We start from the raw sequence: 144,179 nt of genomic DNA, 5'->3' as shown, positions 1-144,179 counted from the left end.
TTATAGGGTTTCCACGTACAAATATTGGTGTTATGCGTTGTGGATGTTATTGTCTTTGTGTTTCATGCATTAATCTTTACCGGTACTGCAATTAACTGATAAACTGTCTACCGGCATAAAGTTTGGTTTACCGGTATCATGCATTAAGTTTTGATTAAGTTAATTTTGGTTTGAATTTATTAGAAAAATGATTCACCCCTCCCCCTCTTAGTTGTCTCCGGGACCTAACAATTGGTATCAAAGCCTAGTCCTCTTTTTGCAGAAGTTTAACAGCTTAAGGAGATCCAATGTCTTCAAACTATTTCAGGAAGGATAGCCCTAAACTTGATGGAACCAACTATGGCATATGGAAGATCTGGATGGAGACTCACTTGAATTGCATTAGAAAGGACATCTGGGAAGTTACAAAGAATGGTTATATTGCTCCTACTCAAGGTCAGCCTAATCCACCAACCTTAGCTAAAATGAGGAAAATGATTGCAAAGCAAGAGAAGCACTTTTGAGCGCATTGTTGGATCAACAAATCATGGGATTATCAGATAGATCTACTGCTAAAGCTATTTGGGATCATTTGGAAACATTGAATGAAGGAGATTCCACAGTCAAAATTGCAAAACTTGAATCCTTTCGAGTCAGGTATGAAAATCTGAAAATGGAAGAGGATGAAAGGATTTATGCTTTTATGGAAAGAGTAAATGAAATTGTTTTGGGTATCAAATGTTGTGGAGGAACCTTAAGTGAAGATGAAATTGTTTCAAAAGTTTTAAGAGGATTGCCACCGGCATACAAAATGAAAGTTACTACTATAAATGAGTTAAGAACAATGCCTAATACATCAGTAACTAGAGATACATTGATTGGAAAACTTTCCGCTTTTGAAATTGAGGAATTTGGTCATGTTGCAACTATAAAGACAGATTTATCTTTTAAGGCATCAACTTCATCTACATCATCATCTTCATCATTTGACAAATCTGATTGGAAAGCCTTTTATGCAAGAGAACTTGAAGAAAGCAGGAGAGAAAATGAAGAACTAGAAGAACTTGAAGCACTATTTGAAAGGAAAATGCCTAAAGGTCCTATTGGAAGTAAGTATGAAGGTAAAGCACCCTTTAAATGTTTTAACTGCAATAAGATTGGTCATATGGCATCAAGGTGTCTTAATAGACATGCAATATTGAAAGAAGAAGCTAGAAGAACATACAAGCCTAACCCTGAATATCAGAGATACAGATTTAAGAACAAAGACAAATCTTGTTATCTTGTTGATGAAGGAGTCACTAATGATTCTGATGAAGATCTGGCTGACAATGGATGGGTTTTTGTTGCTATAACAAAAGATCAACTGGCACCTACTGTTCAACCGGTAGAAAAGGCCCTGGCACCTAAAATTGAAGATAAGGATGAATGGATCATTGATTCAGGATGTTCACATCATATGACTGGTGATAAAAGTAAATTCTTAACCTTTCAGGAATACAATGGAGGTCTAGTGAGATTTGGAGACGATAAAGCTTGTTTGATCAAAGGAAAAGGGACTATATCTATTGATGGTAAGCACAATGCTAATAATGTTTACTATGTTGAAGGTTTAAAGCATAATCTTTTGAGTGTTGGTCAATTAGTTGAAAAAGGATTTCAGTTACAATTCAAGAATGGTAAATGCAAAATCATGAACAGAACTGGTTTGGAAATTGCAACTGGTAATCAAACTAGAGGTAATATCTTTTATTTGAACAACAGTGAAAAGACATGCTTGATTGCACATATTGATGAAAGTTGGTTATGGCATAAGAGACTTAGTGAAAATTAGTACAACTAAAGCAGTAAGGGATTTGCCTAGAATTGTCAAACCTCACAATCTGGTATGTAAGGAATGTCAATTTGGAAAACAAGTTAGAGCATCTTTTAAGAGTATTCCAGAAAAGTCCAATAATGCTCTTGACTTAATTCATACTGATTTATGTGGTCCAGCTAGAACTAGAAGCTTACAAGGAGATAGATATTTTATGCTAATCATTGATGACTATTCTAGAATGTGTTGGGTTACTTTTCTCAGAGAGAAATCAGAAGCACTTGGAAAATTCAAGCTATTCAAGGTAATGGTAGAGAATGAAACCGATAAGAAAATCAAATGTTTGAGATAAGATCAGGGAGGTGAATTCACATATAAGGAATTTAATACATTTTGTGAAGTGAATGGGATTAAAAGATAGTTATCAACACCCCGGACACCCCAGCAGAATGGAGTTGTAGAAAGGAAAAATAGAACTATCTTGGAAGCAGCTAGAAGTATGTTATCAGAAGCAAATCTACCTCATGTATATTGGAGAGAGGCAGTAAGTACAATGGTCTACACATTCAACAAATTTGACATCAAAGGTGAAACCGGTAAGACCCCTCATGAACTATGGTTTGGTATTACTCCTACTCTTAAATATTTCAGAATATTTGGAAGTAAATGCTATATTAAAAGAGATGAGTATATTGACAAATTTGATCCTAGAAGTGATGAAGGAATATTTTTGTATTATTCATCTAAGAGCAAAGCATATAGATGTTTTAACAAGAGATTGCAGAAAATTGTTGAGAGCACAAATGTGAAGATTGATGAACAATTCAGAGGAAATTCAAGGTATATAGACTCTGAACCGACAACAGAGATACTGACAAATGAACCTACAATGAATACACTGGTACATAATGAAGACCCAATTACACTGGCATCATCTGAAAATTCCATAGTAACTGAGGAACAACAGCAAACAAAGACACCCCGGTATATAAGATTGAACCACTCTGAAGATCAGATAATTGGGAACAAGTATCAAGGAGTTATGACTAGAGGAAGACTGGAAAATGAAGAGGTATGTCTTATTTCTCAAATTGAACCAGCATCAGTTAATGAGGCATGTAAAGATAAACAGTGGATTAAAGCTATGGAAGAAGAATTGGAACAAATTGAAAAGAATAACACATGGACATTAGTTCCCTGGCCTAAAGACAAAAATGTAATTGGAACAAAATGGATATTCAGAAACAAACTTAATGAAGATGGTAAGGTAATCAAAAATAAAGCAAGACTAGTGTGTAAGGGATATTCATAGAAAGAGGGAATTGATTATAATGAAACCTTTGCACCGGTAGCTAGAATTGAGGCAGTAAGATTATTCTTGGCTTTTGCAGTACACAAGAACTATAAAGTATATCAAATGGATATTAAATGTGCATTTCTGAATGAAGATCTTGAAGAATAAGTTTATATTGAACAACCTGATGGATTTTCTTTGACAGATGACAAGAATAAGGTTTGCAAGCTAAGGAAAGCCTTGTATGGGTTGAAGCAAGCTCCAAGAGCTTGGTATGCTAGATTGGATAAATATCTTTTGAAGATTGGTTTTTCTAAAGGTAGTGCTGACAGTAACTTATACTAAAAAGTGACTAATGATGACATCTTGGTTATAGAAGTTTTTGTTGATGATATAATCTTTGAAGGAGAAGATGGATTATGTAAAGACTTTTCTAATGAAATGCAGCAAGAATTTGAAATGTCTATGATTGGAGAGATAAAATTCTTTTTAGGATTGCAGATTTCACAAAATGGTAAAGGTATATTCTTGGGTCAATCTAAGTACTTGAAGGAGTTACTAAAGAAATTTGGTATGGAAAACTCTAAATCGGTAAGCACACCTATGACTACAACTGATAAATTATCACTAAGGGATGAATCAACACCTGTTAATCCGACTAGGTACAAGAATATGATAGGAGGTTTACTATATTTGACACAAACAAGACCTAATATTATGAATGCAGTATGTATTGTTTCAAGATTTCAAAGTAATCCTAGAGAAAATCATGAATCAACAGTAAAAAGGATTTTCCAGTACTTACAAGGCACTACAAATCTTGGCTTATGGTATCCTAGAGATGAAAACTTTGAATTATGTGCATACACAGATGCAAATTGGGTAGGAGATGTAGATGACAGAAAAAGCACCATCGGTGGAGCATTGTTTCTTGGTAGCAGATTAATTTCATGGTTGAGTAAGAAACAAAGTTGCACATCTTTATCTACAGCAGAATCAAAATATGTTGCAGCAGCAACTAATTGCACACAGATATTATGGCTTAAGCAAATGTTGAAGGACATAAAGGTAAATTGCAAGGAACCTATAACTATCTACTATGATAATACATTAGCAATTGATATATCTAAGAATCTGGTACTTCATTCAAAAACTAAACATGTTTCTATCAAATTAATTTTTTTGAAAGAGAATGTTGAAGCAAAAAAAGTGAAAATGGTTTATGTGAATACTAAAGAGCAGATTGCAGATATTTTTACTAAGCCTTTACCTAAGGACACTTTTGAATATCTCAGAGAGCATCTTGGGGTTATACCCCCACCGGTAGAGACTTAGATAGTTGATGTTTGTCATCAACTGGCAGAATTAACAAAGAAATCTTTTATTTCGGCTTTGATGAAGAGAGCTACTTCTCAGGGGGAGTAGTTGGTATCTTGTAATGAGTTGATATTTCGAATTGATATTTTGTATTTGAACCTGGTTTTTGTATTGCTTTGGCATTTGATGTCAAAGGGGGAGAGATTGATATGGAAAAACACATTGGAAAACACATATTTTTCCTAGGGGGGGAGACTTTATCCCTTGGGGGAGAGATTGTTACTTTGGGAGAAACATTATGTATTATGATCTCTTTGGGAGATTGTTGGTTTTTTATTTTTGGCACTTTGATGGTTTTTCCATCTTGTATTGCCCTCAATGCCAAAGGGGGAGATTGTTGGTATTTTGGATATGTTGATATGGTTTTGTCATTTATGTCAACACTTATCAATACTTGTCAACCTATCAGCACTTGGAGATTTGGTTATGTTCACCGACAAGCAAGTGACTTATGCACAGTCACCGGTATTTGGTTCACCAATAGGATATATTGTTCACTGGTACTTGGAATCACTTGGAGAATACTTGGTTATGTTGAAGACATTGTTTGGACACTTTGTCTTGGTGATTTGATCTTTGGTATATTCGAGTTTGCATATTTGTTGTTACCAGCAAATAGGGCCAGGATACACACCGATAGGCTTATCTATTCCAGATCAGCACGACACGTCATGGAGATGATTTGTTATTATTGTAAATGCATTTAGCCGACATCATGCATCGGATATTGTTTCATTTTTAATTGATTTTATTGTAATATCTTTTAGTGAGCCGACCTACTCAATTGGTCTTAGGTTATGGTATAAATGTAAGATCTCATTTGTGAGATTAATATATGCAAGGAAATAGATTGTAATAAGGTATATGCGAAAATAAGCAGAGCTATACACGCAGACATCATTCAAGATTGAAGGAACGTTTGAAGAAGGCATATCAGAACTAAATCGGTACTGAATCCAACATATGAAGATGCTATTTTAAGCAGTACATTATCATTGGATTTAATCATCCAATTGTAGTCAGTGTGACTCCCATTTGTGATTGAGCAATGAGCTCTAGGCGCTTGGCCTTTCTGCATGTGCAAACCCCTTATTGTACACACATACTATCTGCATTAGTATCATCTGATTGTGGGTAAGGTATCCCACCGTGGTTTTTCCCCTTATAGGGTTTCCATGTACAAATATTGGTGTTATGTGTTGTGGATGTTATTGTCTTTGTGTTTCATGCATTAATCTTTATCGGTACTACAATTAACTGATAAACTGTCTACCGGCATAAAGTTTGGCTTACCGGTATCATGCAATAAGTTTTGATTAAGTTAATTTTGGTTTGAATTTATTGGACAACTGATTCACCCCCCCCCCCCCCCTAAGTTGTCTTCGGGACCTAACACCTATGTGGAAGGGTGGAGGTGTGACAGAGTAGAGAAGACCATAAAACCATTGGAGAAGACTCTTAAGTCCCAAAACCCTCTATAAATGCCATTTTTGGGTTTCGTACCAGTACAGACAGACCTGTCTATCTCACCTAGTAGATTCAAAAGTTCATCCAAAAGGGTACTCAGATCACAAAAGAGGTTGGAATGTCCTTTGAGTTATTTTTCAACAATTCCCCAAAAATCGGTAAGGTAGGGCTAATTCGGGCTCTGGGGCTACTAGGCCTAGAAAATAGGAGAAAGAGGGAACGATGAAGAAATGAAGGAAAGCTAATTGAAGAACCAGATGAATGGAATAGAAACACCTTTATAAAACCCATTACCACCCCTAAAAGTACATGTTAGAGGATTGCATAGCTTAGAGGTTGGATTTACCCTTGTGAATCTCAACCATGCTTGAAGCAACAATTGAGCACGATTTGATAGGGAGCACTCCTAGAGAGTTTGAGTGTTTTGGTTTGTTAAATGACTAGTAAAGAGTGAAAGGAGCCCACTAAAATATCACCCAACTACCTACTAAGCAAGGTGAAACTCTCTTTGAGAACCCCTCTCCATCAACTATGCAATTTGAAATGCAAATATGGGATGCAGTGAAACTTAAACTAACCTAGCCCTTAGATGTAATATCTTTTAAGGTGGATGTTGTTATTAGGTTGGTATGAATTTTGTGTAGATATTTCATTGGTTTTTGTTTGAAGAGTCAGATAAACCTGTCTTTTCCAATAGGATATAAGGACTCAACTGGGTGTACATGTTCGACATCTCCAATGTTGATTTCCTCAATTTTTGGATTTTGTGGATCATCGGAGAGACATCCATTTCTAGCATCCACGAATTCATCTATAGCCTCATCATTTTCAAACCAATGCAACTGCGGTAGATCCTCTTGCCCCCAATCTATCAAGTGTGGGTGTATGAGGTAAATAGATTCTGGTTCTGAAGTTGTCATATGAGCAGGCACTATGCTTGTTTCTATTGATGCACTTGAAGAGGATGATGAATTCAACCAGGTGTTGATCTCATTAGTTGGTGTTATGCTTGTGCTTGAAGAATATGATGGAACAATTTGGGTGTTGATTTCATTATCTGGTGCCATGCTTGTTTTTGTCACCACATTGGCATGTGAAAATGGCTCACATACAATCATTGATAATTTTTTCTCTGTAGTATGATCTGGATTGGTGATTTCATTGATAAGGGGTTCATGAACAACTTATGTAGAGGGATTGGGATCATGAGGGGGACTAGGAGAAATGGTAGGTTCATTTGAGAGGGAATTTTGTGAGGAACATGGAGGATTATGACATAGAGATGAAGGGATGGAGGGATCTTGATCGAGATCTAGAGAAGTAATGGGATCTTGCTTAGGACATGAAGGTGGAGGAATACTTTGATCTTGTCTTGGAAAGGGATTAGTAGGAAGGATGGAAGGGATGTCCTGATCTTTCTTACGAGGTGGATGTTGGATGTGACTTGAAAGAACATCTTGCTCTTGAGATAAAAGGGTGTTATTGTGAAAGGAATATAAAATAATGAGGGGATCGTCATAATATTCTTGGTCGGTGGGATCTTGATCAAAAATTAGGTAGGATGGAAGGATTTGTTCTTGATCTTGATTTTTTTCATGACTGATTTCTTCTGATTTTGGATTATCCTCTTGACACGGGGAAGGAGTTAGGATATGCATGGGAGATTTTTGGAAGGTTTTAACACTTTGGCTTGATGATAAAGGATTTTGAATGAGACTCTCTAAATTGGGTTTTCCTGGAAACGGAATATATGGTGGCATTGTATCTTGAATTTCTAAAGCGTGGAAAGGACTAGCATCATGACTTGGATTATATTGGATTTGTACGATGGATAGCCCTTGGGAGATTGTGCTATTGGATAGAGATGGTGTGGACTACTCTTATGTGACCTCAAGGGATGATAAAATAGTGGATAGATATGGTTGATTTGGATTTTGGTTGAGTGGGATATGATTTTGGTTGAAAGGGGCCTTTGAATGTTGGGTTAATATGATTGGTATAATTGATATGTTGGGTTGAAATAAAAAGAAGGTTGACATGACTATAATGTTGGTTGAAATGGAGTAGGAGTGATTTTATTGAAGAATGAAGGTTGGCATGTTTTAATGGTCTCGCAAGAAAAGGAAGGTTGGCTTGATAATGATTCCCTTTTGATTAGAGGTATTGTGGTTGTCACTTCCCTTGTCATTTTTTCTAACCAATCCCTATGGTTGTTAGGACTAGTCATGTTTGTCATTTGTTGTTGCAAAGTCCTAATTTCTTGAGCCAAAATTTCAATGGATGATGATGGAATAGGAATCGAAGGGATAAATTCTTCACCTTCCCTATGAAATGCATAATGCCATTCCATGATGTTTGCTTGATTGATTGTTGTGGACACTAGATATTGTAAAGTTTTTCCTTGAAGTTTCAAACTGTGTTGGTGGTTGAAAGATTTGTGACAAGACCAGATTGTTTTTTACTTTGTTTTGGCAATGTTGTAGATGTTGAATCTTTTCAAAGTGTTGCATAAGACACAACACCAAGCAAGAAAACAATCTAATATAATCAAAGAGAGCACTATTTAAAGGATGTTTTCAAACCCTCGTGGATGTTGGGATCTTTTTCCAATCCTATTTGTTTTCGATAAATTTGGGTCATGCGAACACACAACAGTCAGACTCTTCTAGGATCAAAAATTTCACGAATAACATCACAGCCCACATCTTGATACTCTATCAGCTTAAACGGCCATGTCACACCCTAGAGTGTGCCCGCTTTTTTTCCTTTTTTCGGAATTTGATCCAAAGAGAATTGCTCCTCAATTAGCTCATTTTCCTAGGAGATATATGGTGAGTGTCTTGGGGGTGGATTCTTCCCCACCCATGCACTATGATATTACAAGTGTCTAGTTATTAACTCAACTTGGCCACTAATTCCTAAAGTTTTTAATGAGGATTTCATTCAAGTGGTCACAATCAACAACGTTTTCCACTTTGTTAAAGGAGGTCTCCCAATTTGTAGAGGTTACGCTCTACAAATTTTAACGTACTGTATAGGCACCAAGGGAGGAATGATGTCGTTGTGACATCATATAACACTCATCGCCTATGATTTTCATCAAAAACACATTTATTTATAGTGGCTTGGATTACTTGGCTTTAGTCGTTGCCACTTAGGTCGTTCCCTCTCACTTGGCCTTATGGGATACTTGGGAGGTAGGCCTACTAAGGGTTTTATCCTATTGCAAAAACAACATAAAGCATGAAAGGTGGGTCTGGATTTTTGGTCACACAATTAAGGGGAGAGCATATGCCTATCACCTTGAAAACATGGAAAACAAGAGTTATTTTTATCTTTTCATTGCAAAATTTTCTAAACTATTTGGAGATGTTGCTCCAAAAAAACATGGTGTTCATTTTATCCAACAAAGCAATGATGAGATAAATAAAAGTAGGTTTATTTTTATTCTTTTTAAAGTGCAGCAAAGTAAGTATTAGCTAAACTAGGTCTAGCTATCCCTGCAAAAACTCATGAAAATGTTAGCAATTGTGGGCTCACAAGCCTAATTTTCTCTTTCGGCTACAGAATTGAATTCACAGTCTGTTGGAACAAAACATTACAATGACAGAGAATTGAGAAAAGATAGAACATTAATCATCCATTGGTCACTGACAAATGTGAATCGGGGTCTACACAAATGTTAACTATCATCTACACAATTGCGAATTACTATGTGCACAATTGTGAATTGATCTCTACACAAATGTAAATCACTTAAACATAGAAGAAAAAGACAGAAGACAAAAGTTAAATTTGGAAAGTCTCGCTCCAAACAAGATTGGCTAGGACTTCAATGTCATCATAAATGTTAAATTTCTTCAAGAATTCGCCTACAGTGCGCTGGTATTGAGTTATAGTTTGTTCTTCCTCTAGGTCTTGGAGTTTCTTTTTTGCCTTTAGGATTCTCTAGTAGGCTCTCTTCTATCTTTTGTATTCTTTTCTGGCACCTAAAATTTTGAAGGTTTTTCTTCCTGCAATATGGTTAGACACATTTTATGCATAAAAAAAGGAATTTTCCAGAATTGAAAAAGATTTATGAGTTGGCACCGCAAATGGATTAGAAACATAAACAAATTAAAATTGAAAATTTCAATAACCTTGACAAATGTGAATTATCGTGTGCACAAATGCGAACTACTGTATGCACAAATGTGAACTACTATGTAGACAAATGCGAATTTCTGTGTAGACAAATGTGAATTATTGTCTGCACAAATGTGAACTACCATCTGCACAATTGTGAATTTCTATGTAGACAAATGCACATCACTTTTTTAAGGGTCTGTACAGAGCCTGCAAATCACGAAAAACATTCCAGAAGGTTAGAAAAATGTTAGTTCACATCGGGTTCACCATTGTTTCTAGGGGTAAATTCAGTCATAATTAAGATAATCAGATTATAAGAGTGAATCACAACTCTAATCTAATTATGAATACTCCTTAATGACAATGAAATATTGCTTAAATCAATTGAATATTAAAATGAAATCTAATTAAACTCCCTCAATTGATGTAACAAGGCTTCCATTGCTCTTCTCTAAATTGTCTATGTAGGTGGCTCTTAGGTGTTGCACTGGGATTTCCTACATGAGATAGACAATTGCTTTGAAGATTATAATTATGTGATTCTAGATTGAAATTGGGAAATAAGCCTTGCTTTTATATATTTTCAGGTGAGATGGGGTGAGATTTGGAACTAAAGTGTTGATTGATAGATCACTTATTTTGATTGATCAATTAAGTGAATTGATTGATCTGTTAACAGTATAGATTGATTTGTTAACTCATTTGATTGATTAGTAAACTGAATTGACTAGGGAGATGACTGAATTGATTATCCAGTTGACTAGATTGATTGAGGAGAAGACTAAATTGATTGATTAGTCAAAAAAGGTGATTTGGAGTGAAAAGGGGAGAATGAAGAGTTAACTAAGTTTACTAGTTAGTTAACTGATTTGATCAATCACTTATGATTTTCAACATGTGTTGTAGGAGATTGAATTGAAATTCATTTTCCTTTTGATTTGAATATGAATTTTGATTTTCGAATGCTGAAATGCACATGAGATTTACTAAAATTCATTGAAATTCAAATATGGTGAAATGTGAATTCTAGGACAAATGAAATTAGATGGAATTAATTGAAATTTGATTTTGGGGAATTGGATGAATGAATGAATTAATTAATTAATTTAAATGAGATTATTCAATCATTAGAAATAGAATTAATTAAATAATAAAATTATTTAATTAAGGAATAAAATCGCAATTAATTAAATAATTAATATTTAAGAAATGGGGAAATGATGAACTGATTAAAGGATATAAATAGAATAATTATTAATGTAAAAGGTGATGATTGAGTTAATTCAGAAGAGTAAGAATAATTAGATTAATTAAATAATTAAAGAATTATTCAATTAATTGGACGAATAATTAGTACATGATCAATGCGACATTTTTAGGTGCCTATATATATATGCACACACACACACACGTATTTGCTTTACTTTTTACTTTTTAATTTCTATTCTTTTTCTATTTAGATTTTTCTTTGTGGGCTTATTTTATTTTCTTATTGCATTTTAATTTTTTATTTTTAACCTTTTTAGCCATTAGTTGTTTTTAATTTCTTTATTTATTTTTTGGTTTTTTGTATTGTTTTGGGCTATATTTAATATATTTTCCTCATTCTTTAGGCCTCCCTTTCTCTCTCTGCCTCTTTTTATTCTTTATCAGGTCTGCAACTCGCTATCTTTCATCTCCTTGGAGTGTGATTCGAAACATTGATGATAAAAATTGGCATACACAATCAAATCCATAAGAAATTATTGTACATGCTACCTTTTCATCTATCAATCCTAAATCTCAACATCGTGTTGTTGCCATAAGAAACCATGTTCCACCATTTATCACTCATCAAAAGAGAAAAAGAAATGAAGAAGGTTGAATTTACTTTAGCTCAATCAAGGATATCGAAAGGTAAAAATGGGTACTTGGAAATTATGTTTTATTTATCTTATGATTTTTGTCATTTACTCTTTTCTTCATCTTCATGTCCAATATGATGTACAAGCATTTGAAAATGATGTGTTAAAACCAATACAAACATGCATGAGGCAAGGATCACAAGGATTCACTATTGTCATTGAGGGATACTCACTTGAAAAAGATGTGATGACAAAGACTAGGGAACTACACAACCTCGTGACAATTTATAGTAGTGCAAGTACAAAAGAAGAACAATAGATGTGTGAAATTTCCCCCTGAGGAGCACTAAATTAATTTTGTGTGACTTTATATGAGTGCATTTATAGAGATATATACCTTTTTTAAGAGTTCTTACAAGTTTATGTCATTAGGTGGACAATCAAGACATACATCAATCATTTCTTACAAACCTCAAAAATGACAAAAATATGAATATGAAACCCCCATTATTCAAATCATGATCCCCTCATAAATTTTGTAGTGATATTTCATTTTATTTTATTGTATTTATAGCTTTCACAAGGTGAATTTGATGTACAAATCCTTAAAAGAAACTGTATACACATAAAAATGGCTATGAGCAATTAAATAAATATTTAATATTTATTCTTATATTAAATTGTTAATTTGAAAAGATTAATTTATTTAATTCATTTCGTGTCTTTCTATTAATTAATTTTATTAAATAAATTCATCTATCCTATTCCTCTAAATAATTAAATATCTAATATTTAATTATTATTCTGATCAATTAATTGAATATCTAAATATTTAATTATCTCCTTCAATCAATTAAATATCTAAATATTTAATGGTTATTCTCCTATCCTATAGTCTCAAATATTAAATAATTTCTTAAATTATTTAACCCCCCTTTCCAACTCACCTTCCATCTCCACTTCATCTTCTCTTTGCCAACTCATCCATCATGTGGCTAAGGAAATTAATATTTCTTAAATATTAATTCATCATTTATCTCCAACCTCCAAATTTAATGAAATATTGTGTATGTACACATATTTCATAACCTCCTTCTATATTCTCTCCAACACCTCTATATCTTAGGAAGGACTTGAGTCCACTTGTCCTCTCATGCCTAAATTTTCTCCAACCATCCCTAGATTCTCTCAGTCAGCAACCCATTCAAGGTGAGATGAGTGACAATTGTCTTCTCCTTCCCCCTTTCTCTCAACCTTCACCTTTGCTCACAACCATCTAAATCTGCAGATCTGATCATGACCGTTGATCTAGGCCACATCATCTTATCCTCTCAAAGTCTATAAGATCGAGAGTTTGAGTTGAGAGAGAGTGAGTCTTCAAGTGAATTTGCAAGCCAATCATTTGTAAAACTTATGCATCTGAGTTTTAATCTTGAAGCAAATAGCAATTAGCATTTTAGCATAATCATTTAGCATTGCATATCATAGCATCAGTTAACTATCAATTATCAGTCCATTCTTCATATGCCATCTTGGAAGCTATCAGTGCTTGTCTGAGAGCACACCATCTGCAACCAGGAACAGTGGAGTTAGGACACAATGAGACATAAACCATGAAGGTAATAATAGCATTTTTATTTCATATGTATTTCATGTAGTTTCATTGGTTGAGTTTGGATTTCCTGTAACATTTCTATTGGTATTTTGTGAAACTAACTTGTTACAGGTAGCATTCTGAGGATGAAATTCAAGTCGACACAGAAACATATTTAAAATTTTCTAAAATATAGTCAAGATTAACTAATAGTACCACTACATAAAGATCAAAAAACTAATCAAGTTCAAAAAAAGACACCCAAAAAGGAATTCATATGAGCCCAAATGATCCCTATGAAGTTCAAAAAATGAGAATTATGTAAGGTGTCCTCTAAGAATCACTTATTTTTTTAAAATGTAGATCAAACCAATTAATAAGGGAAGAGCACCGGTAGTTGAGCATGTATGAATAGTTGTGAGGGTTGTTAATACTTTTTGCTCCAATAATAGTACAGATAAAAACTATTGTTTGAAACATAAAATATCAATTTTTGTGTGTTTATATATTAATAATTACAATACATTGTACCAATAGTTGTGACTTTAAAGTTGTTATTTCTATGAAAAGCACCAATAGTTGTAAAAAGCAACCAATCATGTGATGCCACATCAGCTACACAAGTATAGGGGCCTCTTTTGCATGACTGTTGGTCTCACTTTTTTTTTGGGTTGTTTTGGACACCTTGGAAAAAAGCATGCCGATGTGGCACCATACTTGATGATATGGCCCCGAAACATCAATTATAAGAAGGGGACTTGCCAAGTAAATTGTTGTAAAAAATTGGGAGTGATTTGAAATTTCCACATACAATTTTGAGAAGCACAAAGTTAGGGTGCACACTACTGGGTCCTCTCCCCTAGATCACAAAAAAAATACTCAAAAATAAATCACCAAAAAATGTGTTTGTATGACCAAAAATGAGGGTCCTAAAATCGAGCCAAAAAATTAAATAGGTCAATAGTGAAGGGGACAAATTTGGGAGGAAGCTACTAATCTCTACACAAAACAACACTCTCTATAGTTTTTAAAGTCCGCAAAACAGAATGGATTTTTGTGAAATTTTCATAAGTGAATCTTCATGTTCTATATCCCCATTGTTGTTAAACCACAAAAAATTCGACAAAAAAACATTGTGTTTTTCACATCCAAGAGATTTTTTGGAGTGCCATTTTTTGTGGAGATTAGCGTGGGCTAATTTGGGGAGAAGTTTGATGATATTGTGCTAATGTCAAAAAATGCACATGCTAGAATATTCTCTCACCTAAAGGAATATTCCATCGAATTATTAAATGGTCAAGAAATTTTTTAGGCAACTAGAATATTCCTTCAAATGAATGAAGTATTCCCAACAACCAAATATTCCAATAAATATTCTTTGGTGAAAAGTGGCAATCAAAAATGGTGAAAGGAATGCAATATGTATTATTTGATGGAATATACCCTTGTGATTGACAACAATAGTGTGCAAGTGTCAAACTTACAGAGGCTCATATCACACTTACACAAGATGTATCGGCCTACACCATATAAAAATAATAATTAAAATAATAGACTCGTACACTTATGCAGGATGGATTTTTACTTGCAGATCAAGAAAAGGGATGTAGAGAGGATAATACGGTAATGTATGTATAGTAAAATCATTCTATGAATCATACAAATTATACAAATTTTCGTACAACGTGCATGGTTGTCCCCTCAAAAACTCAAAGAAAACAAATTGTCTCCAAAAATATAAGTGTTATATATGAATCTTCATTTTTCAACCCCTCTAAGTGCAATGGTGGTGTCTATTTTTCTCTAAGACACATTGTTTGAAAGTTAATGTTCACAACCCTCATATATTCAAGCCAATTTGGGAAGGGATTTGCAAATTTTCTCTAATACCTTGTTGGAGTGCAACCAAGATCGCTTGCAAGATCAACAACACTTGGACAAATAAAAAATATGCAAAATGAGAGAAACTATCATAAACAACTTGTAACTTGTGAAATGTACAAAAGATTCTTACATATAATGGCAAGGATGAGGGGGCGAGAAGGTAGGAGTGAAACTTCGGCTACCCCTCCAAGAATGCAACGTTAATAGAATTCTATGGAAAAGTGTTAGGACACTTAGTGAGTCCAAACATAAAGGAGACAAAAGGTGAGATGTCTCCCAAGTGAGATTAAGAGTTATTGAATAGGAATCTCCTACGTAGGTTAAAAAACTGAATAGTTTAGTAATAACTTTTTCCACACTAACAATAATAAATGATAGATCATAAATAGAAATAAAAAACAACTACGAAGTAGATACAAAATATAACATAAATATTTATGTGGAGAAACCCTTTTGGAAAAACTATAACATAAATGAATATGTTAAAAATCTTTAAAAATCTAATTTTACAAAAGATTACACGAACTATAAATACATAATTATAATGACATGCATATATAATTTCATTCATATTAAATTATTTACATTAAATAAATAACTATTTTTAGCAAAACTCAATTATATAATACTAAATTTACATGACAATATTACATTTTATCTTTAAAAAATAAATTATCTGTGAATTGAAATCTTGATCTTAAAAACGTGAAAATGAAACTAGAGTGAGGGCCATCTCATTACTCATACAATGTTGACATCTCATATAAAAAATCTATTTCTAAGTAAGTTCCATTAATTAGTCCAAGTACAAGAATTTTGAAATCTTGATCTTCCTCTAAATGTAGTTACCATGAAATTGGGTCCACTTATTAAAAATAATAATAATAATAGCGTTATATCATTTTCAATGGAGTTGCTATTCAATTGGATCCACGTATTAAAAATGATCATTTTCAATGGATTTGCCATTAATTTTTGTTGGTTCAAACATAGGAAATTAAGAAAATGGAAGTTGAAGCAATTGCAAATGGGAAAGTAGTTAGTAGGTAATAATGACAAAGTACACGCTATCATTTACTTTTTCAACAAGTCTAAATGACTAAATTTAATGCCTTCTTTCCACTAGTCTTCAAATCAACTAACATTCTTCTCAAAGCCAATATAGTTTTAATGCCTTCACTTTTGGGGATTTGTTAAATGAGATTTTGTATGGAAATATATAGGTTTCTTGTCATTTTTTAATTACATTTAGTAGTTGGAAGTTGAAAACTTAATGTTTTGTTTTATAATTTGATTTTTTATATTAAATAAGGTGGTTATAAGAATGAAAGTTGATAATAGATAGTTTGAAAAAGAAATCTAGATTATTAAGAATTACGATTCAACAATTATATGATTGAAAGAGAAATACTTGTTTAAGACGTTGAATTTTTACTTGAGGTTTACACAATTAATAGAAAGTTCAAAAAGTAAATTGTTTCTTTTAAAGTTAGACTTTCTTATTTACAAAAAGTAAGGAGAATTTTTCTAGAATAATGGAAAGATTTGTTCATGAAGTAAGTTATTTTTTTTAATTTTATACCGAATTTTAAATAGTAAAGATTGCATTAATAAAGTCAATTTTCAATTCATTTAAAATTTTCAAAAGTTAATGGAGAATTCAAAAATTAAGTTGCATTTCTTTAAGGTTAGTTTTTACACTTGTCAAAAATGAGATAAATGTCTCAAAAAAAAGGACTAGCTTTAAGAAGAAGAAATATATCCAACATTAAATCAATTCTAAATAATAAAGGTTCTGCATTAATAGAGTCAACTTTAAATTCATCCAAAATGTTCAAAAGTTAATGGGGAAGTAAAAAAATAAGCCACCTATCATCAAGATCGGCTTTTGCACTTGCCAAAAATTAAGTGGGTCTCTCTATAAAGATGGAATGGATTGATTTATGGGGGGACATTCTTTCCAACATTAAATTGAATTTAAATAATAAAGGGTACATTAATAAAGACAACTCTCATATTATCTAAAACATTCAAAAATTATCAAAATGATAAAGATTAACATTGCTTACTTAGTTTATAAAGTATTTTAATAAAATTCTATCACAATTTATAGTTCATATTTTATAAGAGGGCGAAGTTGGGTTTTTGAAAGGACCTAGAACCTTTTAAAAAATTAATTGTGGAGATATTGCTTACAATCAACTACTAAATATTGCTAAAATTAGATGTCAATTTAGGGTGTTTAAATTTGGATCTCTAAAGTGGGAACTATTAAGTCCCAAAACTGCGAGTCCATAATTATAGAACTTATTATTACCTCAAGGCCAAGGATATGTCAACAAGAAGGCAAATAAAGATGTTTATCAACAAATTCTAGATAGTTGAAGGCCTACTTTAAGAGTATGCAATCTCTTTTATATTTTGGGGTCAACCTTAATTTGGGAGGTTGTTCCCAGAGGTAACCAAAATAGGTTTATACATCAACTAAAAAGAAACATGACTGTAATAATCAACAACTATGGACTTTATGTACAATTGACCCTAGAATGAATGATTAGGTCGAGATAAACTAGCTACATAAGACCTTTATATAGCTAATAATATACCTTGCACATGTACCTATATATCTTAGCTTCATTGTACGATCCCTAATAATATATTTTCTTATTTTTTTTATAGATCAATAAGGTATAAACATGTGTGTTCATATTCTCTAATGATGTGACTATTAAGTTTTCCTAAAATAGCTCCCTAGTTTGTAAATTTAAATGAAAGATTGATCGATCCTTCACCAATGTGGATCACTACCTACTATATTGGGCAACTGAGTTGTAGACAACAAAGATGAATAAAATATTAAGGAAAAATATCAACAAAATCAAACTTGCATGTAAATGAATACTAAAAATTACATTTCTACAATAGATACCTAATAATCCATCACTAGAACTACAACAACCCATATGAAATAAAAAGATTACTTAGTTTAAATCATTTGCAATTTATTAGGTGCTTCCATACACACACTAAACCCTTATTACATTTGTGTCAACAAATGTGGTAAGAGAAAACATATAACTACGATTACACATTTCTCTAGATTACCATTAACAATCATGGAGATATCTCTTACAAAATATATAGAATATAAAATCCTTCTTATGTTATTATAGATCATATCCATTCATTTATAGTTTATACACACACTATTCAATGCCCTAGAGGAATTTATATAGGCTTCACTAGAGCCAAAAATCAGCTCAATGACTGATATTTGTGTGAGCAACATATTTGTATATGTAGATCCATCATTTTGGTATCCATATTGCAACAGAGAGCCTCCTAATAAAAAATTGAGTAACATGAGGAAACCCATCATCTCCTACTCATCGTCATCAACACATTGAGATGCATATTTCAAATTGCATGGAACCTACCTACAAACACATTGAAATATATGCTAGAGGTATAAGATAACATGCTTTAGACCTATAATGCTTTTCACCTTCATGACACATCTAGATCTACCATGCTATGGTATGGGTAAGTCAAAAAAAATTATTACGAATATGGTGTCATAGGATAACATGAATAATTTGAGCTCAAAAATTCCAATTGCCACATTAATTATAGCATCGGTCATGTTATCTTTAAGTTCTTGAAATCTACACCCGTTTGAATAAAACATTGTTTTTTGAAACTACAAATTTTATTTAATAGTAGCATGGCCTTGTCAAATTAATTTTGGCATTTCTACATTTTCTTTGCTATTATTTTTGTAAGCTACATGCAAATCCATGCCCTTTTGATGAACAATAATTTCTAGTTAGGAGAAACCCTATTTTAAAAAGTTGTGATGTTAACCCTAGTCATGAATGGTCTTTTGGATGTGTAGAGAGATGAGTGGGAATGGCAATGAGAAATGACAAGAGTTTAAAGTTTGGGGGGAAATAATACTTCGTGCCTATGGTTGGGGCATCAAATATTGGTGGTGATGAGGAGCTCATATCATTAAGGTGTGTGGAATGGGGAAAGTCCAAAAAATAACTTTAAAAATGTGAGAGAGTGTCAAATATTTTGGATTAGGAGTCAAGCATACTTATGAAAGGTACTTGGGTAGAAGGAAGGTTAAAATTATAACTTCAAAAGAGTACTTAGAGAAGGTTTCAGAGTTGGAAGTTGAAGTTATCAAAGAAGGAAAGATAGAAAGGGAAAATCTGAAAGTTTAAAAATAGACTTAGGAAACATTTGGAGAGCAAGGGATTGGGATGACAGGGAAGTTATCAAAGAAGAAAAGATAGAAAGGGAAAATCTGAAAGTTTAAAAATAGACTTAGGAAACATTTGGAGGGCAAGGGATTGGGATGACAGGAATGACATGGAAATGGTACCTAGGTAAGGGATGGTTTATGTAGATCCATTGCCTACAACTAAATTAGGCTGAGATCCGATTCACTTAAGTAATGACCTCTCAAACTCTTACTCTGCTCTAACTCAAGTTCACAGCCTATGACTATTGATTTCAAATAGGGTTCCCTTCCCCGTTTCCCATGGGGTGACTCTCGATTGTCTCCATGATAGTGAAATATCCATTGTATAAGGTCTCGCTAGCCTACCACATAGGGTTTTTGTACCCTCCCCAAAGACATCAACTTAAAATAACTTCATAGAAAAATGTGTCATGTGGAGGCCTTGTAGAGCACTAGAGTGTTCATGAAAGAAGACTCCCATGAGTCCCTGCCAATGTGTCATGTGTCCAAGGAGCGAACAAATAATACTATGTCACCCTCACTACAAATAAGACACTTGTCTCCAAGGCGAGGTTCCAACTTTGTTTTGGGTCATTAAGATGTAAAAGTGCACCATTGGTCTTGAAAAGTGGCCAGATGTAGACACAACTTGACTTAAGTCAAGATTAACACCCAAAACATCTTGATCAAAATCATGGGCATTCCAGGTTAGTCATGCCACACACATGCAATTAAAAATTATATATAGGATCTCTAGCATAGATATAGTTGCAACGAGTGCCATGATAAGGTGTACATGTGCTAGATATGCAGGCAAAATGTTAGTTGCAAAAATCTTTTCCAATCAAGGGTAGAGTTTTTATTTAAGCTTGTGGGCATTCTTGTAGAAGGATCTGACACTTTGAATTCTCCTAGAAATGAGAATGAGGATAATATTTGTAGCTAAGGAACTTGTGTCTATGATCATGCCTTAGCATGTTTGTTCTTAGATAAGGCATGAGGTTGTGCCTTTATTTACCTTTTGCTTGTTTTATTTAGGTTGACATGCTCTGTGTCATTTTGAGGTACAAGCGGTTATTATATGCTCAATGAGGCTTTCTATTTCTTGGATAATCTATAAATCATGGATCTTGCAAGGTCGTTTACTCTTCCATTTTCCTCAAATGAGGAATTAGACTATGTTTTCAGTGAATAAAATTTTAGAATGGTTAGTTATTGTGAAAATCCATAAGGATTCATATGTTTTCTATCGAGCCTTGGCAAGTGCTTCCCACGAGAGGATTTGAATGTTATGCCTTATGACTTGGTAACTTTGTGCATCTTGTTCTCCTCTCAACAATGAAGGTTTGTGATGTGATGTGCTCATTCCTAGGAACTAACATTTCCTTATGATTTTCACAAAATAGAATTTTAAAGTGTTGTAAGAGCTTTATATTGGCATTTCACCTTAGTTCTAAGTTATATTCATGTTACCTTCTCTCCCTTTTCCATTCCCCTCCAAAAATGAAGAGACGACTTCTAAAATCCTAGCGGTCATTTCACAAATTGCAATCAAATCCTAGTTCCCATGTCTATGAAACTTTTAGACTACCCTTACTATGGTGTGAGCCTTTCAGGGATCAACAATTTGAAACTTTGATTTGAAACTTAGACAAATATTTAACTACAAAGGATTGGGAGGTCATGGGTGAGGGAAAAGGTGTGTCAAGAAGGGGAAGTTTAATGGGATGATAAGAATAAATGGGAATAGAAAGATAAATGAGATGGTATATGATGCAGGAGCATCCCCGGTCTATGAGCAATCTTGCATCAACCAAAAAATATTTCCTTTCAGTTTAGTTCTTGTTCAGTTCAATGTGTAGCTTTCTGTGTTCCTGCCAGTAGGTGTCGGTAGTTGCTTGTTTTTCATTGCAGATCATATTTTTGGTTTCCAGGCTGGTTCATGTGCTTGATTTCATATTTTCAGTACATTTGGATTCTTTTCCGCCTAGTTATCGCTCTCGGTTGACTGTTTCTGGGTTTTGGGACAGTTCTTGAGCTTAGCAGTTGGTTTTCCTTCATTTTCGGAGTGGTTCTTGGTATGTGGATCTATTTGGGGTCTTGTCTGATGTTCTTTAGCGTGTGGCTGACCTTCTTGTTGATCCACATTTCTTGGTTGTTATTTTCTGGAAGAATTTCTTTCATTCTTAGGGTCGACCTAGTTACACGTTTCATTTTCCTGCATTGGTAAATGTAATCTTTTGTGGTCAACCTCGATATGTTCTCGAGGGTACATATAGGGTATTATGTAATCATTTGTAGGATAAATGGAAGTATAAATTAGAAATAGGATTGAGATTCATGATTAGTGATCCGGTTGATTCTGAGAGTCCCAGATGGATTGTACCTCGCTTGTAGCTTGCATGTAACCGGTTGAGTACTAGATGTTTTATGATGATTGTATGATAATAACCGGTTGGTTTCCAGAGGTTCTAAGATAATAATATGATCTATTTCTATAATCTTGCTATGTTTGTTGTGTTACTTTTGCTGCATAAGCCGGTCAATTCTCCTTTGAGGGTTGATCGGTTATGGCTGCATCAATAGGTATTAGAGTTGGTTATGAACCGGTTGGTGGAAGAGTTGTTTGTGAACCTTGAGTCATTATTTTAGGTGGTTAGATCGTCGATCAAAGGCAAGTCGCGTGTGTGTTCAATAGATCGTCGAGTGAGAGGCAATTGAAACCAATAGTCAGATCGCCAAGTTGAGACAGTTCATCGGAGCGAAAGAGGAGATGTCGCCTACAAGGATGAACCCCCAGAGGTTAGAGCAGATGATGGAGGACTTGAAGAATGAGGTGAGGAACAAAATCCAGAACGCATTGGCTAGTTTGCAAAGGAACCCTAAATCTAAGGATGAGTATGAAGAAGTCGGTGAAGAGCTTGAAGTGGAAGAGACTGAAGGACCGGAAGATGGAAGAGAGGAAATATTTCTGAGAGAAGTGGTAGAAGCGAGTAAAGTTCATAAAGTGGAAGTTTAAATTTTTTCTGGAAAGTTGAACCCGAAGGATCTGATTGATTAGATCAAAGAGTTGGAGGATTACTTTGAGTTTGAGGATGTTGAGGACCCACGGAGAGTTCGGTTGGCAAAGACTAATTTGAAAGGGCATGTTGCCTTATGGTGGAAAGAATTGTAGAAAGACAGAGTGGAGAATGGTGAAATGAAGATCACTCAGTGGAGACAGATGGTTGCAATATTGAAGGCCAAGTTCATACCGGGAGACTATGAGTTGGAATTGTTCAAGAAGTTACAGAACCTGAAACAGAGAAACATGACTGTGAAAGAGTACACTAAGGAATTCTGCAAGGTGATGATTGGATCTGTACATAGAGAGATGGATAGAGAAAAGGAGGTGAGGTACACAAATGGACTTGCATTTAAAATTCAAAATGAGATGAGTATGTTGAGGGTTTCCACAATTTAAGAATCTTACCAGTATGCTTTGAAGGCTAAGGAGAGGTGAGAAGAAGACAACCGAATAACCCTAGAGGGAAGGAGAGATTCAAGGGGCAAATGAGTACAGAGAAGCAAAATGTTGAAGAAGAATCAAAACCTAAGTGGAGTAAAGAACTGGAATAGAAAACATGGAGGAAAAGCAGTGGCAGTACCAGCAAAGAATTTCCCGACAAATATTTCAAGTGTGGGGAAATCGGACATAGATTTTATAAATGTAAGAAGGGAATGGCAAAAAATTTTGTGGCAAATGAGGAACTAGAAGGTGAAGTTACTGAAACTGACTGTACACCAGAGCAAGGAAAGTCCCTTATGCCCAAAAGAGTCATGATGGAGCAGAGCAATTGATAGGGAGGTAGGGCAAGGGGGTTGCCCAATTAGCTTGTCTTTTTTTTTACTAAGTGATAGGTTCTTTGCTAGTTTCAAAGTGTAGTCATCAAAATCAGAGTGCAAAAAGCTTTTAGGCAACCTAGCAACTCTCCTTGATCCACCTCCCTAAGTCAAACACTCCCTGGTTGCTCAAGGGCTTCAACTCCATTGTTTTAGGTTTTGTGGTCTAACTCCTTACTCTCTCAATTGGGATTCATTTCCTCTATCCCTGATCTATTCTTTGACTACACAAGGTCTCCTTTTGATGAATTACAAGTTTGTGTCAAGTTTTACCTCCTTGGGTGTCTTTGGTCTTCTATGGTTTGGAGCATAGCAATCCTTCTCGAGTGCTACAAACTGAGTTATGGAATCTATCTCACCAAATATGTTAAATGCATGCGAGTTCAACTTTTTTCAACTGGATTTGATGGGTTTTATGCTTTACACCCTTCCTTTGTGTACCCAATTTGACAAAAAGACATATTTTAGGCCTAAAACGGGCTACAAGGAATTAGCCCTCTTTTTGGGGTTTTGTGCTCACCCTGCTCCAACGATGGACTTCCAAACAAAAAGAACTTGATATTCGGATACCCTTTTGGAAGTTCTTGAGGATTTTCTAAGTCTTAGGGCCCATTAGGCCTCCTCCATGACTTTCCCAAAAATGGGTGCAAAAAGAAGGGTTTGCAAGGGTTTTGGAGGCAAGAAACAACTTACAAGCTAGAAACCTTCAATGTGCACCATACAAACTTGGTTATACCATGCCACATACTATTTAGGCCAAAATAAAGCAGTTTTACACCTTCAAAGGTTAAAGAACAAGATTTTACAAAAGATTCTCATAGGGAGTGTGCAACATTGACAACTTTTCCATTCTTGCTTTCTACAAACACATCATTTGCATGAGAACCAATTACATTCTAAAGCATGTAAACATGTCTATCATTAGTGACAAGAAAGAACCACATTAGCCCTACACAAAAAGGCATTAGGCAATTACAAAACATTGAGTCATTCACTATCAAACTAGTTATCACTGCACTTTGCCTCTTTCACTGTTTTTTTCCACTTTACCCTGTATTTACCACTGTCAAACTCTTTTTCAAAGTCTGATTGGTGCTTTTTATCAATGCTCTATCTTTGGATGTTTTTTGTCCTTCATACCTGCTATTTGGAAGAGGAAGATTGCAAAAACAAATCAACCAAAAATGCAAAAATAAGTCATAATTGACTGTGACAGCCAGCTGGGCGTTACAACTTTGCCTCAAGGATCATTAATTGATCTTGGCAATCTCAAAACCCATGGACAAGGTCAAAGACCACTCCTTGTTCTTTTTTACAAGCAAATAGAAGGAGGTACAAGGCTTTACAAACTCCAATATATGGTGGAGAGTAAGCAACTATTTGGAAATCAACATCAAAACAGTGACTCGCTATTTTTTACACCATTTTCACAAACTGAAAATGCAATCATCCTTATCATGGCTTAGAAAGCCTCTTTGCCTTTACATATAGCCTTAAACATAAAAACAAGTCTGTCCATCTGATGTATGCATTTGCTATAGAAGAGCAAAGCATCAAACTTTTTCAAAGACCCTAGCCAAATGGCACACTTGCCTAGGGCTCCATGGCCACAAAACTTCTTGTACCTGCATTTTGCAAATAAAAACATGTATATACATATCTTACAAGTTGACCAACTGGTTCTTGGGAAGCCATGAACATTTAGGGCTTCAAGAAGCCAAGTTGGTCAAGCATCCTTGCCAATTTCCTAGACAAGGTAGTGAAACTGTCAAAACCAAATAATTTTGCACAAAACTCAAAACTTAATGAAATTTGATGCCACCAAAGGGAAAAGCTTTAGGAAGCACAAGAGAACATGGAAATGCAAAAACAATATGGCCACATATAGTAGGTGTACGGATTGTTGCTCGCATGGAGTCAAAACATAGAGAAAAACAAGGTAAAATTAGTGCAAACTTTCAAAATGCTTGATATCTCTGAATGATCAACCCTTACAATGGTTCAAATAGGAGAATAAATACCTCTACAATTCAGTTATCCTCTTGTATAGACAGGTACATGTCCAAGAGCACTCAAATTTGACATTTTCATGTCTAAAATGACAACTTTTAATGCCTAGATGATGCAAGGTTGATCTCAAAGACTACCAATCACCTAAGAACACTACTCACACCTAAAAACCAAACACAAAGCATGTCTAAGAAATTTTCAAAACAAAAACACATTGAAAACTCACTTTTTACATTATTTTGCCAGGCAACTCCAAACTAGCAACTTTAAGCAAAAAGATGAAAACAGGAAACACGACCACACAATGAGTTCAAAACTCATCCAAACAACTTAGAACAACTCAAAAACATCTTAGACAAACTTTCCAACTCAAGACTAATAAAAATCAAATCTATTATCAAACTTGTGATGAAAATGAGGCCTAGATGCTCTTGCACCAGCAATGAAGATATCGAATCTACTCAGAGAAAGAGTCTTTTCTGAACTGTGTGCAAATCAGGTGGTAAGTGTCGCAAGGTTATTATGGATAGTGGAAGTACTAATAATTTGGCATCTGAAGAGATGGTAGTGAAGCTTGGGTTGAAGAGGCTTGAGCATCCTTGTCCTTACAAGGTAAGTTGGTTACAAGATGATCAAAAGTTGGAAGTAAAGGAACAATGTTTGGTGAATTTTAATATTGGGCCTTTTAGGGATGAGGTTATGTGTGATGTTGTATCTATGAGTTCTTGTCATGTCTTGTTGGGAAGACCTTGGCAGTTTAATAAAGGAGCTATTTATGACTGTAGAAGAAACCTAATCACTATTGAGAAAGATGGATAGAAGTTCACATTGACTTATTTGAAGGAGAAAGAGAAGGAGGTGAAGAATTCAAGTCTTCAGAAAAGTTGTAGTACTAAGAAACTAGTTGCAGAGGTTATATCGGAAGGTGACATGAGTTTTTAGAAGGATTTGATAGATAAGCCTGATAGACAAATAGAACCAGATGATAGAAAGCTTATGGTGGCAAACCGGATGAAGTCTTGTGGCAAAAACAAATTAGAGTTGTAGAAGAAAGAGAGCAGTAAGCAGAGACACTATGCAGACCTGAAGCAAAGGAAGAGAAACAAAGAGAGTCAGGGGTTAGAGAATCCGATTGAGGTCCCGAAGGAGCTAAAGAAGAAGTTTGATCATAAATGTGCATGGGGTCTTTATCCCAAATCCTTTTTGATGTTCATGAGTTGCCTCTCATGGAACATATATTTCTACCTGGGGTGTTTGATGCAGGAGCATCCCCGGTCTATGAGCAATCTTGCATCAACCAAAAAATATTTCCTTTCAATTTAGTTCTTGTTCAGTTCATTGTGTAGTTTTCTGCGTTCCTGTCGGTAGTTGCTTGCTTTTCATTGCAGATCCTATTTTTTGTTTCCAGGTTGGTTCGTGTGCTTGATTCCATATTTTCAGTCAATTTGGATTCTTTTTCGACTAGTTATCGCTCCCAGTTGACTGCTTCTCGATTTTGGGATAGTTCTTGAGCTTACTGGTTGGTTTTCCTTCATTTTTCAGAGCGGTTCTTGGCGTGTGGATTTATTTGGGGTCTTGTCTAATGTTCTTTGGCATGTGGCTGACCTTCCTGCTAATCTGCACTTCTTGTTTGTTATTTTCTAGAAGAATTTCTTTCATTCTTAGGGTCGACCTAGTTACACGTTTCATTTTCCTTCATTGGTAAATGAAATATTTTGTGGCCGACCCAGATATGTTCTGGAGGGTATATATAGGGTATTATGTAATCATTTGTAGGACAGAGGAAGTAGAAATTAGAATAAGGATTGAAATTTGTAATTAGTGATCCGGTTGATTCTAAGGGTCCCAGATGGATTGTATCTGGCTTGTAGCCTGCATGTAACCGGTTGACTACTGGATGTTCTATGATGATTGTATGATGATAACCGGTTGGTTGTTGGAGGTTCTGAGACAATAATATGATATGTTTTTGTAATCTTGCTATATTTCCTTGTTGCTTTCATTGTGTTACTCTTGCTGCATAAGCCGGTCAATTCTCTTTTGAGGGTTTACCAGTTATGGTTGCATCAATATACCAAAATGAACAACCCCAAAAATATAAATCTCTAAAAATATTTAAAATCTTTAGGAAATGACCTAAATAAACCCAACATTGGACAATGCCAAAAGTTTAAAACTCTAAACATATTTTAATAAGTGAGGAAAAGACTCAAATAAACCTAATGCTTAGAAATTTTGAGTTTTCTTGCAACTTTAGAAACCAAAAGGACATACATGGACCAACACTTAAACAAAATAACACATAAGGACCTATAAAAAGATTTTTAGATCAATTATAAACTAAGATCAAAATGAGGCCTAAAAGCACAATTAAATTGGGACTCAACCAAAACATAGAAGTACAAAATCAAGCCCCAACAAGAATCACCATTTGAGTATAACACCCTTAACCATAATTTAATTTTGATTGTTCTAATAAATATTAACTAATTGCTCTATTACAATGTCACTTTTTGCAAACTTCTTAATTTATTAATTCTATAAATTAGGCCCTATTGTGTAGTGATTTTATTCAAATTAAATATTAATACTCTCACAACTCATTAATAATTGAATGAAAAAAGTAGATTAGAATCTATAAATTATTTTTTAATCAACATTTACATGACAATGAATGAACCATAATCAACTTAAAAATATTTTTATAGATTAAAAAAATCATATTATTACAACAACCATAAGCTAAATGTTGTATAAAACTAAACAAAAATCCACTTCATTATTGTTGAAAATATGTGGTGTCATTGATGTCAATTTGATGTTTGAAAAAATGTGTTTTCCTTGATGATTTTTGGGTATTTGACTGTGTGGTCATTGATGTTACTGTGTTGACATTATTGATGTTGATGATATATTGATGATGTTGTTGATATGTGGTCATATGTAGAGTTTGTGTTGCTATAGTCTGATGAGGCTGATGGGATGTAGTATTGATGGTTGATGGTTGAAGTTGTTTTGGGTTGTGGATCACCACCTTCTTTGGTGTTTCATGTCTACACTTCATTTGAGATTTTTTATTTTCATTAGTGATGCTATTATGTTGGTATATGTTGGAATTCTACACTCTTATGAGAATAGTTGATGTCTTCATTGATGACAACCAATTGGCAACCCACCGGCAATAGATTTCTACATGCTCGACATCACATATATTATACACCGGTAGACACCGGCACCGACAAACACTTCACCAGCATTCAGATTACATCGGCAACAAAGCATACTGACACTCCAGTCGACATGGGATGAAATTTTGTTTATTGTAATATAACTATCTTTTGTAAGCCGATATGGTATATTGTAAAAGACTCATATATGTATGAGATCTTATAGGTCATTTTGATAAGGCGAGATATGATATTTATGGTAGAAAAAAATTGTTTAGTGACAGTGAAGGTTTTTGGATAAGGTATCTATCTGAGCTTAAACCGGTACTAAACTTGGCATTGGAGATGTTGTTTTTAGAAGTACATTGTATTGGATTTAATTATCCATTTTGTAGTCAGTGAGACTCTTATTCGAGCAGTGAGCTCTAGGTTGTTGGCCTCCCTGCATGTGTAGACCCCTATTGTAAGTAGTATTTATTCATTGGCCAGTGAGTAAATATTGTGGGTCACAAATCCCACCGAGGTTTTTCCCAAACTGGGTTTCCTCGTTAAAATATCTTGTGTTATGGTGTGTTTCTATGTTGTCTCTGTTATTTGTGTTTACTGCAATAATTCTTGTTTACCGGTACACTGTTTTGGGTTGCAAAGTTATCAATAAGTTTAAATATTCTACTAACCCTTTAGACATTGATTCACCCTCCCCTCTTAGTTTCTTTGGGACTATCATTGAATCTTATAATATAATAAAGATATCTTTTGGATGGAGACTAATGATGAAGGTTGAGGATGTGTTCTCATTGGTCCTGACACTTGTGGTCTGGTTAATGATGTTTCTAGAAAGTTTTGTAGTGTGATGTGTTGTGATATGTAGGAAAGACTATTTAATGTCTAGATAGATGAATGCTTTGTATTCTTATGTAATTGTGAATTAATTGCACTACTACCTTTTTAGGTTCCTAGTGTTGCAGTTGTGATGGTTGTTTACTAATAATTTGATTGTCATTCAGAAATGGTTTGGTCGGATCAGGAAATGCTCTGCATTTCTACGCATTGATGTTTCAAGTGTTGTGACTTAAAGGACAAGTTTCTAATATTTGTATGTTGTCTTAGTTCTAGTTTCAAGTGTTGAAGTGTTTTGCAAGAAGGTTTATTAATGTTTTGTATATGACTATGTTTTAGGGTAGTTTGGTGATAAAGTGTTATAGATGTGTTTGTATTGCACTAACATGTATCGATGTTATAGTGAGAAAGAAGTGTTTGGAAGTGTTTTTGGATGTTCTATGAATTTCCTTATGTACTTCAGATGGTGTTGTATGTTCAATTTGGTGTCACATTGTGTTTGATGTTGTGTTTCTAGGTAATTATGGTTATTTGGTTGATAGAAGTTTGTTTTCCAACTTGTGCTTAAGTCTTAATGATATGTGCTAATGTTGGAGAGTATGTTGCTTTGTGTTTGGTTCCTACCTATGGTGTGTGGGGATCGATATTGACTTATTCATTTGGATGATTTGTTTTGGATTGATTGGTCATGTGTTACATTGCTTATCTACACGTTACTGTGTTGCTAACCTTGGATGATGTGTGTCAGTGTGTATATGGTTTAGAGCTATTAGAGAAGTGTAATGTGATGTATTTAGATCCTCTATATCTCTCGTATTAAATTGTATTCACCACATTTGTGTTCGGTGGCCAAATTTATAGGACTTATGATTGTCCCTTGTTCTAACTGACCTAGTTGATGTTTGTAATGAAGAAGATGGTGTATATAGAAGATCAAATCAATGTGAGTGTATGTCTTCAAAGTAATGTATGAAGTGTTTTCATAGGCAAGCGATTTCACGATTATATCATTTGCAAAGTATTATGATGCGAAGACAATGAATGTGGTGGTGATTGTTGTTGGAGCTTGTTGCTTGAAATAGAGGTTCAATGACATCTTCATAGTTGGAGAGAAAGTCTTATTTTTATTTATTAAGATATTTGATATTTATGTATCTTGCCCTGAAGCAATGAGATTCAATTTACAATTCCTTATATCTTACCTTGGAGCAATGAGCTTCAACTTGCAAGTCTTCTAGGTGGCAACATGCTTCCTCGGAAGTGGTTGCATAAAACATATTTGTAATATTTTTATATATATTGTGACTTGAATCTCACCATGGTTTTTTTTAACACACCGCAAGACTGTGAAGGTGGGTGAATCAATCCAGACCTTAAAACAACATAGTTATAATCCTTTAAACTTCAAATTACAATTAACTTGTCCCTACAATTATGAAAAATCAAACCTATTATCCTCGATTTTATCTCACTCAAATCGTGGGATAACCCCTAAATTTTATTTTTGTCTCATAGCCTGCATCCTCTAAGCATGCATGTTGAGGCACTTGTAAAACCCCCTTATGGTGTAGTTAGGTTCCTTGAGAACTCGTCTTGTTTGGACCGCTTAATTTTTCTATTGAAAAATTAGAAAACTCATTTTTCAAGTGTTATTTTTTTTCTTTCTGATTTTACTTATTTCATGTTTTAAAACCTGAAATACAATTTATCTCTTTGTCATTATGCATTTTGGGTATTTAAACCTGAAATTCACTTTTTCACCATTTGCAGATGCATTTTGAGATTTAGAACCCGAATGCACATCTTTGATTGTACATGCATTTCAGGTTTTAAAACCTGAAATGCACTTTGGTGACCACCAACACATTATCAATAAGGTTTTAAACTAGATCGGCAAACCTTGACCTCTGCATTCATAATGCACACCAGGTTTTAAAACCCGATTAGCATGAATTCATGTCCCACACACATGTCAATTGGGTTTGAAAACCCAATTCACATCATTCCATATGCAAGTCCAACACAAATGTAAATAAACTTTAAAACCCGATTTACATCACTTTGCATGTGTATCGTATGCACATTGGGTTTTAAAACCCGATGTGAACCTTTTCATCATTCACATGCACCTCAAATTTTAAAACCCGATGTGCAAACTCCTTCAGTGTGACCCTTCATAGGTACAAACCATGCTTTAAACCCTAATTTGCATTTTTTTTTATCTAAGATGCAGAATTTGCCTAATTTTTATAAATTCTAAAACTCAATGTTGTAATTTTGTTCTAGATGCCTACTTCTACACACCGCAATTCGATGACATTGAAGCATAGACTACCTTGCAATGATATGAAGATTTTCTAAAGAAAAATGATCATAATGAAGATGTGTCTGTGGACACTTAGTTTATTTTCATATTGTCAGTTATGCATTATGTAATTTGTTTATGACATTTTACAAGTAAATTGTAAAATTGCAATTACATGTAACAATAGCACAAGTCAAAACTCCAAATAGGACTCTAGTGTTGAACTCATAAGCTCTCCTCTATAAATATGAGAGGCTTCTTTGTAAGTAAGGATCTTTAGACTATGCATTGAAACTTTACCGATTTGAAGAGCAATTTGAGACTTTGTACTTAAGATATAAATCAAGATTTCAATCAATATAGAAATAAAGTTGGCATCCAACCTTTGTTTTGGATCCAATGTGTGGATGAATTGAGATTGTTCTTACGTCTTTCTCATTTCATTAAATTATATTGACTGAATTGTGTGTTATGGAGAAAGTATTTGTTTAAAGATACTCAAATATGATTTTGTAGACTTTGTGTTGCAACATTGAATTTGATGTTCCTAATATTTGTAAATCAATAATAGGTTGGAGACTTTGTATTGTGATATGTTATACTTTAGAGTAATTGAATTGTGATACATGTGAAAGAATTCGAGTTGTCTATGTATTACACCTTTATTCTTGTGATCTATTTGGAGAATCTATTCAAGACTATGTGCTTACGTGGTTTTCCTTGTTACTTAGGAATAGTTGGTACTTTCTCGGTTATTTTTTTTGTATAGCTTGATTTTATATCGGCTATTATTTCTTTAGTTAGTGTCTTTTGTAATTTATATTCTATAATTGGCATAATATTATGCTATATGTATTAGTAAGGAAAAGAGAATCTATCTTGAAAGAATAGGATAAGATGAACGTAACTCCCCAAACATAGATTACTATATATAGTTTAGTTTAGATAGTACTAGCTAAAAATAGTTAGCAATAAGAAGGCAACCTTCCCTTTGCAAGGAGAGATATAATCTCATCGCAACTGTGGTTGAATCTACCATTTTGTAATCAATAACATTGATTACAAAATATGCACTCGGCGGTTTTTTAGCAACTCTGTTAGGGACATGAATATGCAACCAAGAACCTCACACTTTTGGTTGAAGCATACCAATCCCTTATTATTGGTATTTTCTTTATTGTTGATCTACATTTCATGGTAGAATGGTTGATCAAGGTCCCTGGGGACACACTTTTGGTCCTTTGAATTTGACACCACCTTTAAATGAAATTTGAAATTCCTCATGGTTCATAGAAGAATATTTTGAAGTTTAATGGAGACGACAAGAAACATTTGAACGAACTTATAGCTATTTTTTAAATTTTCTATGGTGTTCTCGCTATTGAACATGAAGATATTTCAGTAAGACTATTTATTGAAACACTCCAAGGTTTCTACAAATTGGTTCTACCACCTAGCACCTTGAATTATCACCGATCACTCGGAACAAAGTTTGAATAGAGGTTCAAGCCCATTGAAGATACTCATGCATTGCTATTAAAACTTACCCAAATGAAAAAAGAGCCACGAGAACCTATGCAAGAGTTTGTGCCTAAATTCAACAAGCTCTCTATGTTGGCATTATGAGAACCAGTATGAGGACATGATGACATTGTATGTTGTCATTGATGTCAATATGCTGAAGAAGAGAGAACTGGTATATGTGAGAACGGATATTGTGAATCGATAAAAGTGCCAAAGTGAAGCGGTGTGTTTGTTCAAGATGAACCAACATGTGGTTATGGGAACCGGTACATGGAAGCTTTGTATGACTACCGGTTGGTAGTCTCAACTTCAGGGTTTTTGGTTGAAGTGCTTCAAGCTTGTGTGACTCAACCGGTGACTTTGTGTGATGAGTTAGCATTGTAACGAAGAACAAACCGTGGTGCCATGTCAACCTTGTGCACGTGAAGGATCTTGCATGAAGGAGATTGTTCTCTTCTACCTTGGGAATGTGCGAAGTCTGTAAACAGTGAAAAAGCGTGATGGGTTATCAAGCCGCCATGAAAGCGGTGGAAAACAAACGATGGAGAACGTCTTGAGATCAGTTCAAGACTGTTGCATTTAATGCAATGTGCTCAACCGTTAGGATTGAACCATTTGAATCACTTAACCTAACAGGTTTAGGGTTTAGGGTTTATGCTACCGACCTATCTATTTCCTATAAGATCATTGTTGTGTTTCTTTCTAAGGTTGTTGGAAAAAGTTGTGTGTGTGTATCCAAGTGAAGTGATACCTGATTCTTGCCAGACCACAGGAGAAAAGTGATACTTGTAGAGTGTAAGTCCAGAAGGTGAAGAGGAGCTAAAGTGGATCTACATTGGCATTGAGTTCTATTACCAGATCATTGTAATACCTGTTGATCTCTAACCACCTCAACAGTTGGAAAATCCCCTAACAGGGTAGCTCTAACCAGCTTACTGAAAATCCTTTAACAGGGTGACTCAAATTCATTGAGTTCTTTAAATCCTCTAACAAGGTAACCTTTAATAGGGTTTAACCCTTAACCAGGTGATCCCTAGCAGGATCGGTTCCTAACAGAACCTATTGTAATAAGTCTTTAACCGGACTAGGCTCCTAACAAAATGGACTTCTAAAGAGTTCAAATCAGCTTGTGGGTATTTATCCCCACCGTGGTTTTTCCCAGTTGGGTTTCCACGTGAAAAATCTGTGTGTTATGTGTGGTGATTTTCATGTGATGGTTTAAGTGATTTGTGTCTAATGGTAAATCATACTGAACTAGTTGTTATTGTATTTATGATGATTGACTACCTGTTCATGCATAAGGGTGAAATGGAAGTGTAGTACTAGGATTGTATGAAAAGACAAGTGTCAACTAGTTTATGCTTTTCTTAGCTATTCTGGGTTTTGTCGGTTGTACTCTGTTTAAGACCGGTGTTACTGTTTATCTGCCAAAGCACAATGTCTGCTGACTAACCGGTTTCAAGAAAGTGTTTTTGCCTGTACTAATTCACCCCCCCCTCTCAGTACCGGTTTGGTACTCATCGTTCCTCATTGAGTTATCAATTGGTATAAGAGCATCCTCCAGGTCCTCTGCGTTATAAGCTTAACCACTTGAGGAAAAGATCCCAGTGTAATGATGAAGAGGGAAGGTCCAAAGTTCAACAGAGATAACTTCAAAATATGGAAGGACATAATAAAGATTTACATCAGAAGCATGGGTGCTCGACACTAGATTTGTGTTGAGAATGCTTTTGTTAATCCTACCGGTACTCTCACCGATGATCAAAAGAGAGAAATACAGGAGAATGGGCAAGTCATGGAAGCTCTAATCAGTAGGTTATCTGACATTGAGTTTATTGATGTCTAGGATAAAGACAATCCCAAAGAAGTATGGGAAACTCTTGAGAATATCTATGGTGGTGATGAGCATGTAAAACAAGCTAAGGATGAAATCCTTAGAGGGAAATTTGAAGACATGCAGATGGTTGAAGGTGAGACCATTCAATAGTATGAAATAAGAATCAAAACTATTGTTGGAGATATCAAGAGTGCAGGTGGTAAAATGGAAGATTCCACCATGGTAAGCAAAGTTCTGAGATCCTTATTACTGGTCTATGCAATAAGGGTTGCTGCTATTCAAGAGTTGAGATCAATAGACAAAACCAAGGTATCCCTAGACTCCATCATTGCAAAGTTGACAGCCTATGAGCTAAATAGTTTTGATGGCAGTGTTCAAAAGACTAAATCATCTTTTAAAGCCTCTCATGTACCATCAAGAAAAGGAAAGGAAGCGTGCACCAATGGTGAACCAAGACAAAGAAGAGAAATGGATGATGAGGAGATCCTAATGGAATTTGAAGCTCTTCTTGCCAGGAAACTTCCAAAAGGAACCGGTAAATACAGAGGTAAGCTCCCCTTGAAATGCTTTTCTTGTAACCAGATAGGACATATTGCTATAAACTGTCCTAATGGTGACAACAAGGATAAACCAGAGAGGTTCAAGAAATTCAAAGGAGGAAATCAAAGAAATTGTTTTGTTGTAGTTGATGAAGGTGTCACAGATGAGGAATCAGAAGATGAAGAGAATGAAGACATTGTGTTTGTTGCAGTAAAGGAAGATGTGTCAGACAAGAAGGCTCTTGTCTCTCGCTTTGATAATTACAATGAGTGGATTATTGACAGTGGTTGTTCTCACCATATGACTGGTGACCAGAGCAAGTTTCTATCTTTGGAAGAATATGATGGTGGTGTGGTTCACTTTGGTAATGATGCACCATGTATGGTTTGTTGATCCTAATTGAAAATTTGACAACTATGTTTCTTCTTCGTTTCCATGTAATAATGGGTCGTTTTAGTGTGAATGGTTCGTCGAATATTTGGATATATTCGTTAAAAAAAAAAAGAGAGGACCATATGTGAATTCCCAAAATTCGCCCAAGTTATAATTGTACTTCACATCATGATAGTGAAGGGTCGCAAATCATGTTTTTGAGAAAATCGAGAAACTCTTTGTATTTGTATTTGTAATCCTATGAACGTTTTCAAAGTAAAGGATATAATTCAAAGTAACATGTTGACCTCTAAAACTCCAAGTTAAATGATCCCTCGAATCGCCAATAAATGGATGAAAATATTGTATTGTCTAGGATTGTTATTGGCATTCTCGAAGAGTTTAAAGTAAACACGATCATCAACGGTCTATGCTGATAGTTGACCAAGTGTTAGCGGCAACATGGTAAAATGGTTAAAAGGACCAATGAACACCAATTTCGAGTTGCGAATGAGAAACTATCATCAAGTTGGTAAAATTATCAAGGGACCGATATGTTTCTTTATGCAAGGTTTTCACATTGACATCTTTTCATCGGTGAGTTGGCTAACTTTATCAAGTTACCAAGTGTTTTGCAACAAACTCACTTATGTATGAAAGATATCGGATTACTATCGGCAGCTTGGTTAGTTTGGCTAACATGCCGATCCTCCTACAACTAGGAAATCGCTCCACCAAACTTATTCGAACGTCCATTTGGCAAAAGAAAACTACCGCGTGGCCGGAAAGAAAGGTGAAAACCGTTTTTTTTAACTACTCCACATTTGTTTTGCATGCCGATGGATATGCATGCTATCGTGCTCCACTCGCAACTTCAAGACTACTCGCAGCTATTGAATAACAAGTCTTCAAACGCCTTGTATTCTGCAGATATGTCATATGTGTATCGATGGCTCCTTTCACGCAGATGCAGTTGAAGCGATAGTGAACCGTTTGCTAGGTCGGGAGTGTGAGCCATCGATGGCTAGTCGCTGGTAGAGTTTCCTGCTCCTTTGAATGTTCATGCGCGTGCAATATGAAAAGGAATCAATGTGTTATCTGTATGAAGCACCGACGGGTCAAAATAACCAAGCGATAAGATTTCAAACCAGGAAATTAGTGTCTTAGAATATTTGACGTGTAAATGCAAAATTCTCAACTGCTGAAGTCAGATAAAACAAGCGATAAGCATTGGAATCTGGAAAATTAGTGTGTAAACATAAATAAACCAAGATTGCTAGCACAATCGCCATGTTTTATTCGTGTGGCGTGGTGAAATTTCATCTTTTGTAAAAGGAGGTCGGTTCAGCCATATCCATAATTATACGCGTTGGGTAAACATATGTAAGTCTTTGTTGTGAGATTAAAGGCTATCGCACCGACTATTGTGATTGAACGCCGTCAACAAGAATCTTTCACTGGCTTATCAAAAATATTTCTAAACAACTTTGAATGGGAATATTCTGCACTTATGGCCGTCCACGCACTCAATTTGCAGGTACCATCTACACTTTCTTGAGGATCTCTAAAGCTTCTTCAACAAGGTCATTTGGCGCAAACTACAATATTAGCAGCTGATGGGATGAAATATCTTTGATGCATTTCATTATATGGTTTAGGCCACTTTGGTTATGATTCGACACTTGCATGCAAAATGTTGAAGCATAGACACGATATGAAAAATGTTGGCAGCCACCTCATAAGAGAGGTCGTCCCATGTAACATAATGATTCTCAAAATTTGCAGTGAGTGGATTTATTGAAAAGGCTTTAGACGTTTAAAAAAAAAATATACAATTGGCACGTTTGGAGCCGTGTTCAATAACTTTGTTTGCACCTTCTCAAAGGCGACATACCCAAATTGATTTTCAAAGAAATCTGGAAGCAAAGATAAGGCAAGTGAACCGTTTGATAGGGTCTGTGTGAGCAGTCTACAGGCAAGTAGCAAAGTGCAGTGACCCAGAGACACATCGATAAAGTTGCAAAGACAGTGATAAGAGGTTTAGACCAAAAAGAAAACAAAACCAAGACACAGTGGTAGTACAGTCCAAGCTATTGGACAATTGACTCACAATACTGAAGACATTGACAACATGGATGGTTGATAGAAATCATCAATGAGCGGAGAATCTATCAGGCATGGTCACAGCTATCACAACAACCCCAATAGGTCTAATGCGCAGTTCAATAAACAGTGAGGAGATAATGGTCCGAGTCTTTGTCATAATCAGCCCCAAAGAACCAAAAGAAAAGTCATTTTTCCATTCAAAGAAGTGACAAAGAGGTCAATCACAAACCTCAGTTTGAAGAAGGTAACATTTTGTCATTGATTGTCAGGTTAATCATGAGCAGCCATTCAAGGAGGAACAAATGGATCATTCATGATAAAGACAGTAGGTAGATCTTGCTTATGGGCGAGACATAGTCACTTAATCAAGTCAGTCACAAATCTTCAAAGTCTCAAAGTTCCAGTAACATTGACATAGAGGACCTCAATACAAAGGGTTTGTGGAAATACCATCATGAAGTACAAAGCTCAGGAATACGAGTACGCTCCGATGATCACCACCATGATTCCAGAGGCTCATGATACCAAGATTGGGCACATAAATTTGCAGGAGATCAAAAGGTTCTTCATGGAAGGTGACAGATCAAAATTGTCTTGCAGAGTGGCGGGAAGTGGCTTGATTGAAGCAGCATGTTTTCCCATATCAATTCAATGTGCAGATTTGGTACTAGAATGCTCAAAAAGATATAATCCCGATGCGAGAGAGATAAGAGCTGCAGATGGATCCTTAATGGCCAAACTAGACGGAATTTCAATAGCTATTATTCTTCGTTTGCCATATAAGGAAAAGTTCACTCACATTGATAAGCAAAAAGCTTATAAATACTTCAGCGACAATAGAAGCAAATGCCTTAACAATCTGGCTAAAGAATGGATGGTTGCACCACGGGGAGGACAGTCTCAGCTTCCAAAAACACTCCATCGTTCTCTTTTCATCAAAGAGATTTGTTACTTGATTTTGTTACTCCATAGAGTGACAGGAAGTCCTGACTCCACTGAGTTTGAAATGTGGATGTATCTCTTCATAACAGTCATCTCTGCTGGTAAACAATTCATTGACTGGGGCCATCTCATCAGCAACTGCATACATGACCAGTTAGTGCACTTTAAAACAAGTCAACGTTTCCATATGATCTCTTACTTGATATATGCTATTGCTAATTTGAGGTCATGGCCAGGGTTGAGTACTAATGGTGTCTTGAATCAAGAAACTCAAGTTTACCATTATTACAAGCAATTGCAACTTGAAGAAAGCTTTGTGTATTTCAGGCGGGTGAATGATGCTTTCACAATGTGGGCAGTAAGGTTATTACAAGGAGACATCGCCACCAGAATATCAAAGGAAGCTGCTAAATTGATAAAGAAATATGGAAGTTTCTTCATCCAGTTTCCGAGATTTACCTATCTTCGAGTAGGAGGATTTGAAGGTTATCCACACAAGCTACCCAGATATGTTGATGATAAGCTCATTTTAGTTGAGCTTTGTTGGCAATTGGTTTCAGTTCAAAAGAAATGCAGAGATAGAAAGAATAGAGGGGTAGCCTTTCCCATTTGTCTCGGGCACTATAGATGTGAGTCAAGTTCAAGAGCAGATGAGACAGAAAAAGCTTTATCCAAGGTCAACTTGTATCCATATCAGATGAGGTTTCCTTTTGATAGTAAGGATTATGTCAAGAGCAGCTTAAAGTTAGGCCCTGGCTATTTTCATTTTCCTAATCTCGAAGACTTTTGGGAGGATTGCGAAGACGAATTCGAGGTTAGAAAAAGAGATTGGACCAGGTTAACTTTGAAGCAAATGAAAGATTTCAAGATGGATTGGACCATAGAAGGCATCGAAGATGATGGATCTGATTTGATTGATCCTATCTATTTTGAGCAAGTCCAGTCCCAGCCACTTCCCAGTTTGAATTGGGCAGGTCCGGAAATGAGAGATGTTAGAGAAAGAACAAGTTTTGTAATCAAGAATTCTGAAGCCTGGATTAAGAAGAAGATTACTCAAATGACTGCTACCAGACCAACAAAGGAAGCTCCAAGAAAGAAAGGAAGTCAGCTTGAGAGCTCTACGTCGCTGCATTCTTCCTATACTCCAGCTAGGGATACTCCTTCTTACCAGAATACTCAAGGAAGTGATGGAGATGAAGACCCTCCAAGGAGGAACAATCTTCAAAACACATGTGGTGATGAACCCCGACAAAAGAGGAAGAAATCCAGAGAAAAAGACATAGAAGAAAATTCTATTGCAAGTCAAGTAAAGGATCAAGTTCCAGTGGAAATTCTAGATGACACAAGATTTGATGATGGAATGCATTCCATATCTCCCTCAGTTCCTTTTGAATCCCTACGACAAGTAGCACAGCAAAATACTTTAGTCATGGATTCATCATTTCCAAGCAATCCAAGCGATCAATTTGAAGAAATCAGAGAGGCGACTACAACACTGGTAGCAAGGCAGGAAAACATCCAAGAGTCCACAGAAAATTCTTCATTCCCATGGTTAGAACAAAGTCTATTGAAGAAGAGGAGGGTAGAAAAGCTAGTGGTACCTGAATTTAGTAGCATATCTGATCTTTTTGAAAGAGCTGAGAAACCGAAGAAACTCAAAGTATCCTCAAGAATAAAGACTGATCCAAATTCAAGGAATATGTGCTTAGAGATTGCTCAACCCATATCTGAGAAAGATACAAATGAAGCCACCTCTGCGGACTTTGTTGTGACAAAGATTGATATGGGACCTTCTTCTCATGAGTCTGATATTCAGAACTTTAATGTGATGGCAGCCAGAATGGTGGAGAGAAGTGAAAAGGATAAGCAATCCAAGGATCAATTGAAACAACAGGTGCACACTTTGTCTTCTTACTTGAGATCCGTAGTTGATACCTCCACTATGCCACTAAGTGTAGATCGCCAGCCAATTACACCAGAAGGAGTAATTGAAAAGAATGTTATGGATAATCTTCAAAAGTACCAAGCCTATGGAAAGGTAACTGAAGGATGGGTAGAAAAGGTCAAAACTCTCGCATGTGAATTCCTAGTCCAAGCAAAATCTATCCATGATGAAGCCTTAATAAAGAAAAATACTATTGAGAAAGACTTGAGGAATGTCAAGAAAGAGGAGGCAGCCTGGAAAGAAATTGTGAATGATTTTAAACAAATGATAGAAATTGGAATGGACACCCTTGCAACCGAGAAAATCTTGCCTAATAATGAAAAAGATTATCTAGAGATATGGATGGAAAGCATTAACTGGAAACTAGTGATCATAGATCAAGTTTCATCAGAGTTAGAAAAGCTCATGCTTTCATGTGATCAAGTGTGTACCAAACTCCAAGGACAACTCACTACTCTTCTCCCAGATGTGACATTGATGGAAGATTCGCAGGTGTTACAGAATAGCTTCCAGAACATGGTAGATCAACAGCTTTTTAACAAGACAAACTTCAGTGAAAATACCATCGAAAGGTTGATTGATATTTACTCTTCCTTGAGAATTTCTATGCCTCAGACACTCAGCATGGTGACAGAACTAAGTGGCATTCATAGAAACTTGAAGACATGGAAAATGAGGATAGCTAACATCCTAATTCCCAAAGGAAAATCCGTCACTTCAGCCATCAGACTTTTCAGAATATTCAGAGACAAAGGACCTGAACAAAATAATGTGCCTACAGAAGCGACAACCTCATCGGCAGCGCAAGGAGTTAGCTTAGAATAAGTGCGGAGTTGCATTTTGTATAGCCTTTATTTTTGTTGTGTTACTCGCATCATGTTTTTGTCTTTCTTGTAAATAACTCTCATGATCGAGTTTCCTTTTCTCTCATCTCTATTTCTGTATTGTAATAAAGGATAATCTTGGCTCTTTTCATATGAGGTAGTTATCCTAAGTTCTCATTTTGGGCAGTTATTCTAAGTAGTTATTTCTCCCAAAATTGAGGAAGTTATTTCAAGTAGTTGTAAAGGTAGTTTGGGTAGTTACCTCAGGTGGTTACCACTTCTCCTATATATACCTCATTATTATTCAATGAAAGGGGATTCCACTTTTTCGCAAGCTTTGTATAAGAGACTTGGATAGTATTATTCAAGCAATTAAGCAATAGAGATCAATTTGGATGTGTGTTCAACTTATTCTCATGGGTTATTATCAATGTTCTTATGTTTGATCGATGATTACCTAATGCTTTTCCCTTTAACATTGAATGTGAAGAAGTTTATTTCAAGTTGTGGTATCTCAAACTTGATTATATGGAATTTATTTTAATCTAGATTCATACCTTATATGGCATTCAATCCTTCTTTATTGTTCGTTCTTTAGATTTTTGAAAAATCCAAATACCCCCATTATACGAGGGAGCTGCCCCTCTCAAACGCAGAGAAGAATTACCATTCTTTTGTGTTTGGGATTCTTCAACTGTTGTGAACGCTTTGTTGCTAATTACAGGGCAAAACAGAGTTTTTCAAGAAAGTTTCTTAAAGCAACAAATCCGTTTACCAACATGGTTAAAGGAAGAGGGTCCATCTCTCTGAATGGAAAGAGTAGTGCTGACAATGTGTATTGGGTGGAAGGTCTTAGACATAATCTATTGAGTGTTTCCCAGCTGAATGATAGTGGACTCACTCTAGAATTCAAAAAAGGAGTGTGCAAAATCAAAGGAAAGAATGGTGAATTGATGGCAACCAGTATGCAAACCAAAGGTAACTTATTTAACTATATGCAAATGTAAGTACATGTCTTATGGCTAAATTTGATGATAGCTGGATATGGCATAGGAGACTCTGCCATGTAAACTTTGACAACATTATGAAGGCCAACGAGACCAAGGCAGTCAGAGGATTGCCGGTGCTAAGCAAACCGAAAAATCCTTTGTACAGGGAGTGTCAACCTAGGAAAATGTCTTCCTCAACTTTCAAAGGTAAATCCTTCACTACTGAAAATTTACTTGATCTTGTGCATACTGATTTGTGTGGCCCTATGAAAACTAGGAGTGTACAGGGAGATAGGTATTTCATGATTCTGACTGATGATTGCTCAAGAATGATGTGGGTCACATTCTTAAAGGATAAGTCTGAAGCTTTTGGAAAGTTCAAAGCTTTCAGAGCATTGGTAGAAAAGGAAAGTGGTAGAAGAATCAAATGCCTTAGAACTGATCAAGGAGGTGAGTTCACTTCTGGTGAATTCAACAAATATCGTGAAGAGAACGACATCAAGAGGCAACTGTCTGCCCCCCAGACTCCACAATAGAATGGCTTAGTAGAGAGAAATAACCAAACTATGGTTGAAGCAGCTCGAACTATGTTGATCCAAGGAAAAGTTGCTCACACCTTTTGGAGAGAAGCGGTGAGCACTGCAGTATACACAATGAACCAGGTACTCATCAAGAAAGGAAAAGACAAGACTCCTTATGAGTATTGGACCGGTAAGACTCCAATAGTAAGCTACTTTAGAATGTTTGGTAGAAAATGTTATATCAAGAGGAGTGAACACCGGAGCAAGTTCGATGCAAAATGCAATGAAGGAATATTCCTAGGATATTCCACCAAGAGAAAAGCTCTCAAATGTTTCAACAATAGGACTCAGAGAATTGTGGAAAGCATCAATGTAAGAGTTGATGAAAACTCTAAAAATCTGAGGAAACCGACAGTATGCAAGTAAGAGATGAACCGGTAGTAACCTTCTGGGAATCGGTTACTAATCAACCAAGTACCAGTAATAGTGGTCCTTCACTGGTAGACGCTGATGCTGATGAAGATGAGGATGAAGAAGAAAAGTAGGAGGAATCAGTCAAGAGCATTCCTCGATATGTCAAACTGAATCATGATCCTAAGCAGATCATAGGAGATAAGGATGCAAGAATCCTTACAAGAAGAAAGGTCAGAGAAAATTCTTGTATGATCTCTGAATTTGAGCCTAAATCATTCAAAGAGGCACATAAAGATGAAGACTGGATCAAGGCAATGGAGGAGGAACTTGACCAGATAGAGAAGAATGGTACATGGTCTTTGGTACCCAAAGTAGAGCATAAAAATGTCATTGGAACCAAATGGGTTTTCGGAAACAAGCTGAATGAGGATGGCACAGTGGTAAGAAATAAAGCTAGACTAGTATGTAAAGGATATGCTCAAGAAGAAGGAGAAGACTATGGAGAAACTTTTGCCCTAGTAGCCAGATTGGAAGGAGTTTGTATGCTTCTTGCATATGCAGCTTTTAAAGGATTCAAAGTATATCAAATGGATGTAAAATCTACATTTCTAAATGGAGTACTTGAAGAGGAGGTGTATATAGAGCAACCAGATGGGTTTGCCCTATCTAAATACAGTGACATCGTGTATAGGCTACATAAAGCCTTATATGGTCTAAAGTAGGCACCTAGAGCATGGTATGAACGCCTACACTCCCATCTTCTGAAGATTGGATTTGAGAGAACAAGCGAAGATAGCAATATCTACTTGAAACCTGAAGGAGATCAGATCCTGATCTGTGAGGTATTTGTTGATGATATTATCTTTGGTGGAGATGACAAGATGAGTCATGAGTTTGCAAATGAGATGAAGAAAGAGTTTGAGATGTCACTCATAGGGGAGTTTAAGTTCTTCATTGGACTGCAGATTCAGCAAATGAAAGATGGAATCTTTATCACTCAGTCCAAGTATGTCAAAGAGGTGTTGAAGACCTTTGGCATGGAAGATAGAAAACTGGTTGGTACACCAATGGTGAATGGTTGTAAACTATCTAAAGAGGATGACTCAGTATTGGTTAATGAGAAGGAATACCTATCAATGATTGGTAAGATGCATTATGTAGTGCATAGCAGACTAGATATTGCACATGCAGTTGGCATTATTGCAAGGTTCCAGAAAAGTCCAAGAGAATCCCACTTGGTTGCAGTCAAGCAAATTCTTAGGTATCTGAAGGGAACTATTGATTATGGATTGTGGTATCCATATAGCAAGGATTTCAACTTGAAAGTATTCACAGATGTTGATTGGGTAGGTAATGTGGACGACTGGAAGAGCACAACCGGTGGTGCATTCTTTCTCGGTGGTAGACTGGTCTCATGGATGAGTAAGAAGTAGAGTTGTATCTCTCAGTCTACAGCGGAAGTAGAGTATGTTGCAGCTTTCATGAACTGCACTCAAACAATTTGGATGAAGCATGTATTAAATAGCTTCAAAGTTCTTGTATCTGAACCGGCAAGTATATTTTGTAACAATACTAGTGCAATTAACATCTCCAAGAATCCATTTTTACATTCTAGAACCAAGCACTTTGAGCTTAAGTATCATTTCTTGAGAGAGAAGGTTCAAAACAAAGAGATTGCACTGGAACATGTTTCCAGTAAGGAGCAGTTAGCAGACATATTCACCAAGCCTCTCCCAAAGGCTACATTTATGTACTTAAGAGGTGAATTAGGGGTGTTGTCCCTTTAGGAGGTGAACTAAAAAGTATATGCTCCACATCAGTCAGGTATTGCATAGTCAATTTTTTTTTAGGATTGATGTGTTGAAGGATGCTACTCCTCAGGGGGGGCAGCATAATGGAACAGGGAAGCTTGTGCCTCCACTTTGGCTTTGTTGTCAAAGGGGGAGAAGAAGTGAAGCGAAGAGAAGATATCTGCAGAAAGTGTGGGAGAAGATGTGAAGCGGAGATATGTCTTTGTAGATTGCCATCAATGCCAAAGGGGGAGGTTGCTGGCATTATGAGAACTAGTATGAGGACATGATGACATTGTATGTTGTCATTGATGTCAATATACTAAAGAAGAGAGAACCAATATATGTGAGAATTGGTATAACATTGTGAATCGGTATATGTGCCAAAGTGAAGCGATGTGTTTGTTCAAGGTGAACCGACATGTGGTTATGGGAACCGGTACATGGAAGCTTTGTATGACTACCGTTTAGTAGTCTCAACTTCAAGGTTTCTAGTTGAAGTGCTTCAAGCCTATGTGACTCAACTGGTGACTTTGTGTGATGAGTTAGCATTGTAACGAAGAACAGACTATGGTGCCATGTTAGCCTTGTGTGCATGAAGGATCTTGCATGAAGGAGATTGTTCTCTTCTACCTCGGGAATGTGAGAAGTTTGTAAATAGTGAAAATGCGTGATGGGTTATCAAGCCGCCATGAAAGCAGTGGAAAACAAATGATGGAGAACATCTTGAGATCGGTTCAAGACTGTTGCATTTAATGCAATGTGCTCAATGGTCAGGATTGAACCATTTGAATTGCTTAACCTAACAGGTTTAGGGTTTATGCTACTGACCTATCTATTTCCTATAAGATCATTATTGTGTTTCTTTCTGAGGTTGTTGGCAAAAGTTGTGTGTGTGTATCCAAGTGAAGTGATACGTGATTCTTGCCAGACCACAGGAGAAAAGTGATACTTGTAGAGTGTAAGTGCAGAAGGTGAAGAGGAGCTAAAGCGGATCTGCATTGGCATTGAGTGCTGTTACCAGATCATTGTAATACTTGTTGATCTCTAACCACCTCAACAGTTGGAAAATCCCTTAACAAGGTAGCTCTAACCAGCTTACTGAAAATCCTTTAACAGGGTAACTCAAATTCATTGAGTTCTTTAAATCCTCTAACAAGGTAACCTTTAATAGGGTTTAACCCTTAACCGGGTATCTTAGCCATCCCTTAATCGGGTGATCCCTAGCAAGATCGGTTCCTAACAGAACTTGTTGTAATAAGTCTTTAATCGGACTAGGCTCCTAACACAACAGACTTCTAAAGAGTTCAAATCAGCTTGTGGGTATTCATCCCCACCATGGTTTTTCCCAGTTGTGTTTCCACGTGAAAAATCTGTGTGTTATGTGTGGTGATTTTCATGTGATGGTTTAAGTGATTTATGTCTGATGGTAAATCATACTGAACTAGTTGTTATTGTATTTTTGATGATTGACTACCTGTTCATGCATAAGGGTGAAATGGAAGTGTATTACTAGGATTGTATGAAAAGACAAGTGTCAACCGGTTTATGCTTGTCTCAACTATTCTGGGTTTTGCCGGTTGTACTCTGTTTAAGACCGGTGTTACTGTTTATCTGCCAAAGCATAGTGTCTGCTGACTAACCGGTTTCAAGAAAGTGTTTTTGCCTGTACTGATTCACTCCCCCCCTCTCAGTACCAGTTTGGTACTCATCATTCCTCATTCAGTTATCACTCTAACATAATTTTGACAATGGCTCAACTGACTCTGAAAAATCTAAAGTGATTCTTCATTTACTCTCAAATGTAACCTAATGTAACTTTCTTGCTAAGGGGTGTAGCTCCAACAAATATTGTAGCTACCCAAACCTTAACAACTGAGGTTGAGGATGGTTTGATCTTATCTAAAAAGATAAGGAAAGACCCTCACAAGTCCAAGGTGGGTACATCTTTGGAAACATTGTCTTCTAATACTATTCATCCCATGGTTGAAAGGTTGGATAATGAGATGATAGCCCTAGAGAAGCAAATATCTGAAGGATCATCTTTCACCACTCTTTATAGAAATGTCCTAAGAAGGACCCATCTGAATAATGCTTCTAATTGTCCTGCAAGGAATCAAAACAAGCTTCCTTCATCACCATAAAGGCTTACACTTGAATCAACATCAATAAATACAATAGTGGGGAACTTTGAATCTGAATAAAGTGATCTTGCTAATCTCTTCCAAAGAAGGAAGCATACATAGTTGATGTTTCTCATATCTAGTCAATGTATTATGAAGAAGTTGTTGAAAAAGAAGAATAAATTATGTAGGATATAATGGGGAAAAAAACAAGAGGTTGATGGCTACATTTCCAAGGTGCTGGTAAATGAGGGCAATCATATCATGAGATGTAAAAATATGGATATGCATGAAGGTACCAGTCAAGTTGAACAAGATGAAAAGAATGCATGTATATTTCAAGGTCATGAACTTGAACATATTATGTGTGAGGAAGCTAGCAAGGAACTTGATGAAGTCTTGATGAAAATTCAATATCTCCAAAATAAGAATTTTGTGAACAACACAATGAAGTAAGCATTGTAGCCATGTTTTCATTTGAACGATTTGAGGCAACTCATTCCAATCAACAAGAGGTTGTGGTTGAAGAAGCAAACAATAAAGGTGGAACCAACGAGAAGAGTTTTGATTTTGTCCTTTCAAAGAGATGTCCAATAACACATCTAGGTTGGTTGTGTTGGTATTTTGGTATGGTTTTGTCATTGATGTCAACACCTACTAAAACACTAGCACTTTGGAGATCCAGCAACATTCACCGACAAGCAAGTAACTATTGCATAGTTACTGGTATATGGTTCACCGGCAAGATATAATGTTCACCGGCACTTTGAATGATATGGAAGACACTTGATAATATCGAAGACATCATGTGGACACTTTGTTTTGAAGAATTGATCATTGGTATATTCATATTTGCATATTTGCTTTTACTGGCAAATAGGTCCAAGGTTATCTAGGGTTACACCGTGTTGGTTAACAGATTGGATCTCTCAAAATTTATAAATAAATACTCCTGTTGCCCAATAGAAAACCAATGAGAACCAACAGTTGGGTAAATAATTATTATTTTACCCTCTACATAAAGGTACAACTCCCTATATGATATTCAATGAATCTTGAATAAATTTAATCATGTAATTCACTTTTAACCAGAAAGCAAACAAAAGGCTTTAACATTCACTTGTCAACACAACGTGAACACTTTATGATAGATAATGAAATTCATATTAAGACATTAGACTTCAAATGAAGATTAACTCACAGGATGATCAAAAATATTTGAACTCTGATTGATACTCGCTCATGTCTCACAGGACAAGGGGAACCAGAATATTCAAATGCTTTCAGCTAATTTCATTCATCAAATTGATTCACAAACTTAAAATGAAAAATCAAAGAAAGGAATCCGATACATGAACACATAATTATTCCAACAGAAATCTTTATATATTCAAACTCACAGGTTTTCTAAAACTGTATCATATATTCCATTCCATTCAAAGATGGGTATTTCACTGAAATTAACAAGTCAAAACCAGTCTGCTCTCTCAATTTTTACAAAAATTTATGGATCCCGCCAAAACATCCATAACTAATATTTATAGCCACCAGGCTAAATTGTCTTTTTTTAGCAAATGAAACTGACCCATTAACTAAAACCAAAGTTTCAAGTAACAACCATTCGTAACTGAAATTAACTAAATGGCCAAAAGCCGTAAATAGAGCTATAATGATAAGAACAGAAAATGACTTAAATTGTCTCAGGGGTGTGTGTGGTGCCACGTATATTTCGCCACTCCATATGAGCCACGGAGAAGTTATGAACAACCTGGTAATGTGGGAGCCCAATGTGCAGGATGTGTTGCTTCCAAACTTCTTTGTCCATACTCACTTGCATAACTTTAATTTTGTGCACTTCTAAGTGATCTAAACAGACAACTAACATAGATTCAATTCGAGCTACTCTGGTGAAGTCATCTCTGGTTAAAGACTTTGATTCTTTAACCAAGTTCATCTTTCCTTTGAAACTCTCCACCATATCTGCTGCCTGCTCGATGGTCTATCCATCTTCCTTAAGAAGTTGTACATCAATGCACTTTAAGTCTTTCTGCATCACGGCAATGAGTTCTTTCAATTCTTTCAACAACTTAATGGACTCTTCGTGACCTTGCTTTATGATTGAATTTATCCATTCAATATTTTCCTTGGCCACATACAATACCTTGTCATCCAAATCATTTACTACCTTTTCTGCAAGAAATTTCATGACACCATATTTCTGCACATCTCTCATCTGAATCAATACTGCAACCCATTTTTTCCTTTCTTTCTCCCACGCTGACACCTCTGTTTCAAGCTCTTGAGTTACAGTTACAGCATCTTCGTACACCCTGATCAGATTGGTGATATACTCTGTTCCCTGCTGAATTATGGATTCAAGCCACTCCTCGAAGGTTTCCACCAACATATGATTCCTCTGAACCTTATCCAACAAATTTTGGTTCACGGGTGATTTAGGATCAAAACTCTCAGAAACTTGTGACAGGGGCTATGGACTGGGATGATGTATGGCATTGATGTACTCTGCCATCTGCTTAACAATCTGTTTCAACTCCCATTTGCCTTCTCATCCTTCCATGTTATGGATAACATTCTTTTAGTGGAGGACTCTAGGTGTTTTGCGTCAGCAGCCCTTGAAGCAGTTCCTAAATCAACCTTTTCAATGACAAAATCCTTCTCAGTAGCATTCTCTAGATCTTTGTCTGAAATCGGCCTAGCCACTTCAACTACCCAATGCCCTGTATTCTCATCCACTTCTAGCATAGCTTCTGCTTTTAGCTTCTTAGACTTAGGTGTTTTCCCGAGGCATCTACTCACCATATCCTCCATTGGTATGCTGATAGGGACTACATTACGTTTCTTACTAATTGACGCTCCCAACCACCTTGAAACATTTGGAGATTCTTTTGCTGGTGGCGTCTGATATTCAGATGAATCCATGGTAGCCAAAGTAGTCACTTGACTGGGGCTTTCCTCAGGTTGCTCCTTTTCTTTACCTGCATCTTGAGTTGTAGGGATATTTGCTTCCGGTTCACCCATAATCACTTGCGCCTCTTCACTATCAAGAATTATGATAGTTTTGTTTCCTGAAATTTCTTTACTTTTCTTCTTACTTCTGGAACGGGTGACTCGAACTGTTGAGGGGCCAAATAGTGGTTCTTTAAATCTTCTAGTTTTAACCTTCTCTCTTTGTGTATTAGTGACACCTACAATATCAACAATAATGTTAGAAGAAGAAATTGGTACAGCAGCATGAGGTTGCTGAACTGATTTTTTAGCTGAGGTAGTGGTCAATCTTATTCCAGATCTACAGTCTCTTAACCATTTCTCTGTTCTCCTTATAACATTAAAGGTTTTAGATTGAATATTTTCTTCTTCTCTCCTATCCCAGTCAATTTTAGGAATAGGTTGCTCATGAACTCTTTCATTGAACTCTGGGTCCAATACATCTTCACCTTCCTCCTCTTGTATCTCTGCTATGTTCATTGACAATTTCAAAGTAATGATTTGTCGTATAGTGAACCTTGACCATAATCTTCTCCGGACTTCAAATTCATCACGACAATCTTCCCAGTAGTCTTCTAACTGGGGTATATGTGAAAAGTTCACATCAACATTCAAGTGTTTCATTGCATATTCTTTGTTGTCAAACCCCTGCCGAGCAACATAAGGCTACAAATTCATTTTCTTGAGCTCCACTTCTAAGTTCAATGCATCAGAAATAGTTTTGCAACTATAATATCCGAGTTCAACTAGGAAAATTGCTTCAGACTCACTTTTCATCCCTAATTTCTTATCAACATGAGCTAACTGTCTGCAAACTTCTAAGAGTACATAACTATCGAGGGCATATCTGGGCAATTTGAAAGGTTCATCTTCAAAGCCACCAATCCTAATATAAGTAAATATAGGAAATTGAATAAAACAACTCCCATATGTACTGACCAACTTTAATGCCTCAGGTGACATTCTATTATTCAAATTTCCCTGTAGTTCAAAAGTTAATCTTCCCACAAAGACATCATTCCATCTCAAGAAGTTTTATGTGTACCTCTGTATCTGCAAATGTGGATAGAACTCATAGACCTTGATTCCATCAACCCAAGGTTCTTGATATAATCCTGGCCATTCTCTGATACAAGCTAAAATATAAAACAGGTATGAAGTCATATGAAAATCAGTTGTTCCAACAAAATTACTCAAACCTTCATGCAATCTCTTAGCAATTACTTGCGCCCAGTCAAGGTACTTCTCACCAGCTAATAATACCTGAATGTAAAAACACATCTAGTCTTCCCAATAGAAGGCATATGAATTCCCCTTAAGCCTATTCAAAAGAATCACAATATCTCTTACTTCTATAATAAAATGCTCTCTTGTCAAGGGTTTAGGAAACCTAGAACCTCCCTTCTGTATTTTAAGGAGCCAATTTCTAGCAATGACGCTCCGATAAACACTTTTCTTCTTAGAGAAAAATGCGTATGAGGTTCCTATGGACCAATCTTCATACGGCTCTTTGTAAGGAATTCCAATTGCAACCATTACTGTTTCTCTATCAATCCACACTAGCATGTCTCCATTATTGGCTCTAATACACCTATTACTAGCATCATATCTATTCATGCATGCATATACTAATTCTGGGCAAGGAGCAGCAATTGGGAATGCGGCGGCCTCAACCAGACCACTGTGAACTATCTTTCTCATCATGGAATTGGCTTTTGGGTTCTTAGCCCTTTCTAGAAAATTATCTAACTCATCTTGAACGAAGGCTGTATCATCTAGTTCTGGGAGGGTACTAACCAAGCATGATGTTCGACCCAATTTTTGAAGAGTCAGTCTCATTTTTGCTTAAAATTGCATCAATTAGACAACATTCAACTCCGAGGCAAAGAATTACACCTTTCCAATTTCAGAACTAAAACAGAGCAGGGGGAAATAAGCAATTGAACTCACCTATCTTCACCATCAAACTGTGAAACCCTCGAAAAAACTGAGCTAAATTACCTTCCGCATCTCTACTCTTCGCCAGTGGCAACAGTAATTGTCTTACCTGAAAAGCATCATATTTAAGGATGGAAAACACTTAAAAGTACCAAAACACGCTTCGCCCCAGCTCATTTATCCGTCTAAAACCCCTCGTGATTTGATATAGTTCTGACATGCTCATTAATTAGAAATCAATTTCACACAGTCGACATGCTTTCTCATGATTGTTTTCCATAATTACAATTTGAAAACACGAAAAACAAGGAATATTTTGTTTCCATCGCGCCGCCTTTTCTTCCTAAACACCATCGGGTTGATTTGAAACACCACTTTGAACCTTGAACTATTTTAAAAGAAGTTCATTGGTTCAAAGTTCAATGACAAAAGATCAACATTTGCGAACAGGCAGAAAGAGACAAAAGGAACATTCAATGACACGGGAATGAACCTTGAACCTTAAACCATTTCAAAAAAATGTTCAATGGTTCAAGTTCAAAGTGACCACAAGACTATTACTAAAGAGATAGCTGCAAAACACAAGACAAAAGACCGATTGAACCTTGAACCTTGAACCGGAAAGGTTCAAAGTTCAAGTTCAACGACTATGCTAATGAAGACTTATAACTTAATGGATCACATTTCCTTTGAACCCAAATTTTGAACTTTATAAAAGGTTCAACAGATGAGTACGAAACTCGATTGATGAAGACTTAAGCTCTGCGAAAATGATGACCCTTATTTTTGATGGGCTATAAGCGAAAAAAAAAAGGGGGTAACACACCAGTAGGTTTATCTTTTCCAGATCAGCATGGCACGCTATGGAGATGATTTATTATTGTTGTAAATGCATTAAGCCGACATGTGTAATCGGTTATTGCATAAGATATTATATGTATGTAAACTATTTTTATTGTAATATCTTGTAGAGTCGACCTACTAAAATTGGTCTTAGGTTATGGTTTAAATATAAGATCTTAATTGTAAGATCGGATGTGGAATGCAGAAAAAGAATTGTGTGAAGGTATATGCGAGATTAAGCAGAGGTATACATGAAGACATCATTTGAAGGTGAAGCTAGGTTTTTGTAGAAGCATATCAGCATTACACCTGTACTAAATCCAGCATATGAAGATGCTATCTTTTGTAGTACATTCTTATTGGATTTAACCATCCAACTGTAGTCAGTGTGACTCCCATTTTGTGATTGAGCAATGAGCTCTAGGCTGTTGGCCTTTCTGCACGTGCAGAACCCATTTATGTAAACTTACTATCTGTAGTAGTATCATCTTATTGTGGGTAAGGTTTCCCACCATGGTTTTTCCCCTAATAGGGTTTCCGCGTACAAATATTGGTGTTATGTGTTGTGGATGACTCTATGTTTATGTTTCTTGCATTAATCTTTACCGATATAGCAATTTACTGTTAACATTGTCTACCAACACACTTAACTGGTTTACCGGTATTAAGCATTAAGTTGGTTAATTGGTTTTTGGTTTAAATTTATTAAACAACTGATTCACCCCCCCCCCCCCCCCCCCCCTCCTCTCAGTTGTCTACGGGACCTAACAATTGGTATCAGAGCTCAGTCCTCTTTTGCAAAAGTTTAACAACTTGAGGAGATCCAATGTCTACTAATTATTTCAGGAAGGACAGTCCTAAACTTGATGGAACCAACTATGGGATATGGAAGATCAGGATGGAAACACATCTGAATTGCATCGGTAAAGACATCTGGGAAGCTACAAAGAATGGTTATACTACTGTTGTAGTTGGTCAGACTGCTCCAACTACCTTAGCTAAAGATGAAGAGAATGATTGCAAAGCAAGAGAAGCACTTTTGAGCGCATTATCAGATCAACAAATCATGGAATTATTAGATAGGTCTACTGCTAAAGCTATTTGGGATCATTTGGAAACACTAAATGAAGGAGATTCCACAGTCAAGATGGCAAAACTTGAAAGCTTTCGAGTTAGGTATGAACATCTAAAAATGGAAGAAGATGAAAGGATTTCTACTTTTACGGAAAGAGTAAATGAAATTGTTTTGGGTATTAAATGTTATGGAGGAACCTTGAGTGAGGATGAAATTGTTTCAAAAATCTTAAGAGGATTGCCACCGGCATATAAAATGAAGGTTACTGCTATAAATGAGTTAAGAACAATGCCTAATACATCAGTAACTAGGGATACATTGATTGGAAAACTTTCAGCCTTTGAAATTGAGGAATTTGGTCTTGTTGCTACTATAAAAACTGATTTGGCCTTTAAAGCATCAACATCATCTACTCCATCATTTGACAAATCAGACTGGAAAGCCTTTTATGCAAGAGAACTTGAAGAAACCAAGAAGGAGAATGAAGAGCTTGAAGAACTTGAAGCACTATTTGCAAGAAAAATGCCAAAGGTCCAGTTGGAAGTAAGTATAAAGGTAAAGCACCCTTTAAATGTTTTAACTGCAATAAGATTGGTCATATGGCTTCGAGATGCCCTGATAGACATGCTAGACTAAGAGAAGAAGCTAGAAGAACATACAAGCCTAATCCTGAATATCAGAGATACAGATTTAAGAAGAACAAAGACAAATCTCGTTACATTGCTGATGAAGGTGTGACTGATGATTCTGATGAGGATCCAATAGACAATGGATGGGTTTTTGTTGCTATAACAGAAGATCAACCGGCACCTACTCAACCGGTAGAACAAGCCCTGGCAGCCAAAGTTGAAGCAAAGGATGAATGGATCATTGACTCAGGGTGTTCACATCACATGACAGGAGACAACGGTAAATTCTTGAACTTTCAAGAATACAATGAAGGTTTAGTAAGATTTGGAGATGACAAAGCCTGTTCAATCAAAGGTAAGGGTTCAATATCTCTTGATGGTAAGCATAACACTGACAATGTCTACTATGTTGAAGGTTTAAAGCATAATCTTTTAAGTGTTGGTCAATTAGTTGAGAAAGGATTTCAGTTACAATTTAAAAATGGAAAATGCATAATCATGAATAGAACTGGTTTGGAAATTGCAACCGGTAATCAAACTAGAGGTAATATCTTTCATTTGAATAATAGTGAAAAGGCATGCTTGATTGCACACATAGATGAAAGTTGGTTATGGCATAAGAGACTATGTCATGTAAACTTTGATTGCATGGTAAAGATCAGTACTTCTAAGGCAGTTAGAGATCTACCTAAAATTGTGAAACCTCAGAATAAAATTTGTAAGGAATGTCAATTTGGAAAACAAGTTAGAGCTAGTTTCAAAAGTATTCCAGAAAAATCCAATAATGCTCTTGATTTGATTCACACTGATTTATGTGGTCTAGCTAGAACTAAAAGCCTACAAGGTGATAGATATTTTATGCTAATTATTGATGATTATTCTAGAATGTGTTGAGTTACTTTTCTCAGAAAAAAATCAGAAGCACTTGGAAAGTTCAAACTGTTCAAAGTAATGGTTGAGAATGAAACCAGTAAGAAAATCAAATGTCTAAGATCAGATCAAGGAGGAGAATTCACATCTAAGGACTTTAATACATTCTGTGAAGTAAATGGAATTAGAAGACAGTTATCAGCACCTCGGACACCCCAGCAGAATGGAGTTGTTGAAAGGAAAAACAAAACTATCTTGGATGCAGCAAGAAGTATGTTATCTGAAGCAAATCTACCACATGTGTATTGGAGAGAAGTAGTTAGCACTGTTGTCTATACATTCAACAAAGTTCACATCAAAGGTGAAACCGGTAAGACCCCTCATGAACTATGGTTTGGTAATACTCCTACTCTTAAGTATTTCAGAATTTTTGGAAGTAAATGTTATATTAGAAGAGATGAGTATATTGGCAAATTTGATCCTAGAAGTGATGAAGGAATATTTCTTGGTTATTCATCTAAGAGCAAGGCATATAGATGTTTTAATAAGAGATTGTAGAAAATTGTTGAGAGTACAAATGTAAAGATTGATGAACAATTTAGAGGAACTTTAAGGTATATAGACTCTGAACCGGTAACAGAAATTGTGACAAATGAACCTACACTAAATCCATCGGTACAGAATGAAGATCCAATTACCTCGGTATCATTAGAGGATTCCACAGTAATTGAAGAACAACAACAAACTAAGACACCTTAGTATGTAAGATTGAATCATTCTGAAGATCAGATAATTGGAAACAAATTTAAAGAAGTTATGACAAGAGGAAGATTGGCAAATGAAGAGGTATGTCTTATTTCTCAAATTGAACCATCATCTATCAATGAGGCATGTGAAGATAAATTCTGGATTAAAGCTATGGAAGAAGAATTAGCACAAATTGAGAAAAATAATACTTGGACATTAGTTCCCTGGCCTAAAGATAAAAATGTAATTGGAACCCAATGGGTATTTAGAAATAAACTTAATGAAGATGGTAAGGTTGTCATAAATAAAGCAAGACTAGCGTGTAAGGGATATTCTCAGAAAGAAGGAGTTGATTACAATGAAACCTTTGCACCGGTAGCCAGAATTGAGGCAGTCAGACTATTCTTGGCTTTTGCAGCTCACAAGGACTACAAAGTTTATCAAATGGATATTAAATGTGCATTTTTGAATGGAGATCTTGAAGAGGAAGTATATATTGAACAACCTGATGGATTTTCTTTGACAAACGACAATGATATGGTTTGCAGGTTAAGAAAAGCTTTGTATGGATTAAAACAAGCCCCAAGAGCTTGGTATGCAAGGTTGGATAAGTATCTTTTAAAGATTGGTTTTACTAAAGGAAATGCAGATAGCAATTTATATTACAAAATAACTAATGATGACATCTTGATTATTGAAGTATTTGTTGATGATATAATCTTTGGAGGAGAAGATGGATTATGTAAGGAATTTTCTATTAAAATATAGCAATAATTTGAAATGTCTATGTTTGGAGAAATAAAATTCTTTTTAGGATTGTAGATTTCACAGACTGATAAAGGTATATTTTTGAGTCAATCCAAGTACTTGAAAGAATTACTAAAGAAATTTGGGATGGAGAACTCTAAACCGGTAAGCACACCTATGACTACAAATGACAAATTATCTCAAAGGGATGAATCTACACCTGTTAATCCAACTAGATACAAATCTATGATAGGAGGTGTAGCATCGGAATTAGGAATCATCAAAGCAATATATAAAAGGACATATTATTCACTATTTAGCTCAATCCCAAACACACATTGCAATGATCTAATCCTAAGCACACTCAATAGAGACATAAAAACAAAGCATTCAAAAGCAAATATTCATGCAAACCAGATGACGATTTGGATGCTTCTTCCATGCGGCTCCATTGTTCTTCTTTCCTCTTCAAATGGATTTGTGGATCTCACCTACAAGTGCACAACATACAATTGAAAGCAAGATTGATATTGGTTTGTTGATCAAGAGTACTAGAAGCATAAGTTCGATAGTTTGATTAGGGATTCGGGATTAGCTTTGATTGAAAATCATCCAATTTATAGAAGAATTGGATAAATGACAAGATTAGCATGATGCAATTCAAATGGAAATTGCAAATCAATATGACAAATTATGCACTTTCCATGCACAATTTGATTGATTGATAATTTATGACAAATTATGACACATTCTATGTCAAAATTGATTGATTGTCAATTATGACAAATTGACATGTCATTTCCATGAATTTAGGAGAGAAATAGGAGGAAATTGAAATTAGAAATTAAGAAATTAGAAAATTAGAGAATTAAGAATTTAGGAATTAAGAAATTGATGGAAATTAGAAATTAGTGAATTAATCAATAATTTTTCATTTATTAATTAATTCATTCACAAAGAGGAATAATTAGCCAATTAAATGAATATTTAATTGTAATGAGAAGACTTAGGATAAATAAGTAATTTATTAATCCTAAAGGAAGAAAATGATAAGCAAGGTTAAATGACTAAAGCATGAAACCCTAGAAGGTGAATTAGCAATGCGAGGATGACAATTAGGTCTTGATTGAAGATAATTAATGTCGATCATGATTTTGAATTGATAAATGACCAGTGTGATAAATGATTTGATTAATAAATGCGCCAATTGACGAGGAACAATGACAAATTGATCCAAATTGACATAATTGAGACAGACAATGATTGATAGCGAAATGATCGCAAAATGACAAAATTGACAAGAGGACAAGGATCGATGACAAAATAGATTGCAAGACGACAAGATTGGAAATGACCACGATCGATGACAAACCGATCACAAAATGACAAGATTGAACAAGACAACGATCAATGACAAATCGATCGTAAAACGACAAGATTGATAAACTGATCTCCAGATGATAAGATTGAAAAGAGGACAAAACCCTAATTAGGATTGACGATGTCCAAAATGATAAGATTGATGAGAGGACAAAACCCTAATTAGGATTGACGATGTCCAAAATGATGACAAATGAATACGCTCATTGATGCAACAGGATAAAATCGATCAAAATCATGATTGGATAATGTTGTCGACAAGACCAAATTCGAAGGCGAGATGAATGAAGAATATAGAAGAATGACTCGATGCTCGCAAATGATAAAGATCAAGTGTGAATCATAGGAGAAATGTTAATGAGACGCAAAAACCTAAAATGAGGCAATGCACAAATGTTAAAGCATGACTTCGCAAGCGTTGACCATTTTTAGGTGTCTACAGGAGGTTTACTATATTTAACACAAACCAGGCCTAATATTATGAATGCAGTATGTATTGTTTCTAGATTTCAAAGTAATACTAGGGAAAATCATGAATCAACAGTAAAAAGGATTTTCCGGTACTTACAAGGCACAACAAATCTTGGATTATGGTATCCTAGAGATGAAAACTTTGACCTATGTGCATACACAGATGCAAATTGGGCAGGAGATGTGGATGATAGAAAAAGCACCACTGGAGGAGCATTCTTTCTTGGAAAAAGATTAGTTTCTTGGTTGAGTAAGAAACAGAGTTTTACATCTTTATCAACAGCAGAATCAGAATATGTTGCAACAACAACTAACTGTACACAGGTACTATGGCTTAAGCAAATGTTGAAAGACATAAAGGTAAAATGCAAGGAACCCATTACTATATATTGTGATAACACTGCAACAATTGATATATCTAAGAATCTGGTATTACATTCTAAAAAAAAACATGTTTCTATCAAACTGAATTTTCTAAGGGAAAAAGTTGAAGAAAAGGAGATAAAACTAGTTTATGTGAATACTAAAGAATAGCTTGCAGATATTTTCACAAAACCTTTGCCTAAGGAGACCTCTGAATATCTCAGAGATCAGCTTGGAGTCATACCACCACTAGGAGAGACTTAGACAGTTGATAATTATCATCAACCAGCAGAATTGAAAGACAAATCTTTTACTCCGGTCTTTGATGAGGAAGCTACTTCTCAGGGGGAGTAGTTGGTATTTTGTATGAACTTGATTTTTGTAACTTTGGCATTTGATGTCAAAGGGGAGAGATATCTATGGAAAAACACATTATCTTTTGAGGAGAGATTGGTATTAAAGATTAATCTTTGGATAAACACATGTTGCTCCCAGGGGGAGAAATTATTGTTTAAAGGAGATTGTTGGTTTTTGGTATTTGGCATTTCTGTTTTGGCACTTTGATGGTTTTTCCATCTTGTGTTTCCATCAATGCCAAAGGGGGAGATTGTTGGTATTTTGGTATGGTTTTGTCATTGATGTCAACACCTACTGAAACACTAGCACTTTGGAGATCCAACAACATTCACCGGCAAGCAAGTAACTATTGCATAGTTACCGGTATATGGTTCATCGACAGGATATAATGTTCACTGGCACTTTGAATGATATGGAAGACACTTGATAATATCGAAGACATCATGTGGACACTTTGTTTTGAAGAATTGATCATTGGTATATTCATATTTGCATATTTGCTTTTACCAGCAAATAGGTCCAAGGTTATCAGGGGTTACACCGACAGGTTTATCTTTTCCAGATCAGCATGACACGCTATGGAGATGATTTATTATTGTTGTAAATACATTAAGCCAACATGTTTAATCAGTTATTGCATCAGATATTATATTGTATGTAAAATGTTTTTATTGTAATATCTTGTAGAGCTGACCTACTAAAATTGGTCTTAGGTTATGGTATAAATATAAGATCTTAATTGTAAGATCGGATGTGGAATGCGGAAAAAGAATTGTGTGAAGGTATAAGCGAGATTAAGCAGATGTATACACGAAGACATCATTTGAAGGTGAAACTAGGTTTTTGTAGAAGCATATCAGCATTACACCGGTACTGAATATTGCATATGAAGATGTTATCTTGTGTACTACATTCTTATTGGATTTAACCATCCAACTGTAGTCAGTGTGACTCCCATTTTGTGATTGAGCAGTGAGCTCTAGGCTGTTGGCCTTTCTACATGTGCATACCCCATTTATGTAAACTTACTATCTGCAGTAGTATCATCTGATTGTGGGTAAGGTTTCCCACCATGGGTTTTCCCCTTACGGGGTTTCCACGTACAAATATTGGTGTTATGTGTTGTGGATGACTCTAAGTTTATGTTTCGTGCATTAATCTTTACCGGTATAGCAATTTACTGTTAACACTGTCTACCGACACACTTAACTGGTTTACCGGTATTAAGCATTAAGTTGGTTAATTGGATTTTGGTTTAAATTTATTAGACAACTGATTCACCCCCCCCCCTCTCAGTTGTCTCCGGGACCTAATAGGTTGGAAGCCAATAACTCATCAAAGATCATTCTTGCACCCAAGCATGAAGATACAGTTGAAAATGGAGCTAAAGATGCATTTGCAGTTGAGCTGGAGCAATCTAGATTCATTGTTTCACTTTTGAACAATAATATATATGATTGATTTGAGGAGGTAGGTGAATTAGTTCATCTCCTTTAGAGAGAAGTGCATCAAGTCACAATACAAATGTTTGTGCTTTATCTTTATGTGGTTTCCTATGATCATTTAAAACACTCCACTTTACTGAAGAAGGGTAGCTACTTTGGAGTACCAACTAATGGTTTCATTTCAAGAATTTTTCATTGTTGGCTAGTCTAGGTTAGGTTAGTTTCCCTTCCCAATAAGTGTAGTTGCACAAAGTTGAGTCTTGCTTTCCTTCAAGTGTTGAAGCACATTGTTTTTGTCAGTTTGCATCGTTCTTTTTATCTTCAATATCTTTTGTTCTCTAACTTTATAGCCCAATGGATAGATAAAGACACTTGAGAGTTCTGGATTCTACTCCCTTCAATCATTTTAGAGAATGATCAGAGTAAGTTCCCTAGTTAGAGCCAACTGTTATCTTGATTTTAGCTAACTCAAATAGTGGGATAAGCACGCATCCTCTAAGCATGTATATCGAGGTGCTTGTCAAATCCCCTCATGCATAGTCAGGTTGCTCAATAAATCATCTCGTTTGTACCCCTTAATTTGTCTATTGAAAAATTGGCAAGTTAGTTTTTCAGTTGCTAGTTTTTCCTATTTTATGTATTTTAAGTTTTAAAACCCAAAATACACTTTATCTCTTTGTCATTATGCATTTTGGGTTTTAAATCTCGATATGCACTTATTCACCATTTGCACATGCATTTTGAGTTTTTAAACACAAAATGCACATCTCTGATTGTACATGCATTTCGAGTTTTAAAACCTGAAATACACTTTAGTTACCACTAACACATTATCAGTTGGGTTTTAAAACCCGATCGACAAACCTTAACCTCTGCATTCATAATGCACAATAGGTTTTAAAACCTAATTAACATGATTTCATGTTCCACACACATGTAAATCGAGTTTTAAAACCCAATTCACTTCATTTCATTTTCAAATCCATCACAAATGTAAATCGATTTTAAAAACTCAATTTACATCACTTTGCACTAGTGTAATATGCACATCGGGTTTTAAAATCCAATGCGCACCTTTACATCATTCACATGCACCTTGGGTTTTAAAACCTGATGTGCAACCTCCTTCACTGCAACCCTTCATCATTGTTGTGGAGCTGAGAATAGGTCAACATGGAATTTGACCGAGAGGATCCCCTATACAACACAACCTTTTCCCCTCTTTCATGTTTATATGTACAAATCCAAAAATTTTAGACGATGGCAATGGTATAGATGGATAGAGTGGACTGTGACAAACAACATCATACTTTGAATTACAAAAACCCTAAGTATGTTAGTGCACAACGGTTCTATCCTTCCATTATAAAAAAATCCAATGACAAATAATGAAACAATTGTAGATTTGTACAAAAATAAGGCCAGATAAAAGAAAATCAAACAATAAATAATGAAACCATTGTGGATATACAAAACAATAAGGCTGGATTGAGCCAAATAAAATTTGGTGGTAGAACAATGTCGAATTGAGCAAAGTTTTCAATATGACAATCAAGGCATGGATTGATGCTAAGAAATTTCAAAGTAAATTGGACTCTGATGCAGGTAGGAAGCTCATCAGTACTTCTTTGATACCATGTAGATGTAAACATGAATCACCTAGAGACAACCAACCACATTGATGAGTTGAGACATTGGCATATTTTTATCCTTAGAACTCTTGAGCTTTTGTCATATTTTGATTTACATAATAATAATGATGTATCAGAAGTTTACTATATGTATTTCAGATGTTATCCTGAACCTATTAAAACATGTTTTGTCTTTACCAGATTATTTTTGCAGCCATGTGGTTCATTCTTGTTGCCATGCAGATTATTTAGGGCAATATCATGTGTGAAATTAATAGATGTCCTGATTAAATAAAATATGTATGTATGTATGTATGTTCTTGTATGTTATTTCTTTTGAAGTGCAGGGAATAAATGATGTTGCGGTGGAAGCTCGCCTATCATGCTACTTGCAGGAAGAGATATTCAAGAAGATGACTGAAAGATCGAACAATAAAGATGCTGAAAAGTGTAAGGAACGACATAGGAGAAGCAATCACGCGATACTACTGATGTCTAACTCAAGTGGACATTAGTGTTGTAAATACTGTCGTAGTATGTTATGACTGTGGTTTGGTTTAGATCCACATTTTCTGTAGCTTAACTCCAGCTATCTCCTTTCTCGATTAGTTATCCACCTCTTCTCTTCAGCGTGATCTATGTTTTCTAAAGTAGATGTTTTCTTTTAAAATAATCTCTTCATCTCTTCTCTGAGGTTAGATAGAAAAAGAGAGAAAGCAAAGTAGAGGATTTTTATAAGTGTTTTTGAGTTTCTTTTTATGATTGAATCATGTAATGACTTCCAAAGAACGATGAATAAAAATATGTTATTTTGAGCACTTAGAGTTGTTTTTGGGAAGCCTGGAATCACTCACCCAAGGGGGTTCACTTGGTGAGTGTTCTTGTGCATTTGTTAAGATTAGTTTTCTTTCCTTAGCTGTAGTAGACTTTCTTGCATTGACTATTCCTGCAGCCACTGGAAACAGATCCACTGACTGTTCCTGCACCCAAACCAAAACAGAGTATTTTTTGTTTATCAACATTGAACTTAGCCAGTATTGCTTGAATGAATTTATGTTAATGCATAAGTTTTCCTGTAGCCTTTCAATAGTTTCAATTCTTTTTTATCTTTTCCACGTAGTGTTAGTTGCTGTTGTAATGTAGAGTAGCTGTTGTAGAAACTTAGTGCATATATAGTGCAGACCCATTTCAAGTATTACGTCCCTGGGTTGACAATCAAATGAACACTAGCTATAGAAATAGTGACTTTACCAAGTGAATGTCCAAACTTCGGGTTGAGACTTCAACTAGAGTTATTATTCTTATTGTTGGGTTGAACACACATAAGAAAGAGATGCAAGAGAAATATTGATTGCTTGATGATTTAAAGGTTACAATAGCTTGCTTATATAGGCAAGGCAAAAGAAAATTTAGAATAGTGAATGAGAAATGTGTCCAATCATGCACGAGAGTAGGTGAAATACAACTACCCGAGTGTAGATAACAATGCAACCTAGAAAATATAAATGACAATCAATATGCCTAAGTAAATTTAAGCACATGGCTAAATAATAATTTATTTTAACAATATATAGGGTGTTTGTACATTTGTAAATCATCTCAATCTCAAATGTTTGGTGAAATAGCATCTCTTGTGTTTCTTCTTTTTGTTTATGAATTGTTTTGGTTTGCACGTTGTTCTCTTGGGTGCTCCAACACTCCCTATCCTTTCACACTAACCAAATAATGACCATGAAAATAACTGTTAGGGGTCCCACAGATACTGAGAGGGGGGGGGGTGAATCAGTATCTAACCGGTAATAAGAATTTCTTAAGTTAAAACATGCAGAACATAAAGTAACAGTGTACCAGAATGCAAGAAATAATGCAATAAACATAATCAAGAATATCCACATGAAAAGTACACCATAACACAAGATGTTTAACGAGGAAACCCAGTGTGGGAAAAACCTCGGTGGGATTTGTGATCCACAATATTCACTCACTGGCCAATAAGAGAATATTATTTACAATAGGGGCCTGCACATGTAGGAAGGCCAACTGCCTAGAGCTCACTGCTCAATGGGAAGTCACACTGACTTACAATAAGGATTATACTAATCCAATAACTTGTACTATTTTACAATAGCATCTTCAATGCCAGATTCAGTACCGATTGCTGCTATGTTCTTTACATATACCCTTGACCTATATTTCGCACATTAGGTCTACCTAATATTTTCCTTAATTGCTTTCACATCACTCCTGCAAATGTCTACAATGATCTCCTTTATATATAAGAGTCATTTTACAATTTGCCAAGTCAGATTACAATAATAAACAAAATATTACATAACAAAAATCCTGTCGGCCTCTGTACCGGTATACTTGTTTTCTTTTGTGCCGGTGTTGGTGTCCTGAGTGATCTGCTAATGCTGGTGCACTATCTTGCCGGTGTAATGCTTTGTCGGTATGATGTCTTGCCAGTGCCATAGGATTGCAAGGTTGCCATCAATGACAAAACCTTCAATCACCTACAATGTCTCATTGGAGTGTGCATATGCCAACAATCTCCCCCTTTGGCATTGATGGCAACACTCATGAGAAATTTCAAAAAGTATCCAAAAATGTGTAGTCCAAAAATGTTACCAAAAATGTTTACCCAAAAATGTGAGAGCTCCCCCTGAGCATATGATTCTTGTCTTTTGAATTTTCTCATCCCACTACTCCCCCTTTGGCATCAATGACAAAGGTTGTCAAGATGTCAGTAGAGTTTGTAGGTTCAGCTATCCATAACCTCAACCTTGTAGCTGGGTAGTTATTATCTGAAAAAGATCTCCCAAAATTAAGTTTATACTATCCATAAACTTCTTACTGTCCTTTATTGTTGTCTTAGTTCTCTTTACTGTATCGGTGAGATGCTGCAAATGCTCTGCCGGTGTTTTGCTTCCCTGTGTTAGTGCCTCAGAAATTTCCTTCCGCAGAGATGCTAAACAGTCCAATCTTGGACTTAGTTTAGATCTCAAATGTTTTGCCTTATTTATTATTCTTTCTTTTTCCCTTTCTAATATGAGTAGTTCTTCCTCAAAATTTGCTATCTTCTCTTCAAAAACTGATAGTGAATCAGGTGAGTTGACAAAGTTGTCTGCAAGTTTATTTATCTCATCCTGTGCCTTGTTTATTTTCTTGTCAATATCTATAGTCAAAAAGTTTGTTTTACATGTATCTTTATACAAATTTTTGTATTCTTTCAACAAACTACATAGTTCCGATAGAAGTGTGTCAAAATCTCTGTTACACTTCTTTATTTCCTCATCAAAGAATTTCTGTTTTTCAATTTCTACCTTATCCTTCACTGACTCTTCCTTTATTTTCTCAATGTTTTCTGAGATATATTTACACAATGTATCCAATTGTCCTAAAGAATCTTTATTATCTATATTACAGTTGGGAGCTATTACCTTCAAAATTGGTATGGAATCATCAATTGCTTTATAAGCCTATGAGCTGCAGTCAGTTATTTTCTTGATAGAATCAAGTAATACCTCAGTCACATTTGTTGATTTGAATACTGATGATGATCCAACAATCTAAGTACTAGTGGAAGTAACCATGCTTGTATTGACCTCTAGTAGGTTAGTTTGTGTCTGCATTTCTTTAAGCACTGGTTTTCCTACTTCACTAGTTACCGATGGCACTGTTTCCTTATGTACCTGTTCCGGTTGATGTTGTTCCGGAGCCTTTAGCTCTATTGGTTTCTCTATATGTTGTGTTGTCTCTGTCTGTGACTCAGTCTCTACCTTTTTCTCTGTATCATCTGTCGGTTTCTCTGTTTCCCCTGCTACCGGAGGCTCATTTGCCATATCTGACCTATTAGTTGTATCTTTGTCTACTATTATGTTGATCTTCTGAGTATCAACATTCACAGTATATAGGACTTCAGAATTAGGATTGTTATCCTCTACGTTCATACTTTCTGCTGCCGGTTGATCTTCAGTAGTTGTTATTTTCACTGGTAGGGGTAGGTTGTCTTTAACTTTGATGCTTGGTGGTCCACCAACTTTGCCTTTCCCCTTGTCTCTATCTTTCTGATATATCTTTATAGGTTTAGGTTTCCTGTACTCTTCTTGTTTTTCTTTGTCAACCAGGAATATATCCCATCCATCTTCTATTTCCTCTGTTACTTCGTTAACTCTTCCTGCCATTAGTGAAATATGCCGGTGTGCAGTAGAGAATACTGACCGATTTGCTTGAGCAATCAAATCATCAATTTCCTTTGGAGAGTTTACTAGATATACAGCAAGTAGCTTCTCTATTTTTATTTTCTTATCTAATTCTATCACTGCTTGCCTTTTGGCCTCAAGTCTTTTGAATACATCATCAGGAATTTCATTTGCTACTTCCATAAAAAATTTCTTGTACATGTCCATATGCAATATAACACTGTTCTCAACTTGCTCTTTCTCATCAGCAGTTAGAGTGTCATAAATTTTCTCTATGTTCTTCTGTTTTCCTTCCTCTGTGATTTCATTTAGCAGTACATCAAGAGGTGCCAAGTCTCTGTTTGTTCTTTTCTTCTTCTTTGGTGTCAGCTTCTTCTTTGGTGTGGCTATTCTAACCGGAGATCTCATTGCTTGTTGCTTTTGCCTTGTTCTTCTAGGTGAAGGAGTGGTTGTCGGTGAGGGATCTCTTTTTCTAACAACTCTTTTAAAAGTTGCTGGCATGTCACCTTCCGAAGAAGTACCTACCAGTGATAGGTGAGTTTCAGGTTGTGGGGCTGCCAACTCATCCTCTGTTATGCTAGTTTTCTTCAATACATCTTCCTTAATGGCTTTTGAATTCTAGATCCTTTCCTTACAAATGCCTCAACCTTCTTTACTCTTTTCTTTGATTGTATTTGGCTTTCTATAGTCTCAACACTACCAAATACTTCTTCCTTAGGTTCATTGGGGGCTTCCAGAAGTGCTTTAGCATATGTTTCAACTATGTGGTCATCTGTTTCATAGCCCATCTCAGTTACCCAAATTGTTCTTGGGATGACTGCTTCCATCCAGATTTCATCTTTCTTAATAACAAAGCATATATCATCTTTGTATTTGTCTACTATTTTCTAAGATAACCTTATTCTTTTCTTCATCTTGGTCTTCAATGCTTGGAAAAAGTTATGAATATTTTTCTCTTTGTTCTCACCCATGTTATTGAACAGTTTAGTCAATTGTTTTCCTACCGGTATGTCATATCCAATTTCTTTATAACCTATACCGGGAACCTATTTTGTTATGTGTAGCATTAGGCATACTAATAGATTTCCAAATCTGAAAGTTCCTTTCTTGTCCTTCTTGATTTTTCCAAGGTTGTCAATTAGTTCATCCTTTAACCATTCACATATGTCAATTTTTGCATTGTCTATTACCATATCATAAGCACTCTTAATGCATAAACTTGAAACTGAGTTAAGTCTATTAGCATGAGTGGCTTTATAACCTAATATCATACTGATGAATCTCATATTGATATCTTTTACATCATTAACCCTTAGAGACCTCTTATTGAATGTTGCACCAGTTAGTTTTGTAACTAGGTCATTGGGAACCTTTTTGGTTTTATTTGGTCTCTTACCGGTGGTCGGTAACCCTGTGACAACTTTCACAGCTTCCTTGGTGATCTTATGGATTGCATCTAACTAGAAAAATTCTCCATGAACTCTGCTTAAAACTATCCTAATCACATCCTTAGGAAATTCAGGAATGTTAAGGATCTCTGTAAATCCTAGGGTTTCAATAATCTTGTGTTCATCTTTAATATTGTCGGTATCATCACATATCACAGTTTTATACATGGTTTTGATTTCCTCATCTCCTAACTCTTCAATGTTGTAGTGGATGTACATTTTGGGGTCTTCAGCATATACAACTCCCTTAGGGATTTGAGAAAAAGCACCTAAGGTATCATCCTTCTTTGCTATCTCAGGAACTAACTGAAATACGGGCCTAGGTCTTTTTATTACTTCAACAACAGTAGGGTTTGCTATGTATTCAATTGCAGAGGTGGATGCCATGATTAAATACCTTTTACTGCCTTGGATGGATGATTGCTTGGAGTGTGCTTGCCTCTTGCTCGAAATGCCTCAGCTTGGAATCTTCGCGCTCTCTGAAAATTTGAAATCACGGTGAAATGAAATGGAGCCAAAACCTTACTTTATAATGTCTTTTCACCATCTACCACATTTATTGAATGCCGGTTAAGTATTCACTTAACATTGTCTGCTGGTAATAAGTAGTTTTCAACTTCTTATCTCCAATTGAGGGAATAATTAGCACATGTATCAATAGATTGCCAAACCCTCAAGGAAATTTTCTTCAATTAGATGAAGAACTTCTTGCCGGTGAAGCACTGCTCTATCCTGCCCGTGAAGCATCACTTTGTCCTACTGGTGAAGCATTGGTTGGTTCTACCAGTGGAGAAGTATTCCCAATATTTAGATCAGCTTTTCTAATCCATTGTTTTGAGAATTCTTGCTTAACCTCTTCAACTTTTTCTTTACCTTTCAAGCTAGCACTTTTGTTGTCTACTGATGTTCCTTTACTTCTACAAAATTTAGCAATATGCCCAATCTTGTTACATGCATAACAAGTTACATTATTCTTCTGAATAGCTTTCCCATAACCTATGCCGGTTTGTGTTTTGCATTGATTTGATAAATGTCCAAATCTTCCACAAACATAACATCTCACATTCATTCTGCAGTTTTCAGAGTTGTGACCAACTTTGTTGCATTTTGAACATTGACCGATGGGTGTATTGATATTCTGATAATTCCTAGATCTACATTCATTTGCTCTATGACCATACTTATTACAGTTAAAACATTTTCCATTGAATTTATAAGCATTAGGTTGTCTTACCGGTTTGCTGTGATCCTGAGTATTTGCAGTACCGGAGCTTTCACCAACTTCAAAGCCAATTCCAGAAGTGTCACCTTTAGGTTTTTGATTCTTCAGCAAGGTACCAAGTTCCTCTGAGCTTTTCTTGAATTTTTCTTTGTGTTGATTTGCAGTTTCCAGTTCTCTTTCCAAGATTTCTTTTTGTCTCATTAGTTCATTTGAGTCATTCTGGGTGTGCATCAGATTTGTCTTCAACATGTCATTTTCATAGCTAAGTCTTGCGTTCTCATTTGCTGCATCACTTAGTCTTCTGGTCAATTCTTCTTCATTCTTCTTCCTATCCTCAATCTCTTTGCAAAATCTCATAGTCATATCTTGCATTTCATTTTTTGTTGTCATGATCTCTTGTTTCAACTTGCTTAACATATCATTAAGTGATTCCTTTTCATCATTCTCATTTTGCAAATTTTCACAAAGTTCTCTTCTCTTATTTCTTGCAACAGTAAAATTTTCTTGAAGTGCCTGAATGATATCCTGAGCTGGCCTTAAATCATCTTCTAATTTGATATTTTTCAATTTCTCTACATCATAGTCTATAAGAGCTCCTTCAAGTTGCTTCATCAGATTTTCCATCTTTACCGGTGTCAAGATCTTCCTCAAGCTATTAGGCTTATGAAAATAGAGGACCAGGCTCTGATACCAATTGTTAGGGGTCCCACAGATACTGAGAGGGCGGGGGGGGTGAATTAGTATCTAAACGGTAATAAGAATTTCTTAAGTTAAAACATGCAGAACATAAAGTAACAGTGTACCAGAATGCAAGAAATAATGCAATAAACAGAATCAAGAATATCCACATGAAAAGTACACCATGACATAAGATGTTTAACGAGGAATCCCGGTGTGGGAAAAACCTCGGTGGGATTTGTGACCCACAATATTCACTCATTGGCCAATAAGAGAATATTACTTACAATAGGGGCCTGCACATGCAGGAAGGCCAACTGCCTAGAGCTCACTGCTCAATGGGAAGTCACACTGACTTACAATAAGGATTATACTAATCCAATAACTTGTACTATTTTACAATAGCATCTTCAATGCCAAATTCAGTACCGGTTCCTGCTTTGTTCTTTACATATACCCTTGACATATATTTCGCACATTAGGTCTACCTAATATTTTCCTTAATTGCTTTCACATCACTCCTACAAATGTCTACAATGATCTCCTTTATATATAAGAGTCATTTTACATTTTTCCAAGTCAGCTTACAATAATAAACAATATATTACATAACAAAAATCTTGTCGGCCTCTGTGCCGGTATACTTGTTTTCTTCTATGCCGGTGCTAGTGTCCTGAGTGATCTGCTGATGCCGGTGCACTATCTTGCCGGTGTAATGCTTTGCCGATATGATGTCTTGCCGGTGCCATAGGATTGCAAGGTTGCCATCAATGACAAAACCTTCAATCACATACAATGTCTCATTGGAGTGTGCATATGCCAACAATAACATGTTAACAAACATGATCACACATCTAGTCCACAACTCAAAAACAAGATAACTTTTGATTGCAAACTGCTAATTCTAGCTAAGACACTTATGAATGAATCAATGAAGACAAACACTTACATTAGATCGACACCTTTATTGACATACGATACCTTACATGTGTGTAGAAATAGTTATTTATTGATGGCATGATATTGTTACTATCCATCTCAATCTACAACTCTCACATTGATGATACTCTCCGTCCTCATTTTAGAGGAGGAAATATACTTTCCTACATCCATCTTGTCATCATATTGTAGTTAGATCATTAGTCACTATCACATCATAATTTAACTAATAATAAAATGATCAACATTAATGATTAAACAAAAAAAATTCAATTTTTTCATGTTATTAAATTAGGATCTACAATTAACATGCAATTGAACACAAATAAATATTGGAATAATCAAACCAATAGTTCAACTATATCATATTTTAGATATTAAAATAGTAAATGTATTTATCACCTATCACCTATCATACAAAAATATTTTATGGAGTTGAGAATTGGATACATGGATATGTATATTGGTTGTTCAAAATGTCCACATCCCAAATCCCTTTCCACATGAAAGTTGTGCAAAACTAACTTCCTCTATTATAGTACAACTTGGAGGGAACATTTGAATGAATGGATGTGCACATGTGACTTATATCTTATCTAATTAGAAGACATGTTTCTTCAAATATTTTCTTGAATACATTTTGTCATTTTTCTTTTGTGGGAAAGTTAGGGATAATGGGTCCCATCTAGTTCAAGTTTAGTTTTTTGAAAAATTAGTTTTCATAATTTCTTTAGTCCTTTAATGGTTTACAAGTAAAATATGAATGTCATGACCTTGGCAAAGAAAGATTTTGTCTTGTAGTTGGTGTAAAGCTCACAACTTTACTACAAGCTTTAAATATGACATTTTAAGGGTTTTTCTAAGATATTAAGACAATAATGGGCACTTTAATTAGACAAATTGAAATTCAATGAAATTATTAATCACATAACATTAATATCATGCACCCTCTTCTAACTGATTGGAGTGTTGAAGCACAATAGCTCAGGAGACAAAACTTGAAACTACACAAAAGTGAAAGTGAAAAGAGAGAGTCGTCATTTTGTCTAAATTTAAATGGGGCATGTTGATAGAGGTACAACAACTCCTCCTTCCTAAATTCTAAAATTTGAGATAATTCTTCTTTTTGGGTAATGTGAAGTCAAATAATTATTCTCAAAATAGTAGTGTCATCTAAAATTAATGCTTATAAGGTCTAAATTTTGTACCCACTCTTTTTTGTCCTTTTTCAAAATGATTTCTTCTAGAAACTCTTTATCCAAGTCATTGTTACAAGCTAGGGTTGCCGTTGCACCAAAAGATCGATTTGCCAATGGATGATACAACCACTAGACTTATAGAATCCATAGGAGGCTGTTAAACCATGTCGCGAATCCCCATGAGGGACGCCAACCCATTGCCAACAATCCCCCTCCCAGCGTCACTCGTCGCGACCTGCGTGATTCGAACCTATGACCTAGCTTTGATACCACTTGTTACAAGCTAGGGTTGCTGTTGCACCAAAAGATCGACCTGTCAATGCCCGATACAACCACTAGACTTATAGAATCCACATGAGGTTGTTAAACCATGTCGCGAATCCCCGCGAGGGATACAGACCCACTGCCAACAATCACCACATAGATTTGTGCATTAATCTAGGATGATAATGATTAAAAAAATGGTTTGAGAGGCCATATCTAAAAGGGTACATAAATAATTCCTAATTGCCTTATAAAATGAACACAACTTACTTTAAGAGATAGATAAAGGTCGTAAACCTAAATAGTTATATAGAAGAAAGAACCTTTTAAATGGTCAAAAGAGGGATTCCATAATGTTAGGCTTAAGATATAATCTTCTAGAACCATGACCTAGAGCTACGGATAAACATTCAATCTTTAAAAGGAGGGAATCCACAAGTTTAGGCTTAAGATATAATCCTTCTAGAACCACAATCTAGAGCTAATGATAACCATTCAATCTTCAAAGGACATGAATTCTACAATGAAGAATCCCTAAGCATAAAAAAACATGTCAATATTCTCTTTCACCAAAGGTTTTTATAGTTTAAAAATCTAGGCATGTAAATTTTATAGATGGGGCAAAAACCTTTAAAGTTTATATCAAAGTCTGTTGCTTAAAGTGATTCTATCTTAGCATCGAACATCAATCTCTATTTCAACATCAAACTTCCAAACAATCCAACAAGTCCACCTCTTTATCCCAATCTCAAATTAGTTTCAGAGTCTAATTAACTTTCTATAAGATATTCATTTACATCCAAGTTTTAATAAAAACCATTCAACCCACCAAACAAAGTGCTTTATTTTTCCTTTTCTTCATAATTTGAAAATTTAATAAAGTTTCAAAATTATAATTTAAAATAAAATTAGTAATATCTATTGTTATTGAAGAGTTGATGAGAAATGTATTTTTATTGATTGTTGGAGAGTTTTAATATCAAATTTAAATTATTTTTGCAATTTATTATGGGAGCATAATATCTTTTTGATTAAAGATGAGGAGTATCCATTTTGTCAAAAATACCAAAGATACAAACTTCCCTCTATCCCTTATGATATTTGAAAACTTTGCACTGAACAAAATTTAATTTTAATAGATTTATTCAAACCATTAAAATTCACTAATAAACCACAAACTTTTAAACATATATATCTTATTAAATTTTAATTAAAAGCAATTCAGCCCTAATCATATTTATTAAACTTTAAACTAAAAAATATAAATTTGTTGATTTTTTTTTCGTAAGATTTGATTTTAAGTTGCTCGACTTTAAACTTACGAGGGGACGAAATCACGTGGAGATTGGAAGCGTGTAATGTGAGGAGACACGTTCACGTTTTATTGTTAGCATCACTATATTTTTATATCATACTTTATAATTATTTTATTTTATAATATATTTGACTTCAATATAATTATATGATTTTTTTGGGAACATGAGATTTAAGGATTTAAGGTTATTGATTTTGTTAAAATTATTTGGAGTATGATTTCAACTTCATTATTTATGGTATGGAGGCTTATCTCAGGTTAATTTATCTAAAATTATTTAATTTTTTTTTGTTTTGATAAAAGTTGAAAATAATAATTTTTTTACAAAATGATTAAATAGCAATCTAAAAAAAACAATAAAGGAAAGGAAAAATTACAAGGCTACCAGAATAGCATCACAAAACTAGAAAGTTCACCACATTACAATAAAAAGTACAATTAGCTAAACAATCCAACAACTAAGGATGACTAGTTGAAACAATCCAACTCATGAAGCATAGAAAAGGCAATGCAATGGTTTGACACATTCAATCTTTCTATCAATTAGTTGCAAAATTTTTTGTTCGATTCTTCAAGCTTTGAATTTGAAAATTCTTTGAAATTGATTGAAACATCATGTCACAGTAAACCTTTAGAATATCTATTTCCTAGTGCAAATCTAGTCAGAAAATATTGGTAAACATCTAGGTTTTCATATATCTAACAAAACACATTTTTATCAAGAGATCAAAAACCCATTGACAATTATAATTACTTTGATTGTATATATATAGTGAATATGGTTCTTCATGATTTTAATGGATTGTAGAACAAATTTCTTTTGGTTTCTTCTCCATTTAAAAATAAATAAAAACCAAAGATAAGCATTGCCAAAATTTGGATTGAATGGATAATTGTGAAAGAAATAGAAGAAGCTAGCAAACCAATACTGCCTTCACATTAATTTAAAATGGAAAGAGAAATTTCTGTTTCATACTTTGTCTTTTTCATTTTGTAATCTTATAATCTTTTTATGACTTTTTTGAAAACAAAATTAAAAAAAATATTTCATTAACAGTAAAAAGAATATGCAAAGAATAAAATTTAGATTTGAATTTAATAGTAAAGAATATCCAAAGAATAAAATTTAGATTTGAATCCAAGATAATTATGGTGCAATTCCCTATAATTTTTTTCACACTAAACTTTAAAGTATTTTGGTTTCCTCTCAAAACAATAAATAAAGATAAATTCTCTTAATGTAAATATATGAAATAATAAATTGTGAAACGACAGAAATAAGTTAAATTTCAAGATTCCATCTATAATAATGTAAATTTAAATAAATAATTTTTTACTTGTCTCTCTTACTTTATAATCCCATAATTTAATAAATTATAAAAACATATATTATTATTAATAATATATTTGAAAACAAAGAAAATACACTTAAAAAAATCTTTGAAAATATCAATTCTAACAAAAACACAACTCTGACTCATACTTGTGCTTTTATAATTATAAGGATTAATTGTTTTAATTTATTTCATAATGAGAAGTGAAGGATGACAAATGTAGTGTGCATGCATTTGAAACATGCATAAAATCACAGATGGCAAAAGTATTTGTTTTTACAATTTACCACATGCCACCTCATCTGTCACTTTTTACAGTGGCTAATGCGTCAATACTTTAGTTGACCATCAGTACTTCTGAAATGACCTATGTGGGCCAGGATTGTCTTCCATTGAAATATAATTTTCTCATATCTTTGCATTTGGAAGCAGGTGCAAACCAGCTATTTTTCTTTTCCAATATTCAGATTTCAGCGACCATATTGGGGGAAGCAGGTTTTTCTCTGGATTATCCTATTTTTTAGGCTTATTAAGAAGTAATTTACTCTTAGACTGCCTGTAAGAGCGTTTGTGATGTTTCGCATTACTGTTTGAATGCTAGATTAGCATTGTGCTCTGTAAATGGTAGACTTTTATTGGAAAATATAGACTCTGCTTGTCCGAAGACTGTAATCAAGCTTATGCGATTTCACTTGTTTTTTTCAGGCTTCATTTTCTGAATTTTCTTTGTTTTGACTTGTGAATGCTGGTGAGTATTAGGTTCTTCTGTTAGGAATGCTGCTTCTACATTTGGAAATCTTGATGAACATATATTAGTATATATTAGGCTTCTGTTTGTTTGAAAACCTAAAAAAATCTGTTCTAAAACTTAAATGCATTTTGATGGCTTCGCGTTTTAACTTTTCCTTCAATATTCAGGATTTTGAGGTTTAAAAAATTTCAGGATTTTTTGGGCCATTGTCTCTGTTTTAAGTAGGTTTTCTTCTCTTGATAGTTCTATAACTGAGTTTATCAGAGCCCAGGCTTCAGTTTTTGAACCTCTGTGTTAAAAATTTTTCTTCATTATTACTTCGGCCAACTCAAGTGGTTCTTTGAAGGTACGTTATCGAAAATGTTCAGACTTTAGAAAACTCCTTAATTATGTGTTTTTTCTAGTTAAAGAAAATTGCAAATGCAATCAAGCAGTTTATGAGGCACATGCTACTGACTCAAAATACGTGTATTCCCCTTTTCAATCAATTCATAAAGCTTCCGTACACAGAAACATCCCAGCCTTTCATATTGCTTTCTCTTCTTATATGTATCAAATGTCACTTTGGACTTCGGTAACAAAATTCTCTGCTACAGAACATGTTGTAAACTTTCATGCAAAAATGAGCGAAGAATGTGACAATTAGTTTTTTAATTAAATCTTTTTACTTCTTTTTCAACCGTTTTCTTGGACATGAAAATAATGAAAGAGTCCATGTCAATTATCTGACTTTTTTAAGAAACTCTTCGATTGGAAGTCTCTTTATTTTTGAGAGATGTTTCTGGCAGACGAATGGAACGCTACATGACATCAGTCGAAAGCCTCCTGATGTGTAGAGATGTTTACATGCGTGAATAAAACGGAGGTGTGTGCTAGGGGTCAGGGTATGATTTTCCGGATAATTATGATTGTTTGCTTTAATAGAGAGGAATTGATAATGTTTTATTTTGGGAGGTCTGTAAACTTTGTGTAAATTCCTGCTTGAAATCTCGATGAACATATATAATTCTTGTTTGAGGTCTGTAATACTCTGTATGAGTGCTTCTGTGCAAAACATTTTTGGTTGCCTACAACTATACTTCAGAACTAAACATATTGAAGTTATGCTTTTTTCAACCACACACACATCGATTTACTCATTTGTTGCTGTGTTTTAGAATCTGAAGCTTTTGGTAACTTTGGTTTTTCTAAAATACTTATTTTTATCTCTTGAATTCCAGGTTGTGATTTGGGGGAGCATTTAGGCAATTCATAGGGTCAAACAGCTGATAAAATTATAAATAGGATCAGCCTGTCCGCAGAGTTCACCAAGTGAATTTGCTCAAAAACATATCATGTAGTTGAACTTTATTTGTCAAAATATTAGCTTAAGGAAGAATATAGTGCTAAGTTTTTGCACACTGTGCTCTACAAAGTGCAAATGGCGACAACAGTTGCACCTCTCTGCAGTTGGCTTATTGCTGCATGCGTTTCTAGGACTGTATTTGAAGTTTCTTGCAATGAGCCAAAGGCCATGTCTTCTCCTCTGGGAAGGAGAGCTAAAAGGCGAATTGGCCGGTCCAGACAGCTGTCATCAAATTATATGTCGACTCTCTTTTGTAAGGATCATGCAGTACCAGGAGGAAGTTTGGTTGGCTTCTGTGGCTCGAGCCTTCAAGGTTTGGGTTCTTGCTTTTCCTTTGAAGCATGTCCAGAGTACAATAACTCAAAGAGGTCCCAGTTTTTTCCAGACAGTTTCTTTGGATCCAAACCTATGAAGACTGGTTGGAGACGGCGGAAATTAAGAGCTACAGGTGAGCAATTTAATCTCTCTAACATATGCATACCCAATTTTAGATTGCTGCAGGAACGCCTGTATATTTTATTGCAAGAAACTGTATACTTTTACTTCATTATAGATGTACACAGTTGATTAACAGTACATAGAATGTTTTCTTTATGTATGCTTATTTTAGAGAGGAATCCATGATCTTTATTGGCACAAACTCTCAGAATTGAGGCACTATTTTAAATGTGGGCAATTTGTCTTGTAATACCGTCTATTCAATTTGCAGGCAGAGCAATGGCTGTTGCTGTGCAACCTGTGAAAGGTGCACCAGAGAAGAAAAAAATGACTACTAAACAAAGAAGAGTAGTTGTGACTGGAATGGGTGTTGTGACTTCCCTTGGTCACGATCCAGATACTTTCTACAATAATCTTCTTCAGGGAAAGAGTGGTATCAGTGAAATCGAGAGCTTTGACTGCAAGGATTTTCCAACTGTAAATGTTTTATATATATTTTTTTTTCTAGGATGCTTCTTGTAGTCTAAAATATGCAATTGAACTGTACAAGATGGCAATTTTTTGGGAGGCTATAAATTAGCATTCTAATTCAGTCCCCAGGCATTAAATTAGCATTCTAGTTTGGTGTCCATTTATCAAATGATTAGAACTTCACGATGGATAAATTAAAAATGCGCATTACTTGTTGCAAGAAATTCTAGAAGAGAGTTAATAAATCCAGAGTTTATACTTGACATGGTAGTGGTTTAATGAATGTATTTAAAGTGTTTTTGACAATTGAAAATTCCTTTTAAGATTAATAAGAAAAGATGAAATTATTGTCTGATTTACTGGCTGTGTTATGCAGAGAATAGCAGGTGAAATAAAGTCATTTTCAACAGATGGTTGGGTTGCACCAAAACTTTCAAAACGAATGGATAAATTTATGCTTTACATGCTTACTGCTGGAAAGAAAGCACTGGCAGATGGCGGAATGGATGAGGAAGTACTCAAAGATTTGGACAAATCGAAATGTGGAGTTTTGATTGGTTCTGCATTGGGTGGAATGAAGGTAATGTCAAATTTCCGATAACATCTGCTTGCAGCCAACAAAAGCGGTAATCATCAATGGATATCCATGCACTTCTGTGAGGGTAGTTTTTTGGTAAGTATTACCTATTCTCACATTAATTGGAAACTGTTCCTTCAGGTATTCAATGATGCAGTAGAAGCACTAAGGATTTCTTACAGGAAAATGAACCCATTTTGTGTACCTTTTGCTACAACAAATATGGGATCTGCAATGATGGCAATGGATCTGGTTAGTTAACTATTTAGCTACTAAATGCTTACCTAATGTTTGGAACTATGCAGAATAGATGCACACTTACTCTTGCATATTGAATGTTTCAATTGCAGGGATGGATGGGTCCAAACTATTCTATATCTACTGCTTGTGCAACAAGCAATTTCTGTCTCATAGGTGCTGCAAATCACATCATTCGAGGAGAAGCTGTAAGCCATTTACTCTTCTCTTTTTGCCCTTTGTATTTTGTAAAGAGAGATAAATGTTGTTGCAGAGGCATTGGATCATCTAAATTTCAAATGTTGTGTTTTTAGGATGTCATGCTCTCTGGTGGTTCTGATGCTGCAATTATTCCAATTGGTAAGTCTAACTGCTATTTGTTTTTGGGTGGGTCTATTACTTTTATTCCTTGATAGTTTATATCTTTGCACATGCTTATATTCTTGCTTTTTTATTGGGAGAATGTTATTTTAGAGAAAAGGTGTTCTAGTTTTGTTTTCTGCATGCTAACAATTCAACATTATTATTATTATTTTATAGATAATTTAGCTCTGTGTTCTATTGGGGTCCACTCCCAATTGAAATGCTATTACAAGTTGATATATTAAATTTCATCACTATACTTCTGCTACACCCTATATAAAAGAGTTGAACAAAACCACAAAGCTTAAAGCCAATAGAACAGCAAAAAACACATATCTACAAGCATAACTCCAGTTTCTATAAAATCATTGTATTTGGATCAGAACTCCAGTAATGAATGGTGCTGTAAAGTGTAAACAAGCTGGAAATTTCAAGATTCTTATCTCTTAAAACCACCCATAAATTTTCCACAAGCATTGCAATATGTTGACAGAAGTTTTCAACATTGGATAAATGGTTGTCTGTAGAAGATAATCCAGGTGTAAACTCCTCCATTTTAACCTGCACTTCCTCAGCATCTTGCTTTATTCCTTCTATTTCCTTGTCCATGTTTACATCTGTGAACAGCAATTTGTTAACCTCCATGAGGGAATGCAAAACCACTTTCATCCACCCTCATTTTCCACCTTCAACTCAGCTTCTCTGGAAATTCTGCATAGCCTCAAATGGCCTCATTTGTTCTCATATGCTTGGAGCCTCTCAAACCATCCTTTCGCAAAACCAATATGACAAAGGACAGAACTTCTACTCCAACTATATTAAAAACTCTTCTCAGCTTTTAATCTGATACTTCTTTCTCAATGCTCGTATCCTTGTATTCCTTCATTTCCTCAGATTCCTTGCACAATACAACAGATCTTTTGAATGCCTTCTTTGATCTTCCTATGCACTTACATAAATCTCCCATGCTGTTTCATAATCCATGTACTAGGCTGTATCTAACCATATTACCATTCAAGGCACTCCAAAACAAAGCATTAAATACCAGGCAACTTGAAAGTTGGAGAAGGGGGAGATATCATATGCCTATATTCATAAAAAAGAGATTCCTGTAGCTGCCACTCCATAGTATCTGGACCAACCTTTGCTGAGAAAGGGGGTTGATTTATCCCTGAATTTGCTTTCCTGAAAGTTGAGTTATTAGTCCATAGGGTAAAGGCTCCTGATTTGGGTCTGGTCCAGCTTAGATAAGGGTCTGGGTTTGGTCTGCCGATGGGCTGCCCAGGTCTTACAAAAAGATTGCGGGTTTGTTCAAGATGAACTCGGATGTACCCACAGCGAATTTGGTGGGTACCTGTTGCTAGGTGGCAAAATTTGATGCTTTTTCAAAATTTTAATTTTTTAACTTCTAATCTGGACAAAAAGCAAAATCCACCCCCGAAACCCTAAAATGCGGTATTCAAGACATCTAAAAGACAAAACAAACAAATTTCTTATATTGTGAATGAAAAAAAAAAATATAATTCATCCTTAAACAACTTTTATTTTTTCTTGCTATTGCATGAATAGAGTTGAAGATTGATCAATGAATGTTCCAAACTGGTTGGATTGCTATTCCTACATATTTGCAAGAGTTTATTTGTTGCCATGGAGATCGTAGAGGAAGATTTTTACAAAAGAGATAGATTTTTTTCAAGTTTTTGGTTTTTTTTGCCTACATTTTTTTTACAAATGAATCTTTTGTTTTGTTTTGAGGTTTTGCTATGTGTGTGGATGCTTGAATGCTCCATTTCCCACTTCCCCACCTTTGAATTATGCTGTGGAGAAGCCTCTACCTTGTTTGCATCCTCTTCCTCTTTGTGAATGATATTGATTGTGTGGTGTGCTTGCTTCTCCTTCATGTGGATATGCTTGCTCTGTTTTGTCATTGCGCACCACACTTCCTAGTCCTCATGCAAACTTACTTTTTCGTCATGCTATGCTTTGTTGCTTTCTAGACAACTTTTCTCTTGCCTTAAATGCATAATGATAAGCTTTTTTCATTGAGTTCAAATTGCTCTTACCAAACTCACTGTAAATGGAAATGCACAATCCATCTACATACCTTCAGACATTCTGTAATGGCCCCTTCTTGGTTTAGGTCTGTTGTTAACCATAATTAAGCTATCTCGACATACTTATGACTTAACTAAATTGATTAAGGGACAAAACTATCTTAACATGAATCCAGTTGGTGAAGACATAATCTTTTTCTTGATATTGAATTGATAATATAATAATTCAATCTGATTTATAATCTCAGATTTATTTATTAATTCAAATTATTATTCCTATATATATATATATATATATATATATATTTATTTTCAGATAATTTTATTCTGTATGTTTTACTGCACTGTAGTTCTTATAAAATATTATTTGTCCTTTATATAAATAAATAAATCAGATTATATTTACGATAAAATATTAACACTCCCATATCCTAAAACACTAAGCATTAGTCTTTCTAATAGCTGTAATGACAGACAGATCTGACATGCGTCAGATCTGGTCTACCACTGTATGTGGAATTAGTATGAATGCCTTACTAATTATAATCTACATTAGTATTACCACTAAATATTATTATTAAATCCTGCATAAAGAATATTATCAGGTTGTATATATTAAGCACATCCCTGTGCATACCGCCAAGGACCAATATGTTACTGTCTGGAGCTTAATAACAGTTCTCATCTGATCTGGACAATTTGCAGACTATTAATCTCTCCTCCTTGATCGATAATTGATGCTGATTGACACTGATATTTTCTGAAGATGTGTTTTGCTAATAACCTATCAAATAAATTATATTACTACCACTGCTTAAAACAATTTTAATTATTAATATATTTAGGGCTTGGCAATGGCAGACAGAACTGACACATGTCAGATCTGGTCTGCCACTATCATGAAATTATGTATTGCCATAGTAAATATTTCAGTCTAAGTTAATATTATTATTCAAATTCTGTATAAAGACATTATCGGGCTTCATATATTACACATACTTATTAAACACATTCCAAGCATACCACCAATAACAAGGATGTTGCTGTCGGTAAACTTTATGACAGTTCTGGATTAGTCATCTTGTCTTCCTTATTCTTCCCTTTATCCAATAAGGTTGTAAAAGAATCAGAAAGTAATTGATGATTTTCTTGAAAATTGGATTGATCCTCCATATATATCTTATAAACTCGAAAGACTACATCCTTTGGATGTGAAGCGATATACCTCTTCCTTAATCGTCTCTTTTCATAAACAATGGTTAATGCCTTAATCGCTCCTTTTGCAAGTAATTGTTGCCCATACTAATCGCTATTCTCATAGCTATTAACGACTGCCATTTAGGTGTCTTAATTGTTTTAGACCATTTCTTATATTAAATCGATGCTCTCTTGATAAGCATATTTCTTAATATTATTGTTGTTGTTTATAGAGTGGAACTGTTCTCAATATCACAACAAATCAATTCCTAACTCCCGTGTTACTAATGTTGCGTTACTTTATTTTGTGGATATCTTCCATTAGCTAATCATCACGTTTAGGTATAGTAGTTGTACATTAGCACTCCAATATCGGAGTAGAAACTAAGTGGTTGATGTCCGCTAATGTTCATCAGTAATTAGCAATACTCAATGGTCTTGTCTTTTTGAACCATCGATAAATATTACATGATGGCCGATTGTAAAATTTGTTTGTAATCTATGTAATATAATATTAATTTAAATATTTCAAGGATATTATTATTGATAAATGATTATTAATTAAAAAAAATAAAATTTCAAAATCATTCGTTGATAAATATTATATTAATTAATAAATAATGATTATTATTTTTAGGTTTTTTATATATATAATGATCAGGGAGGGGCAATGACACATTTTTGTGCCATTTTCTATTTGGCCAATGTGAATGGTCAAGCGATACAATTCTTCAATTTAGTCTTTGAGATTCATATCTGTAATGTCCCCACTTTGAAATTTTATGTAATAATAAATAACAATATTAAAATCAAAATACAAAAGAATAAAAAAATAAAATTAAGATAAAAAAAACTTAATTAAATATAATTAAAATTTGATTAAAAATTAAAATTAATGAATGGTCAAAAGGCTTGAAATGATAAGTTGTGACTCCCCCAAATATGAGGTATAAAAGGGAGAAGAGAACTCTTTTGAATGGGGGTATTTTGGGAATCAGAAGTGCAGATCTGATTTAAATAAGAAGTGCAGATGTGATTGTGAAAGGTTGTGTCCCTTTCAAAGGGCAGAAATAATGAAGAGTTGCACTCTTTCAAAGGGTGCTAATGGTGAAAGGGTGTGTCTCTTGCCAAGGACAGACATGATGAAGAGGTGTGACCTCTCCCTCATATTGAGAGATATAAAGGAAAGGAATCAAAAGCATCTAGCGACATCACTATCGATCAGATCAGATCAGAACTGTTATTAAGTTACAGGCAGTAACATCCTTGTTCTTGGTGGTATGCATGGGGATGACAGTAACCACCGACCCTTAAAACACTTAACATTCTAATTATGATATGACATAATTACTCGACAACACCTGGTAATGTCTTATGCAGAATTTAATAGTAATATTAATATAGATTGCAATATGTATGACAGTCATACTTAATTTCCTATACTTCATAATACATTAGAAGTTAGTGTACTCATAGCCCATTCCTTAATCATTTGTTAATGCCTTTGTGAGGACAGGTTGGTTTGTGTAGGGAAAGGCAGAGTAATTCAGTTACTAGATGGGTAAATCCCAAGATGGGTAAGGACATATATTTTTGAAGCCTCGAGGGAGAGTCCCGAGATGGGCATAAACATGGGCATAAACATATATTCCTAAGAAACCTTGATGGAGCCTGCTCGTAGATTGTTTCCAAGTGCCCTAGCACATTAATTCCACCATTTTCTGCAGGGTTAGGGAAGAAGTGAGGGCGAACCCTAAATTTAATTAGTTATTTATTGCATTGAGGGAGAGTATTGTAAGTCGCCTACCGGAAGGCTACCTGGTTCCCTTTCGCCTAAAATATTATTTAGTGTTTAGGAGGCAGATCTACGCTTACCTCTAGCTGCAATGACAAAGAAAATAATCTTTGTTGCCATTATTGCAATGGTTAGGATTTCAAAACCCATTGGACCTTGCACCATTTTTGCAAAGGATAGATGTAGATCGATGTAATAACATTCCCATGCCTTCCAAGACCACCTTGCACATGTGGGTGCAATTTTGTGCTTGATTTAAGGGAAAACAATACTTGATAGGAATGGATGTCCTTGATGACATACCTTTCTAGTGATGTGGACTTAAATGCAAATCCTGACATTCTTTCTAGGGATATTCAAGGTTCAAAGCCTTCATGAGAGATTATTATGAATACATACACCAAAATCCCTAATTGAAGAACTATTTTGAACTATTGTGTTTGATCAGCTATATTTGAGTATGAAAACCCTTGGATTTACAAATGATTAGATGACACAACCTCTTTAGTTGTGCATGTCAAAGGATGAAACTTCTTTGGTTAGAAGGGCGATCTCACTAGAGTTTGTATTAGAGCTTTTATGGTGGTCTTTGCTGTATCGAGTTTGATTGACTTGTTGGTGGTCGTGGGTGTAAAGGCTTCGTTTATAGTTTGTTATTGCTGTTGTAGTAGGGTTTTGCAATGCATTGTAAACCTATCGAATGTAAGAAATGTTTTGCAATTTATTTTACAATTGTGGACTCGATTTGAATATAGGGTATCGATGAATGCAAAATAGTGTTTGCAATTCGGGTTAACATTTAAATTTGCAACTTATTTTTATTTGTGAACCCAATCTTTAATTTTAGGGTTTAGTAATAATGAGTAAATGCAAGGAGAAATTTCTAGGTTTGTAAGAGCTGATTAAAATTTATAAACCCTAAATGTATCTATCCAAAATATTTAATATTTGCATAGGATTTTAAACTTTAAAATAATAATTGCATTAATATCTTGTTGGGGACATTACATTCATCTCATCTTGTACACAAAAAAATTGCTTTTAAGTTGGTGACCATTCTATTCCAAGCTCTAATTTTATCCTTGCCCTATCTTCATCTATCAATTTGAATATGATACCACCACCATGATGCATATCCTTTCAATTTGGTACATGCAAATTGTATTGTCTTTGTGTCGTCTATGCTTCATACATAAATTACTTATCCAATTCCACAATCTAAACTGTCAAAATTAAAACATATTCTTTGAATAGTTTAGAATGTCCATGTGTGGTTTGCCACCTATTTGAATATGGCTCTCAACAACCTACCCTCTGCTGGGTCTTGATCAAATTCATTGATGTGCACTTCAAGGACCTTCTCATCACTTGCAAATGCATTTGCTTCTCTTGGTTGAGCATCCTGCATAGTTTCCAACATTGTTTGGAGATCTTGCATCAAATTTGCCAAATTTGCCACTCTTGGTGGTCAATTTCTTCTACCTTTCGCAAGAGGAATCCTTATATTTGCCATTTTGTTTCCTTAAAACAATTTTCACAACAAGTACATTCACTATAATTTTTATTTAACGACCTCTGTATTGAAAGATGCTTTCACTGCTTTCTAATCAAACTGACAAATGTGGAAAACATAATTCACTCTGCAGGTTGAAAACCTGCTCTGTATTGAATGATGCAGTTGCAGTTAGGAATCTCAGTGAAGGGATGCCTTAGACCATGCAACCCTTAGAGTTAAAACAAGAAAATAGCAAAACTAAACATCAATGATGAAAACAAAGAAATGGGTTCAGAGGGTTGCTTCTTATATTTCCAAAATTGAGAAATTACAATACAAATTCCCCAACGTGATATCCACAAAAACTCTTTGTACACACAGGTTGCAACAACTCAAGTCTTCTCTCATGCTGCTGTCTGCATATTTTCATGCTTTGCTTACCAAGCAACCTCTACTGATTTTGCAACGACATCAACACAAGTATATCATGGCACATAACACAGTCAAGGAAGTTGAACAGTTCACAAAACAACTGTTATTCCATCTCAGTTTTCACCTTTAACTTTGTGGGTGATACATCATCTTTTCTTTTCTGCAAGTGTGCATGAATGTCAATGGTTGTGCAAGACATTGCTGACTAAGTGAGTGCCCCAAGACATCAGTTGCTCCAATGTGCAGGGTTGCATAAGACATCACTCATCAAGTGAGTGCACCAACACGTAATTTGCTCCAATGTACAGGATTGCACAAGGTTCAATGTATGTGCATGACTTCAGTATGCGAACCTTCAATCTGCTCATGTATGCCTAGCACACAAGCTCCAATTTCTATGCAAAGATCTGTTCCTGTGCAAGGCTCCAAGGCTTCATTGCAACTATGCTATGCTGTTGTGCATGAGCAAGCCACTTATTCTTCTCATCTGTTTTTCTTTGGTTGATGTTGATTGCTCATGCACTTGGGTACTCTGACATCATTGGGGCAACATCTATATTATTATTTTCAGTGTTTGCTTCAATTGAGATCATTTATAGTCTAATATGCCTTGAAGAGTAAGTGGTCCTCTGTTTTCTTCACTTATTTTGCTTGTGATACTGAATTGGGTTTAACAAGATTATGTAATGATTGTATACTAATCACATTCAAAGATTTGCTTTTAATGGGTTTTACTGCTGTCTGGTCACCCTCTGGAAGTTTTCGCTGAGTTTTGATCTGGAAGAGGTATGATTGCCTACAGGTCTTGGGGGATTTGTAGCTTGCAGAGCATTATCGGAAAGAAATGATGATCCCACAAAAGCATCGCGGCCATGGGATGCTGTATGATTATTTGTCCATTTACTGCATCTTTATGGCATCTAATTCATTGAGTTTCCTGTATTTTGCAATGATGTCAAAGCATCTCATGATTCTTCGTTTGAAGACAACTTTCCATGTTTTGACAGGATCGTGATGGGTTTGTCATGGGGGAGGGAGCAGGAGTTCTTCTTTTGGAGGAATTAGAACATGCGAAGGTGCACCCTTTCACAAAAAGCATCTTTTGCCAGTGATTGAATTTTGGGAAACAAACTACTTGGTAGGAATTATATGAATAAATATAACCTGAATGATTTGGGCCTGCTAATTTTTCTTGTTTTTCCAGAAAAGAGGAGCAAAGATTTATGCTGAGTTTCTCGGAGGAAGTTCTACATCTGATGCTTATCATATGACAGAGCCTCATCCAGAAGGTATGAGATTCTGAAATATTTCAGTACGTTTCCTGGTATTCACGGGTCCTTGCTAATTTCAATTCTTATTCAGACATTTGAGTGTTTTCAGGCACAGGTGTCGTCTTATGTATAGAAAAGGCTTTGCATCAAGCAGGTGTAAGTAAAGAAAGTGTAAACTATGTGAATGCTCATGCAACTTCAACTAAAGCTGGTGATTTGCAAGAGTACAAAGCCTTGATCCGTTGTTTTGGCAATAATCCTGAGGTGCTTATTGAATTATGGCAATGTTAAATTTAGGGTGTGTTTGAAGTGATTTTGGAGAACTCAAACAGTGCATTTGCATTTGATTGATCATGAGGCTGGATTTTTCTGTTTCAGCTGAAGGTGAATTCTACAAAATCGTTGATTGGACATTTGCTGGGTGCAGCTGGAGCTGTAGAAGCCGTTGCAACTGTCCAGGTAACTAATTTTATGATTATCTCATATTCTGGAACAACAGTGATTTGTGAAGTCAAGACAGGCAGTATGGATAATTTTTTTGAATCGCACAATCAGCAGAATAAGGTGTATCCCTCTGGTACTGTGAAAACTGAAACACTGACCATTGTGAGGGAGATTTTCTGGTACCAGGGGATAGACACTCTTTATAGCAAATCAACTTGTAAAGACTCAAAAGCTTTCAATGTTTTAGCTGTCTAGAATTGTGCCCTGTATTTTCTTACCTCTCAATGCCCTTTTAATTCTTCATGTGGATGAAACATAGTTCACAAACTTGTACTCAACATCACAAACTTGGACTCAACAGACCTGAAATTTAAAAATTCAGCAAAAACTCCGGAGAATCTCGGAAAAACTTGGCAAATTAAAAAATTACTCAAGGCAGAAAGAATGAAGTTTTTAACTCAACAGTCATGTTTTCAAGTCTACAGTTGTGTTTTGGGCACATGTTTCACTATACAAGCATTTTTAGGGCGTGCAACAGGGACAGTCAAAATAGTAGTTTTTGCAGTGTTTTGGGCACTTTTTACTGAGAATTTCTCATGTTTCAGTGAGTTGTGATTTAACTCTGCGAAAACATTGTGTGAGAATTTTTTGTGACTACTTGGCGAGTTTGCAAACCATGATGTACCATTTGAAAGTCAACTTCCTTGCCATTTCACACAAGAGGGGGTATTATGCCAAGTTTTGAATAAGCACCCGTTGCAAAAGTTATCTACTTTACTGCTAGACAACAGTTTGACAGATATCGATGTGGTCTGTGGTCACTTGGAGATTAGGGACATGGGTAGTGGAGGGGCGGTGCCATTTTATGGGAGGGTAAAATAAGGGTGTGGCTGTATTAAATTTTGAATATGCTTATTGGGATTTGGGCATGGGTATGTCTATGAACCTGAGTTTCCTGATGACTATGGACAGAAACCTAATTCTTATATGTATAGGTAGATGGCAATAAAAATATCTGACAGTTAAGTGACACAATGTAGTTTGTTTGTATCTGGTACTAGTTCATTTGAAAATATTCTGTTGTACTTGAGGTGGCAGTGACCCTACAAGGAATTATGATATGTCTTAAAACACCATCTAACAACTTACACCTGTCTTGAGACTTGGCCTGCATTTTGTTGCCACCTATCTCATTTCCATTAAAGAAACCTTTCTTTTCTTTTCCATTCTCAAATAAACCATTATCCATGCCTTTGTGTAGACTTGCATCCATGCAGGAAGATGTAATGGTAAGTTATATGCACTTTTGCATAATGTGCGACTAATACAATGTTGTAAAAGATTATTGCCAAGTGCATATGCTGATGACTATGCAAACTTTTGGCAGCCAATTATCGATTGCCATGCTATCTAAAAGTTGTGAAAGATCATTTTTAAGATAGTGCCATTTTATGAGTTTATGATAATGGTGTGACTATTAACTTTTGAATATACTTACTGGAAATGTGAGTACAGATGTGTCTTTGATGCCGACTTTCCTGGTGACTGTGGGCAGAAACTTATGTTTTATGCATGGATAGGCGCTGGATAAAACATCTGGCAGTTAATTATTAAGTGGCCTAAAGCAGTTTCTTGGTATTTGGTACCTCTGTCTCTGGGTTTGCCAAATTTCTAATGTAAAGATTGAAATCTGGTGGACTTAAAGAAAACAAAAATAAATCATTTTAGTTTGCCCCAAAATTTGTATGGAAAAAGGCTTAGGGTTTGTCATTAAAATATAGTTTAAAAACATGTTTTTAATTAGGTTTTTTGAGATATATTCTTGTGGGCCTCACTCTTATTTTGCTTTGTTCTGAGTCATTGTCTTGTGAATGTTGAGTCGTTGAAAACTGGGTGTTTAGTGTTGATAGTCTTCTGCTTTCTCTTTGCAGATGTGGTGGCTGCTTGTTTTATTCATGTTGACAGTCTCACGCTCACTAGTGTAGAGATGGTGGCTGCTCATAGAGATTTTATTGACAGAATCAATGGAATTCGAAGCAATTTGATTCTGTTTCAAGAGTTCAGAAGCTAAGCCCATGTCAGAGGCATATGTTATTAGACAGGAGGGTTTGTTTGTTGACTGTTGAGTGTCACTACAGAGTTATGTAGTGCTGCAATGTGCTGTGGGGAAGCTGCAGCTACAGGAGGCAAAGCCCTACCAGACTTAATAACATCTGTTTTTAAATCTTTGTTCTTTTTGTTTTTATTTATTTTGTTTTCTATAAATTTAATACCTTAAAATGTAAAATGTGGCCATTTTATCTTTTTTCCTTGTATAAAAATTTAATATTTTAAATTTTAATTATTGATATGTAAAATTTAACATATTTACAATGTTTAAATTAATTTTTTAAAACTTTATATATATATATATATATATAAGTCGGCCAAGTATATTGCAGTCTTGGAGACTACACCTGTTTTCATTAAAATATAATATAAAAACTTTTGCATTTCCAGCTTTTCTTAATTGTAGTAAAATTCTAGAATTCCACTAATTAATGTTCTATAAACAAAATGTCCCAAAATTATAGAAGCATATACACTATATCTAGCCTATATGGTTCTCAGTCATATATTTTGTGAGTAAATTTAGTTATCCTCTTCTTAGAGCTTTTTGTAATTAGGGAAATGATCCATTTGATTCTTGTTTCCCTGCCAAGAATCATTGCTTGCTTCAAGAACTCCACCTTTTTATCCATTTGCTTCCTTCTTGGCTCCATCAATGGGTTACTAGTTGTAGTAAATGATTTCCATTGCACGTTTGTGGAACCAGTGGTCATCTATGCCCCATTTCCTATTGGCAGTCAGGTCCGCAGCAACAATCTGAAGCATCTCATTAAGCACATGATTCTTCATCATTATACTAGTCATCGAGCCCCCCCTCTGCTTCTCCTTGCCTAGGATTAGTAGCATGCCCATGAACATGGATGAGATATTTCTCCTCTAATAGGCACTAAATAGAAGGCCGGTAACAAGGTTTAAACACTTGTTAGTTCAAAACTTGTTCCAGGCAAAGCTATTTGGTAGGTATCAATGGTGAGATGGATGCATATATCCACACCGTTGCTGCCAACGGTGGATGGTAGTGTTTTATACCAATTTGTTTCGATAATGGATGACAAGAGTTAATGTTGCCATGGCATTTAACCTTTGCTTGCTATCTTATCATGCTGGGAGATCTCTCTCCATCTCAACCATTGCTAAATATGCCTAGTAATCATCATCTTGTACTCTTTAAACACTTGGGATCTTTTCTCATGAGAAATGGAGTCGGTTTTATCCCTTGATATTAATGTGGGAATGCATTTTTCTCAAACATTAACATTATTGCTAACTTCTTGGTTCTCAACCATATCGATTTTGCAATATTTTCTAATTGGCTGATCCATTGTCTTCTTTGTAAGTATGCCAAATAGTGAAGGAGATGAGAGAATTGATACATGGCCAAGCCTATAATAATATATTGTTGGTTTCCAATTTTTTGATTTCCGTTTATAGATTGTGTTAATAATGATCATGTTGACGTGTATTTTGTACACTATCAAACACAGAATAAAATACCTAAGGGTACCTTATCCTCTCTTGAGTAAAGCCTCTGATTGCTGAAGATATCGCGGAAAAGGATCAATCAGGATGACTCCAAGGTTCTTCGTTGTAGGGTCTCTACGTGTGGAAAAGCTCTCTGTGGTATGATGTGATTTGCTGGAATCACAAGGGGACTTACATTTGATGATTGAGTGTCTGATCTGCTTTGAATATTGCTGGAACACAAGCTCTTACTAGCTTTGACTTGAAAAAAGGAAAAAAGATGAGGGCGAGGAAAGGATCTAATCTTAACACTAAGAATGTAGGAGCAATGAATGATCTTTGATGAAATTCTAACTAAGTCTTGTTTTGACATCCCTGGACCATCTCCACAAGGTTAGTGCAATCTTCGAAGGAAAGCTTTATGATGTTCAAATCATCACTGCAGGCATAGACACCATCAGGTTGATGCATATCAATGAAGAAGCGATAATTGAAGTTAGGCTTAAGCTAAACGATTCCAGTTGACTACGCAAGGCAAGTCTGCAATCAACAAACAGCTAGTAGTATGGATATACGAATTCCACCATCAATCAAGCACATTTCTTCCACTCATCTAATAACATGAAATCAAATACGAGAAGTATAGAGACCATGCAAATTGTCGAATCGACCCATAAATTTCACCATTTCTTCAATGAAGTTACAAGTCTTTTACAACAACATCTTGGCAACAATCTTTGCCTTCTCTCTCTACTCTACTCTAATTGCTATTCTATCAACTAGCTAATCACCTTCTAACTACTCTCTATCCGTCTTCTAACTGCTTCCAACTATTTTCTATCCCTTTACAAATGAAATGTTAGGGCTTATATAGTGCCCTCAATACAATTCGATGGCTTAGATCAATTTGAGATCAATGGCCAAGATTTTACAATGAAAACCCTAATTAGGGTTTGTTACAACCATTACATAACATTTAATGCTTGACCAATGATATAATTGTATTGCTTGGACACATGTTCTCTCTGGAAAATTCGACCAATGGATAGCCGGGGTAGGTACATCGAAGTTTGTGCCACCTTCCATGAGTTAGGTACATTGAATCTGGATATGTTGAGGTGGACCAATCTGACTAGAGGAGTGATGACTAGGATGCCAACTCGTCTGACACTTGTAGCTTGGTAGATATTCAATTTGATGTTGTTGAGAAGCTAGCTTTAATTAATTCATCTGGAACTATTTGCTTCTTCAACAAACCCTTTGCTCTGACTTCTCATGTCCTTGATTTGCAGGTTGTTGATGTACCTCGCCTTGTAATGTTGGATTGGAAGAGGTCGCCCTTGATGATGTTAGTCCGAAGAAGGCCGTCCTTGTCGATGCTAGACTGGAGAAGGTCGCCCTTGTCCTTGCTTGATCGTCCTTGATCTGGCTTGATTTTCCCTGAGGAGAGTCTTCCGACTTGTAGATCTTTCGAGCTTGGGAGTCGCCATCTTGATACCTACACAACATTTCACAATTAATAATATATCTTGAAGTGTAGAAATTAGGATTCAAAAGGAAGATTTAAGATTTGCTGACTGTAAGTGCCCCTTGCGTGGTCAACTGGCATAGAATGAGCTTAATCCCGAGTCGTAACACCTTTGTTGTTCATGCATTATCTTGAATGGTGATCAATATCTGATGGTGTACGATTTGAACATATTTGAAACATCCCTTAGAAGATCGCACTGAGTTGGTGTTGAATTGTTCAACCTGATGATGAGACCCAGCCCAGTAGGATTCCACCTAGCCATTCATCCATCTTCTCGCATTCTAGGTCTTAGAGTAGACTTCCTGAACCTTAATCTTTTTTCATTTCTTTATCTTCCAGTTAGTAAATAGGACTTGTGATTCCAGCAAATCAGACGTTCAGGTCATCTAATGTAAGTCCCCTTGTGATTCCAACAAAATCACATCGTACTGCAAAGAGCTTATCCACACGTAGAGAACCTACATATCAGAACCTTGGAGTTACTCTGACTGATCCTTCAGTGAGATCTTCAACAGTTGCCAAACTTTGTTCAAGAGAGGATAAGGTACCTTTAGGTATTTTATTCTGTGTTTGGTTGTGTACAAAAGACATGTCAACAATACAATATTACAAAACTCATGGAATAAAAAATCCATGTCATCATATGATCAAATGAGATGCAAACTCTTCCTTTCCAACTCTTGATGCACCAAATGATAGTATATGTTGTTATATGGAGCCTAATTAGACTCGGAGGTTAAAATTTCCCTACTTTTATCAATGCAGTTTCCCCCCTAATTTTATGACGGGGGTCCAGGGGCAGCGCCCCTAGCGCGTTCCCTCGAGACCAAAAGACTTATTATTTTATAAAGGTGTCGGGTGTTATTTTTCTATTGTTTCTCCTCACAACTCACCTTTCTCCTCCTATTTTGCCAAATGAATGAATTGAAGTTCACTTTTAGGCTCAAAGCATAATATAAACCAAAAAAAATCAATTCAAAACATATTAGAAGTGTTTTTTTTAACTTAAAAGTTACATGCCGCCGACCAAGAGGAAGAGGACTTAGAACATCATTGGTAAGATATGGAGTCATTGGCATCCTCTAAATTCTATTCTTCAATTGTTTGCACATCTTTTAGTGCAACTTAAGTGAACTTAAGTTATTTTAAGTTATGGGCACTTCTTTTTAGGCAACTAAAGGGACTTTTAGCCAAAGGACTTAAGTTGTCTACTTTTCATGTACTTAAAGTGACTTTTTAAAACATGTGACCAATTGCTAAAAGGGGGCGTGCATATTCTAGGTTCTGATAAAAGCATATTTTAGGGTTTTATTTTTTGCCATTGGATTAAGAGGTGGAATTTTGAAGGTGGGGATTCATTATCTCTTTAGGAGTTATTATATAACTCCCTAGGGCTCATTTTGAGCTCATTATGTGATTATGTTTTCTGTTTATTGCTGCTGCATCTTGGCTTGAGGATTGAAACCCTTAAATATCCTTGATTTTGGTGAGACATATGAGCTCTCCTAGTTGGAAGAGTGTGTTTCAGTGGAAGGACTTCGATTTGTGAAACTCTAGCACATAATTTTTCTGGGCTGTAAGTGTTCATTAGGTTTGGAGACCAAATTGGAGGAGAATCTCAGTGTTAGAGAGTCAGATCTAGAATCATCTACAACTGCAAACCATCAATTTCTGAGCACTTTGTGGATAGCTACTGATGAGCACATAAAAGACACCTAGTGTTGACCATTTTGGAAGCCTAGGGCCACTTTGAGGGTTGGGTAGGGTTTGGAAATTATTCTGAAGCAGTCCTTTGGTATTTTTGGTATTCAAATCTGCATATTTGTCTTTGTTCTTTTCTCAGAAAGTTTAAGGAAAGACTTTGAATTTCATTTCTGAAAATTCTGGGCAGTAATGAAGGTTTTTGTTGTATTTTCCTAAGGTTAGAAATAATTTAATTGCTGGTGTAAATAAATATTCATTATGGATATTATTACACTTTACTTAAGGTAACTTAGGATAATGCATCTCTTCGTAGTTTGGATTTGAGACACTTAGGGAAGTGTGCACATAGGGATATAGCTTGTAGGAGAAATTCCACCTTTTGTGGTCTTATTTTGTTGTTACACTCCACATTCGGTGGGTCATCCACTTCTTGTGGAATATTATATTATTTCTCCTACCTACCCCTAGTATTTCTTGCCTACTCTTGTTTCTCATTGAGCCACATGTCATGATTGTGTGCTCGTACATCCATATGGCCTTACCTATATAAGTAGGCCCATATTCATTGTATTGGTTAATCCAGCTGATCATTTTCATATTGATGAGAATATAGTTTGTTCTTGTCATTTTTTTGTCTCTCTTTTATACTTTTCGTTGTGCCCTTGATCTTGGCAAAATCTCACATGGTATCAAAGCCATTGGGGCTTCAATTGATTGGTTTTTGGAAATATCTTGGAAGGCTTCTATTTTCGGATCTGAGGGACAACGTTTTTTGGAGGCATCTTAGAGTGTTTTCGACCTCACTAATGCATCCGAGAAACCGTTTCCATAAAAATCGAGTATAAACTCGACCTATTTTGGCGAAAATCGAATTTTGGGTGTTGGAGGAATTTTTTCCCCAATTCGAGCGGTACGGTACGGAATTTTCAGATCTCAATTTTTTTTTTTGCAGGTCCGCACCTTTTGCCCAGTCAACAGTGCACAGTCAACATTTTTTTGAAAAAAATTTAGACACTTCTCCGTTGAGCAGTTTGGATTTTTGGGTCAACTTTGGAGGCCCATAACTTGGTCAATTTTGCTCCTTTTTGGGTGCATTTTTTTGGATTTGGGCTAATTTTTCATGCTCTTCGCAGTGGTGTTGTTATTTTCTGATTTTGGTGCACACGTTTTTCGGAATTTTCGGATTCTCTCAGCTGTACCTATCCAATCCTCAATTTTTTAACTTCAAAGGCTTCGTTTGAGCTCATACGACCTCCTTTTTAGGTGCCTTTTTTTTTCTAAAGTGCATATTTTTTCATCTACTTTCATAATATATGATCAGATTTCAGAGATTTTGAGTGAAAATTCTACTTTCAGATATTGGTCTTATTTGGCCTACTTGGTACTTGTAATTTGCTTGGATTTTAGTTTAGATCTCTTGCATTATTAGTTTGAGTCTCTTTTGGCCTTATTAAGGCAGTTGTAAAGTTGAAATCAGAAGTCCACTTTGCCATTTTTTGCAAGTGGCCCATTGTACACGCACTAAGTATAAAGTGCCAAATCATCATTTTGGGGGGGGGGGGGGGGGGGCGGTTCTTTGATTGAGTGAATTTGGGGGGGTGTCTTGTGTGATTGTGCCTCTTTTTCCTTGTGCTCTTTCATTTTTGTTGCAATGAATCCTCATAAATTTCCACCTTTAACTGCACATAATCATGCATCTTGGAAAATTAAAGTATGGAGCAAATTAATGGAAAAATGTCTCACGCATTACATAGATAGAACTATAGCAGCACCACCTGATCCTAAGGTTGATCCTTATGCTCAGTTAGAATGGCTCACTAAGAATTGCAAGGCTCTTGGAACTTTGCATAAGTATGTATCAGATGACCTCATTTTTCACATTGAGAAGTGTACTACAATCAAAGAGGCTTGGGATATGTTTCAAAAATTGTATGGTCAAGTTGATGAAATCAGAGGTTACAAGATTGACAATGAGCTCAGCAACTTGAATCCCAAGAGTTTTGATACAATCCAAGATTATGTCACCAAAGCAAATGAGCTAAGAGCAAAGCTTAAGGATTGTGGAACTGACAAAAGGGATGCTCAGTTGATATTCAACTTGTTGGACAAGCTTGCACCAAAATATGCAGCATTTGTGTCTAGCTTCCAAACTCATCGTTTGACAGTGGGGAGTTCCTACATTATGCCATCATTTGATGCTTTCACAGAAATGTTGATATTGGAACAATCTAAGTTGTTGAACATGGGGCTTCTCAAGTCTTCAAAGTCCAAGGCTTTGGTGGCTAATCAAGGGAGTCAAGGCAAAGATTCCAACAAGAAGAAGAAGGAATCTAAGTCAAAGCCACAACAGGAAAAAGGGCAATCATCCTCTCCATCACAAGGCGATTTTTCATCCTCTTCCAAGAAGGGGACTCCACCTAAGAAGGATAAACCAACTTGTGCATATTGCAATAAGTATGGTCATGATGAGTATTGATGCCACACCAAGCAAGTTGATGAGTTGACAAATCTTCTTAAGAAAAACATCAACTTGCCATCCGCCTACACAAAGAAGGATTCATCTCCTTCCTCTTCCTCATAGTCTAAGGGAAAAGGGCAAGCATTTGTGGCTACAATAGGTTCTTCACAGCAGTGGATACTTGACTCAGGTGCCTCTTATCACATGGGTTCTACAAAGGAGCAGTTTTCTTCATTGGAGCCATCTAAGGTACCTCACATTTACATAGGTAATGATACACAAGTAGAAGTTGAAGGGAAAGGTTCGGTTGACATGGATGATGGAACATTTGAGAATGTTCTTTATGTTCCTAACTTGTCTACCAACCTTCTCTCTATCTACCAAATCACTCACTATGGGAATGGGAAAAAGGTTGAGTTTACACCAGATTCAGTTGTGGTAAAGGAACTTGATAATGATGCCTTGGTAGCAGTGGGACAAGTCAATGACAACTCAAGGCTTTATTCATTCTCCCACTTTGTGCCAAGTTCTCCTTCTAGGGCCTTGCTTACTCATTCAAATTCAAAAAGTAAGATATGGCATGAGTGGTTTGGTCACCTCAACTATGGCTATCTTCAGCAGCTCAGCACTAAAGACATGGTCACAGGTCTACCTCGAATCAGTTTTTCAAAGGGTGTATGTTCATATTGTTCCATGGGCAAGCATCCCGAGGAGAAGTTTGATAAAGGAAAAGCTTGGAGAGCTTTGGAAGTTCTTCAACTTGTTCACAACGATGTAGCAGGTCCATTTCCAACACCTTCATTTAGCAAGGCCCGCTATGTCCTCATCTTCATTGATGACTACTCTATGTCCTCACCTTCATTGATGACTACTCTCGCTTCACTTCGGTCTACTTTCTCATTCATAAGAGTGAAGTATTTGACAGATTTCAGGACTTCAAGACTCGTGTGGAGAAGCAATCCGAGAAAGTGGTCAAGATTCTTCGTACAGATAATGGAAGGGAATATGTGAACAAGAGGCTTGAGGATTTTTGTACATTTGAGGGGATTGATCTTCAACATTTTGTTGCATACACTCCATAGCGGAACGGAGTTGTAGAGTGCAAGAATAGAACTCTTAAAGAAATGGCTAGCTGTATGATACATGCACGTTCTCTTGATCCCGCCTTTTGGGCAGAGGCTATCAGTTGTGCCACACACATCCAAAATCAGGTTCCTCACAGGGTTACACCTCTGCAGGGTCCACTTGCAGTTGAGGAGCCTCGTTCTCCACCTCCACTTAGACGTCGTTGGGATTGACAGACACTTGAGTCAACGGGTTCTCTTGTTGGGGATCCTTCAGATACACGGAGGACTTGATCACAGCTTCAGGATCTTCCACATGCATTCATTGCTACCGCTTCCGATCCACAGACGTTTCGGGAAGCATCAGGGGTTCCTGAGTGGGACCAAGCTATGGAGGAAGAGTATAGTTCCTTGATGAGGAACAACACATGGGATTTAGTCCATCTCCCTAAGGGGAGAAAGATGGTTTGATGTAAGTGGATCTATCGAACCAAGTTTGCAGTGGATGGTAGTGTGGATAAGTATAAGGCTTGGCTTGTTGCGAAAGGTTTCTCTCAAGTTCCAGGTGTTGACTATACTGAGACCTTTGCACCCGTAGCCAAGATGAACTCCATTCGCTTGAGACTTGCTATTTTTGCAGCTCATGGCTGGGCTGTACATCAGATGGATGTGAAGAGTGCTTTTCTTCATGGGGATCTTGATGAGGAGATTTATATGGAGCAGCCACAGGGTTTCATCCAGGATACTTCTTTGGTTTGCAGACTAAGGAAATCTCTCTATGGCCTTAAGCAAGCCCCCAAGGGCTTGGTACGCCAAGATGGATTCCTTTCTTCTCTTAGCAGGGTTCACCAGGTGTTATTCCGATCCGAATGTTTACATTTTGTGACAGGATGACTCTCACTTGATACTTGTGCTCTATGTTGATGATTTGATCATTACAGGGAGCACCACATCCATCATTAGCAGGGTCAAATGTGCTTTGCATGACAGATTTGCTATGACTGACTTGGGTTTTTTGCACTACTTTCTCGGGATAGAGATTTCATAGTCACCTTCCAGGATTGCACTATCGCAGCCCAAGTATGCTCTTGATCTCCTTGCACGCTTTCATATGGCTGATTGTAAGCCTGCACCGACTCTCTTTCTTTCAGGAGTCAAGCTTGAGGCTCAGTGTTCTCCACCAGTTGATGCCACATTGTATTGTCAGCTTGTGGGTAGTCTCATCTACTTGACTCACACATTCCCTGATATTTCATTTGTAGTTGGCATGGTTTTCCGCTTCATGCAGGAACGACATGAGCTTCATTGGAAAGCCGCCAAACGCTTCATTACATCCAGGGTACACATCACTATGGGATTCACTATGCAGCAGGCAAAGGACTTCGCTTGGTTGGTTACACAGACTCCGATTGGGCTGGCGATCTTGATGATTGTAAGTCTACTTCAGGTTTGAGTTTTCACCTTGGTTCAGGCCCCATTTGTTGGCAGAGCAAGAAACAACATGCTATTGCTCTCTCTTCGACTGAGGCTGAGTATCGAGGAGCTGTTAACGCAACGACTGAGACCATTTGGCTTCAGCAGATTCTCACAGAGTTTGGGTTCACCACTCCAAGGCCGACAGTTCTACAATGCGACAATCAGAGTGCTATTGCAATCTCGAAGATCCCGGTCCAGCACTAGCGGACCAAACACATCGAGATCCAAATGCACTATATCTGAGAGCTGATTCAGGAGCAGGTCATTGATTTACAGTATTGTCCTACAACGGAGCAGGTTGCTGACATCTTTACCAAACCTTTCACCGAGAGTAAGTTCCAACAATTGCGAGCTCTCTTGGGGGTGCGAGATGTCTCATTAGGGGGTGTCAGCTGACTTCTCCTTCCTCTCTTATGGGGGGGACCTTTTCCTCTTTGAGGTTTTGTCCTTTGAGAGTCTTTTGTACATTCATCTCTCTTTGGGGGGGTGAGTTTTTTCCCACTGGGTTTTCTCCCTTTCTCCATTTGTGAGAGATTGCATTGCATAATTTTGCTTGCATTTGCATATTGTACATGGGTACCTATCATGGCCTAGTAGCCGGGACCCATCTTGCATTGTTGACTTGAGTCTTCATTCCCCTAAGTTGCACTTAAGGGGGGGTGTTGGTGTAAATAAATATTCATTATGGATATTATTACACTTTACTTAACTTAGGATAATGCATCTCTTCGTAGTTTGGATTTGAGACACTTAGGGAAGTGTGCACATAGGGATATAGTCTGTAGGAGAAATTCCACCTTTTGTGGTCTTATTTTGCTCTTACACTCCAAATTCGGTGGTTCATCCACCTCTTGTGGAATATTATATTATTTCTCCTACCTGTTGTGACCTTTTCACACATCGCCCCATTGCTAACGGGGACCCCCTCTTTTCCAGCTTTATGCATCGTTAGGTTAGGGTTTTGGCTGCTTAGTGGGCAATTTTGCGTTTCCCGTGCTTGAGTCTCGGAGTTTTGATCATGCCTAGTGCCGTCTAGGGTTTTTGGAGTTATAGGATCAAGTTGCAAAAGTTGATATTTTAATGATCCTAAGTTTTGCCTAAGTGTTTGACCTTTCGAGCGTTAACGTGTTTTTAAACACGCGCATCAGTGATTTTAAAGTGCCAAGGTATTCACAGACCTTTTGGAGTTGTTTTCTCACTCCTAAGGTATTATTTAAATTGGTTTCGCACTTTATTCCAATATTTTCCAAGCGTTTTGCTCATATTTTTGGAAAATTAGCCCAAGTCCAGTCTAATTTAATGTTTCTAAGCGATTTTGAGTGGTTAAAATGATAAAATCCTAATGGAAATCCTTATTCCAAGGGTATAAGGGTCAAATTCCATGCTAGAGGCATTTTTCCCCTCACATTCCAGACTACCCAACCCATTCCCCCTCTCAAAATCCATACTACACATGGGTTTCCCCTGGAATCCATACTGGCTACTATTTTCCCCCATTGTTTATCCATACCTGGGTCGTTTTTCCCCTGGAAGTGCTAAAATTTGGCTAAGTGTCAGGATTTATCTAGACTACCATCGATTTTCCACCAGGAGTGCGGATTGGAGTGCGGACAACGTTAAGGATAATTCCATGCCTGGGTCGATTTTCCACTAGGATTTTTGTGACAACTAAGTGCGGATTTTTGTCCGGATTTTCATCCAGACAGAGGTCGATTTTCCACTGGGAACATTTTGGAGAGTTTTGAGTCCAGATTTTCATCCAAACAGAGGTCGATTTTCCACCAGGGAGTATTTTCTCTAAGTTAAGTGAGTTTTGAGTGTGGATTTTTGTCCAGACTAATATCGATTTTCCCTTGGGAGTGATTTTTTGCAAATAGAGTGGATTTTTATCCAAGCTCATATCGATTTTCCCTTGGGAGGTTTTTGTGTGCATTTTTGATGAAGTTGTGTCTGGATTTTTGTCCAAGCAAGGATCGATTTTCCCTTATGGGGAATTTTTGACATTTTTGATGATTTTTAAAGGGATTTTTCAATCCCAACTTATATCGATTTTCCCCTAGAGGCTTAATTTTGGATTTAAATTGCAATATTTTAATAAATAAGCCCCATTTTAATTGCTTTTAAATAATTATTAATGATTATTTAAAATTTTAAAAGCAAAATTAAATAGCTTGCAATAATCATTTAATATTTGAACCTTCTAGAAGCAAGTTAGGTTTTCACCAAGCAAGAATTTAAGCAGGTGTTTTATCCCACATTGCTTGTGTGGTGAAAGTGAGAGGTGAAAGCAAGTATAAGAGAGGAGCCTTAACATTATTTTATTATTATTTCTGCCAGGTGTCTCCATGAAAGCGATTTTTCTCCAAGTTGGGCGAATTTATTGGCAAGGCGTTTTGGCGAAGTGTGGGATTGAGGATTTATTTTCCCCCATTTTTTCCAGCTTGCTGATCTTCCCCTTGGCTGCCATTAAAGACCAGTTTCAGAATTTCGATTTTTGCTAAGTTTGGCAATTTTTCCAAATTTGGCATTTTTTGGTTAAAGTTGGCGATTTTATGTTTGGAGACTTGGGAGATATTTTCTTCCTTTATTTGCTTGCTGTCCAGACTTCCATTGCTGCAGATCAAGGCTGCCATTAACAACATTTTCAGATTTTCAGTTTAGCACCATACTTGGGGAAATTTTGATTTTGCTTGGGAGGTCATTTGGTGCCACATTTTGGTGATTTTCGTGCATTCTTGGTGGCTGCCATCATTTCCAGCCTACTGATTCGCTTCAGATCTGAGGTTTGCTTCAGATTTTGACCTCCATTAATGGCTGCCATTAATTTTCGGACTTAAGTTTTTATTGCCCAACCGATTCCAACTTAGGCAATTTGCATTTGGAGGTGTTTTATGGAGTTTTCTGTGCATTGTTTAGACCATTTTATCGCTGTTGCAGGTCTGAAAACTCCATTGTTAGGCGATTGTCCTCAGAAATTTTCATTTCCAGCCACCTAACCATTTTTGGCGATTTTACTTGGGGCTGTTTACTTAGCCATTTTTCATCATTTTCAGGGATTTTAAACCACTTTGCAAGGTGCTGGTAAGTCTGAAGTATCCAATTTTCAGACTTGTCCTCAGAAATTAATTTTTTACCAGCCAGACTTACATTCCTGAAAATAATTGTCTTCATCATTTAAAACTGATTTTTTATCGAGTTTTATGCACATTTTTGAAGATTACAACATGTTTTAAAAGTTTGATTTTCAGGTTGTCTTCAGAATTGTTGACCTCCATTGTTGACTGCGAAAGGTGTCTTCAGACATTCATTGTGTGAAAACACAACCTTTCACACCTTTCCTTAGTCATCATCAATCCGGTATACTCCTTTGCATTTTAGCTTGCACATTTTCTAAGCATAAGGAGGTATAAATGAATTTTATGAAAGGTTTCCATGCTTTAGTGTTGTCACGCTTTGAACGTAATTGCTAAAATTTACCAAGTTTATGGATTATTTTCCTGACTCCATGCTCTAATTAGCTAAATCTTTAGAAAGTCAGGAATTTTATTACAAGTATTATTTATTTTCTTAAGTCTAACTTCAAGCTTCGTACAGGTGCGATGTCAAAGTCTGGATACATGGAAAGAAAAGAACTATTGAAGATGCTGGAGAGTGGATTTTATCCAGAACTTAAGATTTCATCCAGATGGAAGGAGATCACAGATACAAACATGCATTTCCTAGACTTCGACTAGATGCAGCGTCGAATGTTCGGAGTTGGAGATCAAGTTCCTTCCCCAGTATATGCGAATATTATGAAGAGTGGCATCTTCCATGCTGCTGGATTCCCACAGTCCATACAGTGCAGTGAGCTGATTCTGGAGTGTGCACGATGTTACGATCCGCTCACAAGAATGATCAAGAGTCCTAAGGGCGTTGTCATCGCCTACTTTGTTGTGGACGTTATTGCAAAGGTGTTTGGAATTCCACGCGGAACAGACATGAAGGATGTGACCAAGGAGGATTATGCAGAAAGATACACAAAGAAGATGGGTGTATGCAAGAATTTAATTAACAAAGAGTGGATGATTGAGCCTAGGTCTCATCATTCCAAGACTCCCAAGACACCCATGTGCATAGATTTTAAGGAGGAATATAGTGATTTGATATTTCTACTCAACAGAGTGATGGGGATGCCGCAGGGAGTAATATTCGATGGATGGATGTTCTACTTCATTCAGGATTGTCTGAGAGGAACACTAGTGAATTGGTCCAAAATTATAAGTGACAACTTGGATTTTCAGCTGAGAAATGTAGAGCGGTCCAAGTCATTGGCCATGACTTCTTACCCGGTATACCTACTTGCACGATTTGTTTCATACATAGGATAAATATGCAAAGGTGAAGTTGGGAATGGGCAAAGATAGTTCAAGAGTCATGGATGCTATAAGAGAGTGAATGATGCATTCACTATGTACATCACACAGATACTGCAAGGCGGAATCCACAAAAGATTGTCCAAGGAGGCAACAGAGTTAATAGAGAAATATGGATTGTGGTATATACAGTTTCCCACTTTCACATACCTCAGGATTCATGGGTTTCAATCTGAACCCTACAGACTTCCTAGGTATCCGACTGATAGAATGATTTTGTTGGAAGTAGTGAGACAGCTTGTAGAGTTCAATGTTATCCAGTGAGAGAAGCACAGGACAAGCATGACATTCCCTATTTCAGTTGGGAAGACATTAGAGGTTTGCCAGTCCGCCATAGTTGCTAGCACTATAGGTGAGGAACTTGCATTCTATCGATTTGCTACGTATAAGAAAAGAGAAAGATTTGATCCAGACAAGAAGGTCGGAAGGATCAGGGGAGAGAAGTTCAGTCATAAGATTGACATAGAAGATTATTGGGCTAACCTAATAGACGAGCACGCAGTGAAGAGAAGAATGTGGTCCAGAATGTCAGAGGATTTCATGAGGAAGTGTGGACTTTTCCTCATTCCTGATCAAGTATTAGATAACAAAGATCTTACACACCCACATTGTGAGAATGAAATGAAGAAGACAATCCTATTGCCAAATTGGTCAGAGTCAGAGGAGATTGACTTGAATATATTGATGAGAAAGGTCTTGAATTTCTCTCGTGCATGGGTGGATATACAGATGAACAAATTAGTTGACATGGGTGTTCCCTTCACTTATGAAAGGTTGAAGCCGGAAGAGTCTACTTCTGAGGATGATCAGAGGACTATTAGTGATGTCAGGATTCATGCAAACGAAGAGAGTCAAGCTCCCAAGAGAAGGAAGAACACGCTTGGAGAAGTCAAGGCCAGAGGGAAGAAGATTGAGGAGGTGAAGAAGAAACAAAAGACTATCATTCCTCCGCCTATCATTCTTTCACCCCCTCCTAGTGTCTCATCAATCGAAGTGATTGAAGTAACAGAACAGAACAAGGAGACTCAGCAGTGTTCCAACACAGTGATACTACCAGAGAATACTCAGGAATTTCATGCCACAACAACATCTGCACCTCCTGATGAGAATAATGATCAGCCGGATTCCCCTACTGTCCTTTTGGAAGTTAGCTTGGGAAATGAGGTATATGATTGGACTAGGAATAATCTTGATGATAATGATGATGTTATCTCGGCATTGAAAGGACTTGATCGAGAAATATGTCTCGATGATGGTATGGAGATGGCTGCTATTCCTGAATGGCTGATGAGAAGTATGGAGAAAAGTAAAGAAATGATAAAGGTACAACCTATTGATGATATTGATGACTACCTAGCTAGGAGTGCTAAGGAGAAAGAGCCCAAGAGAGCGGAGATTTTATTGCACATAGATAGAGATGAGACATGAATGCGGATTGCGCAGATTGCAGTTCCTAAAGCAGGCGTGACAGCGGACATTGCTACTCCTATGGATTTCCAAATCACTTCAGTTGCCCTTGGTCGTACATCCAGAAAGCAGGAATTTCATGAGATTGGTGAAAACCTCCAGGCAATTGATACAAGGTTAGACAGAGAGGTTGCGGAGAAAGAAAGGTACAGAGAAGAGAATATCAGACTTAGAAAGTATATTGCAGGGACAAGGTGTGAAGATCCCACCCTTATTTCCCCTATTGCAGTTGACCATGGAATACATTCACACTGTGAGGCAGCGAGAGGTACACACTCGGAGGTGGAAAAGTGGATTGAGAGCACAAGAAAACAGGCAGATGATTTCGTTACTCAGTTTGTCCATGCATATGATAGGACAACATGTCTCGTATTTAGAATCCAGTATATGGAGGGAGTTTGGGAAGAATTCCAGCCTATTCAAGACAAGACTATTCCACGCCTCCAGGCTTTGAAGAAGGTTCCAGTTTCCACCTTGGTCAGCGAGAACATTGTGCACAGTGGAGACAGATATGATTTCCTCGGCTGGTATTGTGCATTAGCCATGAAGAAATCAACTTATGAGAACGCCCAGTCAAGTTGTATGGAGATGGAAGGATTAATTCAGGACATTCAGATGAAGATCCTTGCCTCGATTGAGGAATTATTGGGTGTTGATGTTAGTGATGCTAGTGGTTTACACTTAGCCGAACTAAGAGATGAGATGAAATTTATGTATTTTTGCCAGTTGGACTCTTTGCAAAAGAGTCAGATAGACGACTTGGTCTCTTTGTTGATTCATGTTCATAATTCGCAGAAGCTCATGCCAGAATGGGGAACACTTTGAATGCTTGCTCGGATTCACTGGACGTGATTGATTTACAACAGGATACCTTGCCTAGCATTTCCATGTAGTTATATTCAGTATTGGCTAGATTCTTGGAGTATGCTAGGAGAGAGAGAGATGGAGGAATCTTTTAGAAGATTCCCTATTAGATGACTAGGTATCTTTTCATTGGGCCATATGTTGGTGGCACCATTTTTGATGTAAACCTAATTAGGGCAATTCTAGGGTTTTGTTGGCATGATCTCGGCCGTTGATCTTAGATCAATTTAGGCCATCCATTTTGTAAAAGACTCTATATATGCCTCCTTGTCTCTCATTTCTAAGGGAGAGTTTTTGTAGAATTGTTGGTATATGCTGTAGCTATTTGAATCCTAATCATTGTTCAATTGTTGGTGATTTTGCTCTTCAAGTGTTGTATTTGCATTCATGGTTCTCATTTCCTCCAAGTTAGATTATATTTTAGATTAGAATTTATTTTCATGTATGTTAGATTGAGTGGAAGATTTGTTGAGTTTATTTGTGTGGAATCTTTAATCCATACCACTAGCTTCTTGCTGCTGGTAAGTGCGCCTTGTGTGGTCAACTGGAATTTAAGTAAGCATAACTTCAACTATTACGCGTCCGTTGACAAGCATCAACTTGGATGGTGTCTCTGTTTGATGGTAATAGCCTGAAAATCTTTAAGTATACCTTAGACGATTGCACTAAGCTTGTGTCAATACCTGATTGTGAGACCTTGCCTAGTTTGATTCCACTAGATCCATTCACCATTTCCTACATTCCTAGGATTAGAATAGATTTCCTGAACCCTATTCCTTTTGCCCTTTTTTTCTGTAAGAAGTAAATCCAGAGTGATATTGATAAGTCTTAAGTTGTTAGCACACCTATTCCGCATCATTCATGATAATCCAAACATTTGCATAAGTCCCCAAGTGAAACACAACAATTCACATCAAACCACTGAACTTACCCACTCGTCAAGACCTGACATGTAGAAACTTTGGAATCATTTTAGTTGATCTCATTCTTAGCATCTGAGGTGATTTTGTTCAAGAGAGGGTAAATTATCTTGGTAATTTATTCTGTATTGTCATGTGCATAAAAAACACATCAACACTACCTACCCCTAGTATTTCTTACCTACCCTTGTTTCTCATTTAGCCACATGTCATGATTGTGTGCTTGTACATCCATATGGCCTTGCCTATATAAGCAGGCCCATATTCATTGTATTGGTTAATCCAGTTGATCATTTGCATATTGATGAGAATACAGTTTGTTCTTGTCATTCTTTTGTCTCTCTTTTATACTTTTCATTGTGCCCTTGATCTTGGCAAAATCTCACACTAATATCTATATCTTTTAGTTGAACAAATCAGATCTGAAATCTAATCAGAATTTTGGGTTTGAAATGAAAATATTTATAAGCATATAAATTTCCAGATTTATTTGCATAGGTGATACGAAAATCATTTGCTTATCCTTAGGAGATTGCACCATCTTTGTGTAGTTGTTTCCTTGTGGTGAAGCAAAGCCTAGTTTGGTTGCACCGAGTCAATAGTTATCTCTTGCATTCTTAGAATTAGATTAGATCTCTTAACCCTTTCCTTTTGTCCTTTATTTATCTAAGTGAATTTAAGTTTAGTTTCCACATTCCAATATTGTTTGTAAACGTAAGGCCCCTTGTGATTCCAACAAGATTACATCATAAACACTAAGTCTATCCAGAGATAAATTCAATTGTTTGCATTGTAAACCTTGGAGTTGTCTCATCTGATTATGTTATTTAGCATGTGAGGTTTTCTTTGTTCAAGAGAGGATAGAATACTTAGTATTTTATTTTCTGTTCAAAATGTCCTAGATTTGAATTCCTTAATGATGCTTGTAGTATATCACCTAGACTTGAATTCCTTCACTTGATTTTACAATTGTTTGTTGAAATATAGCTAGGTCGCATCCCTTGATTGGGCCGACCTAGCCTTTGAATTTCTAATTGGCCATTGGCCTTGGAAATTCGGCGTATAAGATGGACCCATTTGTAACTTGTAAATCATATGAGGCTGGCCCTATTTGGGCGTATAGGCAATATGTAACGTGTTTTAGGGCAGGACCCAAATTGGGCGGTTGAGCAAACAAGATGTAACTTGTAATAAATAAATCATTATTTGTATTTTTGGTGGCAAGTGTATTTAGCCGACCTAGCCTATAAGGCAATGTAACCATGTATAAATACATGGCATAGTGATGCCTTGTCACAATCACTCAAGCAATCATCTCTTCATCAGCGAATATCTCTGCAATATCAGCGAACTTGCTTTAGGCATCAGTGAACTTGTTTTGGACATCAACGAATACACATTAGAGACCAGCGATCACACCTTGGAGGCCTATGATCTTCATTTGAGTCTCAGCTAACATCATCTCTGCTCATAGTATCAAGTTTTGAGTGTATTTCATCTGCCGAATCTACCCTAGAATCTGCCCTACTGGGGATTGAAGGATATTCCAAGTTCAGATAAGAAGTTACAAGTTAGATAAGTCAGTTTTGCCTTTGCCCTAGGAGGGCGAATTGTATTTGATCAATTGCTGATATTAATAAATAAGATCTAAACATTGTTGCTGGGTTTTTCCTCCAAGAGGGAGGTTTTCCCAGGGTATATGTGTGTGTATTTTGTCTCTATCTATGTTTTATGTTAATCTGATCACTAAAATTAACATTGTTCCCTTCACTTAGCCTATCTTGATTTAGAGTTCCTCACGGTGAAGCAATCCCTATTGATATTTCCTCCTTGTACTGATAACCTAGGATTTCCGAAGGAAATTCAAGGTAATTGCAAACTCAAAGTATCCTCCATGTTGAAGACCTTGAACTTTTAAAGAAATCCCTATGTAGTGATTGTACCTTTGAAGTGACACTTGAGTCCTTGTCCTGATCATCTTCTCACGTGGTGAAGATATCCCCCTTGCCTTGAAAGTCCTTTGTGGGGCCTTGTTGAATCCCTTATCTTTCTTTTCCATCCGCTTCCATCATCTACCCTAAAATCACATGAAAAGAGAAAATGTAGTTTAAATCAGGATTAATGAATGAAATCTCATGTAAATAAGAAGCAAGAAGATTTAAGAGTACAAGTTCTTGGGCCTGTAATTCATGTGAAAAATATTCTTCAAAATGTTGTGAAATGCACTTGAATACATCAATAATCAGCAATTCATGAATTTGCTCCATCAATCCTTTCTAAGTCTTTGCTCCTCACTCCCTTGTGAAACCTCTTGTTTCTCGCCCTTTGCAATGAATTTTCAGAAAAAAATGAATTCTGATTTCACCCCTATCCACCCTACACTCTGCTGTTGAATTGTTGACCTTTCTTGACCTGGCCCTTGTTGAAGCTGTAGCGTCAGTCGGAATCCTAGATACCGACTCTACAGAGCAAATGTGTAAGTGGCCTATCGGCCTTACACATTTGATCAGTCAATCAAACTCACTAAACCTGTTAATCCGTGTTAATCATACTCTATCGGATTTTCTATTGTTATTATGCTTTGTCGTATTTCATCTACATCAGGTTATTAATGATTATTAGACAAAGTATTGTAACCGATTATGTTTGAATTGGCTCAATTAATTATGATTTGTTAATAATGGTTAGGTTTTTGTTTATTATTGGTTTTACATAGACCGATTGTATTTGAATTGGTGTGTATATAATACCAATTATATTTGAATCGATTTGTAACCGATTTAAGTTGTGAATGGTCATCGAGTCTTATCGTGGAGAATCACGACTTTATAGGAAACCATCGAATATCATATATTAGCAATATACGTTTCCTTTGGAGGGTTACGTTGCATTACACAAAAACATTGTTAATATATTACAGGCAGATCAAAGTTATTCTGAGAATATATATACACATAAATTTGGTAAAGTGAATAACACAACATCTGCAAACATATATAGATCGTGGCAATATAAATTCAGCATTCCGTGAACAGATAGTTCGTGGACACAAAAACACTGTAATTCAAATTCACATAGATTGAACATATAGGATCACACACAATTCGTGGGAAAATATAGTAGCCTGTAATTATTAGTAATTCAAAGGAAGTTGGAGATATAACATTTGGCAGGTCGTAATAATCGGTGAATACAAAGAACATTATCTTCAGCAAATTCGAAGGTGAATACAATCTGTGAATTCAGAAATACAACACTGCAGATTGGTGACTGAGACACACAGCGAATTCAAAGGGAAGAATACCACAAGCAAATCGAATTCAACAACTGATTTGTAATATATACACACATCATATTCGAGGAAATTAATTGATATTATTTATTGATATCAGATTATAATCAAGGTATAAATAAAAAAAAAAATTACCTGCTTATATAAATCTGATCCAAATTTAACACCCCTTGACATAATTTGTTCTCCTCCAAATTGATTTGGAAAGGGCGTTGTGCAGGGTCAGCGAGTTGTATTGATTGATAGTGGGGCTACCCACAACTTCATTGATGCATCTTATGTGAAGAAGTGGGGTTTGAAAGTTGAGGAGCATGAAGGTTTCCGTGTGAGGACAGCAAATGGCACATTGCGTTGTGCTAATCTTGTTCCATAGTTCAGAATGTCTTAGGGTAATTACATACTGATGATTTTTATACGATTGATATTGAGGAAACCAATGTTGTGTTGGGTGTCCAATGGTTTTATACTATAAGTCCATACCTCACGGACTTTAAAACTATGCAATTGAGTTTTACAGTAGATGGTCGAAAGGTGGGATTATGGGGCTTATCTTCAGATGGGCCTATAGTCATTTCAGCCAAGAGGATGGATAGAATTTTTCAGCATTCAAAGGTTGAGTGGGCAGTGCAATGTTTCATTTCAGATAAGTCTACCAATACAGGACATCGTGGATATCATGTTGACAAACAGGGCTTGTTGCACAAGCATAGTGTGGTTTGTTCATATTTGCCATATGGTTCACCCCCAGATCATGGTTTTGAGCATGTTTCTGAGCTTGTGGATAGCAAGCTAGTTGTTACGGATCCCTACCATCATCCTAAACGAGTCAAGGATGAGATTGAGAAGATTATGAAGGAGTTGTTGAATGTGGGACATATATGGCCCGGTTCTAGTCCCTTTACTTCTTCTGTTGTCTTGGTGAAGAAGGATGATACTATGAGGATGTGCATTGATTATCGCACACTTGATAAGAAGACCATCAAGAACAAGTATCCTATTCCATGTATTGATGAGTTGTTGGATGAGTTGCATGGAGCGATCCCCATTTGCAATGGGGCATGTGTGTTTACAACACAGCATGAGGTTGTGCTCTTGTATGGTGGGAAAATTATGTAACTAATTGTGAAGACAAAAACAAAGTGATTGAACACACTTGTGAAGGATTTAAAGAATCGATGTAAAAGAATTTCTAACCCATAGGCCACAAGATTGACCAAAAGATTAGATAGATGTATCTTAAATAGTGTTGTGACGTTTTCACACATCGCCCCATTGCAAATGGGGACCCATGTTTTTTGCTCGTTTTCGCTTTGCTTTTTAGGGTTTTGGTTTAAATCCAGTCGGTTTTGGGAGCTTTTTGATTTTCCTTTTCTAGAATGCAAATTTTGAATGAAATGAATTCGCCAGAATGGTCTAATTTTCAATTGGAATGTTGATGCAGAGCTTAAATTTGTCTAAGTGTTGAAGATGAAATGTAAATTTTGTCCAATTGGATATTTTTGACCAAATTTTGACATTTTTGATTTTGATCCTAGGCATCTCAAATGATTTGTTTTCGCCTTGTGAAGTGTTAAAATGTGTAAAATCATGTTATTTTGGCCTGTAGGAGCAAAATCGCTCCTGTCCCTCAGTGAAGGACGGGAGCTCGTTTTCAAATATTTTACTATTCCTGCAGGGTCAAGATGAATTACGAATTGGAAGAGATGGAGAAAGGCGAGATCTTTCCATTGAATATAAATTGAAGATTTTCATGAACACAGAAATGCCTCCAGGGGAAAAATCGCTCCTGTCCCTCAGTGAAGGACCGGAGCTACAAATCCAATTTTGCTTTGTCCTTGCAAGATTTTAACGTCTTGACGATGTGAAAAGGTCCAAAGAGGTGCATTTTATCAAATGAATATAACTTGAAGCGTCGCCCAGGGGATCACATAGGATAGCAAGTCCGGCTTGAGTGAGGTCCTGATCCTGAAATTTGGCTAAGTCTGGAATGCCCTGATCCTGAATTTGACTAAGTCTGGAAACTGAAAAAACCTCCAAAAACTAGATTTTGCAATATAACTCCTGGAGGTCTGAAACCACTCTCAAACATCCTGAAAGTATATATGGAATATAACTTAAAGTATAATGAAAGTCTTATACTTAAATGTTATATTCCATTAAAATTGTCCTGATCGAGAGTGCGAAAAGTCAAATTTCGCTTGTGTCCTTCTCCAAGGGTCCAGAGCGAAATGCGCTCCTGTCCCTCTCCAAGGGACCAGGGCGAATCGCTCGTGTCCCTCACCGAAGGACCAGAGCGATATCTACAGAATGGCATAAATTTCAAAGGACAAACAAGCTTCGAGCAACCAAGAGGGTCGAAAGGACATCATTTCACGTAATGAAGATGATTGCAAGTTGGTAAAAGCAAGAACAAGCACATAATGATGAACTTCGCTCCTGTCCCTCTCCAAGGGACAAGGGCGATGATCCCTTTAATGCGCTCAAAACTTCATGCGAGCAAATGGAACAAGCGTAAAAGGAACGAACAAGGGTGTTACTCACTTTACAATGAAAGATCGAAGTTAAAAGATGCAAGATGGACGTGGAAACAAGAAGATCGCTCCTGTCCTTTGGACAAGGACCAGGGCGATATCACCACAAAAGGACATTCAATCGCAAGGATAAGTCAATCAAGTTCGAAGATCCCAAGGAAAATGGCAAATTCAACGTAGAAATGAAGACCTTGGACGTAAAATATGCAAGGATCATGACCAAGGTAATGGATCGCTCCTGTCCCTCAGTCAAGGACCAGGGCGATGAGGTACGTATCCTTCATCTTCGAAATTTGGCACTCAAACACATTTTTTTTAATTTATTTAAATGCTAACAAAATCGATATTTTATTAAAAATAGCATTTAAATATTGCGCTTAATGTTAATTAATTATTTTGCCTTGTAAAAATCGAATTTGTCAATTTAAATGATAAAGGCATTTAATTAATTATTAATTAATCATTAAAAATCAAAAGGAGCGCTTGGTATTTATTTATTTTTGGAGGTCGGCCTTTGTTATTTGTTTTAAAAATCATTTAAATTGCCTTATTTTTTTACCAAAGTCGGCCTAAGCAAATTGGTGGTAAGCGCTTATAAAAGAGGGTGGTGAAGATCATTATTTTCACATTGTCATTTTATCATCTCAAGTGCGATTTAAGGAAGACAAAGGGAATAGTGCGAATTGTGTTTGAGAGGTGCGAACTTTCATTTCAAAGCAAGGTGGCGTGAAGTACTATCCAAGGAGGTGTGAACATTTGAGCGAATTTGCCAAGGCATTAGAGATCACGTCCAAGACTTGAAGGGTGGCGAAGTTGATAAGAGGAACGTTCTTTTGAAGATCACATCAAGACTATCGAATTTCAAATTTTGCCTGGGCGAATTCCTTTATTTTGCATTTTAGAGTTAAGCTCTCAAAGAGGTATGACGATATGGATTTATTGTTTTGATTTTGAACGTTGATCGTCATTTCCTTAATTTTGAATTTTGGAATTTTGTTTTGCCTTAGCTCAGTCTTTTTTAGGAAATGATTAATAAAGGACTTATCATTAAGTTTCCTAAAATTTGCTCTCTAATTTATGTTATGTATTGCTAAATCATATTACTAATTTTGAAATGTTGTGTAGGCATCGAATGAAGATCTCTTCAAGAAAAATCAAGCCGGATCAAGGACGGTCTTCGCCAGGACGATCAAGCCAAGACATGGACGACCTTCTTTGGACTAACATCATCAAGGGCAATCCAGCGTTCCAAGGCGAGGTACATCATCTTCCTACACATCAAGGACGCAAGGAGTTAGAACAAGGGCTCGTTGAAGAAGTAAAAAGTTCCAGATGAATTAATTAAAGCAAGCTTCTCAACAACATCAAGTTGAATATCTACCAAGTTACAAGTGTCAAATGAGGTGGCATCCTAGTCATCATTTCTCCAATCAGTGAAGTCCATCTCAGCATGTCCAGATTCAATGTACTTAACTCATGGAAGGTGGCACAAACTCCGATGTACCTACCCCGGCTATCCATTGGTCGATTTTTCTAAAAGGGACATGTGTCCAAGCAATACAATTTTATCATTGGTCAAACATTAAATGTTATGTAATAGTTGTAACAAACCCTAATTAGGGTTTTCATTGTTGAATCTTGGCCATTGATCTTGAATTGATCTAAGCCATCAAATTGTATTGTGGGCACTATATAAGCCCAAACATTTCATTTGTAAAAAAATAATTTAGAATTAGAGAGAGATAGTATAGAAATAGTTGAAAGTAGTTAGTGGATAGAGAGTAGAATAGGAGGACAAGGCAAGAAATTGTTGCCATTGATTGTAAACAAACTCCATTTTCATTGAAGTAATGGTGAAATATGTCGTTTTCTTGCAATTTGCATGGTTTCTTGTTGAGTCTTCAATCTTAGATGGTAGATAATTAGATGAATGGAGGAAATGTGTTTGATTGATGGTGAAATTCGTATATCCATACTACTAGCAGTTTGTTGATTGCAGACTTGCCTTGCGTAGTCAACTGGAATCGTTCAGCCTAAGCTCAATTTCGATTTGTCGCCTCTTCATTGATATGCATCAACTTGGATGGTATCTATGCCTGCGGTGATGATTTGAACATCATAAAGCTTCCCATAGAAGATCGCACTAGTCTTGTGTAGATGTTCCATTGATGTCAAAACAAGACCTAGTTAGAGTTTCATCAAAAATCAATCATTGCTCCTACATTCTTAGTATTAGGATTAGATCCTCTCTTCGCCCTTATCCTTTTTCCATTTTTTTAATCTAAGTTAGTAAGAGCCTGTGTCCAGCAAAGCAGATCGGAAGTTCAATGTAAGTCCCCTTGTGATTCCAGCAAATCACATCATACCACTGGAGCTTGTCCACACGTAGAGACCCTACATCAAAGAACCTTGGAGTCTACCTAACTGATCCTTTACGCGAATCTTCAGCAGTTAGAGACTATTTTCTCAAGAGAGGATAAGATGCCTATTGGTATTTTATTCTGTGTATGATGGTGTACAAAATACACGTCAACAAATAGGAAGATGGATAAAGTGTGTAGGATTACACCATGGAGTTTCAAATAAGTGGACATGGACTTGGAAGAAGAGGATATGCTTATCAAGTACCTTAAAGGACTCTCACACTTAGAAGAATAGTCCCCACCGACTCACAAGGCTTGTATGAAGCATGTATTCAAGCATATTTTGCAGAAAGTGAAGAACAACCACATGGAGGACCTGGCAAGGTTTTCTTCACACTCAAATTCCCATTAAAATTTTTGTAGGACCAAAATGTGATCCATATGGATCATTATCAAATTGTAAATATGTAATTTTGTCAATAGGAAGATAATTTTTTTTTAAATATTAAAGATAGTGCACAAAAAAAGCTTACATTATAAGGAGCTGCTGGCCCGGTCCAGGATCAATCATGATCACCAAGATTAAAAACTAATCAAAATAGAGACTGAACAAAGTGTATTAGAAAGAGACATGCTCATACATGTAAACAATGTCATCTCAATCCCATGACCCAATAATATTATTACTATAGTTAGCTCCATCAGTAGTATAGACTCTGTGGGGGGGTGGGTCAATCTTGGGATCCATTGTGGACTCTCAACAAATCTTGCTACTCTTGTTCAGTTCTTTATTCATGTTCTCAATGTCCTCTTTGTTGATCTTCTTTTCCTTCAAGTAGTTATTAAGCAAGTTCAGTTCTTCCTAGTTTAGATTGTTCTTCCCATTTGGAAAGAAATGGATAGACTGGATGTCTTTTTTGTACATGAGCATTACTCCTTTCAGAAACAACATGAATCTTTCTTTTGGACTCTCCATGGTAGTGGAAACCTGTAACATAATCATAAGATAGGTGAGTTCGCATTTAAACTCAGTAAGGAGTCTTCTTTTGGCCTGAAAGGTCTCCTCATTCCTCCTCTTCCATAACATCCAGAGCACTTCATTAGTACAAACAAAATTAAAATTTATTTAGGTAAGCATCAAAGGAATCCACATAATCAGCAAGAATTTCAATCCAAGAAAAACCTTCATTAACATTCCATCTAATAGGTAACTCAAAAAATAAGGACCACAAGGCCACAACATATTGACACTCAAAAAACAAATGATGAAACGATTCAGGAACTTGATAGGCATCACAAATCCTGGCGGGAAAGACCATAAGTGTGCAACACATTATCAACTGTTGGTTTTTATAACTAGGTAGGAAATTAAAGTTGAATTTGTTAGTCTCAATTAAGGTAAGGAGCGGATTCCAATTGCCCAAGGCAACATTGGAATCCGCCCTTAAGGGCTAGGCCCTTTTACCTTGAAAGGGTAACGTGTACCCTTTAAGGCTGGGCCCTTCTCACACGCCACTCTCATATGGGGCTGACCCTATATCTCACACATCATAATATGTAAAATTCCCTAACTAGGATTTGATACCAATCAGTTTTATAACCAGGACATTGCAGAAGATTGTTTGTGCAATATAACCAATGGTGGAAATAACCTCTTATACAACATCTCTTAGTTAGGTGTCTTCCTTACTTGCATTGATTCTAGTTCTATTTAATTAATCACCAATAAATATACAACTAGAGCAGTCACTATAAACATGGAATCAATTTATTCTTTCAAAGAACATAGATAAAGTTTTGTGTCATAATGCACCTGGCTAGGCTTCTGTTGATTAAACTTTGCATCAATTCTTAAGAATATACAATGTCTATATATATTGACGGGTCTGGTACTCTGCATTCCGTTTGCACACCACGATGCCTCTTCCGCAATGACTAATTCCTCCCGTATTACATTCTGATTTCGGGTTGCTACTATACTGCTGTGACGTCTTGCGCAATGGTCAAGTCTTCGGTTTCTGAGGTGCGATTGGTAGGAAATGTAATGCTTTGTCACTGATTCCTGCTGTTCAACACCCATGTCGTGGCAACTTGGAGTCACCGCCGACTGCAATAGGATATAGTCGGGTTCTCTTCCCCCGCGATTCCGCCTGTAACACACACACTGTGCAATTTTGGACTTCCCGTCAACTGCGATAAGATGTGTGACGTCGGGTTATACTTCCGGTGACTCTGCTCTACAAAATACACACCCGTGGCAACCTGGAACCCTCGACAAAGTTCACTTCATGCTAGCAAATCGATTCTCTTCCAGAACCATAAAACCAATAGGTCAGTTGGAGACTGACAAAAGGCACCATGGGTCTGAGTTTTACACACGTAGATTCAAATATTTCTTCCACGCTTTTGATTTTATAAAATCCGATGCTCTTCCTATCGTGAGCCCATTCTTTATTGACAAGAGTTGGTTGAATTCCCGTAATAGTTAAGACTAATTACGGCTAAACAAAAATACATATAATTGCAACATATGTCTTATAAATATTAATATAATTGCAACATATGTCTTATAAATATTAATTATTTATATAAGTGAATGGGCACTTTATATAAGATAATTAATATTCTATATATTCGTAATCACTTATTAGGGGACATGACATAATATGCCTCTCACTTAAAGTGAAATGTGTTAAGGGAAAAGGTAATAATAAATTATATATTTACTACAAGCCGACCTTGTGAGAAAGGTATATATATGTGCACTTCAAGATGAAATAATTCATTTCATTATCACATCATCACTCAGCAAACCTATCCCATGAACGGACTATTTTGGTGATCAGCGAAGTATAATCAGAGGTTAGCGAACTTCATTTAGAGGGCAGCAACCTTATCAAGACACAGTGAACTCTCTTGCAGGTCTGCGAACTGATCTGTAGAAGGCAGCGAACATCACCTAAGGGTCAGCAGATCAATCTTGTAGACAGCAGTCTCAATTTGCCTTCCTCCTTGACACAGCAACAGTTGTATTGCAGATAAGTTCATAGTTGCCATCTGCCCTAGGGTTCTATGCATATTTACTGACAGCTTTATGTAAAGCTCATTGTAAACTCTGTTAAATTATAGCCTAATCTAGATAATTTGGTTGCTGGGTTTTTCCTCCAAGAGGGAAGTTTTCCCAGGGTACATGTGTGTTATGTGCATAATTTACTTAGCATTCTGATTTTCATTCTACATTGCTAATCTGATTACTTAAAATCAACATCAATAACCGGTTTCTTGAGTAAAAGCAGTCAACAAAAACAAATCTTTTTAGGTTCAAAGGGAATGTGCCACATTAGGTTAAGACATTTTAGCCATTTGGAGTTTGGCCACCTTAAATTCCAACAATTATCAAGCCATTCATAAATTTCCACAGAATCAGTAAGCATACAATATATCTTCTTGACAAAGACATCAAGAAAGGGGGAGCCATCCTGCCATTTTATATTCTGCAAAAGTTCAAAATCAGTAAACTTGTTTCCTGGGAAGCCGTTCCAAACAGCCTTAGCAATCATGGTGAAAGTTTACCTATGAGAGGTAGGCAGATCAAATCTTTGTCTCAGCTGCTCCCAAGATCCAAATTGGCCATCAATTAAGAGATCCCCCACTGTCTTAATTCCATCTCAGAGAACCAAAGCTTAGCAGAGTAACCCAGAGTGATAGCCAAAGGTTTGCCATTATTTTCGAGGCCCCACCATACCGATCTATCAGCCACAAAGTAAGGAGAATCAATGCCCACAATGTCTCTGGAGAAAACCGTGGCCTAATTTGAGCCCAAGCTTTCCACAAAGATGAGAAGACCTTCGAGACATATGTTTGACTTCAAAATGGCCAAAGAGAATGTTGAACATGGAGAAAGTGTCCTAGAGTTTCCCCTTCTTTGGTAAGAGGGCGAAAGATTATTCCTGATAAGAACCTTCCAGGGTTTTGTTGTGCTACGCACACCCCTCCCCCTCTTTTGTGACAAGGAGCCCCTCCTGTAGCTTGCTTGCGTGAGAGAGATAGGGCTCTGTACGATGAAGTCACACCCTTTTAGTGGCCTTCCCAAACACCCTGCTGAAGCCGGTAATAACCTCAAGATAGCAAAAGGTCAAAACGCGTGCCTCTTGTCATCATGCTTGTAAACCTTGATGAAAACGCTGAACTCGCCTAGCCAAAACAAAAGGAGAATAAATGGAATGAAACTCGGGCTTCATCGCTTTGTTTTTTTTGTGTTGGCTACGCCTGCTCCAAGTTGTGAAAACACGAAACTTCATGTTGGTGTGTTTTCTTTTTAACATCGCTAAATAGTTTCCCCTCCAATTTAGAAATATCACAAGTCTGCATTTTTTTGAAGGCAAGCGGAGTGAGTGTATTTTTTTCGGCTCCCCCTTTGTTATTACCGACAAAAACACTGAGAAATGCCAGGTGATTTGTTGCGGTAAATGAAATAATATAATGTTCAGCCCTTTTTGCATAAAGTGGAAAGTGAATGACTCCTCTTTAAACCCCTTGAAAAGCCGAAAACATTGTCCAAATGCCTTCCTCTCTCTGAGATAAGAGTCGAGATGAATAAAGTAAAAGGGGAGGTCAAATAAAGTAGGTTTGAATTCTTTTAAAACCAAAATGCCTTCACATCGCCCCTCATAATATTGAAGTTAATACCAAAAAGAGGCCAAAACATGGCTGGATGTGAATCTAAACAAATTTGAATGTCTTCATAGCGCCAACGAAAAATCACTTATCAAACATCGAAAAATATGCCGAAAACATCACTCAAGTGTCAATAAAGTTAAATAAGGAGAGAGAGTCAATTCCAAAGCAAAGTGCCTTCTCATCGTACCCAAATATACTGAAAAATATCTTGGATGTATCAAGTGTTTGCTGGTACAATTGGTAAATTAAATATAGAAAATAACAATGTCCATGACAATGCATACCAGACACGACAGTAAAATATATCTTTATTTGCACATGCAGTCATTACAAAGAAGAAGACCAGGATTACAATAGATCCGACAACACCGTCCCCCTTCCTTGACAGTACACAACATATTTAGAGGACTCGACGGTTGCTGAGAGGTACACAACCGTCAACCAACCAACACATAACTACCCGAGACTGACAACCCACTCAATACCTTGTCGGATAACAAATATTATCAAACATAACAATAGGCAATTTATGTCGATAACATCATCCCCCCAAAAAGAAAAAGTCGTCTTCTAGACGACAAGCAAACATCAAGTAATATTCGGTAAGACTAACGACAGACAGTGACTTCGACTGGACAACCCCAACTAGTAGTGTACCTGCCAAATCAAATGGGGGTTTTGGGGCAATGCCCCCAACAGGGGTCTGGGAGTAGCGCCCCCAGCGGGGTCAAGGGCCAACACCCCTTGCGGGATAGAGGGGCAGCCAAATTGCAACCTTCAAAACAACACGGAACTCCATCGCGTATATGTTTTTTCGTGATTTTTTAAGATGCCAAAAACATTGATTTCTGCCTCAAATCCACACGGCGTGCGGTTTGGACTACGTACAGACCATGTCTCCTCTTCGTACATAAATTCCTCTTCTGCTTGTGCGTATGGAATTACCCCCACACCAAGCTTCCCACCTGATTGGTCGTTGTACACGTTGCCTATGTGGCCCCCTTCAGCTAAGTCCGTACGAATTGTGTACGATTTTCTTCCTCCAATTGATTGTGTACGAACTATGTACAGATTTTTTCCTTCATGCGAATTCGGAACTGATTGTGTACGGATTTCTGTTGCCTTACACAGTTTCGTATGGGGTACCTTATGCCAATTCCTTCGTCTTGATTCCGTACGGTCGCACTTCTCCAACTTCGCCTAGCAGTTCTGTATGGTTCTTGTACGGACAAATGTTGTTGTTGCACGATCATTTTCATCCTCCTCACAGACTGCGTTGTGCCTACCACCGTACGGACTTCCGTATGGAATTTTTCCAATTCCGTACGAATCTCAGCAAATTTTCTTTGCACGCCCTCACACCTTGTATGGATTACCATACAAATTTCTCTCTCCAATTTTGCACACTCTGTACGGATTCCTCCTTGCAATTTTGTATTCCTCGTACGAATTTCTCTATGCGGTTTTGCACACCCTGTACGGATATGGTACGGATGGCCCGATCTGGCTCGTACGGATATGTATGAACGACTTCCCTATTGCTGTATGACCCTGTACAGACCACTTCCTCTGCCTTTATTTCCTTCTCTGCGTTGAGTTCCTCCTGCTTCTTGGCTGAGTAATGTGCTTAGAGTGGCCAGTTCTGCTTAGTCCCAATGCAGTGTATGGGCTAGGTTCTGCACGTATCTCTTTGGGTTGTATGATCTCCTTGTGCGATCCCTTACTCTGTAGGGTGTACGACTGGTGTTGTACGATTGAGATGGAATTCGTTTTGACTTGTACGGTTGGTTCTGTTTGATTTTTTCTCTCAATTCCATATTCTTTGACAGTATCCTTGCGTACGATCTGACTTCGTACGAGTATGATTTCCTCTCGTGCAAGCTCCTTTGTTTGTACAACCCCTGTCCTTCGCCGGTGGGATTTTTCGTCCACCTTCCATCTCCATACTACCAAATCTATCATTCATAACCTTACATTCTTCCATTAGTTGCATTTCACCAGGAGTTGTAGCTTCAAGAAAATTACATGTTGGTGAAAATACCTCATAGTCCTCCATTTGCTACTGGAATAGTCCATTCAGGGAACTCGTCTCATCTTCAGAGAAATCTTCCAGTTCGAGTACCCCTTCAGAGGCGATTTCGATGGGCTAGACTCTCCTTGTGTGAAGAGTACTTGTGTACTTCTCATCTTCAAATTGTACGAGCACTCCTTGGTTGAATGCCCTAGCACTTGGCAAATTTCACAAAACATATTTCTAGGACAGTTACCTTTCGTGTGACCCTCCCTTTTGCACTCAATACACCATAGCTCATTACCTTCTTTGCTGGTTCCTTTCTCAACCTTCAATTCTTTCATCATTCTCAACATATCCCGTCGAAGGGCTCTACGGTTTTGGATTCTTCGTCACTGCTACCTTCGGTGCTCCTCTCTCGGGAGGAGGTTCTATTTTCACTTCAATGTCCATCGCTCGATTGTACGCATCGGCGTATGAGGACGGAGGCACTACTTTCATTTTCTTGCACAGTGAGGGTATCAATCCCTCAGTGAACCACCTCTTCTTCAACCCGTCGGTTGGCTGGTTCTCCATCTTGTTCAACAGTTCTTTGAGTCTATGGTTGTAAGCGCGTACACTCTCATTTTTCCCTTGCTTTGTATTATAGATTTCAGCCACGATCTCATTATCATCCCTCAAGAGTTTGAATTCCTCCTGGAATGCCCTTTTTAAATCACTCCATCTCGTCTTGTGTTGGGCGTCGAGGTTTGTGTACCAGTCAATGGTGATCCCTCGAAGGGTGGTAGGAAATGCCTTCAGCCAGTAGTCCATCTTGGCCATTTGCCTCCCAAATGGATATTCATGTTTTGCAATGCCGTACCGGGTCCTCCGACCCGTCTCCCGTGAACTTCAGCAGTTTCTGCTTCTCCTGGGTGTTCAACATTGTTTTCACTCGGAAGGTATGTGTGTATTCGCCTTGTGTGCCGTACCTGGGTGGACTGTTTCGACTGCTACGTTTCGGTGCTTTCCTTGCACTCTCGGCCACGCAGGCGTCCTCTACATGTCCACCTTTAGCGTCCCCAACACTTTGAGTACTTCCAGGTGTGTCGAACCTGAGTGAACTGTTCTGACCGCTACGTTCCGGTGCTTTCCTTGCACTCTCAGACAGGCGCCCGTCCTCTACACGTCCACCTCTAGCGTCCCAACACTCCGAGTACTTCCAAGCTTTGACTCATCTTTGTGCTCCCTCCGGTTGAGGGTCGACGGATCACCTAATCGCTTGGTCTTGACCACCCTGTGGCCTCTTCTCACCTTTGATGGGATCTACGGACATGAATCACTCAAGGCTGACCTGATTTCTTTTAAGGCAATGGTGCGAAAATGTTTGCTAGTACAACTGGTAAATTAAATATAGAAAATAACAATGTACATGACAATGCATACCAGACACGACAGTAAAATATATCTTTATTCGCACATGCAATCATTACAGAGAAGAAAACCAGAGATGGTTGGCCAAGGATTACAGCAGATCCAACAATACCGTCCCCCTTCCTTGACAGTACACGAGATATTTAAAGGACTCGACGGTTGTTGAGAGGTACACAACCGTCAACCAACCGACACATAACTACCCGAGACTGACAACCCACTCAATACAATTAATTAATACCTTGTTGGATAGCAAATATTATCAAACATAACAATAGGCAATTTATGCCGACAACATCAAGGCAGTGTTAAAGGGTCAAAAATAATAAGTGAAATTCAAACTTTTTTTGAAAATGTCTTACTAAATACCAAACGAATGTCCAAAAACGTCGAGTGTTTTAAAAAAAAAAAGAAAATTCAAACCTTTTTTTGGCTAAAAACAGTAAAGGCAAAATGTATGTGTTGAGTCTCTTATTTTCATTGAGAAAAATGCCAAGCTTAGAGTGTTGAGAGGTGATGAAAGAAAACAAGTTTCGGGCTCTATATTTGTGCCATCGGTTACTGTTTTGTCACCAAGACCATGATGCGATTTCAAAGAATCGAGTGGTGACAAGTCATCAAGGGGGCCTTATGACTTAAATGAGCTCAAATTCAAAGCCAACATCAAGCCGCATTTGATTCACAGAAGAGTATACCAAGAGTGGCACTGCGACAATAATTGGGTCTATTTTAAAAAAATGAGCGATTGATCTTGGATTTACTTGATTGTGTAGGATGAATGGTGTCGTATGAGGATCAAGAAGGCAAAACCACTAGTGGGGTGACAGGAGGAGATCCAACACATAGATGAAGCTGTGATCGTGATGAAGCCGAACGGTGAAGGTGTAGCACGTAGGATCAAAGTTATGATCACAAGGCGGTGCTAATGAAGGGAGGCTCTGCAGTACTATAAAACTAGGGACAAAGCATTAAGATAAGGACCACAACTGGCAACAAGTTTCAGTCTAGAGTGCAATATTGGAGGCTGGTGATCATGGAGCAGTGAAGAACGTGCCACAAAATCAGGACCAAAATGATGCTATTCCAAGTCTCTGGAAAGCATCAATAGAGATTAGAATGTTACAGAAGTATCGAAAATCAGAAGCGAACAACTGGAAATAGCAGAAAATTAGTTTGTGTAAAAGCAGAGCTGCTTTATTGTAAAGTGACTACCTATGGGCCCCATTAATGCAATTTAAAACAAGGGATACACAGGTCAATTATTTCTCAGCTACTTGATTGCAAAATTGATTGAGAACAGTTGCAGGTAGCTGAAGAAGCGGTGGAAAGGGGCAGCTGGGAAGTCATGAGAATTACTAGGTATGAGTTAAAGTTGCCAAGCTTCTAGGAGGATCACAACCACTGGATGATCTCAATCCTGGCCATTGATCTAAAATGTAAAAACTATAAAAGGCCAGTGCCTCTCTCTCTGTAAAGGGTTAGAAGGTTAGATAGTTAGAAATTTTAGATAGTTAGTAGATTAGGAGTAGAAGTAGAGTGGGACTGCTGAGCATAAATAGTTGTAATGGCAATTAGAACAAATAAATGGAACATTGAAGCACGGTGTTTTGTTGTTTGTCCTAGTTTGTTTGCATGGTTTCTTTTCATCTAGTTAGTTAAAGTTAGAGTTCACTGATTTTAATGGTAAAGTGTGAGGGTATTTGATGCGATTTCAGGTTCATACCATTGGGGTCTTGCTGACAATAGGTCTCTTTGCATGGTTAGTCTGAACCTTATTATTATCTTTAGTTCAACCGTAGGTGTTTGTCTCAAGTTATGCTAGAATTGGGTACTTGAATGAGTACCTACAGTCTGAAAATCCTTTATTCCCTTGGAGCTTGCACTATTCCTGTGGAGTTGTGAGTATATCTGTAATGTCCCCTAATAAATTCTAGTTCAAGTTCAACTAGAATATTATATTAATTATTTTATATTAATTATCCATTTCATTAATATAAATTAATTAATAATTAAATAAATTATTCTCAGGTTAATTATTTTATATTAGTATTTCTTCACTAATATAAACTAATTAATAAGCCAATAAACTATTGTTTATTTTGAACTGGAATAAGTTATCGGGTTGGTTTCCAAATAGTTCCTCACGGAACGGATTCCTTTCTAAATTCACTTTAAATGGAGGCACTGTTGGCAATGAAGGATAGTGGGAAATATCATTAGATTTGATAACTGGAAGAGAGAATTCATATTCATCTCTGTAGTTTCCAATAAGAAATATAGAGTATTCCTTTCGTCAATAATAATTGGCCTGTTGAGTTTTTTTTTCTATTGCTATTATATTCATGGCGGGATCAAAACAGAGGAAGTAACGACACGAACAGGTTCGGATTGATATAATCCTGTCATTCTTCACGGACGGAGGTATCGAGTTGCTTATTTGCCAATATACAAACCGTCTGGGAGGTATCGTGTTGCTTATTTGCTAGTATACAAACATGAAGATATCGTGTTGCTTGTGTCGTGTTTGCTAAAATCACGAGCCATTGCATAGACAGTTCGAAACACGAAGGATTGCGGGTCTGTTCTAACATCATCGGGGGGCTAAGGCATGGCTTGTCTATTCAACGCGGTAAACTACAAACCCGATATTGGGACTTAACTCATATACTGTGAAAACCGTGGAGAAATTGTCTTGCGTCTGTTATTGCTTGCTGTGAATGCTTCAGTGTTTCCGGAAAGAGCCGTTTCAGTGTATTATTTTGAGTCAGCACCGAATTGCCAATTTGGCTGTGAACGCTTCAGGTGCACAAATATTAAAATCTTTACCAGTTGCAAACTGCATATTCACTTCCTTTCATTTGCAGAATTAGGAACATTATTTGAAATGGTCAATAATTATTCCCCTATTATATCGAACAAGTATAAATTTGCTGTGAATTAAGCAAGAGGAAGGATGCAATTAAAACAGAACCATGTGATGAAATTTCCAGAAATTCAAAGATTCAATATCTTTATGTTTTATTAGCAATCTTTTGCTTGATTTGTGATATTTCTTTTCCCTGCAAATAAATTCAGTTAAGGAATTTTACAATATCTCTGGCTAAGCAGGAATTAGTTTGTTGGAAATTTGTCTATCCGCTACATCAATCATTACTATTGTTGTCCTTAGGTTTCCTAAATCCTATCCGTTTTGCTTTTATTTTCCTCAGTTCGAGAATCAAAGCATCGTCAGATGCAAACCAGCTTGTTGCAATATTCGTAAGCCCCCTTGTGTTTACTAGCAAAACACATCAAATTGCTGAGTTATTCTAAGTAGTCAAGACCTGATAGTTGGAACCTTGAGGTTGTCCCTATTGATCGTTCATAGCAGCATTAGGAACTTCCTTACTCAAGAGAGGATAGGATACTCGACATTCTATTCTATGTTGACAAGGGATTAGCGCATACTTTTCCCACATCAATAGGTTCATTGCCCTGAATAGACGTGAAGATCCATTCAGAGGCAAGGGCCATCGCTTGCAATTTCAAGTCGTTTAGAGTCTTTAGACCTAGACCACCAAGTGCTTTATAGGTAAACAATAGTATTTCCAAGAAACACAAATGTCCTTTCTTGCTGACCATCATCAGACCACAAAAAGTCTCTGAGAATTTTCTTTATTAAAGTGAACATTAGCAAAGAGCCAAGCAGAAGAGTGATAGATAGCATGAGAGGATAAGACCTTCTGAACAACTTGAGCCCTTCCAACCAAAGAAAGTAGACGAGTCTGCCATTTTTTAAGCTTATTTTCAATCTTTTTAAATAATCGTTCCCACATATCCTTCAGAGAGGGAGAAACAGCGAAAGATATACCAAGGTCCTTGGCAACTTTAAAGGGGTCAAACCAACCCCATCCTTTAGAAGCAAACCAGATAGGAGGAGTCTCATGCCAACCAATAACAATGGATTTAAGGGGGGCTACTTTGGAGCTAGAGGCCAAACAAAACACCTGTAGCCTATTGACGACATTATCAAAATTATTTTCAGATAGCTCAATGAATAGGGTAGTGTCATCTGCGAATTGAGCATTAAGGAGCAACTCATTATTTGGCAATGTAATACCCTTAAGGGGGGCTGAATAGAGTCGGTTCTTAGAATGTACTGAAGGGCATCAATTGCTATGACAAAAAGAGCAGGGGCAATAGGGCACCCTTGTCTGATAGATCTTTGCAAAGTGATTGGATCAGAGAGTTGACCATTAACATCAATTACTATGGAGGAGTCTTGAAATAAAATATTAATCTACTTACAAAATTTCGGAGGAAAACCAAAAGCTTTTAGCATGCTTAACATAAAAGGCCATTCGATCCTGTCATAGGCCTTTTCAAAATCCAGCAAAATCATAGTAACATTTTGGCCATCCCGCTTAGCCCAATGTATTCCCTCCCAGCTAGTAATGCAGTTCTCCAAGATATACCTACCTTTTATAAAAACTATCTATGTAATAGAAATTATCCTTCCTAATACATCAATCAACCTCCTAGCGAATGTTTTGGCCAAAATTTTATTGGATAGATTAAGTAGAGTAATTGGGTGCCAGTTCTTGATTTGATTTCTATCTCCATCTTTAAGGATGAGTTTGATTACCCCTCTGTTAATTGCCTTACCCAAGGTGTTAAAATCAAAGGCTGCAAGGTAAAGATCAAGTAGTTCCACATTGATCCAATCAACTTTCTTCTTATAGAACTCAGCAGGGAGTCCATCTAGCCCAGGAGACTTTCCATTAGCCAAGGATTGAATATTAGTTTTAATTTCCTGGATTGAGATGTCCATATTCAAACATTGAGCATCTTCCTTTGAGACTTTTTTTGGTATCAAATCAAATCAAAACACCATAGCCTCTTGACCATGGGAATCATGTTCATAAGAGAAGAGTTTCTGGAAGACGTCATGGAAGGCCCCTTTTAAAAAATCTTTATCATTAAAGGACTTTGCATTATAGTCTATTTGGTCAATGAACTCTCTGCCCTGCTTGTATCTGATAAGCTTGAAAAAATATTTTGACCCTCTATCTCCTTCATGCAGCCAGTTCATCTTGGCTTTGACTCTCTGCCCTTGGAATTTATAATTCTGGATCTTCCTCATCAATGACTTGCTTCTAATCATCTTTGATTCCAAACCTTGGTTAATTAGGAGCCTTATCTTGTAATTGGCCTTCCAGCAAGAGAAGGTTCTGATGTAGGATATAATCTATTCTATTCTTGTCCAAAGCCTTTTTTTTCCCATCATTTGAAATAAGTTCCTCCAGACAGAAACCAGGGACTCCCATAGAAGAGGATAAGGCACTGTCTTATTGAGTGATTTAGTAATATAGGTAACTGTTTGGAGGGCTCTCAAGCTGTCTTCATCATTAAGCAGTGACACATTAAGCTTATGCATACTAGGTCTAGGTGCAGCATTAGGGGAACTCAAGGCCTCCCAAATTACATTAGATAAAATGGGAGAATGATTTGACATAGAGGTAGGTATAACAGAAACCATATTGCCTTAACTGGGTTGCAAGAAGGAAAACACAGATCTATTGACATAATTCCTAGCCAATCTGCAATATATTCTACTGCCCATTGCCTTTCTACTTTTTTGCTTTCTAAAGTAGTTGTCTTAGTTTAGTCGCCTAGCTTAGCAGTAGTTTTGGAGCTTTTAACCTCTTACTTGAGAGAAGATGCAATTCAGTTTCCAGGTTGTGTCCAGGCATGAATTCCATGATGAAGGTTCGGAGTAAGAAATGTATGAAAGATTGAAATGTGGAATATCAATTGCTTTCCTTGGATTTCTGAAATAAAATTTAAGGGTAAAATCTTCACATGAGGGAGTCCGCTTCTCCATCCTTCCGTCCATCCATTTCAATTCTTCCTTTCGCCCATCCGTCCTTGATCACCTTTCCATCATCCTTTCATCCACCCTTCCTTTCATCCTTCACCCCTTATCCTCCATATCCTCTACACCTTCCCTAGCCGTGACATCCTTCATGCCTCTCTCTATTGTCCCTTCCTTCCATCCACCTCCATCTTCCCTCCTTTTTCCTTCATCTCCTTCCACCCTCCATCCTTCCTTCCCTCCTTCCATCTATCCTTTCCATCCATCTTCCTTCCCTTTCACCTTTGATTACCCCTTTTCACTTTCCACATCCTTCATTACCTTGATCCTTCACATCCCTTATGCCTCCCTTTCCACCTCACTTCCTACCATTCCTATCTTCCACCTACCTTTCACCTCCCTACCCGCTTACCTTCCTATCCTATCGTAACCCTTCACCTACCTAAACCCCATCCGATCCCTTCTACTACCCATCACCAACCCCTTTTATCGCCCAATATCCCATGATACCCATTCTTATTTCTCCCTTTCACCTTTCACCTTCCACATCCTTAACCCCTTTTACCTCCATCCCTTACTGCCTCCTTTCCTTACCACATCCTTTGCTTTTCTTTCCTTATACCTCCCATCTCCCATTTTCTACCCACCGCCAACTCCTTATTCTTCTTCCCTACATCCCCTGACATCCTTTACTTCACTTCCTTCACAACTCTTTCCCCGCGGAATGTCCTTACCTCATATCCCTTACCTCCTATCCACCGCGGCACCTTCCTTCTAACCACATCCTTCTCTCCCTTCCCACCATGGCATATCCTCACCTTACATCCCGCATCCCTATCTTCTTTGCGGCACATGCTTACTCCCCACATCCTTCACGTACCCCTCCACCATGACACATCCATACTTCATATCCCTCTCAAGTCTCCCACCGCAGCATGTTATCCTTCACTCCAAAGTACCCGATGGAAAAGCATAAGGGTGATGTGGCACCAGCAAGGATGTAAAGGAGGCCCCACTCAAAAAGGAGTCCCCTCATAAGTTTTGAAAACTCAAAAACCTCAGTAGGCATTTAAGAGTTTGGCGCTAGCAAGGATGAAAGAGGGGCCCACTTGATATAAAAGTTTTAATTCAATAATTTGAAGGCAAACATAGCGAAACGAAATTCTAAGTTATGAAAAGGCATAAAATAATAAAAAGAATTGAGTCAGCTTTCATTGGCATCGATTATGAACAAAAGCATTGAAAATTCGAAAACCTTAAAATATTAATAAAGCATTTCAAGAACATTAAGTCAGCTGCCATCTTGAGTAATGTAAGCGCCCAGCAAGGAAAGGGTAATTAAACATTATATTTATTAAAATCAAGTCGGCTCATGAATCAAAAGACACATCCTCTCACTCAATAGCGCTTATATAGGGGGAGTATTTTACTTCATTTCAAGCGTCATCCAATTAATCTTTCCTAGGTGTTTTTGATCAGCACTTGAAGGCACAGCGAAATACATCTAGGACTGTGATTTTTTGATAACAGAGACCAGCAAATTTCTTGATCAAGGAAGGCAATTTTGATCTGATAACAACACTTAATCTGATAACAACACTTAACGCCAAGGCAGATCCACTTCAATTTCTTTACTTCTGCAATCACACTCTGCAAATCTCTGCTTACTCCTTTGGTCTGGCAAGAATCACCTCACATACATTCATTTGTCAACAACTTCAAACAAGAATCATCATTGATGTAATAACCCCTAAGTTACCACCTGATGTAAAGTTATTTAATAATGCTAAATCAACTAAATAAGATTATTGTAAATACATGACTAATACAATAATATAAGTAATATATTAAATAGAGGAAATATATTTAATATATAATAAAGGAAAGTATTATTTAATATGTAATCTATTTAATATATACATATAATAAAGGAAGTGTTATTTATCATTTTAAATATATAATAAAGGAAGTATTATTTATTATTTAATATGTAATATATTTAAATGCATACATATAATAGAGGAAGTGTTATTTATTTTTAAATATATAATAAAGACAACGTATACCAAACTATACCCCTAAACAAAACTGTAACAAGCCCCCCCAATCACCCCGCACGAAGAGGTGCGAGGGCTGCGATTACCACCGCACCCCCTCATGCGGAAGGGGACCGTGGAGGGGTACAACCCTTCACGGGGTATTAAGGGGAGACAACCGCAGTAGTGAGGGGAGAGAAGGGAGGACGGGAGGGAGAGCAGTGGAAATATTCAGAAAGCGGGACTTCTGCTGCGGACAAATCGGTAAGGTGTAATATATTATCATTTACTAAGGAATATAATTAGTTAATGTGTTAATGCTCACTAATATATATCATTAAACATAGGTAAGGAATATGTGATGTTAATTGTTGTATATATTAAAGAATACAAGTAATTAATACACTAACTTACACACTAGGAAGGATTATGTAATACAATTGTAATTAATGAAAATGTAATGCGTAGGTTAATGAGGGTAAAGCACATTTGATATATATATGTGTTAAATGCATTAGGAATCCATGTTAACATAAAGAGGTGGATTATGAAATGAAATAGTACTAAATTGTCAAAAGGTATTATAAATGTAAACACATGTTGGAGGCTATAGGGAGGAAACTCCCTTAGTCTAAAGGAGGGATTATGATAATCCCTAGGGCAGTATATATACTGAATATCTATATGCATATGTATGGCTTGGTTGACTAAGTTCAACCAAGAAGAGGCGGATCTGGCCGATCCACTCTGAGGACTTGGATGATGGGATGCATCACCCAAAGCAAGGAATGGACATAGGGTCTTCCTTGGATAGCTTGGGTGTAAGAAAGACAGGAATCAAATTAACCTTCGATTTCCTGGAGGGCTTGGATGTAAGAAATTACATTCAAGACAGGAATCGGATTCACCTTCGATTTCCTGGAGGGCTTGGATGTAAGAAATTACATTCAAGACAGGAATCAGATTCACCTTCGATTTCCTGGAGGGCTTGGGACCAAGATGGGTTCCAAGAAGGCGAGCCTCACGACCACCTAAGACATATTGCCGTATGGCATTCGTATCCTTTTTAATAGATGAAAATTGTGATTATGTTAATTAAGTATTTTTGGCAAGTTAAATTTTATATATATATATATATATATATATATATATATATATCTGTCATATTCTAACAATCTGTTTTGCAGGATAGTGATCCCTAACTAGTAGGGACATTACAATTGACCTTATAGACAACAATTAGGTCGGTGGCCAGAACCTATAACCCTAAGCATCTAGGTTAACAATGCAGTCGGTCCAATCCTGACCGTTTAATCACATTACATAGGGTAAAACAATCTTGAACAAATCTCAAGACGTTCTCCATCGTCCGTTCTTCACCGCTTCTGGAAGCTAATAACCCATCACGCGCTCTCCACCGTTTACTAAGATTTTGCACATTCCCGAGGAAGATAGAATCAATCTTCTTCATGCAAGATCCTCAAGGAAATCCTTCACGCGCACAAGGCTGACGTGGCAATGCGATCTGATCTTCATTTCAATGCTAACTCATCACAGGATGTCGTCGGTCGAATCACACAGACTTGAAATGAATGAACCGGAAACCTTGAAGCTGAGACTACCAACCGGTAGTCATATCAAATGAAACCCCGATACAAACTTTGCATATACCGGTTCACTTTTTGCACATACCGGTTCACACCATCATACCGGTTCACTTGCCAGTTTGCTTACTTCAATATACCTGTTCACACTTCAGCATATTGACATCAATGACAACATACATTATCATCATGTCATCAAACTTTGCTCATATGCCAACACTTTGTGTTTGTGAAATGACTTCCAAACATCAAATAGATGAAGTTTAGGGTGAAATGCATCTTTGGGGGGCATGAAGGAATTAAAAAATGTTCCTTTTTTGTTTGGAAAGCACTCTTTTTGGTGTCTTGGGCTGTAGGTACACTTGGCTATGTCCGGGTAAGTCTCAGGTTTGCCCAGGGTATTGCTTGGGCGCCCGGGCAATACCTTGGGCGAAACTGGGGCCTTATTGGAACTGGACTGGTAGCCAGACCACACCATGACCTGCAATAGCGCTTGCATGGAAGGACCCGGTAGCACAGAATGAGAATATAGTGTAATGAAGTACCTATTGTAATTTACAGAGAAGTAAGGTTTTTTTGCGCCTGTAGCTACAAATTTGACAGAAGTCCTTGACTTTCAATAAATATAAATTATATGTTTCTTGATCTTTTCATTTCTCTCTATTTGTTTATTCAAAAGCCACTTAAAATAACTTAATTGTGTCGAATCAGTTTGGCAAATGTGATATTTGAAGTAGCATACTAGTCTTGAAGTTTAGTACTTACCTTTATATGTCTCTATGCAGTATTTACTACTTCCATTGTAGATCATTAATTGCATGATTGTGTGTGCACCTATATTTGTCTGACTGAAACATTGCTGATCTGGATTTTGCAGGCCATTCGCACAGGTTGGGTCCATCCCACCATCAATCTTGAAAATCCTGAGAAAGATGTGGTGAGTTGTTTTTTAATATTTTAATCTATAATAAGTCGCAGTATAAGATGCTGATTATTTGATTAATGCGACTGACTTTTTTTTTCAAATTACTGATTCTAGGATATGAACCTTATTGTTGGACCAAAAAAAGAGAGGTTGAACATTAAGGTTGCTTTATCCAATTCTTTTGGCTTTGGAGGTCACAATTCCTCTGTGCTTTTTGCTCCATATGAAGAATTTAATGAGAATTAGCTAAGTTACCCTTCTGCCAATAATTTATTATGCTATGTCCAAGGTTGAAATTGGTTGACCTTGAGGTTAAATTGCAGTTAAATATTTCAATGGAGATGTGTATGCAGTGACTAAGATTTTACAAATGTCATCTCCTCCTAGCATTGATGGGGAGTTTATATCCTTCTGAAAAAATTGTATGATGGTCAGTGTGTTTTGAAAAGGAAAAACGCTACATTAGTTGTGATTCATATTGTTCATTGTTATAACTATTCAATACAATAGATCATCTCTAGGCTTTTTTCATGAGAAAAAGTACAGTTTCTTCACTAAAGATAAATATTCCAAAAATTCTTGAAAACTATATTCAGATATTTATATTATTATATTAATGAATGTTTTAGGTGAAATCCACGGCAATGGCGATGAAAATGATAGATATGCCACTGGCTAGGACAGCTATGTGGGAAAACTTGGGCCAAATGTGGCTTCATAATAGATTATTTATGATTACAAGCTACATGCTTATGAATGATTTTAAGAAAAACTTAATTTGGTTGGACTCTTCTTAAATGGGTATATGAGTACTCTCGAGTTAAAGCATTGGCTGCAAGCTAGAGCCTACATCAAGTAAGTTGAATTTTGGATTTGTAGGTTATTATTAACATATTTTGTTTTTCTTCTTCATCATTTAACTCCTTATATTTGGAAATACTAGCATTTGCATAGTTTAAACCTAGAAAGTGCAATGTTTGTACTGATAAGAAAATGATGGTATTATTGATAGACATCATACTGATTGAGATGTACACAGCATTCTCACCATTTTTTATTTTGCCAGCAGGCAACCACCTTTCTGGCATAAGACAACATTTCCAGGACTGAATATTACGAAGACTATTTGTGCATGTAAAATAATATTTAATGGACAACAATATCACATAGAGATAAAGAGGAGTTAGTAACTGCGTTAGGCATTTCATAAAATTCTAAAAAGATGATACCGACCATTAATTTAATTATGTTGGGTAAAGATCAACTTTGGATAGATGTTATGAAGCTACTACACATTTATAAAATATATGGTATCCTGTGTCATACATACAAATCAAGTGAACTTTTAAAGTTGACAATGGACAGTGGGGGCTAAGGCACGTTTTCCATCCTTATTTTGATTTTATAAATACAAACAAACATTTTATATTCTGATTCAAGTATTGTATCTTTGAATCTGAGGAATTCATTCAATCCATCTTATTCATGCACTTGACCATCACCTAGTTTGGTTCTTGGGTCCATTGGCACACCACTTGAACTGTTTACTGTTCACTTTGTTGGTATCTTCATTATATTTATGCCTGTTTCGTCATAAATTGGAGAGCATTTGTGTAGTTGGGTGGTGACAAGTATGTTGTTTCTGAATTGGGTGCTGGTGGCTATATGGGATTCCCAAATGTTTTGCCCTGCCATGCATTGGGCATGGATTCGTTTCAATTTGGAATTCAAAGATCTACAATTCTTTAACTTTGTAAGGGATTTACAAGGCTTTAAAGCTGTGAGGAATTTGTGCCCAGTGCGAGACCTGCTTGCATTCCTCTATCCTTGTTATCCTTCATTCTGTTTGACTAAAATGGGTGATTATTGTTCTGTGAGTCGTAGAGAATGATGAGCTTTTTGTAGTAAAATCCATAGAGTTGAGAGCAGATTTGAGGGCAAATTGTTGGCAGGCATTGGATAAGGAAGCTCAAATTCTGCAGCACCTAGATTTCCCCTGGATTGTCAGGTGACTGGCCCGTGATCATACTGGGTAGAATGGGACTGAATGGGAAACCTGAGTTTGGAGTACATGGCAGGCTGCATGCTGAGATTTTGAAGAAATTTGGAGAGAGATTGGACGCATATCTGTTATTATGTCCATTTTTCTGGTGTGACACAACATTTCTGGGACTAAATTTGTTTATGAACATGAGACCGCTTTTCCAACACGAAACAACTTTTATGGCATTTTTGGTGCTTGAAAGTCCACAGAGAAGTGTAGAGCCTATTTGCTAATTATTTTATAATGTCTCCTAGGATTTGAACCCGGGGCTTTGTTTTGGAAGACCCAAGAGTTTTTTAACACTCCAAATGTTGGATATATATACATGGATGCAGAACTGCACTAACAATCTCTTTTATTATATTTGCATGTATAAAATCAAAGATAAAACCTGTTTCAGGATCTCTTCACTCTTGCTGGCTTCAACAAATGTCCTGGGTTCCATCTCTATCATAAGGCAGAAATTTACTTGCTCAGTGTTCCTAGATTTCCTTCTAGTTTTCACACCATCATTTTTGTTTCCAATGATTTGATCCTCAAGGTGATTCTCTTGCACATATCTTTTTGGGCTTTGCTAGGTGTTTCTTCTTCAATTTCACTCTCAGATTGATCTTCATCTTCAACATAAAATGTTTTATGGTTGCTTTATGGTTGCTTGAAGGTGTTCTGAGTGAATTTGGTGGAATAGATACCTCTCAGTCCCTTGCCACTAAGCCAAAGGTTGTCAATGATTTGTGCACCTGATACCTATGGGCTGCAAAAAGTTTGAGGATGTTTAGACTTCACCTCTCCAAAAACCTTAACAGTTGTTTGAAGGTTGTATTTCATTGTCATCAACAAAATGGATGTCGTACCTCTTTCTGAGGTCATATGTTGGTTATTTGTGGCCTGGTCTGCAACCAGTTGTTTTCTCGTTACCAACATTAGAGGGAAGCTAAAATGCCCAAACCAGAACTGGAGCCTCAAATTGGTTTGGTGACTAAACCATGAAAGGACATATTTTGAAGCTGAGATTAAAGATAACAGTACGGAAATTGATTGATCAGTAGTTTGATACAGTAGGTTATTCTGATAAGAGAAAGCTGTCCAAGATTATGAGAGCTTTGCCGCAGTACATGTTTCAATGTGGACAATAATATTACAATATTGAAATAGATTGATCAGAAGATGGACATAGCAGCTTACTCTGTGGAAAGGTGTCCAAGATAATGAGAGCGTCTCAGTGTAGGTCTGTTGGTGTGGTTTTTATACACGTTCCACACATAATAAAATACCTAGAGATATCCTATTCTATCTTGATCAAAATCTTTTGTGTTAAACAACTGGACTATGTGAGCACAAAGATGACTCCAAGGATCCCAAATGCATACGGATAGTCTCAATTGGTTTGTTGTGAGTTGCTCAAATGCATACGGATAGTCTCAATTGGTTTGTTGTGAGTTGCTGGTAATCTCAAGGGGGACTTACATAATTGTTCGAGGAGTAAATTAATCTAAGGATTCTGTTGATTTCTGACACTTGTAACTTTCTCTTTTTTTGAAATAATTTTGCAATAAGTGCCTTTCAATCCTACTTCTATTAAGACTTGGAAAAAAGGGAAAACAGGGGGGAGGGTTTAGGAAGATAATTCTAAATCTAAGCTAATCCTATGAATTCTAGAGACAAATTGCAAATGTGGAGTCAAAACCAATTCTTGTTTCACCAAATTCAACAACACCACAAGAATGGTGCTATCTTCTAGGGAATTCAAAAGATTTTCACATCCCTAATATTCACCAACATATTGAACAATGAATATAGTAATAGAATTAAGTTTTCATTTACTTGTTCAAGCTAAGTTTGCAAAATAATTGAAAATCATCCAATTATAGAAAGTACGAACACATCAACTCTATATTAAGCAATTTTATCAAATCCTTCATTCAATCTGTCAACTTGGAAATTAAACCCATTCTAATGAGAGCCAAGAAACCATGGTAAGAAACCATGGTAACTTGCAAAAAGTGGACAAAGATTCACCAACATATTGAATAATGAATTATGTCTAATACTTAAAAAGTATTACTAAAACAATTTCTTTGAAATCTCTCTCTAACAAATGGAAATGAGGGTTTACATAGGCACCCTGATACAAAAGAACGACCTAGATTAATCCAAAGTCAATGGCTAAGATTAAAATATTAAATACTAATAAGGCAAGCCACAATATTTATCCAAAACAGACCAATGAGGAATACATAACTATTAAATCCATCTTTCTTTTAGAAATGGGCACCCTTTATCCTTTCTTTGGCTGCAAATTCAATGAACTTGGTCACTACGGGGTCGAGCTTTTCCATTGGAACACTTGACATAATTTTGGTCTTGTATTCCATTAGGTCCATCTCATCTTCAAATGTGGCAAAAGTGGCTATCCAATCTATTTCTAGCCTTTTAAAACCATGCTCAATGGACATAAATGAGGACGCCTTGCTAAAATGTTGCTTCTGGATTGGATTTGTAGAAGTGAAGAAGTTGGTTTGAACTTTGGCTTTTAGGTTCTCTACATCCATGTCATTGTCTCGAACTATTTCCTACTCAAGCACATCGAAGACTGTGATGATGACCTTGTCTTGGATTGCTTTGATTATTTCTTCTATTCTGGCACCATCAATCTTCATCTTTTCCAAGGCTTCTCCTCTAGCCACCAAGGTCTAATACCATGTGCTGAAATCATATTACTCTTAGACTTTCCGCTCCCTTGTAGCATGACTTAAGTGCTGAAATGGTTAGCTAGTTCGGATCATATTTTAATGTTGCTTTGTGACAATTAAAATATTATCTTATTGTAATAAGATTAAGCGATTTATGTCTAATAGGGCTGGGCTCAAATGTAACGTGTGGTTAAGCAATTCATGTCTGTAATGTCCCTACTAGTTAGAGATCATTAACCTGCAAAATAGATTGTTAGAATACATCAAACATATATATATAGAAGTAATCTAAATTGCAATCTAACTTTAAAATACTTAGTTAACATAATCACAACTTTTATCTAATAAAAAGGATATGATTGCCATACGAAAGTATGTCCTTAGGCGGCCGTGAAGCTCGCCTTCTTGGAACCCATCTTGGTTCCAAGCCCTCTAGGAAGTCGAAGGTGAATTCGACTCCTATCTTGAATGTAATTTCTTACATCCAAGCCCTCTAGGAAATCAAAGGTTAATTCGACTCCTGTCTTGAATGTAATTTCTTACATCCAAGCCCTCTAGGAAATCGAAGGTTAATTCGACTCCTGTCTTGAATGTAATTTCTTACATTCAAGCCCTCCAGGAAATCGAAGGTTAATTCGATTCCTGTCTTGGGTGTAACCTAGCCATCCAAGAAAGACCCTATGTCAATTCCTTGCCTTGGATGATGCATCCCATGATCCAAGTCCTCAGAGGGGACCGGGCAGATCCGTCTCTTCTTGGATGAACTTAGTCAACCAACCCATATATATGCATATAGATATTCAGTATATACTGCCCTCCAGGGATTATCATTATCCCTCCATTAGGCTAAGGGAATTTCTTCCCTATAACCTTCATCATATAATCACATTAATATTACATTTTATTATTCATTACTGTTTTCCATTCCACAATTTATGTCTTCATTTACATATTCTTTAATCTTTCTAATGATCCTAAATATACATACATATTCTACATAGATTCCTATCTTTATTGCTACATTCATAAAAGTAATCATTAGAGATATATGTATTCATAAAAATGTGTGTGTGTGTGTGGCACACACATCCACACACATATATACCTTAAGACTTCTTAACCCCTCTTACCTGTACACAGATTGTAGCCTGCGGTTGGAGTTCGCACTGTAGATGTCGCCTGTAGATTGGGAGGCATACCATAAAGAACACAAATGTTACTTCCTGTAACTTGATAATAATTCTGATCTGATCTTATCAATGGTGATCTCACTAGATGCTTTTGATTCCTTCCCTTTATATCTCTCAATTTAAGGGAGAGGTCACACCTCTTCATCATGTATGCCCTTTGGCAAGAGACATACCCTTTCACCATTAGCACCCTTTGAAAGAGTGTAACTCTTCATTATTTCTACCATTTGAAAGGGACACAACCTTTCATAATCAGATCTACACTTATTATTTAAATCAAATCTGCACTTCTCATCCACAAATCTATCCCTCCTCTCAAATGAGGTTTTCTTCTCCCTTTTATATATCATTGTTGAGGGAGTCACAACTTTTCCTTTCACGTCTTTTGACTTTTCATTAACTTAATTAATTTTTTATTAATCATATTTAATTATATCATTTTATATTTTAATTTTATTATTAAATTCTATTTCAAAGTGGGGATATTACAGTCCACCCCTCCCAAATTTGCTTGTCCTCGAGCAATGTAGATTTTAACTTTCTCAAACTAAGTCATCTACAAATATGAATACAAAAACAAAGAGCATACATATGAAAAACACGAAGCATACACATGGATAATTACAAACACAAAGCATACACATGAATACACGTATTGTCAGATTTTTCTTATTGTCTAGAATGATTCAATGATTCATCTTTACCCTGCAGGATGGCAGGATCGTTGCTCTGATACCACTGTAATGTCCCTACTAGTTAGAGATCATTAACCTGCAAAATAGATTGTTAGAATACATCAAACATATATATATAGAAGTAATCTAAATTGCAATCTAACTTTAAAATACTTAGTTAACATAATCACAACTTTTATCTAATAAAAAGGATATGATTGCCATACGAAAGTATGTCCTTAGGCGGCCGTGAAGCTCGCCTTCTTGGAACCCATCTTGGTTCTAAGCCCTCTAGGAAGTCGAAGGTGAATTCGACTCCTATCTTGAATGTAATTTCTTACATCCAAGCCCTCCAGGAAATCAAAGGTTAATTCGACTCCTGTCTTGAATGTAATTTCTTACATCCAAGCCCTCTAGGAAATCGAAGGTTAATTCGACTCTTGTCTTGAATGTAATTTCTTACATCCAAGCCCTCCAGAAAATCGAAGGTTAATTCGATTCCTGTCTTGGGTGTAACCTAGCCATCCAAGGAAGACCCTATGTCAATTCCTTGCCTTGGATGATGCATCCCATGATCCAAGTCCTCAGAGGGGACTGGGCAGATCCGTCTCTTCTTGGATGAACTTAGTCAACCAACCCATATATATGCATATAGATATTTAGTATATACTGCCCTCCAGGGATTATCATAATCCCTCCATTAGGCTAAGGGAATTTCTTCCCTATAACCTTCATCATATAATCACATTAATATTACATTTTATTATTCATTACTGTTTTCCATTCCACAATTTACGTCTTCATTTACATATTCTTTAATCTTTCTAATGATCCTAAATATACATACATATTCTACATAGATTCCTATCTTTATTGCTACATTCATAAAAGTAATCATTAGAGATATATGTATTCATAAAAATGTATATGTGTGTGTGTGGCACACACATCCACATACATATATACCTTAAGACTTCTTAACCCCTCTTACCTGTACGCAGATTGTAGACTGCGGTTGGAGTTCGCACTGTAGATGTTGCTTGTAGATTGGGAGGCATACCATAAAGAACACAAATGTTACTTCCTGTAACATGATAATAATTCTGATTTGATCTTATCAATGGTGATCTCACTAGATGCTTTTGATTCCTTCCCTTTATATCTCTCAATTTGAGGGAGAGGTCACACCTCTTCATCATGTATGCCCTTTGACAAAAGACATACCTTTTCAACATTAGCACCCTTTGAAAGAGTGTAACTCTTCATTATTTCTACCATTTGAAAGGGACACAACCTTTCATAATCAGATCTACACTTAATTATTTAAATCAAATCTGCACTTCTCATCCACAAATTTATCTCTTCTCTCAAATGAGGTTTTCTTCTCCCTTTTATATATCATTGTTGAGGGAGTCACAACTTTTCCTTTCATGTCTTTTGACTTTTCATTAACTTAATTAATTTTTTATTAATCATATTTAATTATATCATTTTATATTTTAATTTTATTATTAAATTCTATTTCAAAGTGGGGATATTACAATGTCTTAGAGGGCTGGGCCCAAAAGGAATCGTGTCACAGCTTGCAAGTTATGTAGGCCCCAAATTGGGCGCCAAAAGTGCAAACTAAAATATGTAAAATAAAGGGAATTTGGCTAAAGCCAACTTGGAAAACTTGAACATGAATCTTGTATATAAACAAGAGTCATTCTACACAACAATCATCTTCATCAAGTGTCGTTAGCCTTATGCAAATTCAGTCAGCGAACTCAGAGGAAGAGAGCAATCCATATCTTCATGCTGCTGCAAGTCTATCTGATCCTTGAGCGAATTCATTGGACAACTTGCTGTGGTGCTGTATACTTCAGTGATCTCCTTCTCCAAGTGGTGTTGATATTCTGCTCTCTCTGAAGATATACTACTGCTGCATATACTAGGTTCAGTCTGCACTCAATCAGATACGTAATCTGATTCATGTAATCTGCTTATGAATAAAGGAACTGATCTGAGTTTTTGATGCTGGGTTTTTCCTCCAAGAGGGAGGTTTTCCCAGGGTACTTGTGTCTTGTGTTGTGTGCTTTTATTATTATTTCTCCTTATTCTCAATCTGTTTATAATTTAAGTAGCTAGATTAACATCTGATTGCCTAAAATCAACATGGTATCAGAGCCAAGTTCGAATTAGGGGTAATCAGATTGATTGTAGTTGTTCCTCTTCTTCCTATTTGCTGTTATCACTTTATTCGAAATGTTGAACTGTCTCAGGGTGGAAGATGGATTGGATGGTGCATCCAACTTCACATCATGGAGATTCCTAATCATGCTTGCATTAAATGGAAGTGATCTTGCAGACTTTGTGGAGAGATCATCCATTGAACCTGAGGCAGAAGAGGAAAAGACTTCATGGAGGAAGAAAGATCTTCAAGCTCAGAGACTGCTGGTTGACTCCGTGAAGGATCATATTGTACCTATCATCTCTAAGCTGAAGACTGCTAGCGAAATGTTCAAGACATTGGAAGAGATGTGCGAAATCAACAACACCAGTCGTGCCTTAGCCTTGAAGCAGCAACTTCATCACATCAAGATGATGAAAGGTGAATCCGTCCTTGCATACTTCATGAGGATTTCTGATTTGAGAGATCAACTCTCATCCATTGGGAAGGTT

The 144,179-nt window shown here is 36.5% G+C and overlaps 1 protein-coding gene across 10 annotated transcripts; it reads left to right on the top strand.

The window, feature by feature from the left end:
* Positions 1-76,207: 76,207 nt before the first annotated feature.
* LOC131065319 (3-oxoacyl-[acyl-carrier-protein] synthase II, chloroplastic) lies at positions 76,208-135,948 on the top strand. 10 transcript variants are annotated; one of them, XM_057999793.2, is made up of 16 exons: positions 76,230-76,361; positions 76,572-76,614; positions 77,406-77,482; positions 77,838-78,410; positions 78,672-78,877; positions 79,248-79,451; positions 79,590-79,700; positions 79,799-79,894; positions 80,000-80,045; positions 87,824-87,903; positions 88,029-88,097; positions 88,226-88,310; positions 88,402-88,556; positions 88,671-88,751; positions 134,867-134,926; positions 135,544-135,948. In XM_057999793.2, the coding sequence occupies exons 4-16, from the start codon at positions 78,038-78,040 to the stop codon at positions 135,709-135,711; spliced, it is 1,734 nt and encodes a 577-aa protein (XP_057855776.1). In that variant the 5' UTR covers positions 76,230-76,361; positions 76,572-76,614; positions 77,406-77,482; positions 77,838-78,037; the 3' UTR covers positions 135,712-135,948. The 10 variants fall into 10 exon arrangements, with proteins under 10 accessions (XP_057855774.1, XP_057855776.1, XP_057855780.1 ...); XM_057999797.2 differs by having other exon boundaries at positions 77,406-77,501; XM_057999792.2 differs by lacking the exon at positions 76,230-76,361 and adding an exon at positions 76,861-76,963 and having other exon boundaries at positions 76,597-76,614.
* Positions 135,949-144,179: the final 8,231 nt, after the last annotated feature.

This window comes from Cryptomeria japonica, chromosome 4 (genome assembly GCF_030272615.1).
Source record: "Cryptomeria japonica chromosome 4, Sugi_1.0, whole genome shotgun sequence".
NCBI lineage: Eukaryota > Viridiplantae > Streptophyta > Pinopsida > Cupressales > Cupressaceae > Cryptomeria > Cryptomeria japonica.
The sequence above is the reverse complement of the archived record's forward strand: the minus strand, read 5'-3'. Positions and strand labels throughout refer to the sequence as shown.

Bases quoted from the DNA above. Each gene is read 5' to 3' on its own strand.
- LOC131065319 (XM_057999791.2), top strand. From the start codon at position 78,038: ATGGCGACAACAGTTGCACCTCTCTGCAGTTGGCTTATTGCTGCATGC. The intron at 78,878-79,247 runs GTAAATGTTTTA...TGTGTTATGCAG, and splicing joins ACTGCAAGGATTTTCCAACT to AGAATAGCAGGTGAAATAAA. The intron at 79,452-79,589 runs GTAATGTCAAAT...CTGTTCCTTCAG, and splicing joins CTGCATTGGGTGGAATGAAG to GTATTCAATGATGCAGTAGA.